Source organism: Mustela nigripes, chromosome 8 (genome assembly GCF_022355385.1).
Source record: "Mustela nigripes isolate SB6536 chromosome 8, MUSNIG.SB6536, whole genome shotgun sequence".
NCBI classification, from domain to species: domain Eukaryota; kingdom Metazoa; phylum Chordata; class Mammalia; order Carnivora; family Mustelidae; genus Mustela; species Mustela nigripes.
Genome location: NC_081564.1, coordinates 56784767 through 56928945, shown reverse-complemented (window position 1 = coordinate 56928945; position 144179 = coordinate 56784767). Strand labels below are relative to the sequence as shown.

General features: G+C 45.0%; 1 pseudogene; it reads right to left on the bottom strand.

The window, feature by feature from the left end:
* Nucleotides 1-54255: 54255 nt before the first annotated feature.
* On the bottom strand, nt 54256-120630 carry LOC132023003 (large ribosomal subunit protein uL11-like; annotated as a pseudogene).
* Nucleotides 120631-144179: the final 23549 nt, after the last annotated feature.

Here is a 144179-nt window from a genome sequence, read left to right as displayed (position 1 = left end):
AGTTTCTCCAAGTACACTCAAAGGGAGGCCGATTGATTTCTACAAATAAAAACCATAAGTACCAAGTGTTTTAAAAGCAAAAGGAGAGAGAAGACACTTCTTGTCACTCTTCCACTGTAAGTAAATTCTGGTTTCTAACCAATTCCCTCAATGATTTGGAAAGTCCTGTAAGCACAGCAGTGTATTTCCTGGGGAGAATTTCCCCTAAGAATGTACTCTCCTAACCTACTGCTTTGCATAAACAGGAATGAAGTGTGAAAAACAAAAAGTGTTCCAAACAGGAGATGCAATTATTTTAGGTCCTTTCCTACAGGAAAAGAAAACCATCTTGCTATAATTTTCTCTTTACTTCCTTCCCTCATTCTCTCCTCCTCTTCTACCCACTGTTTAATGAGCCCCAGAATTTTTCTCCAGAGAACTTTTCCCCATCATATAACACAACCTTGGAAATAAACATCAGCTCCAATTGTATGGCCTGAAAAAACAAGATGGGCCTAAAAGAAACGTCTTCGCCATAAAGAAATCGAGCGAGTTGTGTATTAGATAAGGCCGGATGGTTTCTGCTTTCTTCCGTTCCCTTGTTCAGGTAGTTCCTATTCTGAAAAAAAACATTTTAAGACTGACTTCTGGCCTTGCCCTAGTACTTGGCCAACACCAAGCCTGGAGGGGGAGTATTTCAGAGGTCCTTCACAATACCCTGGGACTCAGCACTGTTAGCTTTAGTTAGTGTGAACCATCCAGCCCTTGAGCCAGGGAACTTTCTTACCTGATTCTGATCACTGCCTCTTGCTTTGCTCCTGTGTGTGAATTCCTGCCTCCATCAACCCAACATTCAGTCGCTGTAGGATGTGGTTCACGCTAGTCTAGACCCCAGCTGACCCCCCACCCCCTTTGGGGACAGTCCTGCTACTAAGAAGCCCCTGCTAGTTTGCCGAGTCTGCCTCAATCATCCGACTGATGGTCTCTCAGCTCTGCGCTGCCCACCGTTGGGGCCCTGCTCTACAGAAAAGCAGTAGAGGACAATTGTGAGGAACACACAGCCTCCAAAGAGGCAGCTTAAGATGGTGTCCTCGTCCCATTTACCAGCTAGGTGCCCTGAGAATGTCATTGCTTCACTCTGACTCAACTTCTTCATCTGTAAAAAGAAGAGCAATTATGGGTCTCATAGACTGAGTATGAGAAGGGAAGCAGGTAACATACATAGAGCGCCCGACACACAGAAGCACTCTCTGGCCGTAGCCTTCCCCATCTCGGGCTCCTTGCCCACAGGAACGCTCCCATGCTGGCCAGCCATGCCCATCCAGTACTGAGTCTTCTGTCTACGGGACTGACTTCCCCCGGTATCTGCCCCATGCAATTGGGCCGATCTAATTCTAAAGCCTACTCCCTTCCAAGGCCTAGCCACATCCTCCTCAAGGATACTATAGATTACACAGCACTGGATATGAAACATCTCATCCAAAAATCATTTGCTGAACACTTACTGTGTGCCAAGCACTATACTGGATAAGGGAATATACAACAAAAATCCTATATTGTCTTTTCTTCTCAAGGAGCTTAGAGTCTGATACATTTATAGAATGTCTCTAAAATCACAATGGCAGTTTATTGCAAAAAGAATCCTTAGTTCCGCCTGAAATGGGACCACTGCAGACATTTAGATTCTCCCCAAAGTTAATGATACCTAACCGGGCCCTTGGGCTCGCCAAGAAATAGAAATTGACAATACGCCAAATGGGAGTTTCAGGCAAGGCTTTACTGGGGCTTATGCTCCATCACAAGGGAGATAGCAGAAAGGAAAGAATCCTTAGGCTGACCCCCTGAGAAGAGGTCCGGGAGAGCTTTGGAAAGGTTCAGGTGGGAAAAAAGAGTATCTAAGCATGTAGAGGCAGATTTGCTAGCATCCGCACACTGAAAGTCAGACCTCTTCATGAATCACATGTCTAATTAATATGCTAAATCTCCGTCCTTGGGAGTGATTCATAGTATTTTTTAAAATGTTTTATTTATTTACTTGAAAGAGAACGAGAGAGCGAGCAAGAGAGAGAACAGAGGGAGAGGGAGAAGCAGGCTCCCCGCTGAGCAGGGAGCCCAACACGGGGCTCCATCCCAGGACCCTGGAATGATGACCTAACCAAAGGCAGATGCTTAACTGACTAAGCCACCGATGCACACCACTTCTTAGTATTCTAATGAGGGGAAAAGTGGATGAAGTTTCAGCACTGGGTTCCATCTTGGCACAGACTGATTTGGTCTGGTCTTGGACAGTCTTCATAATATGCTCTCCAGGGGTGTAAAGTTTTGGTTATCCTGGAAGATATACACTTCCAAGGGCATAGAGTTTCCCCTGTCAAGGAAGACTGGTTTGGCGGTCAGGATTGTGCGGACCTGCACCCACTCCCTGCTGTCCCAGTCAGAGGTCCTCAGTTTTCAAGGCTGGGTTCTCTGGGTCAGCTGAGACAGGGAGAATTGGGTCACCTATCCAGCGTCTTGTTGAAGACGGACTTTCTCTGGGCTGTGGGGCAAAGGGATCTACCAGGAAGGGGCCCCCGGCGAAGAATCGTTTGATAGTTCTCCAGTTCTTAGGTCAAAAGCCCTTACTGCCAATGAGAGATTGTGCTAATGGTGCCTCAACTGGGAAAGAGAATCATGTGATGAAATTAGAAAACTAGTGAAATTGGCGATTCCTGCCTCTTCTCTGATTCATTCCACCACAACTATGGACAGAATGTGTTACCCAAAGTTCATGTTGAAACCTAATTCCCAATGTGATGGTATCTGGAGGGGAACATCTGGGAGGTGATCAGGTCACGAGAGTATAGCCCTCATGAGTAGGACTAGTACTCTTGTAAAAGACACCCTATTGTCATCCACCCCGTGAAGTTATTGGTAAAAGCCATCTATGAACGAGGAAGTGGGTTCTCACAACACTGACGGTGCCTTGATCTTGGACTTTCCAGCCTCCACAACTGTAAGTAATAAACAGCTATTGTTATAAGCCCCCCAGCCTGTGGTACTGTGATACGGGAGATCTAAGACAATCACTGTCCCCCTCACCCCAATTCTTAGGAAGGCAGCATGTTCACCGGTATCCACGATGATTTTTTTTCTTTCCTATCAGGGAATAATAAAATTACTAAGTGTAATGCACTTAGTAATGCTGTGAAGATGGGGGTCCTTCAGCCAGCACAAACGGAGGATTTCCGGGGGTCCCTGACAGCCTTTAAAGTGCTAGCAGGTCAGTGTGCTCATGTTCCTCATAAAGTAGCCCATGAGCCCTTAGGCAGGGTGTGGGGAGCTCCAGGAGACTCCCAGGAAAAAAAATGGGTAAATTAGACTCAAAGAAGATCCCCAGATAGTGATGTTTAACCTAAATGATATACTGTTGAGGTTGAGTGAGAGCAGAACCTTAGGCAGACTTTCAAACAGCACACAGAATGATGGGGAGCCTGGCCACCAGGTGACTGTGAACTCCAAGGATATTTAAGATAGCCCTGTGAGCAAACTACGTAAACTGCATGGAAAATCAGAAGCTGAGATATTGGGTGTCCCTCACGAAGCTGGTTTCCCGGACCTCAGAAAGCCCCCCTCCCCTCTCTAGCCTCCCCTCTGTCTTCAGGGGCTGCGTCAGGTGGGAACCCTGCCGGAGTCTCCTGCAGGATGGGTTTTCCAGGAGGCAGCAGAGGACTGGGGACTTCAGAGCCTCCTCTCACCCCTCTTCATCCCGTAACATCGCATGAAAACCCGTGCGTCCCTGGGAAGCCTGTTTATGCAGCATCAGCACCAGCATCCATTTTCTCACTCCCTAATGCCTTTTCTGAGACACACAGTAGCTCACAGGGATAAGAGCTGAAGCTCTTCCTCCTCGTTTCTGTGATCTTGGGGTTTTCACAGCATCAAGATCAGTATCGCTGAGACCAACAGAATCACAGGGTCCATTCCAGGTGCCTGAGGCCACCCCCTCCCAAACACCACACACACACACACACACACACACACACACACACACACACGCCACGGACTCCTCCTGCTGGCCTTCTAGATCCTTCCACCCTTGTTCTCTCCCCCTCCCACCCCCTGCCACCTCCTTTCTTAATGGCACTCTCACACTTGACAGGCACCCTCCCAGGTGCGTCAGGGCTATCTGCTTACTTGCTAGCTCCCCCTACAGGCTGCCTCAACCCTACAAGCCACACACAGAGGTGGCCAGGGATACATGCTCAATAAATATCAACTGCTTATTTCCTTCAATCTCTCTTCTTCTCAAGGAGGTCTTTTTTTCTGGCCAACCCAATCCAGTCTCATTGCTCCAGCCCTCCAGAACCTTATGGGCATGCTTTAAATGGTCTAGCCCTTTCATAGCTAGATCACTGCCTCTCCTTCCCCATTAGGGTCATATCTCCAGTTCCACCACAGAGCTGGCACATGCAAGGAGCTCTCTTTGGGGGATGACTAATCAGTGAATGGAAGAAAGTGTCTCCTGTGGCAGGTAGGTATTGAGAGAGCGAGGGCTCCATTTACTTCACTTTGATCTTGACCTGCCCCCAGCACTCCTTAGATGGTTCTGTACTCAGAGATGCTCACTCACTTGTTGGCTAGTTGCAATTGCAAAAGCCATTTGGATGGTTTTCTTTAGAAGGGTAACTGAATTTTGTCCCCTCTGCCTCTCCAAACCTTACGGATCCCACTTCCAGCCCATTCCCCCCCACACCCAGAGGCTAGACCTCCCTTCTCCCAGATTTTTGCTCTCCCACTGCACCACCTGTGAGTCTGAGAAGCCATACCCTGCCACCCTGATGACTACAGTGTTGGGTATTTGGAGCTGTTTCCCCTGCACAGAGGACCGGTTCCCAGGAAAGACACACAGTCTCCACCGCCTTCTCTGGCATCTAGGAAAGAAGGGGTATGGACTCATGATGAATTCTGGACGTTCCTCCTGGCCTGACTTGAATCACTTCCCAGAGGCCTCTCACTGGGGCCACCTCTGAAATCTAAGGGTGGTGGCACTTGAACCTTGACCACCATAGGCCCTCCCTCAGCAAGGGATTCAGCCTGAACCAAAGACAAATGCAGAAGTCATTTTTCTGTGGCTGGACTTCTCTTTATGCCATAATCCAGCTGCCCCAAAGGCCCTCCACAATGTAGTTTTTTAAATCAAACCAGCCTATAGCATTCCGGAAATTTTCACCCTTCTATAAACAGACAGAAATCCAAATTCCAGGTCACACTTAAGGCTTTGCCTGCCACTGAAGCCTGATGGCACCTCATTTCCCTCAATTGCCATCTGTCCCCCCCGCCAGACAGTGCAGCCCTCCGCAACCTGCCCCCTCCTCCTGGCCCAGCTAAGCTCTCTTCTGGGGACAGCATAAAGGATCTCCAACTCCCTGCCCTCAAAGGGCAAGTGCTTGTTCTGTTCTCTTCTTAGCAAATTCTGACTTATTATCAAACCTATTGTTTATCTGACTTATTATCAAATCTGACTTATTATCAAACCTTCTGACTTATGATCACACCTGAAGATTCCCTTAATTTCCCATTAGAGTTCATCTCTCCCTGCCCTAAACTTCACTGTATGCCACATTTTCCCATGGAATCATCCATCCAGGAATATACAGAATCTCAATCGTAGCAAGTGAGACCCTGCCTAAAGTAGTTCTATAGGGAGCTGATAAGGAAGCCACCTTCTTCCTTTCACACAAACTCCATCCCCCAGGGTTGACAATGCTGGAGTCTCCCAGCATTGGAGAAACTCGCTCTTGTATGCCAGCACCCACCACTGAGTTAGCTGGTCCTCGAGAGACTCGCCATGATCACCCCCTACCCCCACTGTCTGGCCAGGCACACACATCCTGCTCCATTCTGCCCAGTTGGGAGAACAAGACTCAGGGAAATAAGCTGAGAGGTCATGTGCCTGGGTAGTCTGGCAAACCAGGATGGCAACAGTGAGAAGCAACAGAGCCCAGCATCAGAAGGCCACCTGTAACTCCTTCCACACTGGGACAAATCCAAGTGCACTGAGACCTTTCCACGTACCACGGCCAACTGAGTGAAACTGGAGAGGCCCAGCCCACTGGATTCCCACCGAAGTTCTGGTTTTCTGCAGAGGATTCACTTTTCCACAGTTAACTCTGGAAATCAGTGTGCCCGCAAAGGTGTCCCTGGCCATATGATCTCAAGGAAGCACCATATACAATACAGATGGTTCCTGTATTTTTCAACTTTACAGTGGTGCAAATGTGATAAGCCGTTAGGAGAAACTGTGCTCAAATTTTGAATTTGGATCTTTTTCTGAGCTAGCGATAAGTGGTATGATCCTCTCTTATGATGCTGGGCAGAGGGCAGCAAGCCATGGCTCACAGTCGGCTATGCAATCAAGAGGGTAAACAACAGATACACTCAGAATTATTGTGTATCTAGACAGCCATTCCATTTTTCACTTTCAGTACAGTATTCAATAAATTGCATGAAATATTCAACGCCTTATTATAAAATAGGCTTTGTGTTAGATGATTTTGCCCAGCTGTAGACTAATGTGAATGTTCTGGGCACGCTGAGGGAGGCTAGGCTCAGCTATGATGTTCGGAATGTTAGCTGTATTACATGCATGTTTGACTTACGATATTTTCAATTTATGAGGGTTTATTAGGACATAACCCCCATCCTAAGCTGAGGAAGGTCTGCACGGTAATTGACAAGTCCAACATTTATCTAAGAGAAAGACAACTTCATTGAGGCAGGTGGGTGTGTCATATGAGAATCTCTTCTTAATTCAATAATTTTCAGTAAAGAGGATACTGCTCATGCTCCCACTGTTCCACCAAGACAGAGAACTATTAAGTCTAAGTCATCTGGGAACAAGGTCCACCTTACAAGTTCAGGTTTGGGAGAAAAAGTGGAGGGATCTGAGTAGAAAACTGCCCTCCAAGAAGTGACAGAGCCAATCGGATGTGCTCATTAGTCTGGGAAAGTGATTCAGGATGATTTGCAATGGGCCAGGCCCACGGAGCCTCCCCCACTCCTTCCCAGTAGCATCTGTGCATGTGTGGGGCCATCTGGAGGGCGTCCCTGCCTGACGATGATGGAATCTGATCTGAAAAGCAAAGGGCAGCACCGGCTGGTCAGACCACAGGCCAGGACTGCCTGGTGAATGGCTCTGCACAGTCTCTCCCCCGCAGTGGGACACGTAGGGTGAGCTTCGAGGCCAGCGGGGGAAGCCAGGGGCAAACCCCACAGGAAGGGCCACTCCTCCCCTCTGCTTTCATGTTACAGCATGTGCTACTGGATTAAAATGCACACATCAAGAGCAGCTTGATCAACACAACTGAAGAGTTTATTTATTTTTTTTTTACAGATTTTTTTAAAGATTTTATTTATTTATTTGACAGACAGAGATCACAAGTAGGCAGAGAGGTAGGCAGAGACAGAGAGAGAGGAGGAGGAAGCAGGCTCCCCGCAGAGCAGAGAGCCCAATGTGGGGCTCGATCCCAGGACCCTGGGATCATGACCTGAGCCGAAGGCAGAGGCTTTAACCCACTGAGCCACCCAGGCGCCCCAACACAACTGAAGAGTTTAAACATCCACTCAGACACAGAAGAGAGGGCATCGCAGATGTGAGAACTGAAGGAACAAAGGGTTAGGGTGAGGAATGACGGCATTGTGTTTTGGAAGAGAAGAAATCACCCGATTTGGAGATCAGCTTTTTTTCCATTAGGAAAGAAAAGATTAAATTGTTTTTCCTGTGCCTTTTTAAAAATAAATTAAATACCCTTTATTGATCTTCCACAAAGAAAACCATTCCTTCCCTTAAGGAGCCTGCGATATTGTGACTTATAAAAATATGTATTTGGTTATCAGATGACCAAAATATATTTCTCATATATATATATATTCAGTCCTAGTTCACAGTTCCTGGCTCACAACTCCCCAAAGCCTTGGAATTTCCTGAGCATAAGAGCAATGGGAGCATCTTTCATCATAATATTTGGTCCCTTGTCCTTAGTTCCTGAAATAGTTCCAGAGCCATCAAGGTGAAATGGGTGTCTTATTAATCATTACTAGCCCCTTTCAGCCACAAATAGGGGACTTTTGAAAAAGCCTAGGGACGCCTGGGTGGCTCAGTTGTTAAGCCTCTGCCTTCAGCCTCAGGTCATTATTCCAGGGTCCTGGGGGCCATGATTCCAGGGTTCTAGAATCGAGCCCCACATCAAAGCAGGGAGCCTGCTTCCTTCTCTGCCCGCCACTCCCCCCTGCTTGTGTGCTCTCGCTTTCTCTAATAAATAAAACCTTTAAAAGAAAAAAGAAAAAGCCTGAAAGGTGGGGGCTGCTTGCCAGGAGAACCAACCTGGAATAGAGGGTTGGAACTTCTAGGCCCACCCCCTGATTTCCAGCCAGGGGAGAGGGGAGGAAATTTGAACCCATCACCAACAATCAGTGATTTAATCAGCTATGCCTATGTAAAGAAGACTCCCTAAACACCCAAAGGACAAGGTTTGTAGAGCTTCCAAGTTGGTGGACACATGGAAGTTTGGGGAAAGTGGAACTTTCAGAGAGGGCACAGGAGCTCTGGCCCTTTCCCCAAATCTCGCCCTATGCATCTCTTCCATCTGCCTGTTCCTAAGCTATATCCTTCCGTAATGAAGCACTAATGCAGGGAGTAAACTGGTTTCCTGATCCTGTGAGCCACGCTAGCAAATGAACCATACTCAAGGAAGAGAGTCCTGCGAGCCTCTGACTGACAACCACCAGGTCAGGGCCACAGGTGACTTGTGAGTAGGGTCTGAAGGTAGGAGAGCAGTCTTGTGAGATGGGCCTTTAGCCTATGGGTCCGTTGCTATCCCCAGGTGGACAGTGTCAAACAGAGTTGCTTGGTGGTGGGGGAGACGCAGTAATTGGTGAAGAGATCAAAGTTAATCTATTAGTAGGTAGAAGACAACAAAATTATATCCTAATGCAGGCCCGAATGTGAGAATGCCATGGTTCATGAGGAGGGACATGGAGAGGATACTTTCAAGGAAAGACAGAAAATGCCAGCCCTCAAGAGAGTCTTGATGTAAGAATCATATCAAGAAAATATTCCCTAGATTTGAGAATGCTGCCCCAGGGAATGGCACCTCTGGGTTTGGCCCCCAAAGCCCCATGTGCTGTGGCGAAAACAGAGAAATCGTTTTCAGGTAAGATATGCCCGCAGTTGCTGCTTCAGTGATTCTGCAGGTGGGGACTCATATCTTTCCTGTGTCAGTGATTTATAATAAATGCCGAAGGTGCCTGGAGCCATCTCTCTGCATTGCTAAGTATGTGGTTCACAGCTCTTTGGGGAGAGATGGAACAGGTGAGCCAGGCTTCCAGCCTATACAGGTGAGTGGGTGGGGGAGGCGCTGTGAGATTTGCAGGGAAATGCCCAAAAAAGTCTTTCCCCTCCTTCCCTACACCACCCTGCTTACAACCCCCACCCCATTCTGAGCCTCTCTGGTCAAGGGTACAGTAGAGTGGGTAACAAAGGAGAGGTTGCGCTCCCAGCTTCCTGGACCCTTCCTGCTGCAAAGAGAGAGGAACAAAGTCTGGACCTATTTCCTACCAGTGAGGCACACCCTGTCTGGGTTGGACACCCACCCATACCCTAGGGAGCAGCACGGCCCAAAGCTGGTTCAGGTAAGCAATGTGGCTGAGACTCTGGGATTCTTCCTCCCTTGCTGCCCATATAGTGCCTGTCTTCCTGGCCCTTAGGGATGCTTAGTCATCTGAGTTCTGGGCACAAGAGAGGCTCTTCCCTTACCTGGTCCAAATTCCTTCTGTTCGTGTGATCAGCCAATGCTCAGCCTGCAGGGAGCTCTGGGAGAGGCATTTGGACGTGCAAAAATCTGTATAATCCCACAGACAGACGTCATTTCAGACGGCTGCTGTGCATTGGTCTTTGGGATCTTGGGCAAATCACTGTATCTCTTCAGTGTCAGTATGCCTAACTTTCCAGGTAGTTTGAATGACTGGGATCATGCGTATAAAGCCCTTAGCTCAGTGTCTACAGCATATAATTAGATCTTACTTTACATCATTTACAAATAAAGCCCAGATGGATGAAAGACTTGATAGCTTTGAAAAATAGAAAACCAGCATTGGCGAATGTGTTTATAATGCTGAGGATGAGGGCAGTCTCCTTACAAACAGGGTACAACAACAAGCCATGCAAGATCACAGAGGTACAAAGAGATGGAGTCAAAATTTAGCACATGTATAGGACAAAAAGCAAACAGTAGATGGGAGAAGATATTGCCATGAAATGTAACAGAGAAAGGATGACTATCCAAAAATGTTTCTTCAAAGATCTTCAAAAAATAATTAAGAAAAAGAAAAGCAACTCAGACAGTCGAGGGAGCACAATAGGTAATCCATAAAGCAGAACACGCCATCGTCCCACAAATACAAAAAGTGGCTCAAATTCACTGGGAATAAGGAAAGTTCTTATTAAAACATCAATACAATTCTATCTCCCTTGACATTGCCTCGACTGACAAAATCATACCTAGGGAATAGAAAAGGATGAGGAGGTGGCAGGAAAGCACGTGATCAGTGCACAACTGACGCACGACCACTGTAGAGAACAGAATGACAGCCTCCGAGAAAGTCTGAGGGTGTAAACGTACATGGAGACATCTACAAGGACGTTTTTCTGGTACTGGCTATAGTAAGGGGAAATTTTAAATAATGGTTGAATTAAATGTGATATCCCCATAACACGAAACAGTCTGAAGGTTCTTTTAGACAGGGTACTCCTCTATGTTTCGAAATCAAAGTTCTCTATGACAGAGTGTTGAATGAGAAGGACATGTAGGTCTGATACTATTTAGACTAGAGTAATAGACAGATACTTATATTCGCTATATTATTTTCTACAAGTACATACTTGTACATAGATGCCTTTTTAAAAATCCTAGAAGTTTGGGGAGCCTGGGTGGCTCAATCAGTTAAGCCTCCCACTCTTAGCTTCAGCTCAGGTCATGATCTCGGGGTGAGGAGACCCCGCTCCTAGCTGAGCCCCTCGCAGAGCCCTGCATGGGGCTCTAGGCTCAGTGCTGACTATGTGCTCTGTGCATTCTGCTTGAGATTCTCTCTCCCTCTCCATCCCCCTCTGCTCCTCCCCTCCCCCAAATAAATAAATAAAATCTGAACAAATATTCCCAGAAGTCTGTAGACCAAACTGAAACCCAGGAAATCCTGAGGAGCAACCAGGAATGGGGGAAGTCAAAATGAATTGTAGTTTTCAGTGTAATGTTTCAGTTTTTTACAAGGAAAATATATTCATGAAGTCCTTATGTAATTACAATTAATTTTTAATTGAACAAATAAAATACAATAAAACCTATACTTCATCATAAACTTCAAATTTGAATCTAAGAGATACATGATACTAACATCTAATGTTAATTGAGAGATTACCAAACACCAGACCCTGTTCAGAGTGGTTTCTGGGTATGTTTCCTGTGCTTTTATGTTCCTCTATTTTCTGTTTTCACTTTTTTCCTCAGGACCACACTGTTCTCATCTTTCCTATGGGAAAGCAATAGGAAGATTAAGATTGTCTGCGGTCACCACCCCCAAGGAGTCACAGAGCTGGAATCCGAAGGCTGGCCAGAAGTCTACTTGGGGGAGCCCTCCCCAAGGTACCCTATAGCTTCCTCTAGCTTTGTGCCAGAACATCTATGGCGATAGCCTCCTGGGCCCATGGAACCGGCAGCCCTTCCCAGCTCAGGACTCCATTCTCTCCGAAAGACACCCTCTGCCTTCTCATGGCCTGAGCACCCCATGACCGAGGATGGGGTGCTGACGGGCGGACCTTGAAAAGTGAGTAAAATTGGAGAGCCAGGACAGGCAAGTGGAACGAAAGGGAGGGACAGCCCACAGGATCTGCCCCAGACTGTTCGTGGCAGCACAGGGAGGCAGGAGGCTGGGAGAGTTCCCCACAGCCTGGCCTCTGCTTCCCAGATTTCCACTTGTGGCTCTTGCTGGCATGGGAGGTCATACCATATTCAATCCTTCTAAGTTGACCATGAATTATTCAAGGAAGCTAAAGAAGAAGAAGAAGAAGAAAATCTTTCTTGTAGTAAATGTGACCTATTATATCCTCTACTACCTGACGACGAGCAAGAGGCAAAATGAAGCGTGTCTCACCGTGCTAGAGCAGGAAGTGAAACGGTTCAAGGGGACAAATCCAGCCCTGACGCCAGCCTCAGGACACCGAGGGCCGGGAACTTCTCCCACTGCTGCTCCCTGCCACTCCCTCACCAGCCAGAGATGGTTCCCAAGCAAAGCTGTCTAATGAGGGTCTTTCCCCAGAAGCCAGCCTCTGCAGGACTGAACATAAGGCAGCACACGTGCAATTTAGGAGCCACACAGAGTTGCACGGCTTGACCCAAATACACCCCCACACGTGTAGCTTCCCTAATTGGAAATCCCCCTGACAGACCCCATAAGGCTGGAGGCTACTGTCGCAACAATCCCCACGAGAGAGGACCCAGCCAGGATAGCAGAAGAAGAGGCTGCCCTGAGCCATTCTGCAGAGAAGCTTCCAGGTCAGTGGTTCTCATCACCCTGCCTCTGAATATTGATGGGTAGCACTCTCGGGGTGCTTGCTAAGTGCCGCGGGGTTGACATCTATTACCTGACTTGAACATCAAGGAAATATATAACTATTAATATTAGCCCCATCTTGCAGATGAAGAAACTGAGACACAGAAAGGTTGGGTGACTTGTGCAGGATCGTGCAATTAATCTGATTAATTCCTAGAGGAGAGAATCTGATACAAGAGCCCACTGTCTCTTCCTCCTTGAACCATGCAGGATAGTATTAAAGTAGAAGGTCTAGGGATAGGTCCAGGGAATCAGCATTTTAGGAAATTCCTCGGGTGACTGCTACGCACACAGAGTCAGAAATTTAGAATACCGTGTGCTTCCGAGAGACTGGTGGCTCCATTATCGAGCCCATCTCACTGCATAGATGGATAATCCCAGAAGGATCAGTGTTTTCACTTCTTGACACCTGCCTCACCCCGGACTGTTTGCCCCACTCCAGGCGTGGGACTCGGTGAACATGTGTTCGTCCGGGAAGAGGGATCTGGACCCAGAGTCCGGAAGTTGAGGCTCACACTCCAGCTGTTTGGAAGTGCATGTGGACAGGTTCCTGCACCACATTCGGCCTCAATATTCTAATCCACTCAGTGGAGATAATGTCAAGAGGAGACCTTTAAATAATATTTTTGAAAACAGCTATGTTCTATTAGCTGTTTATTCCATGATAGACACTCTGCCAGGGCCTCTGCCATACACCACCTGTGATTCTCAGGAACCTTCAAGGTAAGAATAATTGCTCCTTTGTTATGGATAAAGAAACAGGATTTCAGAGACACTGGGCTGCCCCGCTAAGCCTGCCCAGCCAGCAATGATGGAAAAATGCATTCTTAGCCAGATCCCTTTGATTCGACAGCACACGCTCTTTCCCCCACACCACCCAGTGTGATCAACCTTTTCTCTATCCCATGGATATAATGAGAACCAAATGAGATCACAGATATATCGGTAGGGTGGGCTGGGCTACGCTGTGATTAAAAAACAGCTCCAAATCTCAGCGGCTTCAAACAGAAAGCGTTTATTTCTTGCTAGCACCATACACCCATCAGGAGTCAGCAGGGCATTTCTGTGCCCCGTAATCACTCAGGGACCTCGACGGAGCAGCCGCCATCCTGAGCATAGCTCAAGGGAAGCAGGGCCAAATCATGCAAGCACATTGAAAGTTTCTGCTCAATTAAATGAGGCGAACATCACAACTATCCGTAGTCCATTAACCAAAGCAAGTTCTGACCACGCCCAAAGTCAATGGGGTGGGAAAACTTAGCTAGGGCAGATAGGAAACAATAACTGTGAACAAATAATTAATCTACACAGAAGACCATGGATGTAAAGAATGCTTTGGAAGGCATGCAAGTGAAACAGCATGAAGTATGCTTTCTCCCACGGAGACATGGTGGCGGCCCCGTGGCTCCAAGCTGAGCCTCCACATCTCCAACCCCATGGGTATCGCCTCTGTTATCAGGAATCTAATTATTACTCCTGTTTCTGCTCAATTATTAAAGACAAGGCAGTGAAGAGCCATGGTAGAAGAGGAAAGTCTGTTTTGCAGCAATGACAAACCATATTTCATATGCATAAAGGGGAGAAATAAAAGAGCATTGCTTTTACTCTTATAATTGCAATTTCCTGCTCATTTCCTTTTCAAATTAGTGGATGTAATTGTTTGGTAATAAAATATCAGCATAATATATTAGAGGCAGAGAACAGACGGGCTTAAGGGACAGTTGCCAAGAACAGGAGGGAGAGAAAAAAGTGAACAGGATGAGAGTCTACAGTCCTTGTGGGTCTTTCATAGAATGTACACGGACAACATCCTGGTCCTTTCTGTGCTCTACCCTCTTGAATCCTGCCTGAAGCAAATGAACGGTCCAGGCAAAGCAGCATTCGCAAACTAGCTTAAAATTCTTGTCAGCACCACGTTCAGACCAGAGAGAGAAAGAGAGAGAGAGAGAAGGAGGAAGCATTCAGTGGCGACAGAATGACTGTAGCACAGAACCCCAGCTCAGAGCACACACTAGGATTTAACACCAGCTCCGCCACCCACTGGCTGTGCCACCTTGGGAAGATTATTAACTTCGCCGATTCTCCTTTCATTTCTAAAGAAGGAATAAAAAAATTCCCTGCCTCAAGAGGTAGACGCTCCATAAAGCATAGCTCCTCATATTTTTAGAAAATGAGAGCAGGTGGCTTCAAACCCTGCAGAGGGAATAGTGATGCACTATGGGGGACACTTTGGCCAAAATGTCAAAAACTAGGAAAGACTTTCTTTGTTGTTTTCAATTCCACCATTAGCCTCCCTTTCCTCCATCCTGGGCGCTTCTCCCCTAACTGCCCCATTTCTTCAAGGCTCAGCCCATGTCCCAGTGTTGCTTTCAGGAATGTTACTTCACTTTTGCCACGCCTTTACCCCAAGAACCGAGTTGCGATACGATAAAGAAACCTTGAAGGAGGCTGTCACGGACAATGAAAGTCTCCTGGATTGGGGACAGGCTGCCACCTCCCCGCTTGCTCTAAAAGCAGCCCCGGCCTTTAATGCCTGCCCTAATTGAGTGCTTGGACCCCATAGGCGAGCCCTAAATTGAGAGCCATGGGAGGTTAGAAATTAAACAGTAGATTCAGCCTGTAACCTCAGAAACCTCCAGACTGGTGGAGCGAGGAGGGGAGCCAAGTCAGCCCGGTGCAGAGCTTGTCTCTGCTGCTCTTGGGCGTGAGTGCATGGGGAGTCACCCGACGATGTGACTATGGGGACCTGAGGGCGCTCCAGCTGCTCGCAGGGGGCCCCCAACCTCTGATGAGAACAGTTTGCTTCCTTCTGCAAACAGGAGTGAAGGCAGATGCTCTGTGGGAAGTGTCCTCCACCACCCAGGAACGTCACTGGCTGACTCGAAGGGGAGAGAGAACACAAGTGCCGTCATGAAGAAGGTCAGAGTGAAGGGGAAACCCCCAATGCTGAGGAAGAACTTCCTAGATCACCCCAGAACATGCCATGGAGGGAGGCAAGTCATGTCAGAAAAAAGCTCAGGAGGAAGCTTTCCCGGCTGAAGTAGAAATGGAGAAAATGGCCCGCAGTCCCAAGTAGAGACAGTTGGTATATACATAGGGTGGAACTTCTGGCGATCAAGGAGCTGTGGGAAGCCTAGAGTTCTCCCTCACTCTACCCCCAAGGCCACCTCTATCCAAAGCGCCCCTAGTGGCAGTCTGAAGGGAGTTTTAAAACAAGCAAGGTCATGTTCCTTCAGAGGGAGAAAGGCTGGGTAACAAATCCCCTAAGAGACACAACAAATCAAAACCTGCATAAAGAATAAGAAAGTGGGCGCCTGGGTGGCTCAGTGGGTTAAGCCGCTACCTTCAGCTCAGGTCATGATCTCAGGGTCCTGGGATCGAGTCCCGCATCAAGCTCTCTGCTCAGCAGGGGGCCTGCTTCCCTTCCTCTCTCTCTGCCTGACTCTCTGCCTGCTTATGATCTCTCTCTGTCCAATAAATAAATAAATAAAATCTTTAAAAAAAAAAAAAAAAGAATAAGAAAGTACAGGAGCGCCTGGGTGGCAGTCAGCTAAGTGTCTGTCTCTTGGTTTCAGCTCAGGTCATGATCTCAGGGTCATGAGATCAGGCCCCATATCCGGCCCTGCCCTGGGCCTGGAGCCTGCTTAGGATTCTCTTTCTCTCCCTCCACATCTCCCCTTCTCCTCTACCCATGCATGCTTGGTGTCCCTCCTTCTCTCTCTCTAAAAAAAAAAAAAGAAAAAAAAATAGGAAGGTGGAGAAAAATACCCAGAGGACAGAAGTCCTTTAAGAGCATCTCTGTCCTGCTGAGACCACCCCGGAGGCTTGACCTCGTCTTTTCCAACACAGTCTCTGGGGCTCCATCCAGGTCAAGGTCAAAGCCAGAGGTACCTTGTACCAACTTGACTCCAGAGATTCCCTCCTTCTCAGGTTCTCATTCAATAAGCCCAAAAATACTTAGGGAAGACCTACTCTGGGCCAGGAAATGCACTAGGTACTTACTGAGCACAGCAGAAGATTCTGGAAGCGCTGGACCTCTCAGTTATTGGGAACAGTGACTCGGAGTCCCTGTCAAAGTCTTTGGTAGCATTGACTAAAGTTAATACCTGGGCATTCAAGGAACCCAGAAGCCATGACTGAGCCTAGCCAGGAAGCCAGGGCTTGGTGAGCTGATGAAATCTGGGGTGAGATATAAATGATTCCCATTTTCTGGTGACGTTTTCCTAGACAATGGCAGCAAGGAGCATCTCTCCTGCTAAACTGACCGAGTAATCACTGTCCTCACACTCATGCGCCATTACACTGTCCCCAGTATTCGGTATACGTCTTGAATATGTGCCTCTTATGTCTTAAGCTACCTGAGAGACTTCACTTTCTTTCACGATGCCTAGAATGGAGTGATATGATGCATGGCATATATATTTATATGTTGAATGAACAACTGGGTGTCTAAAGGCTTCTGCAAAGCAAATGTTATTGATCCAAGTTCATTTCTTCTGCATGTACCAAGCATCTCGGGAGGCCTCTGGAATCGGCCAAAAACACATGTCGGTTAACAGGACAAGGCTTATATGCATATGGTAGTTAATATAAGTAATGTGTTTCATCATGCATGGGGCCTCCCTGCAGGAGCTCCCTGGACCTAGATGCATTTTCTCAGCCAGCCATTCCCAGCCAGAAGAATTCTTGAAGCTTGGCTCATCATCTCAGAGTGTTTGAATCTTGAATTACAAGTAGAAAAGGAGAAAGACTGCAACAAGGCTAAAACTGAATGCTTTGAATACACACATGTATGAGCCCACCCTGTTTCCCCCTTTCCACCACCCTCCCAACCCCAACCAGAACTATAGTTGTAATCATCCATACTGCACAATTGGGACTTGCAGGTCCTTGACTTGTCACATCTCCTTCATTGCTTTTTCATTTTTTTCCTCATTTTGTTTTGGCTCTTTATCTAGACTATAAGGTCCTTGTGAGAAGAAAGCATGTACAACAAGACAGAATGGGTATTTCCTGCTTCATTTTTCAACATGACCCCTTTCGCAGAATTTATAAAGGAAAGAAGCCAAACATGGTTTCACAACTTTCAGACTCCTCAGCTCAGTCAAGGATTTAGGGAGAACAGAAGAATGCTACCTTCTCCCCCCATGCCTAATGAGAGGTTCTCCAACATCACCTCTTGCAGGAATGTGAAATGTATTTCTGCACTTAGAATTCTGAAACAGAGGACTGCCACCAGCTTCACATCTGAGACGGCTAAGGTGACTGCAGCCAGGAGTCTGATCCCTACCCAGAAATCTGTAAGGGCAGAGTTACCAATTACTCCAATGGTGAGGGCTGCTTCACTAGGCCTGGCCTTCGCTCCTAGAGTAAAGTAAGAGATGTGCAAGTGCTTCTCATGGGCCAGACATAGGCCAGTGAGAGAAGCTACTTTGGGCATTCTTGGCTCTAGTCAGTAGAGTTGTCTGGAGGAAGGAGGGTCTTGAGTAGAAAGAGGCTTGAGGTGTACCACTGGATGCCTGTGGCAATGAAAGATGTCACAAGTAGTCAACTGGATTAGACTGGGGGGGGGGGGGTCACGCAGAGGTCACAGAATGTTCAGGATAGAGGAACCAAGCAAGGAACCTCTAACAATCCCAAGAAAGGACCCTCAAGAGAAAGAATCGGTTCTATTCATTGGCCAATACCAGAGACCATGATGATCCTTGCCAGGCAGATACTATTTTATCCACTCACCTCTCCTCCCTCCTGTGTCTCCAATTTTGTGAGATCAGTATAACAGCTAGTAACCAAGTGGAAAAGGAGAATAGCAGAGAGTCAGGGAACAGGAGAGAGCCAAAGAACTATGCCTTGTTTCCTTACCAGGCTTCCACACCGAAGCCGTCCAAGCCAAGGAAGGAAGAATATGTAATGCTAAGTCCAGTTCAGAGTTCTGACCGTAACATGAGACTAGGTATACATTCATGGGCTCTAGCCTGTGTTTGTTAAACATAATAATGGTCATAGGTCTATCTAGTTATCTTTAAAAAAGTAGAAAAGCCATAAGACATGCCACAGTTCTTATCCAGCACAGGAAAAACTGCTCCCACTTAAAAAGTTTAAAGCAATGTCAGGAAACAAAAATAAAGTTAAATTTCGGTATCTAAATCAGTCACATTCAAAGTGCCATGAAATGATACCATGTTTCACAGCTCTGGACAAAAGCTCAACTTTTTTGAAAATAAGAGAGGTCAGGGACCAAAGAAAGAATTTGATAGTGGACACTCAGGAAATGGTCACCAGTGCTCATCCCATGTCTCCAATCCACTCAAGAGACCATAACACTTGTCGCATGGATAATCACAGAAGAGTGACACATATGGAAAATGAGGCCAAAATTCAAGTGGGCCACTGGAAAGATGTGGGTTGAGACTAGGAAACCTAACAAAAGCCAAACAAACAAAGTTCTCTGGTTTAAATACATTTTAAAAATTACAAAATCCAGCCATGTTCTTCAACTTGACTGAAGGCTTCTGAGGACAACTTGTCAATGCTTCAATGTCAAGGCTGCTGAAGAGTTATAAACATGGTATCTCTAAGAAGGACCTCCTGAGAAGCTACCTAAGGATGAGGTACCTCCCTTTAGTGACACGGTCCTCTGGAAAATTCAGGGAGCAGGAGAGACTATGCCAGCTCTCAGGAATTACAACGGGTCCATGATGGAGTTCAGATGTCTGTGCCCTGGGGCCTCGCCATCCAAATTATTCCACAGCAGCTGTGCCCTGGCAATGGGGTTCATATTTTCTGAACTCCAAGAGGGCTGCTTAGAAACAGAAAGGAATTCTTGTGGTCCACAGTAGGAAACCTCCCCCTGTCCCATAGGGTCTGGAAGCCTGGGAAAGTGGACCGATTATAACCAGGAGTGTACTGAGGAAAGTGGACTGGAGCCTGGGGGTTGCCTCCACACTGGCTCCCCAGATCTGCCGAAGGGGTACCCACACAGCTTCTCTCTCATGCTGGGCCCTTCCTGCAAGTATTCCCCCTCCACCTGCCACAACGGCCCCTCCAGGATCACTGCTCTCAGTGCCCCCAGACAGTGCTACCCACTCTCCTTTTACATTCCAAGGTTCTCACCCTGCTTGAGGAGGAAAGGCTTATATAAAGAATTTTTCCTGATAAAATCATCCTATATCGACTGTGGCACAGGATGGAAATCTCCTTCAAAGACCAAACCAGCAATGAACCTAAGACCAAAGCTGTCAGAGTTCTCTGCTAGTTCATTAGCTCTAATACCACCACCAACAGCCACGCTGACCGTTACTAAATTATTATTTTTTCTTTTTACCATCTTTCAACATCCTAAGAACCTAACATGTAGTCACAGTTAATAGAGTAGCCTCTCCCTACTCTTAGCATTGGTTTCAAAGGATAGTTTCTCATAATCCTGCCTCAGATACCAAAGCCTCCTCACCAACCCCCCCCCCACACACCCCGAACCAAGATTTGCTTTACACACAAGAGGAGGTGATTCACACGCTCAGGGGATTTGTTCAGTAAGTCGCTAAAACTCAATTTCCTTGATACTCACGTGGGAGAAAAAGAAAAAGAAGAAAAGGGAAATGAACAAAAGGAAAAAATGAAAGTCTGGTTAACCTGAGAACTTGAAAGGGAAATGCAATCAACTGGCTCAGAAGTTGAGGGTTTCGGGAGCTCTATAACCAAATGCAAATAGACCCTCAGTGGAAAAATTGTGTGGGAGGCAATGGAGGAGTGAAGAGAGGAGAGAAGACGGAGATTTCTTTGGTACTTACCTGTATGGCATCGACTTCAAGTCGTCTTTAAGTGGAACTGACGGCATTACAAACACAATAAGCACTTCTAGACAAACTGGAATAGCAATCACTTCAGGAGCTGGGAAGCATTCACAATTTTGCTGTTGTCAACGCTTTCAGTGGCTTTAATTTTCAATGGTAAGCACAACTTCTATATAGTGTTGTCAAAACCGCAATGAAGTTATGTCATTGAATATTAAAGGCCCGGCCCGCAGAATGCCAACACACAGATTTGAATTTCATGCTCGCTCCTAAACATCAAGACAAATATGTCTAATTTCATAAAAACCTGGCCAGCCCCAGGGAGGCTGACAATCATATCTATTGTTACCCAAGTTTACTGGAATAATACCTGGCCCTGCTTGGTGTGTGAGGCCAGAAAGGAGGAAGAAGAAGAGGAGACAGAGAACCGAGGGTTAGCAAGAGATGCAGTTAAAAACTGGCTGCCTTTGTTTGGATTTTATTGACGGGGAGCTGAGCTCTGCTTGCATCCCAAGAGACATCTAACTGGCCACTCTGGGCTCAACATTCCAAAGTGGTACTAAGAATTTACTCAAAAGGAATTCTTTGACCCTAGCGAAGTGATATATTTCACCTCTGAAGAAATGTGTCCTGGAATTCCCTACCATATGCTGGTCTGCACAAAACCCAATAAGCAATGCACCAGGGGTCCAAGAGCGATCAGACCCGTTGGGCTGTAATGGAGATGGGCTTTAGGAACCAGTGGGAACCAAGGTTTAAGAGGTGCATGGGGACAAAGGTGGGAAAAATCCCTGCTGGAGATTTTTCAGCAAGTATGTTAAATGTGGTGTTCAAAGAAAATTAATTATAAGATTTGTAGAAGTTCAGTTTTCTCCAAAAGAGAAAAAAGCTGGCAAGGATGTGGTTTGGGTCATTCATGAAGGAAGAATATTGAGAAGATGGTTCATGTAAGAGGCTCCTCCTGCTCTTAACGTTCATTTCAAAAGGCGGACCTTTCGTGATCCTTCCTCAGATATTAAGCCACCCCTACCCCTACCGCCACCCACACTCAAGACCCACCTCACATTTGGAAGAAAAATATCATTTATAAAATCTAACAAGCAGAGGGTCAGATGACATTTCCAAGTCTCGGTAATCCATTTTTGCATCATGGTATTTTAAGATTTAAAGGTGTTGTCACAGCTCATAACCTACTGGAGTCTCCTATTGATCCTATGAAGAAGGTACACTAATGCTACTAATTTGATAATCATTTTTCCCAACCCACTTTAAAGGTGCCAAGTGTGATACCCAAAGGATCTATAACTTGGCCAAGAGAATGCATTGATTTGCTGAAGTTAGATCCCAGGAACTCTGATCCCAACACTAGTCATTATTTCTCCTCATTTTCCCCTTGGACTCAGATGGAGTTCCTATGTCTCCTTCCACGAAGCTTATACCCTGATCCAGCTGAGATGCATGCAAAAGAAATCCAAGAGTTAAATAAAAGGTGTTTGCTTTGTGAGGACACAGGTCTTGGTTCAGGTATGGTGAGGAAGAAAGTTCTTCATGTCCATGGAGAATGAATGGGGTGAATCCTTCCTCCCACATTTCACAAAAGCATGTACAAAGGCACACTCCTCTCCATAAGCTAGGAAAAAATAAGCATGGTGAGTGATGTACTGAAGAAATAGTGGGCAAAAGTAGGCAAAGACATGAAAAACAAGCACCTTCATGTAATCTCCTTCCTGTGGCATTCTTGGCCAGGATTACATCACCTAGCCACTGATCAACTTCATTTCTTTGCCAAGATTTTATTTATTTCATAGAGAGAGAATGAGAGTACAAGCAGGGGGAGCAGCAGAGGCAGAGGGGGAAAGCAGACTTCCCACTGAACAAGGAGCCCGATGCAGGGCTCCATCTCAGGAACCTAGGATCCTGACCTGAGCCGAAGCAGAAATTCACCCGACTGAGCCACCCAGGTGCCCCTGATTAACTTCATTTTGACCTCTTTATTAAGAGTAAGGACTGGGCACTGTTTTGTTTTATTTTCCAAAGCAACAATTTCCAGTTTTTTAAGTGCATTCGACACTTACAGGGTGGTAGGCACTTGTCAAATATGTAGAGTCTGAGAACATCCAATGTCAGTAAGTCCCATCCAGAAGTTCTGGACCCAAGTCTAGTGAGCATTTTCAAGATACTAGATGACTGGGTCATGGAATGGATTTTGGGAAACTTGCAAGAGGTAAGAAGTATGACTGGAAAGAAGGAGAAAGCAGATCCTTCCTACATGCCAAGGGATTTGGACACTGTTCCAAAGACAGTGGCAACTCCGGTAGGATTTGAAGCATAGGTAAGGTCATAATTGTTTGTTACAAAATTATTGTGGCTGCAATGTAAAATTGGATCAAGGAGGGTAAAGCTGTAAACAAATAGGACAGTTAAGAATCAAACCCCACATGAGCCTCTGAGCTCAGGCAGCTTGAAGAACACAAGAAACAAGCAGTTCCAACAAGCAACTAGAAGGTCAAGATCCTTGCTGCTGGATTAGATGAGGAAGGAGAAGTCTGGAATGACTTCTAGGTTTGTGCATGGGACGACTGGGTGAATAATAATGCATGTTTATTAAACATTAACTGTATGAAAGGCTCTATTCCAATGTGGAGCCACAGCAAAGCATGAGAAATTGTCCATTTAGGAAACAGTGGGCCCAAGATTCAAACAGTCAAACCCACAGCAACTGGGTCCTAGAGTCCATACTTCTAACCCCTATGGCAGTTACTCCATGACTGAGAAAGAGGAGGGTGAATTTAGGAGTTGAGCTAGGAAAGGAGAAAAGGAAGAACAGGGAGTGAAAGAGATTATAGACAGTGGTTAGCAGATGAAAGGGAGCCTGGAGATGACAGGAGGAAAGATGCTTACCAAATCCCGCAGGAAGAACGACATCAGTGCCAGATGATGAAGAAAGCAAGCTAAGAGCCAAAAAAAAAAAAAATCCTTCAGGTTTGGTCATCTGGAGGCCGTTGGAAAATCCACGTGTATTTCCATGGATTGGTATGGGGAGACCACAGCAGTGTAGACGACAGAGAAGCAATGAGAGGGCAAACCCCAGAGTATAGACAAGGTAAAGGAAGAAAGGCGAACTATCCACACGAATAGCGTAGAGATGCAACAGGGCCTGGAAGAAACTAGCCCAGAAGGATGGAGAAAGCAGTGAGGATAGCTGAGGTGTGGGGGCGTGAGAGGGTCAGAGGCGGGAGCGGGCAGCTCATGTCTAAAGAAGCATGAGGAGAGCCTGCAATGACAATCGCTAGGAAGGAGAGGGTATCATAGATATACAAAGCAGTTCTCAGGGAGGCTGAGAACCTGGTGAGGTTGTGGCTCCCCCCCTGGCACGACTGTGCGGGCATTTTCTTCAGCGTGTCCACCAGCTTCAGTACCGGTGCACCACTGAGCCCACAGCTAAGGATTTGTGGGATGGTTTGGTGTGGCTATACCGTGGGTGCAGATAGGAATAAAGCAGATAAGTGCATGGACCTACGCAAGTAAGTAGATGCATAGACAAAGGATGGCTTGACAGATGATTGATAAGTTCTTGAGTGTGGTCACAAGAGCACATGTCCCCATCGGATCAACACAAAACGAGCAGGGAGGCTAAGCAGAAGCTCACGGCCCTCATTCTAAACAGGAAATCCAAGCGTGATCTAATGAAGAGCTATGTAGAGCTTTTCAGTTCAGGCAGCCATGCCCTAGGGAAGCTAAACTCCACAGCTATGTCTTAGATCCCAGCCCAGGGCAGTCCAGCCCACGGGAGCCCAAGGCCTTAGGGAGACTCATGTGGCATGGGCAGCCTCTTCCTGAGTTCCTACTTCTGAACAGGAGTCACTACTTCTAAATAGAGCACTGCCATTGGTGTCCTCATCTCCCTTTTCCTCTTCCTCTCTGTATCTCAATTTCTTTCCCTCAAGGCACAGGTCAAATCTTGCCTCCTTAATGAAATCTCTCATGGCCCAAAGTCTGGCATATATTAAAAGCTCAATAAACAATAATCGCCATGTTTTCATGACCATCACTGATATTGTTTTGATGGTATTTGCTTTCTTATATCCCCAGCTGGTCTGGGGACTCACCTGAGGCAGTGAACACACCTCCTCATTTCAGCCCGAAACTACCACTGCCAGAGGGCCACAGCAGTGCCCTCAGTCGGTAGATGACCTTCACCTTCAACTCTGAGGCTGACCGTGCCTGAAGTCACTTATGCAAACTGTCAAGCAAAAAGAGATGAGGATAGAAACCTTGAGAGAGGTGACAGTGGGAAGCCCCAATACTGAAGCCAAATCCTGTCCCTGCCTTCAGAGAGAACAGTTATTGGTGTATTGGTGAGGGCCCAGCAGGAAATGGAACACACCCATGCTAGGGCTTTGAAAATAATTTAGTGAGGGGGTGAGAAGCAGATTTAAGGAAGCCAAGGAAAGATGTCAAGACACCCAAAGTTTAGAACTTCAGGGGCCTGAGGGGCCAGCGAATGGAGGAAATGATGTTAGCAGAACCTAGTAGGAGCTACTGTCCTGGAGGAGGACCCACCAGACAGGTAGAGTGGAAAAACAGCCAGAGCCGTTGTCCAAAGTGAGAGAGCAGAGTAGACACCATGACCTCGCTCTCCCTCCCACCCCAGCATCCCGCCAGTGGCTCCCATTGATGATTCACACAGAAAGGCATTCCGAGGACTGCAAGGGAGCCTGGGGGAGGCAGTCTGCAGCTGTTCACATCCCAGGGCAGCTAGCGGGACAGTAAAGGCAGAAATGGATGGGGTAGGGGTAGCTCATGGAGTGTAATCCGCACAATTAGCAAAGAGAAAGAGCCAAGCAAGGGAATGTGTCAACATATCCATCAGATAAAGAGTTAATATTCTCAGAAAAGGCTGGACACCTAACTGGGAGGAGGTGATCGTTGTTGACTGTTTAACAGTTGTTGGGGACACACTAGGAAGACCAAGGAGAGCCCACCTGGGCAGAGTCGGAGCAGAGCTGGGAAGATGTGGAGATTTCAAGATCCTGTGTCCAAAAGCAAACTAAGAGATGATCATGAAGCCCTCTTAATAAGTCTTGGTCTTGTATCCAAAAATCACCATCACGTGACAGTAATAGAAATGTTAAAAACTAAAGCCTGGCCTGGGTAAGAGAAGCAGGCCTAATATCAGCAAGCCTGGGGCCATGAAAACGAGCAAGTGTGGCATCAGTCAGTTAAAAAGAAAATCCCCTAAGAATGCTGGGAGCAGTGGTCCTCACCCTAGGGTCCCTGATGGCATGACGCAGGCAGCAGCCACAGAGGCTCTGACAGCACCGAGAGACAGACTGCTACAGCTCACAACCCAGTGGTTGTTTTCTTCCTGGAAGGGAAAGCAGGCTGGGAAAGAAGCAACGATGCTCCGGGGATTAACGGTGCAGCGCCTGCCGGGAGCAGGTGGTGGCTCAGCGGGCTGGAGACGCTGGAGTCCCATATCCCTTCCCCACAACAACTGTGAGTTTTATTAAGAGATGCTTAGATTCGATGAGAGTGGGAATTATGTGGAACTCATCTCACCACCCATTTGACTCTGTTGATTAAGTTTCTTTCTCTAAGACCTGGTGGTATGACTGCTTGGGAGGCTGGAAAGAGAGAATCCAATCCCCCAAAGGCCCAACCCTTGGGAAGCTGGGCCATGGGACTCTAGGTACAATTTCCATCTAGAGTCTGCCCCAGTGTCCCCCATAAAGGGGACATACAAGAGGGAGATGAGAGTAGCAGGAACCCCTTCTATATTATAATTGTTGTTTTACAGTACAGTCCATCAGAAAGTTCTCTGAAACGACAAACACAAGGCATTATAAGAAGGGCCAAGAAATGTACTTTTGTATGCAAATGAGATAATAATCTAAGTTTTCCTCTTTGGGTTCAAATATATGTATACGTATCACACATATGTATTATATGTATATGTATTAGCACCAAAACTCTTCAATGGGACTTCCCATTTCACTCAGGGCAAAAAGAATTCTTGCAATGGCCTATAAGCCCTCATGCAGTGGTCCACATCTCCTTTCTAAACTCATCTTCCCTTGATCACAGTCTCACTCCAGCCATGCTGTTCTTTCTTTCTTTCTTTCTTTGTAAAGATTTTATTTATTTGACAGACAGAGATCACAAGTAGGCAGAAGCAGGCAGAGAGAGAGGAAGGGAAGCAGACTCCCCGCTGAGCAGAGCGCCCGATCCCGGGGCCCGATCCCGGGGCTCGATCCCAAGACCCTGGGATCATGACCTGAGCCAAAGGCAGAGGCTTTAACCCACTGAGCCACTCAGGCACCCCCATGCTGTTCTTTAAATATGCCACATCTTAAAGGCTTTAGCAAAGGATGTTCCCTCCTCCAGGGTGCTTTCCCCCCAAAGGCTTGCTATGGCTCACTATCTCACCTATTTTCCAATGCCATTTCAATGAAGCCTGCCCTGACCCCACTACTGAAAACTGCTTTCCTCCCAACCCCCACCATCTCTATATCCCTCACTGAATTCTGCTTTTCTTCTATTCCCACAGCACATGACATTCTATCATACTATTTAGTTTCCTGATTTGTTATATTACTGCTTGTTATCTGTTTCCTTCTCCAGAATGGAAGTTCTGGAAGGACTAGTTTCGGTATGCTGTCCACAAATGCTTGGAACAACGCCTGGAACAGATTAGGTACACAATAGGTATTTGTAGGGTGGATGAACGATCTACCATGAGCCAGACCTAAATTACGAGTCTTCACTCCACTCCGCTCATGCCTAGCCTAAATCTTGTCACAAATGCTTCATTAAGGGTAACCAATGACGTCACTTATTCAGCAAACACCTATTGAGAGCCTATTTGATCTAAAACATCATGGGAGATGCTAAGAAATACAAGATATCCAATCTTCTCTTACAAATGTATTGTGTAGTTGGGGATGCCGTCGCATCATAGTGCCCCCCCAATATAAAGTTCTTCTCCCCTTCCAGACACCTGGAAAACTGTGCTTTCCGACTGCCCTGCAGATGCATGGCTGTGTGACTAACTGGCTGATGAAATGGGAGCAAGAAGGATACGTTTCACATCCAGGATGAGTCCATGGAAAATGCTATCTACTCCTGTGATAGCATTGATGGTGATGGTGACCAAGGAGGCTTTGTGCTCTGGAGCACAATTACTGGATGAATGAGACCCTTTTGGCTTGGATCCTTGAACAAGAGCATGAAACTTTGTAGTGCTGAGCCACTGGCGTTTGGGAATCTTTTGTTCCTGCAAAGGCTAGCCCTTCCTGATTAGCATGGGGTGCAGGGGGTGGATGGGGAAGGGGCGGACAAGGAATCTGATAAGAATGGTAAGACTGGGATGAATAGCTTTCATGAAGCTGGGTGTAACCAGTGCTCAGTAAGTGAGACAGTCATTGAAATATCTGTCCCTTAATGCTGAAGGATCACCGGGCAAACTGGACGAAAGAACAGACAGCATTATAAGGATGAGTAGAATTTAGCTAAGCAGGAAAAAAAAGAACTTTTTAGCTATACAAATGGCTTTCAGGAATGCATGATGATGAGCGGACACCCAGGGGGTTGCTCAGTCAGATCTAAAGCCAGCTGGGATCATGGAGACAGGCTTATCCACTCACTATCAGCCAAGCCCGACCTAGAATTGTCAGCACTGGGACAGGCCCCAAACAAGGAGAAGCACACTTCCCCTCACACTGCCCCACACACATCTCACAGGAGCAAATGTAGCTTAAAATTCAATTTACCCTTTTTTGTTGATTTAGGGTAGCCATTTAATTAGTTTTTAGCATTGCACATTGTTTATGGTCATTGTTTCAATGGAAGTTAAAAGTGAGGAAGTTTACCCTGCCTTGATTTGTAGACAAAATAACTAACAGTTCCAGATTTCTCTTCTCTCCCCTTGCCACATTTCTGATTTAACTGTGTCTCTGACCTAGTGAATCGCTTCTAAATCATATCCCTGGGTTTCCTGAACTTTTATTATATGAAACTTCTCCCCTAAGACAACATCCCTCCAGCTGAGAAAACATGTCTCATATTGGTGTTGCAACCGATAAGAGTGTCTGATAACAAATGCAATAGGCCACAAGAACATTTGTTTCCTGGAAATGGCATCATCCTCAATGAGGATGAGTCCACAAAGCTTCAGCTGAGAAGTTATCTCTGGAGTCCACCCCGACTGGTCCCTGAGCAAACCTAACCCTTGCTCATGAACCAAATCCAGCTTGGAGATGGCTCCAAGCAGAGGCCATTGCTTCTGGTTGTGAGTTTATAACTGATAAACAATGGGGATTAAATATCAACCATATATCAGCCCCTGTGCAGGGAGATATGGGAGATAAAAGGAGAATAGGAGAATAGGAGCTCCCACATTTCTCACAGTTCTGAATACACACAGTTAATTTGCATGGAAAGGAAGCTAACAGTGGCTTAACAGCAGCCATGTTATTCAGGGTCCCTTCCTGCTGCCCTCAGCATCACAGCCTGCATGCCCAGCCGCTTCCGGTGGGCCCAAGAGAGGAGCAGTCTCAGAAAGAACTTTCTGAGAGAATTCAAAACATAGACAACAAATAGAAAGTAAGGATTACTTAAAGTTCTAAAAATAAGACTGGGACAAGGTTGATGCAAACATAGCATATGAAGAAATGGTCTATTTTAGGAATATTCCTATTTGTGGGAATTGGCTAAGTTGTTAGAGGGATACACACTTTGAAAAAAAAATATTTTTCCTCAAAGCCCACCAGGATTTCTCCCTTATATGGCTTCTGTCCTTCCTGTCAAAGTTCTCCGACCACCACACTAACACAGGCCCTCCACCCCGCACCGGCCCGTGCACACATACACATGCACACCGACGCGACTCAGCACGAAAGCCCGGTTCAGTGCTTAACAGCAGGGATGCTGGAGCCGGGTTACCTGGGTTCACACCTGGCTTTCTCTTTCTTCAGCTCTGTGACCCTCATGAAGTTACTCCATCTCCCTTTGCCTTCCTGCCCTCCTTTATAAATTGGGGCTCATCAGGGTATGTACCACACAGCGCTCTTATGGTAATTAAATGGAGTGATGTGTGTAAAATCCTTGGCGCCTGGCCAAGTGCCTGTGTTGTATGTTTCTAGTATGGCCCTTCCGTGTGCGTATCAGTTCACTGGGCTGCCAGAGAAGACTTCACATACGCTAGGGCTATGGGTTTCAGGACAGTATTTCATAGGCTCCACCCTTAAGGCTGTTAGAAACTGCTTGGGACTACAAGACACACAGAGAGAGACTAACTAGAGAAAGTTCTAGGGTGTGCTTGAGATCAGATCAGAGGGCACAGCCACTAGTCCAGAGTAGTTGGGCTCCTGACGGGCCCAGAGCTCAGCCCGGGCTGAGCTCCCTCCTCGCCTGAGTGCAGTACGGCAAACGCCGAAGCAAAGCCAATACGTAATGATGTCACCACACGTCCCCCACCTCCACGTCGCTGTCCCAGGATCTGAGGCATGCCACCATGGCCTGTGGTCCCTGAAAGGCAGTAAACAGGGGATTGAAAGGTGTTCCCTTCTGTTCTCTCAGCCACTATTTCTTAAACAGTCAAGAAACACCTCTCAAAATAGCCTGACTTGCTACGACAGCTTTGGGCTTCCAATCTGCCGCTGTTGTCTCTGGAGCAAAGGCAGGAAGCCGCCCTGTAGGCCCCGCTCTCCATCAGAGGCCAGGACAGAAGTGGGAAGCACTGCCCTGCCCTGTGTCTGCCATCCATTATTAGCTTGGCCCAACAAGAAACCTGTCTTTGCCCTCTTTGCACACATGCTCACCCACACCATGGGGCACTATGTAAAAATACCACAGATGCCAAATGTGCCAATAACAGCATCCTTCCCATGCTCACATTTAAAACTGCACAATTCCAGCGGACAAGTAGACAGGAGGACAGGGCAGGGCTGGGGAGCCGCCCTTCCTGAGAAGTTCTCTCCCATCACCGGGCTCGCAATCCAGAGAAAGGAGGTATGGGCGGTAAATGGGCAATGACGGAATACCTCCGAGCCAGAGGAGTTAGTTAGCAGATGCTGGAGAAATGGTTCTGATCAATGCATATGGCAATGGTTAGAAATGGCAAGATTATCCCGGATGGTACTGGCGAGGGCAAAGGTGCAGAAGTCAATGTGGCACCTGCAGAGGATGATGCTACAATTATAATGACGTGCTGATCAGGAGCAGGGGCACACACACATACGTGTGCGTTGCGCACACACCCACATGCATTTATTTGCATTAGCAGACTTTAACGCTATGCCACATATATCATCTCATTTGATTTTCACAACTGATCTGCTGGATTGGCAGGATATGATATGATGCTTCATGCCACAGGGAAGAATTCAAGCTCAGAGAGAGAAGCAATTTGTTTAGTTCTTTGAACATTAGTACATATGGAATTTGGATTTCAAGCCACAAGTTCTGATTCTAGGTTCAGAGCATTTTCCAGATGTCTTCTTCCCTCTCCTCTCCCTTCCCCTCCATTTCCCCTTCTTCCCCATGCCCTTCTCCATCTTCTTCTCCTCCTCCTCCCTCCCCTCCTCCTCCCTACTTCCTCCTCTCTAGCTATGGCACCGCTACCTCCATCCCCATCTCTGTCTCCCTCTCAGCAGTCCTGTGCAGGGAGAAGTTACAGAGGTAGGTCCGGCACCGAGACTGGGCTCCAGGAGGGCCAGCTGAGCCCACATTTCTCTCCAGTCTCTCTTATGGGGCATGAGTCCCCATCATTCTGGCCTTTTCCAAGTGCCCTCTCCTTCCTGCACCAGGGCTGGAACCCCATATGCATATACTCTCACCACTGGGGAGCAGAGTGTACCTGAGGCAGAGGGGAGTCCTTCTCAGGAAACCCATCTGCTGAATCAGGCCGCACCACACTGGTGTGGTGCCCTCATGTGAGAACAAGAAAAGGGAAGAGAAGAGGGGGCCTTGGGGAAACAACCAGCACTGAGAGAGAGAGAATGCCTGCATGACTAGCTGAGTTGCCTGTATTCATGGACGACCTAAATGCACAGGAGGGACTATAACAATAAGCAAAAATGAAGAGAAAAAAAATTGAATCACTGAGAAGGAAAATGTCAGGCCGCATATGCAAATGTCACTGTCGGATAGTCCTTCCTGGCCAATCCACTAGCTACAATTGATCATGCCCCAAGACTCAGAGGGCTTGGGGATGTGCTTAATGTAGGAAGAGAGAACTGGTCTCTGAGGTCTTCCTCTTCAAACGATCTCTAGAATCTTGCTTGGTTTTTGGGATCCCGTAGGAATCCTAATGCTGCTTCAGCCACCAGTCACACACACACACACACACACACACACACACACACACCATGTATCCCACCCAGACTTGCACTCACCAACAGAACCCTGCGCCAGGAACCTCCCCTCATGCCAGCCCCCAATCTCCTCCATGATGCTCCCCTGGAAAGACTCTGATCATCTCATTCCCAAACTGTGACAATGCCTGAGAAAGGGGCCTCCACGTGTTCATCCTGGAAAATATATGTATTGATGGACAGCCATGCGTTGGGCCAAAGGTTAAGACTGCAGGGCCAAAGTGCCTACAGGTCACACACCTCATTTCTTTTCAGCCCCCCAGACAGAGGGAAGCAGAGAGCTATTAGAAACTTAGCATTGGCTCAGCCTTCATTTGGAGTGCCAGGCACAGGGACAGAGGGGTCCTAAACTTTCTGACTCCCACTCCAATTTGTACTGCACAGAGCTCAGGGTCTGATGTGCTCTCCAGCAAGGGGGACCATTTCAAAGGAAACAACAGCACCAGGCAGCCACCCCGGAGCAGGATGAGAAGCCCCCCTTCTGTTCCTGGGCTCTACCTGGAAGGAGCCAGACTGGCTCTTTTTAATTCACCTGTGCCCTGGCACCCTCCCCATCTTTACAAGTGGGATCTCTCAGAGCCCCTCTGGGGAGTCCTCACAATGCTCTGGATTGGTTTCTATCTTGAATGATCTATGGTCAATGGCTTCCCTTGAGCCAAATGGTTTGGGTAGGAAGGATGGAACATGAGATGAGAGAGCAAAAACTGTGAAACCACATTGACTGGCTGGCAAACATATAGACACAACCTAATCCTATAGACACCTCCCCTTGGAACCTCTGTCATGGAACATTCCATGGGGATGAACTTCTTAAGGGCTGGGGGTACCTATAGTCATAACCCCAACCCTACTATCTGATCAAACACTGCTTTAAACTCTAAATGGTGCCATTCTGGAACACATTCCTTCTTAAGATTTGCGTGTGTATGAGTCTTACCCATAAGGAAACTCTTAGCTCCTCTAGGACAAGGACCAGATCTCCCGTGGCATTGCTTTATCCTTCTCACCAATGCCCACATGGGGCAGAGCAGGGTCACAGAAAGAAGTTCACACATCGTAACCATGGGAAAAGCTACACTTGGATGCAGGAGAGACAGGCTTTAACCTGAGACCTAATTACCTTGTAACTTTGAAAAACTTCACCTACATTCTCAAAGCCTTTGCTTCTCACCTATAAACTAGCACTTGAGCTACTTTACTTCTTGAATGGAAACCAACTTGAAAATGCTTAAATTAATATGTGCTATCCAAATCTTAGATATAGCAGACCCTCATATTCACAGATTCTACTATGCCATGTTTGACAGCCTGAAAGGACCCCAACATCCTAGGACATAACAGGAAGCCAGCACTTTGCTGGGATTTGATTTCCATTCAGGGCCCAGTAAGGCCGGGTGAGTGATGCACCTGGTGAGGGAGTCTAGCTGACTGTCCAGCATCTGCCCTCCCACAAGCACAGCAGTTCTCCCCCGTGCAGAGGCCCCTTCACCCCAACGAGGAATCTGAAGGAGCAACGGCAGTCCCTATGTGTGTCATCTGTATCTTCCTACCATGTCTTGAATTCCTCTGCTTGCCACCACGTGCTTACCCTATTCTACCCCTTCTCCTTTGGGCTGTTGCAACATCCTCTGAACGAGTTGGCTTACTTCTAGTCTTTGACCCCTAGGGTCTGTTCTTAACACAGTGGCTACTGTACTTAAAATCATAAGACAGATCCTGTCATTCCTTCATGCAAACTCTCTCATGACTTCCCAGCCTCCCCATCTGAGGGTAAAGAGTACTCTGGCCAACTCATGGACGGTGCTGAGTAAATATTTGTAGAATGAATGAGTGATCGCTGTATTGCATTTCTAGAGAGAGAGAATTATACATGACTGTGTTTTTCATGCGTTTGAGATTCACAGAGGCCTCAGGATATAATCTCACAGATGTCAAGACTCTCCCATACTACAATAGTAAATAATCCATACATATTTAATTGTGTATGGAAGTGAATTGAACGACACCTAAATCCACATTTCCAGACAATGCCCAGAATAGGTGTACAAATCAATCCAGGACTGTGCACTGAAGCATGAGGTTAGCACACATGCAACCCAAGAAATGGTGGGTGTCATGTGAGAGCATAGGAGGGTGGGAGCCGCGGACAGGTCCAGAGAGCCTCCCCGGATTGGCTGGGGCAGGGCAGCGATCACTGCCCGCAGGGGAGAGGAGCAGCACCGGGCGACTTGCTTAGAGAATTCTGTGGAGTATGTTAATTTCTGTGGGACTTCAGAGGCCCCATAACTCTTGGAGATTAATAAGAATCTGGGAAGTATCTGTCTTTGCCGGCTGCTTTCATTTGCGCAGTAATAAAGCTCGCCTTTCTTGTTTAATAAAAACAATGTGGAAACAAATGGTTCTGTGCACAGTGGAACTTTAAAGAAATGAATTCAGCCGCACGGAGGGAAGCGTTTCATCACGCTGCCGGCTCCCCAGATCTAAAACAGAAGCCATGTCTCCCTTTTCTCACCCACTTTTGCAGACCCCACCCCATATTTTGGTTGTGCTTCTGGACCCCTCGGGGTGCCAGGCCGGTGGGTGGGATGGGGAGGGATGAGCAAGCATGGGCAAGCCCCCGGCCCCTGCTGGCCCGCACTTGTTCCTTAAACCAAGGAAGCCAGGGCTTGGCTCCTGAGATCCCAGTAGCTGGAAGGAGGTAGGTGGAGGCTCAGTCCCAGGCTGGCAATAAATATGATGAGAAATAACCAGTTCACCTACAAAGGGAAACCTGCCCACAAAAAGAAACAGACTGAGAAATGGTTTAGAGCGATCACTGGGAAATGGATCTCTAATGGGTCCCAGGGAAAAATCTGGGTCCCCTTGCCTGTTTGTATATACACCATGCTCAGGTAGATGGCTCAAAGAGGGCAGACAGTCCCCATCCAACTGTTTCAGCCACAAACAGAGTCCAAACACCAGTTAAATATGCCATCACACTAACCCAACATGCTTCTGATGCCCCCCACCCTTATTTTCTTAATTAAGGAAGACAGACCTCCCAGCTCTGGCCCTCGCTAGGAGGTCATATTTCCACTTTGAGGTCCCATAGGACCATCTGGAAAATGATACGGAGGCTGGTGAGGACCTAAATGATGCTCCATGATCCAGAGAAAGACTAGTGGACAGCCTCCCACTGTGGGAGAACCTGGAAAATATAGAATTTATGAACTGCCTACTATGTGCCCTGCCCTATTGGCCACCATCCCCAGGGGGGGACACATGAATCACAGTAATGAATTAGAACCTCATTAAGTTAGACAAGTAGGGGGCCTGGCCTATCTGCATTAATGAAGATCTGATTTATTAACTATCTTTAAAGAAATGCAGTTTTATTACTTTCAAGTATAAGCATTGATTCAAATCAAGTGCCAACAAGTATTGCCAAGTGGAGGCACTGATGGCCCTGCCTTAACAAAAAGATAAGATTAATTTGTAATTAACGGCTTCCATTCGCATGGAAACAATTAATGGGCTAAAGCCCTCATAAAAACAGTGCCATCTATTAACTAGATTAATAATGCCCCCTCTACAATCTAGGATAACTTATTAGTTTTTTTCCAGAAAAGGCAAAGGTCAGATCTCCAAGAGCTTGGGTGCTCTGCTGAGCCTAGAGAAAATTGTAAGATGCCCAAGCTTGTTTGCAGGGTCCCCAGCTCTCTTCTCTCTTTTTTACTACTTAGATTCTTTCAGTATTTATAGAGGGTAACGAAAAGAAATTTTTAAAGAAAGCTATAAGATAATCTTTGACCTCAAAGAGCTTACAGCCTGGCTAGTATAACAAGACACAGATGTATTAAAATACTAGAGAGAAAATCAAATGCTCAGCCAAGACAGTGCAAAAGCGCCAACTGTGTTTGAACCCCTCCATCGTGCCGGTCACTATGGGAATCCTGTGGCATCTATATGTTAATATGTAAGCAATCCTGGGAAGCTAGGCATTATAGTTTCCCATTCCACAGCTGAGGAATCCAAGGCTTGGAGTGTTCTACATTTTGTCTATTATTCACACAGCTGGTATGTTATGTGGTAACTAGTCTTCAAAATGGCCCCATCGGTGTGCACACCACTGTGTGGATGCAGCCTCTTGAACCTAGGCTGGGTCTGACTTGCTTTTGACCGGCAGGAGAGCTGCAGAAGAGCGGCTGTTGTGACACTGCTAGTTAGATCACAAGAAGCCTTACAGTGTCTGTTCAAGCCACCTAGAATACGTCCTTCAGGGAGGGCAGCCAGTAGTGAGAAGTCCAGCTACCTCAACACTGACATGCTGTGAGGAAGTCCAAGCTAGCCACACAGAGAAGCTAGGTCGGAAAGGAATGATGCTCATCCAGGCCTTAGCCACGGCAGCCATCCTCACTGAGGTACCAGGTGAGTGAGTAAAGCCTCCATCTTGGACATGCAGCCAAGTTGAGCCTTCAGTTGACTCCAGGGCCAGACACCATATGTCAAACAACCACAAGAGACCCAAGAACCACCCAGCTGAGCCCATGCAGTCCAATAATGGATTATTTCTTAAGAACCACGTAGGTAATAATAGATAAGCACAACTAGCTGGTGACCTTTGAAAAAGGGTGGTCTAATGTCAGAGCTACAAGCTTAACCACCAGACTAGCAGGTGGCGAACACAGACGACTGTGTGAGGACTGCATGTGTCTGTCCTCCTTATCCCTTCCCCTTCCCTCTGCCAGAGAACCTCAGACAGGCCTGTGCCTTCATTCTGATTCCTGTTCTCTGAGAATGGTATTCAGTCTGTGAGCACGCCTCAGAGCAGCTCTAATCCTGTCCAGCTTCTGTGGGTCAGCATCCCTTAAACACAGGGGAGAGGGTGACTTGTACCGCCCCTCGGACTCATTTCGTGCCCTCTGTGGGTGCTGTGAGAGTGTGTCCCAGGTGCTCTATTCAGACTTACATCTCCCCGCTGTGAGTCCCAGACCCTGGTCTCTACTTTTAGCTTCACACTCTCCTCTCCCTAATGCCCTGTTGCTCTTCCAGATTCACAGAGGTTAGGACACTGGGTTCTGCTGGAACCTAATTTTGCTTGAGATCTAAGTAGGTGTCACTTCGAACTCAGAAGAATTTATCCAGAATCTGAACAATCCCTGAACCTCTGGTGTATACTAGTCCACCTTCCAACAAAAATGAGTTCTTGCCTAAAGCAAGCTTTGTCTTACGGTCTATTCTGGCTCTGGGGTCTGCCAGCCCCAATAATACCAACCAGGGGCTCAGATCCATGCACAAGGTTATACTCAAAATGTTACACTGCCTCAGCCTGACACCAAGGAATTTGTGTTTTGTCAGAGTCAATCTGTTACTAATAAAATCAAGCTCCTATTATAAAATTCCTGCCATTCTTACACTCAGGCTAGCTACTTTGATGAACCTCTTTCCAAAATCCCTGGACATCCTACCATGTCCCTTCCCCTGTGTATATGTACCACTGGGCGGAACTTCTGGTGACCATCTACATCCCTGAGATTTTATCAGGATTCCCTCCTAGAGCTTAGGACAAAGCCAGGAGTTCAACTGGAGGCTGAGGCTATAACCAAGGGAAGAAATCCTCCTCCCTCCTCCTGTCAGCTGTCCACACCTTCCAGCCCTGAGGGCTCTGAAGGAAAGCTCCAGAGTAGAAGCCTACCTCTCGGAGATAGTATGAGACAAGCAGGTCCACCCACACATGAAAGGGGACAGGTGAATTCCTAGAGACACCTTTGGCATCCTAAGCCCCATCGAGGCAAGACACACAGCCAGGATCAGGAGCTCTGATCTCGGAGCAGAGCCCTGAGTATAAATTTGGACCCTGCTACTTTCTCACTCTGTGACTTCCTGCAAGTTCTTTAACCTTTAAGACTAGTCTCTTCCTCTGTAAAATAGGGCTATCTGTGCTTGTTACATAAAATTCAATAAGATATCTATAAAACTCTTCTATGTAGTACTCAACAAATGATATCTATTAGCCATGGTAGTAAATATACATAGTTTTCATATTTTTAAATCAGCTTGTAAGTTTTCAGTACTGAGCCCCTAATTTTATCTCCAGATTTAATTCAAATGAGTAGAGTGAGATGCTTTGTCATATGAGATTTTACTGAATCCTCACAAAATCACTACTATAATTCCACTTTTTTTTTTTTTTTTTTTTTTTTTTTTTTAGAATGAAAGTGAGATCTAGAGAAGTACAGGAACTGGTACAATCATTTCTGTCTGGCAAGTTAGGAAGGGCAGTGACTTGACCAAGATGGCACAGCCCCCTGAAAAGAGAAAGGCTTGAACCCTCTCTCTGAATTTGAAGTTTAACTCTAAGCCCACATCCCAGCACCCTGACCTTGGGAATGTAATGACTCATTTGTCCCTAAACAGGCACTTGTTTGAGTACCTATGTTCTAAGAAGTTCTAGGAGATATGAGAAAAAAAGAAATAACCAGGCCTTTTTCTATATTGCCAGGAGAGACAAGAAACATACAAGCATTATAATAGTGTTTTCAGAACATGGAGTCTGAGTAGGTCAGAAGAAGAAAGCATCCCATTGAGGGAACCAGTGTTTGCAGGCAGGATACTGGTGTGAGACCAGTAGAAGGCGCTGTACGATGAGAATGCTAGTTTAGCTGGGCTTGGTAGAAGAAGAGTGGAATTTTAGGCTAGACCAAATGTTCTGAATTATGGGATAGAACATCAGAACACCCAGCATGGTGTCCAGCACGCAGTGAGATCTCAGAAAGTCTTTTTGAAGAAATAAATCAGCACAACCATTAAATACTTGGGTATGAGAATCTGGGATGCCAAGAAGCCCTCTCTAGACCCTACATGTGAAGAGGAGATCTTATAGGTAAACTGGGGGAGCACCTTTTCCCCTTCGTGGCCTTTATTTTTGAAATCACTGTCCCACTGAGCAGATACAGACTGCTGAGGTCCAGGAGAGCCATTCTACCTTCAAAGAGAGTCTAGGCCTTTTCCCCCACTTTTATCTTGACCACTAATCAAGGAGGCTGTCTGGGTGGCAGAGGGTGCATTAGGGTAGAAAACAGCAAGGAGGGAGCGAAGCAAAGAGGTAACATCGCTAGACCACAAGGTGAAGTTGTGTTGCTCTGGCAGGCTTGCTGCCTTCCCCCTCAGATCCAAGGGTTTTCTCTCTCCAAGCCCCAAATTAACACTCAGGGCAGATATTCTCCAGGAGCACATAACAACACAGGGAAATCCCACCCCATTCATGTTTGAGTTGCCATAGAACTTTCAGGTGATATGTCTATTGGACACTCATAGAATGGACAGAGTAGAAAGGAAGGAAGGAAGCAGGGAGGGAAAGAAGCAGGGAGGGAGGAGTGGAGATATCCTTATTACCACTCATGACTCTCCAGAACAACACACAGCGCTGTTGAAAAGACAGGAAAAGAAGGCACAATATAATTGGGGGAAAAGACTGTGTCAAAAGGCATTAACCAAGTAGAACCATGGAATGGTTGAGTAACATGGCTGAGAACTGGGCACAAATGTAAAAAATGAATACGCAGAAAACACAGGGAAGGTGAGTGTGGGTCCAAGTGGCTCAAAGGATTGGTTTCATTTTAGTAGAATAAGTGGATGGAGGAAGGTTTCTCAGGTGAAGGGAACAGCTTGGATGAAGGCAAAAGGAGGTCAGAACAAACAAGGAACATGCCCAGAACAGATGCTCCCAATTCATATTCATATCTACGAATACACACACACACACACACACACACACACACACACACTACTGCCTAAGGCACAGGACTAAGGATTAGAAAGACAGAGTCCCAGTTCTCCAAAAGCTGCCAGGTTGTTACCAGCTCTGAGAATCTAGGAGTGGGAAGAAACTAGCCAGGCCAAATAAAGACTCTTTCCAGAAAATCCTGGAAAGCTGGTAGGCTGGCTTCTGCTCAGACATCCCCAGAGGGGGGATGACATAGGTTCATCTGGGTCCTCTCTTGGATGATCTCCATTGATAGAAAGTTTACTTTATAATAACTAAAATCCTCCCACTTGTTCCTACAAAACGTTGCTTTTGTTATGACAATCATCAATGTTACAAATATTCTTCTATTTCTCCACACCAACTCCTCTCTGTGAGCTTTCCCCCAGGACACTTGGGACTGTGTAAGAGTGCTGGGGCCACTGCCAACCTGTGCTGATGGCCCCTCTTCCTTCCCAGGTGCAGGAGCCCCAGAGCAGGCCACCACTTGCTCCCAGCCCCCTTGGCCTCTATGCTTCGGTCACAGTAGAAAGCTCACCTAAGGCTCTGGTCTGGCAATATCACACATGTTTCTGGTCATAAAATGGCCAGAACTGTCAGGAGAAATGTCAAGAGGAATATCATGGAGCCCCCAGCTGCTCTCTTTCCCACCCCATCGACACATCCTTTGAAAGCTGTGGGAACTAGAAAATTGCTCATCTTCTTTTAATCAAGGACACTATTTAAGATGCTTAAGTACAACACTATTTTTAAATGGGCAGTTTTATATAAAGGAAAAGGGAAAAAGTATAGCAGCAATGTACAGTATATCAGATTGAATTAGTTTTTCATGCCACAACATGTAAACAAATCTGTTTAATTAGAACACCTTGTTTTTATTGCATTCTGAGCCATTTTTCAATGATGAGGAGAAAATAAGACAATGGGGAAGGGATTCTGAAATTTTTCATGGAACCCCAGGGATCTTCTCTACTTCCCCCAATGACCCAGTTCTGGGGTGTTCCCTTGCATTCCCCGTCAATGTCCCCTAGTACCCCATGTTCTCATGCAGCTCCTTCCCCCACAGGCCTTCAAAATAATCTCTATTCACAGAGATTTCAGAAGATTTTATGCACAAAGGGGAGATGAGATGTGGTCTCCTATATGATGGTAACGTGGGACCCCCAGAAAATAGAAAGAGGGAAACCCTCAAAGCACACAATGCTCCAAAAGCAGCTGGCAGAGGAGAGCAAGCTCTGGGCTGGAGTCCAGAATCTTGTTCTGAATCTGGTGCTGGAGGGGCGGGGGGGGGGGGGGGGGGCAGGTTGTGGGGTTGGTGCCCCAGTTCAGGCCTCTTTCTCCTCATTTATGTAGAAGAGAGCTTGGCCGAGATCCCCTGAGAACCCCCACGTTCAGGGATTCAGACTCGTGCCTTGGACCTCATACTACCATACACACCCTCCTAGCACACAGAGCCCTTCATCAGAGGAGCTGACAGGGATCTGGAAAAAGCAGCTGCATGCCCTTCACAAGCCCGCTGAGAGCCCAGAGGATGCCCTGATCTCTCCGTACTGTCTGCCACAGTTGTCTCCTCCCCAAAGTGCACCCTCCCTGCTCCTTATGTACACGCCTGCTTCACCCCTCCCCCCCCCACCACCATTGCACTCACACCTGCAGGGGTGTGAGTGTTTGTATTTTTGGTTTCTGGTTAGTTTCCGAACAAGCAGAAGATTTAAGCTTTTAATCCATCTGTTGGGTGCAAAGCATAATATATTCTGGGAGTGGATTAGGGGACTAAATTTGGGAAATGTGTTGTCAAAATGTGGTTTTGCAATGCAAGCTTATTGATGAGGGTGTCATTTGGAGACTGAAGGCCTTTTGGGAGCTGCTGTGTGAGGAGGGGTGGAGACCGGGGAGCAACAGGTGCATACAGCTCGCCCGCCACAGAATGCGGAGTGTAAAACATTCTTTCGGGGGTACCCCCCCCAACTCCTTTCTGGGCTCTCCTCCTCCCCTTGCTGCTTCTCTCCTACAGCAAGATACTATACCTTTCAGGACCCTCCCCTCAACAGGAGACTGACACATACTTATGCACACTCAGGAGTCAAAAAAGTCAAAAAAGACAAAAATATCAATTTCTTTCCAGGATACGTGCATTTTAATGAAGTTCAAAGTCTTATGATCTCATAGTGTGGATGTAGGTATCAACCAACATTTAGAGATGATACTGAGAGGGGAAATAGACAGAAAAGAAGATGCACCTCACTGACCCAGACACAAGCATCTGCTAGTGGCTTTTCACTCATGTGACACCTGGAATCAGCGGGGTCAGAGCACAATTACCCTCTTGTGCATTGGGTGTGGTGGAAAGATGGCTTCTGTCTTCTTCCTGACACCACTCCCTATAGCTGTCCTCTGTGTCCCAGGCCTCAGATAGGGGTCGTGGGAGTGCGCAGCCTGGAATGTAGAAGTCAGCTGCAGACTCGGGACAGGTGAGCAGCAGCCCTAGGATTCCAGGGTTCAAGGTACTGAGGGATGGGGTGGGGGGAAGCAGTAGGAGCTATCACTCACCCACCCGTCTGGGCTGGGCACATCACAGAAAGGCAACAGGGTCCTTAAGGAATATCTACAGCAATGTAGCAGGCCCATCCATAGTATCCCTAGCTAGTAACCACTATCCTCCAGTAGACTGTCCCCGGAGAAGGAAAGCTAACTACCCTTCAGAGAGGCTGACCACCATGTGCCAGGTATAGACTGACTAGACAGAAGAGAGAACTCTGACCCCTAATATATCAATAGATCACGAAGATCACATTCCAGCCTCCATATTATACATTTGGTACAGAAGGTTGGAATGAAATCTCCTCATCAGACCCATTCTGTCCTTCTGCCAACTTACTTAAAGATGGGGCTGAAACCTCTTCCAGTTCATAGGCTTTGCTCCTAGCTGATCCCTGCCATCCCCCATCTGAGAATTGCCTAGTATTTATCAATCCACTGTCCTGCTCAGGAAAGGAGCTTAGTGCCCTGGTGCATATGAGAAGTACAGACCTTGCCTTCAGAAAGTTCATAACCCATGTGGGTCTGGGGGAGAAACAGCACCTGGGACGTAGAGAATGATTTCAAACAGGGCCAGAGGATCATGGGAAGGCTGTGGGGTAGGATCTGGATGTCAGATCAGTAAAATTTTAAAAAAAAGTAAGATCCTTTAGTGAGAAGCCACAGACGAAGGAGAGAGGACACCCCTCCCAATACACTACCTCCAACTTGCTTCTGTATAGAACAGCACTCATCTGATCCACTTATTAAAATCTCCAAAGCCGTTGTGCCTCCTTATCTCTTTCTCTCGTGGTTGGTCCCAGTTTGTCTGAATACAGCCTCGGTGTTTTAAAACAGAGTTTGTCTACATGTCCTCATGGACTGAGGTCAGGGAGCCCAATTCTGCTTTCTTACCGTCCTGTCCATGCCACAAAGGAAAGCCTGGGAAATGGTTCAGGGTTCCGTATTTAGAAAATGAAAAATGCCCCAGTACTGCTGTGCCCTGAGTAGAGGGATGACAAACAACAAGAGAGGAAACACTAATGCTGATGGTGGCACTGAAACCACCGATGGGACTTGATGCAATAATCCGACAGGAGAGAATCTTAATAACATAATGAACATCCCTGTGGGGTAAGGAACACCAGGAGTAAAAAGCCGGAAAAGCCTGAGTAGTTCCTTTGGTGGTTTCCATATCACTAACCTTTCTCCTATTGTCTTCTGCATTATCAGTTTTTCACTCTCTACTCGATTATTACCATCAGCTCATAAACATGCCATTATGCCTGCCATTAAAACTCTCTTGACCTCACCTTTCTCTAACCATTGACAGATTTCTTTATTCCCCTCTGCAACAGACCTCCTCAAAGGATCATCTATTCTCTTTCAAATCCCTCTCCTCACTTTCTTTCTTAAACCCACTCCGGTCTACCTTTTATAAACACCTCCCCACCCAAACTGCTCTTGTCATGATCTCTAGTGACCTCCACATTCTATATCCACCCATCAATTCCCAGTCTTCATTGTACTTGCCCTACCTGCAGCATTTGACCACACTGTCCACCTCTCAGGATCGCACACTCTCTCTACATGTTGAGTCCCCTGGGGGTACCTCCTCAGTGTTCTTTTCATGAAAAATCACCCCCTTGCTCATATGACCAGGTCCGTGATTTCAAATACTGTTGTGAGCTCAATGACTCCCAAATTTGTCACTCCAATCTAGATTTTCTCTTGATTCCTGGACATGTGTCTACAACTGCCTCCGTGAAAATGTCCACTTGAATGTCTACAAGGCCCCTCAAACTCAACATGTCCAAAACTGAACACCTAATTTTTCCCCTCCCAGTGCTATCTTGGTTACTCAAGTGAAAAACCATGGAATCAACCTTGACTTGTCTTTTTCTGTCACACCCATATCTAATTTGTCAGTACATTCTACTGGCTCTACTTTCAAAACATATCCAAATTCAAGATGCTCACCCCTCTGCTGTCACCATCCAAGCCCAGTTGACTATTGCCTCCTTCCTTGAGTGCTCTCACAACCTCCCTGTATTATTGATGCTATTCTTAACATAGTAGCCACGTGCTTTAAAACAGAACTCTCAGGGCACCTGGGTGGCTCAGTAAGCTGAGCATCCAACTCTGGATTTTGGCTCAGGTTATGATCTCAGGGTCATAAGATTGAGTCTCACGTGGTGTTCCACACAGCACAGATTCTGCTTGTCCCTCTCCCTCTGCTCCTCCCCACTGCTTGCTCTCTTTCTCTCTCAAATAAATTAATTTAAAAAAAAAAACAGAAGTTTTGTGGTATTTGACATCAGAATCAAGTCATGTGTCTATTCAAAACCTTCCAGTAGCACATAGCACACATTTCACTAAGAGTAAACTGAAGCCTTTACAAAGAACTACCAGGCCCTCCTCGTGACCTCTCCAACCTCAACCCTTATTACTCTTCCACTCCCTCTTGCATGGTCTCCAGTCACACTGTGCTTCATGCTGCTGCTCAAACATACTCTGCATCCCTACCAAAGTTCCTTTGCTCTGGAGTTCCCATGCCTAGAATATTCTTCCCCCAAGTTCTGCTTGACCCATTCCATCATCTTCTTCCAAGCCTTTGCTCTCATTTTCTCAAGAAAGCCCACCCAGCCACCCTACTGAATCCTGAAACCTGTCCCCCCCAGCATCATACCCAAACCCCTTACCCTCCTCTACAACCTTCATAGTATCAACATACTAGATCAGTTGCTTATCTTTATGTTGCTTATGCATACATCTTCCCCTACTGAAATGTAAACTCCACGTGGACAGGAATCTTTGCTTCATTCTCAAAGGTACCCCAAGTGCCTAGGGCAGTGCCTGGCACATAGGTGTTCAATAAATATTTCTTGAATGAGTAAACTCCCCTTTTACCATCCAAACACAGCCTATTTCACATACTGTTTCCAGGTAAGCTCCCTATGAGTCTTGCTCTTTGGAATAACAAGTGTCTGCATTTCTAACAAATAATGGTTATAACAACTATAGTAGATGCAATTTATGCATTGCTTACAAGATATATGACCTACCAACCACCTGTAAAATGCTCACAGCATACCAGGCAAGGACCTTAACAAGGACCATCTTTTTAAATTTCTCCAATAGTTCAGGAAGAGAGTATAATAAACTGCATTACTGGGCACAATATTTCACTGCCCCTCCACTCCACCTGCAGTATCCAAACCACTGGGGAGCCCTTCCGAAAGCATGGTGTGTTTCCTCTCTCTTTAACTTGGAGTGTGGTCATGCGACTGGCTTTGGCCAATATTATATTAGCAAAAATGATAGCATCAAGTTCTTAATATAAGCCCTAATCAAGTTCTTAATCCAGGCCCTAAAAAAGGCCTTGCATATCTCTTCTTGTCTTCTTGCACTTCTGCCATCCCCATGAGAGCATGCCCAGGCTGGCCCACTAGAGAGAAATATGGGAGACACAGAGCCACCTGAGTGAAACCCAGACTAGATCAGACAGCCCTAAGTGACCCTTGGCCACATGAGCAGTAAAGATGGTTGTTATTTTTAAGCCATTGAGCTTTAGGGTGGTTTGTTAAACAGTAATAGTTAAATGATAGAGGTATCCCATATTTCTCCTTTTAGACGAGGACAACGAGACTTAGAAAAGGTAAGTAACCCACCCAAGATTTCATGACTGGTGAACGGTAAAGCCAGGGTCTCCCTCAGGTCCCAGACCCTGATGTAGGCAACATCAGCAGCTCCCTTCTTGCCTTCCCTGTTCTTCTGTGCCAACACAACACTTGGACACACGCTGAATTCCTCTCCCATTGTATCTAATTATTCATTCATTAATTCATTTACACTTTCAAAAAAATAAGGTAAAAGCTGATTATCACATTAACTTGTAAGTGGCTGGAAATGCTGAGCTAGAACCCAAGCAACATAAAACAGAAATGTACCAGAAAAGGGAGAAAACACACAAAGCATGTAGCTGGACAGAGATATGTCCAAATGAGACTGAAAACAGTAGCAGTGGAAGCATGCTGGTGACAACCACTGTAGATGTTCCCTGAACATACACCTTGATATGGCATGGGACAGCCAGCATCAGGACAAGGTGCTTGAGGCTACTGGACAATTTCTGTCCTGGGTGCTGTGTGAAGTGCAATCCCCACAACCTTTCGCTTCTCTCTCTTCACAGAGTAGGATAAGAGAGCCTAGTATTATTAGTCACTGCCACTCAATGTTAAAAATAGACAAGCCATTTTCAGGCTTCATCAAAACAATATCATGATGAGTCACTTATTTTTCAGGATTGTGAATATCCAGAAAATATTAAAACGTTCCCAAGACAGGGAAGCAGTTCTCATTGTAAGAAAATGTAATTCTTTATAGGATTTGTGACTCGTCTGGTGCCATATGGTTAATAAGCAGCATAATCAAACGGAGAACAGAGGATTTAAGGGTGAACAGAGACAACAGATAAAGAAGGAAAGCAGGTGATTCTTTGACCTTGGGTGAGTTGGTAAACTTTTCTGAGTTCCTGCTTCTCTGTTAATACACAGGAAATGGTAATGCCTAGCTCATGAGGTTGTGGTGAAGTTTAGATAACTTAGAAAATAAAGAGTCCAAAAAGATGTTTGGCAGGAATCCTTGGGCATGGATATAGCATTGCACCATCCATTCAGTAAAGATTCAGTGATTGTCTGCCATGGGCCAAGTTCTACAGTATATCCTGGGAATGCCAAGATACATAAAATGGATGTCCCTCCCTTCTGGAGCTCACGGTCAAGTTAGAGATACAAACAAGTAGAACTTGCAGATAGGGCCGTGTGAGCCATACACTCTGTTGATCGACATATAGGAGGCGGGAATATTCACCAGCTTCCAGTTTCAAACTCACAGTCCCAAACCTGGGGCACTTACCAAGGCTTCAGAAGAGGTTCAAGTGACAATGCAAAGAACATATTCATCAGGATACACTTGCCCTGTAACAAGTGGGAAGACCCATTCCAAGCCTTTTAATGAAGCAACCGTGGAATGAGGACCTCCAGCCTAAGGGGGAAATAAACAGTCCTGCCCTATCAGAACTCGGGGGCAGACACTGAAGTGCATCCACTGGGACATCTGGCTGTCCTCATTCTGCATTAACCCTCCTAGTTCCTGAATTCTTGCTCCACAACCTCACATAACCCTCCTAACTTCCCTGGGAAGTGAGTACTCTTATTTATTCCCTTTCCACGGGATACTGAGCTGCTGTTTGGAAGTTCAGCAACAGCTTGCAATGGATGGTCAGGAGCCACAGGGCTGGGATTCAACCCAGGACCAGTCAGCCACCTTAGATCCTTCTCTCTCTGTCAGGGGCAAAGGGGCCTCAGCCATTGTCTTGTAGGGTGCTCAGACCCAAGCCTAATTACGATTGCTCAGTTACCAAGAACCACACATCCAAATCGGGATTATAAATATAAGTGTTGTGGAACGCCTGGGTGGCTCAGTGGGTTAAGCCTCTGCCTTCAGCTCGGGTCATGATCTCAGGGTCCTGGGATGGAGCCCTGCATCGGGCTCTCTGCTCAGTGGGGAACCTGCTTCCTCCTCTCTCTCTCTGCCTGTCTCTCTGCCTACTTGTGATCTCTGTCTGTCAAACAAATAAATAAAATCTTTTTAAAAAATAAATAAAATTAAATAAATAAATATAAGTGTTGTGGGTGATCTACGTAGTTTGAGTTGTTAGGGAAGACTCCGCGATAGAACTGGGACTTCGGTTGTGTCTGGGCGGAGAATAAAAGCAACATCCGTTCCATCATTCTTTTGATAAAGATGTATGTTCTGTGAACTGAGCTGCAGTTTGTTTCTTATTCCTCTGCGTCTATCCTCTTCCTTAGAACGTCTTAGATGCATCAAGAAAGCAAACAACTGAGCGGCTTCTATTCCTGTAATTACAGCATGACACCACAGTGATGGAAGAGTAGACCACCTCAGGGGCCTGGAAGAGGAGGTACAAATGCCAGGGGAGTCACCCGGTCCTCAGGAGGGCAGGTCTCGGGGTTTGCAAACAAAGAACGAAAGTTCTCATGACATGAGATTCTTATCTGTTCCTTCTAGCAAGTCCAGCACGACCCCGCCTTAGACGCTAATTATTAGTTCATGATTCTATCTGCTCCTGGCCCTCCTGACAGGAATTCTCCTCCCTTCTCAGACCTCCCATAATCCATGAACTATGCCTTTTTTGAGGGGTTCAGCATTCCCCATCTTCTCTGATGCTTATGGGTGTGCAAGGGACTAAATCCACTTGGCTTTCATCTCCCTGCGGCCGGGGTCCATTCCCATGTGTCTTTGGGTCGCCCGGGGCAGAAGCACGGTGCCCTCTGTATGCTTCATTACTGGTTCGTGAAGGGACGAAGATACAGTTCCAACCCTTGGGGGGAAAAAAAATCGCTTAGTTACACCGCTTCCTTCAAAGATCTGGGCAGATGGACAAAAAGAATTGTGGCACACTTCTCAATCTCTACACAAGAATATCTGGCTCTTGGAAACGTCTGTTCAAGTCTCGGGAAGGTGATGATAACTGCTGAGATCAGTTGATGAAGACCATGGGCAAGGCCTGAAGGGGATATTTAGAATTCGAGCCAAAAATGAAGGCATACTAAACTCAGCCAGCTCCCTTCCAATCCCTTGTACTGCTGACTCCTGGCTTCTCCCCCACCTCATCATCATTGTCGTCCACTCCCTGATGCCACTGGGGAAGAGACCTCATCATTTTGTCCTCCAGTATTTCAGAAGCTCCTGACCTCAATCACCGCCCCTCTTTTCTAACCTGTACAATGCTTCTGAAGAAACTTTCTGAAATTCTTACTTTAATTATACAGAGCAATGAATAAGCCGAGTGGTTAAACACAGAACTTTGAAAAGAGTCAGATTGGACTCTGTCCCAGCCCCACCACATATTAAGCCTCAAACACCTCATCTGTAAAATGATGGTAATAATAGTACCCGCCTCCCAGGCAGTGATAAGCATTAAATGAAGTATTATGTATGTTTCCCACAATATCAGGCTCCTTGCAAGTCTTCAAGATATATTAAGAAACAGAAAAAGTAATTTCCCTCTTACCATATCTGTAATTCCTGATGCTTACAAGGTACTTCCCCTTGCTTCCCCTTGCTTGTTCCCCTTCCCCTTTCCCTTACAAGGTACATCCCCAGTTCTCCAGAATGTAAGTGCTCTACCCTCTACAACCCCCACCAGTCACCCTCGGCTTCAGCCAGGATCATACCATTTCTCCCTTTCAGAGAGCTGGAACTGAGGTAAATTCTATCATCCAACCACTGGGTAAATATTTGAGAACAATCTTTAGGAGCCCCCTACTCAGAACAGTATAAGATATAGTCCAGATTGGGGGCACCTGGGTGGCTCAGTGAGTTAAAGCCTCTGCCTTCAGCTCAGGTCATGATCCCAGGGTTCTGGGATCAAGCCCCACATCGGGCTCTCTGCTCCATGGGGAGCCTGCTTCCTCCTCTCTCTCTATTCCTACTTGTGATCTCTGTCTGTCAAATAAATAAATAAATAAGTCTTAAAAAAAAAAAAGATATAGTCCAGATTGATTCAAGAATTCAATGTTTTGTATATGTGTGTGGGTATACTGGTGTGGGTGTGAGTGTGTATGTGAACACAAAGGAAAAACAAGATAAAATTAACCTGTTATTATTGTGGCTACAGCCTCTCATATAGAAAAGCAAAAGAAAAATATAAAAATAAAAAGATGACTAGATTTGACCACAAAAAAGCTAAATATATATAATATATATAAATATATATGTATATATATGTATATATACATATATATATTTGTCCCCGCGTCTAAAAACACACCACAAATAATAAGGAAAGTGAAAAATCAAATGAGAAAAAAAAATGATCGTACCGTATATGTTAAACAAAAGATTAATAATTTATAGAGAGCTGTTACCAATCAATAGGAGGAAAATGCCAATGGAAAAATAGGAAATGTACTTAAAGTAGAAAATCACAGAAAAATTAATGCAGAAGATAAATAAATATAAAAGAGCATGCTATTCTTATAATAATCAGATAAAATCAGAGTAAAGCCCAAAGTTCCACTTGAACATCCCAAAAAGGAAACTGCCCTTTGCATCCAGTAGCAACCAGAATTGGCAGACCTTCAAATAAACAGGGACTCAGACACTGGTGGGATGGTCACTGCCTTGGACACCACTGTGGTAAGATGCACCAAAGGTTTTAAAATGTGAATAACTTTTGACCAGTAATTCAATTGTTAGGAATTACTCCCAAAAGAACAATGATAGGTGAGCACCAAAAATTCTGCATAAAGTTTTTTATCACAGTGTTTTCTGCGATGGGGAAAAAAAAATGGAACAGCTTACATTTCCAACAGGAAGATGTTGAAAGGAAGTGAGAGCATATCACATGACTGACTGCTGTAGAGCCACTCAAGATTACAGTTTAGAAGAATATCTAATAGAAACATAGCTACAACGTATTTTAAGTTAAAAAGTTCAGTAGGATTCCAAATGTGTAGTATATTCCCAGAGGAAAAACTAGGGAGATATCATGGAAAAGCTAAGCAGTTATCTCAGTAAGGGAAAATTAGCAAGAATCATAATTTTGTTATCATTTCTTTTCTGTGTGGGAGCAAAAATGATTATAAATGAAACACGGCCCAATGCATCTTCCCCAGGCTTCAAAGTTAGCTCAAAGTCCTACATTTTCCATGAAGTATGCTCTGACTCCTCTGGACCTCACTCAACTACTCATCCTTCACACTCTTTTAGCCATTCTTATCCATGCTCTCCAATCATGCCTTTGATCATGTGCTTCCTTGTATTGCGCTCTAATTATCCAAGGTTTGACAGTATTAGTTCTTCAGCAGGAACTCATTCAAGAACCACTCATTGCTGGGCCTACCTTACCCACAGCAGATTGTCTTTCCCAAGATGGCTGCAACAATTCCTCTCATCCTACACACTCTTCTTACCTCGCCACTGACATTCCTCCTACGAAAAAGCACATCTGTGTTCTCTGCTTCTGAATTTGCGCAAGGCCATGACTACAGCAGAAACAAGGCCATGTGACTTCTGAGGCCAGGACAGAAAAGACAATAGTGCTGCTACCCAGTTCCCTCAGAAGGCTCTTTTTTAGAACGCAGCTGCCATTCAATGAGGAAGCCCAGGCCACATGGAAAGTCCATGTATAGGTGTTCATCAGGCTAAGAACCCTAGCTGATGTTCCAATCAACAGCCACCAATATGCAAATGAAAAGGCCTCTGTGATGACTGATCCCATGCATTCTCTGCCTGCAAATACAGGAGAGACCCTGAGAAGGAACTGCCCAGCTGAGTCCCATCAGTCTCTGAACTTTGAGAGATTTTATAACAACAGAATGATTGTTGGGATGCCTGACTGGCCCAGTCGATTAAAGGTCCAACTCTTGATTTCGGCTCGGGTCTGAATCTCAGGATCATGGGATCTAGCCCTGTGGCGTCAGGCTCAGCATGGAGTCTGCTCATCCCTCTCCCTCCCACTTCTTGCTTTCTCTCTCTTCCTCTTTCAATCTCTAAAATAAATAAACAAAAATCTTCTAAAAAAAACAAAAATAAAAATGATTGTCATATTTTAAATCATTAAATTTTGGGGTGAGTTGTCACACAGCAATTGATAACCGGAACTTACTCACACTTCCCTTTTTTTCTTTGCTGTCTTACTAATCTCCTTTCTGAAACACTTTAAATCTTAAATCTGTTGGCCTTATAAAAATTAATCCATGCATATTTGTTATATAAATGAATGGATGGATGAATGAATGAAGAAAAGTCCTAAACATCACTGCATTCCTTAGTTCCAAACTTATGCATGCTAATGAGTCTTTTTAAGAACTTGAACCTAAGAGAACCAGCATAGTCTGAACTTTGCTTCCTTCTACATACTTCCCTTTCAGGTATACCTCCAAATATCCAGCATGCAGAAAAGGCTTATTCACTATAAAAGAAGAGGTAATGTAACAAGAAGACCCGTGAAAAAACTGATGCCTCTGAGCTTGCCCTTTTCTCAGGAGAAGCCACTACCTAGGGAAAGATGGGCCCTCTTTAGCAATCAGTATGTTAGAAGACTACTGTTATCCTCCTACTCTCCGTCAATAAGAGGCCAGCCACAGAACTACGGCCCCAAAGGGCAGACAGACCCCTCAGTCCCATTAGGCCATCATTGCCAAAGCCCTGGCCCATGGTGCCACCTATGTGGTGTGGTTTGAAGGGCAAAAGGTCTTCTCTGTGCTAATCCACCATCTTAGAGGCCCTCATGGGGTAAGCATTTTCCCCTCTAGGCTCTTTCATTACAGAGAAATTCCCTGGGAGGGGAGCACGCATTCACAATGTGGCAGAACCAGCAGTGGCCCTCTTGCTATTTTGCCCTAACATCTCCTAGTGAATGTGTTCCCGCAAGTTTGTCCCTGGACTAGAGGGGCAACTGTGCACAAATGAGGCATGGGTTTGTGAACAAGAACATTCAGAGAGAAGGAAAAAATCAAAAGAAGGGAAGTCTAGGAGCTCTGAAATCAAGCTTCTCACATTTCATAATCTCACCAAAACTGATTGATGCTGCCAGGGTTTCTCTCTACCTAATGGGAACTGATCACATTTGATTTGTCATCTATTTTTAAGGTTTTTGATAGTAAGTGAAATTAGGATTACCCAGGACTAGTGTCACACCCCTTGTTTACTGGGCTTCAGAGAGCCTTAACTTGTGCCCTGCCATTGGGAAGTGCCATCAATGCCACAAGCAGGAGTCAGCTAGACCTCAAAGTTTCTTTGCTTAAATGCTGTCATCTCACCAGGTGGGCCTAGTGACCGGGGAAGGTAAGGATGTCGTGATTTAAGGGTGGAAATAGGGAAGTGGAAGGACTTCTTGCAACCACAGCTTTACATGAAATGCTCTTTGAAGGCAGTAGGATTGTCTCAGATCCTGAAGAAGAATTTGATGATTGACTTTTCTCATCCCTTCTCTCTAGACAGTGTTCAGGGCAAGAACAGGAGACTGGTTGGCTCCTTTGTATTGTATTAAGCCAATATTTGAAAGATTTCTTTGCTTGTGACCATTAATACCCCCTTCAGTTACTACTCAAGCTTGTTTGTGGCCATGATACGCTACTCGGGGCTCACTAGGTAATCCACCCAAGCCAGCGCCAGGGTGCAGTAGATCCGATCTACTTGATACCAAGTATCTGGTTTAACAGAACTGACCATACATAAAAGGGATTTTTTTTTCCCTTTTTCCCAGAGGTTGAATTTTTTTTCCTGCCAACACTCTACTTGCCAGACAAAAAATTAAGTTCAAGTTTTGTCCCCTAGATTTCTCATCAAATTTCTAAAACGGAGCTCCCTGCCATTGTCATCAGCACCATTATCACCATCGTCACCACGTGCCCACATTCTCCATCGTTCCTGTCACCCAACCAGGTTGGCCTCATTACCGTCACCATCTCCATCATTAGTGCCAATTAATCATTACCATTAACATCATCAGAATAATGGCCTTAGCAAACCCCAACTGGGAAAGGCCTGTTCCCATCGCCGCAGGAATTTCCATATTAAGACTTCCAATCCTGCGAGCTCTGGAATATACTAATGGAGAGAAACCGTGTTGGAAAAGACCCCTGGGAGAAGCTGGGAGGAAAAGCGTGCCCCAGTCGCCTCTCAAAATATCCAGCAAGCAGCCATCGGGGAGCATGTGCCCGTTCTTTGAACTCCCTCAAAGTACCTTTCATCTGTTCTAAATCCAGGATCATCTTTGTACAGGGCTTGCTGTTTCTGGATAAATCCTTGGCCCTTGTTCAAGCCCTGGACTGTGTCAGGATGTTCCACAGACCCCAGCAGGAAAGCGTTGCTAAATGAGCCTTTCCAGCGGGACCCCTTTCTAGTGACACGGATTCCAAATCCCAGCCCAGAGCGTCTGCACTCAGCAGTACGACCAGGCAGCGACCGACATTGAGTTCTCATTTCAATGCCCATCTTCCTGGAGGAGGCCCCCACACCCACCACAAGAGAGTCCGCAGCTGATACTTCTTTCCTAGGGCACTCTATTTTCGGCTTCATATCATATCACGGACTCTCTTTCCCTGTGGAGCAAGCTGGCGAAACATTTTTTTCCTTGCCTAAGCATTTGCTTTGTATCTGATTCAAATCTCTAACCTGAAAATGGGGAGACCAAGCCAACAAGACACCAGGAGGAGGGCCTCCTTCTCTGCCCACAGACCAAACCACAGTCCCGAGACTTGCTGTGTGAGATTCAGCTGATATCCTCCCCTCTCTGAGTCCCTATCTCATCTCCCACTGTCAGAGAAAAAGCTCTACGTTATCACCACTTCTCCGGGTATGGCAGGAGACTAGCCCTGTTTCCCCATGTGCATTACCGAAATTAAACACTTTCCTTTGGCATTTGTTTTTCCTGGTTGTCAAGTGATCTTTTATTAAGACATTTTCAAAAATAAGTGAATAAATAATTTCCTTTGTAGTTCCTACCTAGCTGGGCATTCCACCACGTCACACTGTTGATGTCATCTACGATGTCAAGAAGGCAATGGCCATCGACATGGCACCCCACAGACTGTACAGTTCTCAGGATCCCTTCAATGGTTCCAGAGAGTTCTCTGGCTAAAGATCAGTGCTGCATCTGTCAGGCGATGCTGACAGTGGCATCAAAAGTGGTATTTCCACTGAGCTTTATGCTCTTCTGCTTCTTTCTGTCTCTGGGGTAGTTCCTCAAGGACTTTGATGATCAGGCAGAGGCAGGAGGTGCCGCGTCAATCTGGGCCAGTCTATTCAGAATGGTCAGGTCCCTGTCATCCTCAGACCTGACCAGTCACCTGCTGCCTCAGCGATGTCATCATCAACCTTTTTTGGAGACAAGCCCAGGGGACTGAGGACAGACTTGGCACTGACTTTCCCACAGTGCACCCCAGGTTCACTACTTTAATCTCCTTGAGGTCAAACGTGGGTGGCATGGCAGGCGCAGCTGGCGTGGGATGAACCTGGATGCAGGATAACTAAAGAAAGTTGCAAGTTGACCTCCTCGAGCCAAAAGCTGAGAGCTCCCCTGATATTTTTACACAGCCTCTACCTTTCATTGCATTCTCATCTAAAGTGTCATGTAAGCCACAACTAACTGTGAGCAAAGCCAAGCGATCTTACTCCCGTTTTACAATGAGAAACGGGACTCAGAGTAGTGGGTATCTTTTTCAAGGTCTTGGCTAGCTGGAAAGCAGCCACTTTGGGACTGGACTCCCAGATGCGCTAACCACTGGAGTTAGATTCCTCACACTTCCCACGTGCAGCCCTGTGCAGAATGAACATGAGTAAGTCACAAAACAAGCCTGAAACCAGTGGACGGGAGCAAGAAAACTCTGAATGGATTGTGAAACATGACATGAGAAGTATCCACTTAAATCTGCCCCGTGCTACTACTGGGGACACTTCCACTCTAAAACACAGAAGGCCCACAGGCCACTCGGAGTCACAGACACCTCACCCAAGACATCAGTGTTGGGAGAGAAGAGGACTAGGGAGTCAGCTTTCAAAACATCTGCATTTTATAAACGAGAAGAGCAATGCCCCCTGTGCTCACAGACTAGCACAGGCTTCTCCAGAGGCAAACTGAACGCCTGTTTCCATAAGCTTTTCTTTCAGAACCTTACCCCCTCCTTTTATAAGAAGGACATGACCTCTTCACAGTGGTAGAGGCCCAGGTACTTCACTGTGAGCCAGGAGAGTTGGCCCTTGGCCACAGCCACAGGCAGAGGAACGAAACATCCAGCCAATGAACCTGAGTCACTAGGACGAATGTTCTATGAGATCCTCTTCAGCAGCCTGCCACTGTACCTGAATTCCCACCATCAGGTACCCAGCTCAACAGATTATGGCACAGGAAACTGCAGTCCAAGTGTAAAACTGGCACAGGATTATTAATAGCCAGAGCAATCTTTAGCCAACAAAAGCCTCGTGTAACTTCAGCAAATGACCTTAGCAAAGGGCAGGGCCCTGAAGCGATGGAACGAAGGACAGCAAGCTTCGACAGGAAGCAGAGGGGATGGGGGGGCCCTCGCCTGAAACTTGGAGCCTCAACAAAGGAAATCCTCCTTAGTCTGGAGGCCAGCCCTGGATACTTGGGCAGTAAAGGGATCCAAGGGAGGAGAGAAGTTAAGTGATGAAATTATATGGATAGAGAAACCCTACTGGGCCAAGTAATAAAAACCCAAACTGGCTTGAGCATTCATAAAATAAAATAAAAGGAAATAATAAAATGGAAATATATTGGCTTATGAAACCCAAAGGTCCTAAAGTGCACTGGCCTCAGACCCAGCTGGCTTTCTCCTCTGCAAGGCTCAATTCTCCTCTGGGTTGGCTGCATTCCCCTTAAGGAGACCAAAGACTGTCCACCACAACTCCAAGATCACAAGGTCCGGCTTGGACAGCCTGCAGAAAGACAGCCCCTCTACGAAGTGAGGGATGGGCTCTGATTGGCTAACCTCTGACCACATGCCCCCTCCTTAACCAATCGTTCAGTTCTGACTGGCCAGGTCTAGATCACATGCCCTCCGCAGAGCCGCATTGAATGGACCGCCCTGATTCTAGAGGCCAGTTCAGCCTCTGCAAAGTCATCAGGTCCCCGCCACCCAGTGGGGGGTCCTTAGAGGCCAGCACTCCCAATTAGGAATACTTCTGCCACCATGACTGTCTGATGCTATTTCCAGAAATGCCAGTTATGGGCAGGCTCCAGAAGCTCCGGGGTCTTGCGCCTGGTACCAGGGACCAAACTGCTGGAAGGAAACCCAGGGCCATTTCAGTTCTGAGCAGGACAGTTCCTTGGGAAGGGAACCCTCAAAAACACTATCGGAAGTAGCCTTATTTGCTTCATTATCTATTGTTTGCCACCTTTCTTCTTTGCTACAAATATTCGCTCTGTGAGGTCAGAGAGGAAGGGTCCCATTCTTGCAGAATTCCCAGGATGAAGAACGCATGGAACCTGGCCAAGGTATGGACACAGTCAGCATTTCCGCTTATACCACTGAAGTGTGCAGTAGCTCCTAGGCTGTCCTCTGAGTTTCGCCCTGACTCAGTCTGGCACTGCTGCTGCCCCTCTGGGCCCAGGGACAACCGTGAGTGGTCACATCCCTTCCCCTGGGTGCCCTGAGCACAAGAGACACACATATAGCTCTCACCTCTGGGTGATCCAGATAGAGGGGGGGCCCTGCACTCCCCTATTCCCACCAAGGCCTAGTTAGCTTTGCCCAGATAAGCCATGGAGGTCTGCCGACATGAGGGTAATGGTGGACAGAGAAACAGCTGAAGGCAGCTCTGGGAAGGTGTTTGAATCCTAGGAGGTCCAGGTCACTGCCGGGCTGAGTGGGGAAGGAGGAGGCCAAGAGCACCAGGAGCATTCTGGGGCTGCATGGAAGGAAGTCCATCGGTGGGAAAAGGGAGCAGGAGAACAGGAAGCAGAGATGGCAAACGGCCTTAGCAAAGCTTCGTTTTCGCTCCCAGCTGTCTGTGTGTAGGAGGCCATGAGGCGGGAGAGAGGAGGTTACTGCTGTTGTCTTCCTTCCCGTACAGACACCTATAATCACGGGCTCCATCAAACTCCCTGGCCCTGTTTGGAAGCTGCTCGCCACAGTGAGAACCTCAGCTCCAGACCAGAGTTGCCTAGCAACTCAGGGTCCTGAAAAGAAAGCAAGAAAGCAGAGGAGCCAGACAGGGAAGGGCAGAGGGAAGCGGGCTGGCAGAGAAAGGAAGGAACGTGGAAGCTGCCTTATGCTCAGGCTCAAAACACAGGGCAGCTTTTCAAGTCCTTACGGTCTCCCCACATCAGACCTTTGTGTCCCCTAACCCTCACTTAGATGCCTAATGTCTCAGCACTGTAGGTATTTCCCTTTCAAACTGCCTACCTCCCTTGAGATGCAAATCCTATGGACGGAGCTGTCCCACTTCAGTGTGGGAGGACTTGATCAGACCCTCTTGGGGAGAAGAAAAGGGAAAATGTGGAAATGTAGGATGGTCAGGACAGAGGGCTGCTGGGGCAGAGGACACTTTTTGAAACTCTCTACCTCCATTTAAACTGATTTAAAAAAAAAAAACAAAGGTAATCTGGCTTTTTTCCAAATTCCACATTCCTAGACCCAACCAAACCCTAGAAAGAGGTATACCTAAGGACAGAGAGACAAGTGACAGGCAAGCAAGGAACCCAAAGCTTAAAGGATATTGAAGTGGATAGATAACTGACAGGAGAGGAAAGAAGAGGGGACAGGTGTGCCCCTGCTGTCACTCCTACTGCTACCTATTGGGTGTCTGATGAACGGTCTCATATATCAGCTCAGCCCAGAGTCTTCATCCATTCGTTACTCTCAAATTAGAGCAGTTCTGTCCTCCATGTGCCCATGGCTTGTGTCGTGCACCTGTATGTGCTGGGTGAGAACATCGTGCTTGCTAGCTAAGGCAAGGAAGGGGCGCCCACAGTGCATGCTGGTGCGGTCTGACTTGCATGTGTGTGTAAAACCGTATGGGCTCATGCTGGAAAACAGTCTGACACTAAAAAACTGATAGTAAATATTAAACTCATATCAAATAAAGAACTGACTCAAAAGCCAGAAGTCCCTGGAAAATTTGGAAATGCCTGACAATTTTGTGTGTGTTTGTTTGTTGCGGGGCCTCTGTCTGGTTTTATTCCTGGGACTAGCCTATGCTGTAGAGAGATGGTCCGAGATCAAAGTCCCCTTCCAGTGAGCCGGCCAGAGCATCCTGTGATTATCAGAGCATCCCCACCATGGCTGTGGTTGGATTTCGTATTTGTCTTGAGTGGGCTGGTCTCCTCTGCAGCGGGTGACCCACTTTCAGGCAAGACAGAAGACTTAGGCATCTCAAGTGTGGTCTCTGCCTGATATCTAATGCTCTGGGAAAGGTGCTGACAGGGAAGGGACCCGGGGGCTGTCCTCTCCACTCCTCACTTCCGTCCTAATCAGGAGGTTTCCCATCACCCTTGGGCTGTGACTTTTCATTCCCACTCCTGGCCTTTGTCTGTGCTGTGCCTTCCACCAGGAGCACTCTCTTCTCTTGCTCTGCCTCTTCCCGGGAGCCTCTGCACCCCACCACGGACCCTTCCTGCACCCACCGCTCCACTGCCTCCCCTCAGAATGTCTATGTGGCCCACTTCTGAGGATTATATTCTGTCTTCTAACTGTTCGCATCTGAGTTTCATCTTCCCAACTGAGGCAGGAGATTACTGCAGATGTGCTTCCCCTTCGACACCTCCTCGCCTCTTATAGTCCTTGGCTTCCACCCAGGCCCTTCATAAAACCTGCTTCCGTTGAATGAGCCACAGCAGCGTGGCGGGATTGGACGCGGATTGGATGGCAGGCAATGTACGCAAGCAAAGGACTTCCGTGTTTCCACGAAGCTGCTTCCCGTGAATCACATAACTGGAGCCTCATGATACTCCTTTGAGGAAAGCAGGAAAGCGCTCATTATCCCCACGTTACAGATAAGAAAGGAGAGGTTCAGAGAGAGTCATGATCTAGATTGAAGTCATGCAGGCAGGGGTGGGAATCCGTCCAGCCCCTCCCCTACCCCTCTCCTGAAGGGGGGCCACTCTCTCGCTTCCTTAAGGCCATTCCAGGCCTCATCTCAACTGTTTGTTCTCCTCAGAGCTCCATACCTTCCAGGGCTGGCCCTCCGTCTGTGTTCTAACTAGCCTTCATATCTAAAACCCCCACCACAGTATTAAATCCTTGGTCCTATTTCTACCCCAGAAATACTGAAAAGAGTTGAGAATTGTGATCACTGTTGTTAAAGGTCAATAGCTTGATAAGGAATTCAAATATGAACACTTAAAAAGAAATGTGAGTTAGAGCAGGTAACAATCCCTTAATCCACTTGCCTTCCCAGCCCAAATGGCAGAATTTCAGGAGAAAAACATGACTGAGACCTGTGCTATCCAGTATGGGGGCCACCAGCCATGTTGGGCTATTGAGCACTTAAGAAGTGGTTAATCCCAATTGAGATTTGCTTTCATTGTAAATAAATATGGCATTTAAGGACTTCGCATGAAGAAAAGAATGTAAAATATCTCAATTTTTTATAATAATGATGTTAAATTAGAATATTTTAGTTGGATTAAATTTTTTAAATGAATGAAGTTGATTTCACCTGCTTCTTTCTACTTTTTTAAATATGGCTAGTAGTAAATTCTATATTACATATGTGGCTTGCATTTATATCTCACATTATATTTCTATTGGACAGTGCTGATATGGATAAAAGTGCTTTTCCAGTACTTTTCAATAACTCCATGAAGGTAACCGTACACTCAGATTGTACTAGAGGTCTCATTATCTGAAGCAGTAAGAATGCAGGACAGTCCTTCTAGAACTTCCCTCCCCAGAGGTGTCCCCAGCAGTCAGCTTTTCCAGCCTCCAAGGTTGCTAGAGCCCAGCTGAGCAAGCCCAGACTAAATTCCCTGAGCCAGGCTCATGGGCTGGGCTGGGCATCCTCTAACCCTCTCTCTTCCTGATATCCTGGTGTGGCTCCTGAAAGAGGACCTCTAGTTAAAGTTATGTCTTAGTGTTCCCCAAGGTGCTTTGGGGAATGGCTATGCTCGTTACTGATCTCTGATGTCTTCTAAGAGGTTGCTCGCTTTAACCAAAGAAAGATATCAAAGATATCAGAATTAAGAACTATTTAATGCAAAGTTAATAGAAAACCAAAGCTGGTGGCATCACAATGCCAGACTTCAAGCTATCTTACAAAGCTGCAATCATCAAGACACCTTGGTACTGGCATAAAAACAGACACATAGATCAATGGAACAGAATAGAGAGCCCAGATATGGACCCTCAACTCTATGGACAACTAATCTTTGACAAAGCAGGAAAGAATACCCAGTGGAAAAAGGACAGTCTCTTCAATAAATGGTGCTGGGAAAATTGGACAGCCACAGGCAGAAGAATGAAACTGGACCATTCACTCACACTGTACATAAAAACAGACTCAAAATGGATGAAAGACCTAAATGTGAGATAGGAATCCTTCAAAATCCTAGAGGACAGCACAGGCAGCAACCTCTTTGACCTCAGCGGTAGCAACTTCTTACTAGACACATCTCCAAAGGCAAGGGAAACTAAAGCAAAAATGAACTACTGGGACTTCATCAAGATAAAAAGCTTCTGCACAACAAAGAAAACAGTCAATAAAACTAAAGGCAACCTCTGAATGGGAGAAGATATTTGCAAATGATATATCAGATAAAGGGCTAGTATCCAAGATCTATAAAGAACTTAACAAACTCAACATCCAAAAAAAACCCAAAATCCAGTCAAGAAAAGAGCAGAAGACATGAACAGATATTTCTCCAAAGAAGACATACAAATATAGCCAATAGACGCATGAAAAAATGTTCCACATCCCTTGGCATCAGGGAAATACAAATGAAAACCACAGTGAGATACCACCTCACACCAGTCAGAATGGCTAAAATTAACAAGACAGGAAACAACAGATGTTAGCAAGGATATGGAGAAAGGGGAACCCTTCTTGTTGGTGGGAACACAAGCTGGTACAGCTGCCCTGGAAAACTGTACAGCAGTTCCTCCAGAAGTTAAAAATAGAGCTACCCTATGACCCAGCAACTGCACTACCAGGTATTTATTCCAAAGACACAAACGTAGTGATTCGAAAGGGCACCTGTACCCCAATGTTTATAGCAGCAATGCCCATAATAGCAAACTATGGAAAGAGCTGAGATGTCCATCAACAGATGAATGGATAAAGGAGATATGCTGTGTATACACACACACACACACACACACACACATACAATGGAATACTACTCAGCCATCAAAAAAAAAAAAAACCTTACAATTTACATTGACGTGGATGGAACTGGAAGGTATTATGCTGAGTGAAATTAGAGAAAGACAATTATCATATGGTTTCAGTCATATGTGGAATATAAGAAACAGCACAGAGGATCGTGGGGGAAGGGAAGGAAACTGAATGGGAAGTCATCAGAGAGAGAGAAAAACCATGAGACTCTTAACCATAGGAAATAAACTGAGGGCTGCTGGAGGGGAGGTTGGTAGGAGATGGGGTAATTGGGTGGTGAACATTAAGGAGGGCATGTGATGTGATGAGCATTGGGTGTTATAGTCAACTGATGAATTACTGAACACTACATCTGAAACTAATGATGTACTCTATGTTAACTAATTGAATTTAAATTAAAAAATAAATAAAGCAAGGTTAATATATTTGATTAGAGTGGAATCTGGGGCCTGTCTTGAATGGGTTCTTGAAGGGAAAAGCCTCCTCCCTTAAATAATATATAACCAAACTTCCTGAGCTGTGCTGGGAGAAGAATCTATTTCTGACAAGGGACTTCTGCCTAGGGTCCTAAGGATGCCTCTGAAGTTCATCTTTTCCCAAGGAGTGTAGATTCTGACCAGCATGATGGCCTAAACATGACATCACTTCCCCTTTACACTCTACCTTATATCCTTAGGACAGAAAGGACCACATGCTGACCACCCACGACATCCTGACACAAGACTCAGTCACCAACAAGACTTTATTAAAAACAGAAGGATAAGAGGAGGGAGATGAGAGGAACATAAAACTAGGAGGTACTTGGCCTTCCGTAAAGGGGCTTTCTTCTAGTTCCTCAGCCTGCCTCCATTAGATAGACACTATTGTTCCCCTTCTCCACCCAGAACCTTGTATTCCCACTCCTGGGAGCACCTCCCAAAAGACCCAGAACAATGGAGAGATGTAAAACTCCTCAGATGCACCTGGGGCCTGTCTCCAGAGTTCTGGCCCCTGTCTGGAACCTCACTCTTCTCCATGAGCCACTCTCGCATGGACACTACCGGCCCAAGAACAGCAAGTGCTGCCGGCTGGACAGCATCACCAACCTCCCCACAGACAGTAACCCGTTACCACATATCCAGTGTTCTCTCCCTATGCAGAGGCTCTCTGGCTCCTTCTCTCATTCTTCCCTCCTTTTGGCACCTTCTGCAGGGTCTTTCCATCTGCTTCTTATAAGGTCTAAATTTAAATATTAACTCAGACTAGTTTAGAGTCAATTAAATTGGATCAACAAATAGTAACTGACCACCTGATAGTAAAATGTGTCCTACTGTGTACTACATGGGCTCTGTACGCAGAAGCAGTTAATCTAGTCCCACCTTCTTGGAATATGTAGAGGTTAGAAAGATTATCAATAAGCAAAATTAAATCACAACTGAAAAAAACTGAAATTCAAGACAAAAATGGACAGCTTTTTATCTTGGACTTTAGAAGCCTTCCAGTTAATTTCCATATCTGAAGCAGCCTCTGGGGCAGGGTGGGAGTGGACTGAGTAGCTAAGGCTCAGGACCCGCTCTACCACCACTGAGCCATGGGCCTCCTGTCCTCCTGGGCTTCGCTTTCCTTGACCCTCATATTTTAAAGGTGAGGCATGGATGAGTTGTTCTCTCGAGCGGACTTCCAACCCCGGTCTCCTAGGATGCTGCAATCTACCCTCTAGCATCCCCACAAAGGTGCACGACAACCCTCTCAGTCTTTCAGTAACATGGAGCTCCCACCTTGCAAAAGCTCAGTTGCTTCAGAGCTCTTAGGAGCTGACATTTCACTCTCTCCAATTTCCAACCACAAATTGACACCAAGTGAATGAACAGATACAAGTTGCTCTGGGTTTCAGAGAAGGCCGGAGCTTGTCAAGTTGGAGAAGTGAACAGCTAGTTCAAGGAGAAGAGGAAATTTCAGTAGAGACTTGAAAAATGCAGAAAGCAAGAAGATGAACAAAATGGAGGCAGAAAAAAAAGTATATAAAGAAGGAAAGGAAGGCCTGAAAAGAGACCCAGGGAGGGAAAGAGAGAAAGAAGTCAGAAAGGGGGAAACACACAGTTCTTCCATCACCCTTTCTAGTTTCCTGAAGATCAGCTCTAAGTGCGATAGTATGTATAATCATAATATGAAATATCTAACATTTAAGGAGTACTGACTATATGCTAGGCACTTTATATTATTTCATTAAAACCTCATAAGCACCCCCATGAAACAAGAGCCAGAGGATTCCCATTTTACAGATAAAGAAATGAGGCACATGGAGGATTATTTGCACAAATGTCCTGTTCTAGCTCCAAAATTCTATGGTTCTAGAAAGTATCTTCCTTTCTCTGAAAGGCACCTGGAGACTTAAGAAGACAGATTAGAATGAAAGGTCTCCAGCAGCTCTCCCAACCTACAAATATTCCCTCACAAGGCAAAGAGAGCACCCCGTTCACCCAATGCCTGGAGCACGTGCTGGTGGACACAGGGTGAGCCGATGGGCTAGAACCATCAAGTCGAAGTCAGTGGGCAGGCCCTGGGAAAGTCCCTGGAATGATAGCTTGTCTTCAAAAAGCCCACATAAACCAAAGGAGGCCACCCTCAGAAGCCATCGCTGGTCTCAGCTCCAGCAAAAAGGTTTGAATGAAGCAAAAAGAGAAACCTATAAACAGCCATTTTCCAGGAAAATGAAATCTCAGAACCCCCCAAAACATGAATCCACAAGGCAAAGGAAGTCTACACATTTCAGTATGCCCCCCACTCTGAGGTAGGGGCAGGGGGCACATAACGATGTCATTTCATATGATTAAAAAAATATTGCGTAAGTAGGGCCAAGGCAAATGGAATAAAATATAAACTAAAAATAAATGGTTGAGTCAACTCATCTTTAATGCCTTTCCGTGTAACATCTATTTTGTATAATGGAATACGACTTTCATACTCCGACTGCAAATTTAACCTTGGCCACAAGTTATGATGTACATTACAATACACTTTTATTATGTTACACAGTATTGTGGTGGTTTTTTTTAATCTATTGCTAAGCCCCTAACAGTATGTCTGCGTCAGTGAAGCCCATCTGTCACAACCACAGTGGAGACATTATTATGTAAATAGTTCTAGGGCCTCCTTTTGGGGGAATTTAATATACTGTCCTAATATCCCAGCCGGAAAAAAAAAATGTTTATGAAAAAAAACTTTTTTTTTTTTTTTTTGGTTTGTTTGTTTCGTCTGTAGAGAAAGACTAGTCAAGTTGCTGAGGGTTTTGTTTTTTTTTAAATAGTTCAAATCTCTTTTCTTCTCTCTCTCTCACTCACAACGTCTTTAAAAGCTAATGATATGGCTCCTAATAAAATAAAATAAAATACATGAGAGACTTCTTTTAAACACACCAGCTGAAGTGTAGAGCATTAATATCTTGCAGCCTAGTGCATTAGCCATCCTTTCTATATTACAGTCATATTTCAATAAACTAAGTTTTCTTAGCAGGTGCCATCTTGGATTATTTCTTTATTAGACTGAGTTATAAAATATGCAGAATGGTATGCTGAATTTTCTGTTATTTATGGCTGGATTTAAACCTTTGCCAAAATCCATACAACTAAATCTTCCTCCTTAGAGGTGGAGAAGCAACACCTGGAAGGGACCTGCAGGCACTTTCGCTTTCAGGGCTGCCAAGTTGGGGGCTGGGGGGATGAGGGCAGAACCGAGTAAACTATGGTTTGCAAAACAGAAGATGCCAGTTCCCAGACTTCTTAGTGCATTTTAATTAACCATGTCAGGATTTTAAGGCAACACAAAGAAAGGGGTGAATCACTAGACAGAGCTGGGCTACCAGGACCTCCCCACCCCACATCAACCATGTCCTTGCTTTTACTCATTCAGGCATCAAAGATTTGCTGAGCACCAGCAAGGAGTGCTTTGCAAGAAGCAAGAGAAGCAAGTGACATACTCCAATACCTCAAGGGGCACCCAGTCTAGACAGAGAGAGATGACATCACGTACAGAACAATTTGGGGGATGTCTTAGTCCATTCAGGCTGCTATAACCAATTACCATTAACTGGGTGGCTTAGAAACAACAGAAATTTCTTGCCCACAGTCCAGAGGCTAGAAGTCCGAGATCAAGGTGCTAGCAGACTTGTGTCTGGTGAGAGCCCACTTCCTGGTTCACTGATAGCCATCATCTTGCTATATCCTCGTACAGCAAGAGCCTACTCTGGGCCTTGCTTATAAAGATGCTAATCCCATTCAGGACAGCTCCATCACCATTAGCTAATCAGCTTTCAAAGGCCCCGCCTCCAAACACCAGGATGAGGATTGGGTTTCAACACAAGAACTTTGAGAGGACACAAACATTCTATCTCTAGCACGGGTAAAATGGTCGTCTAATTGTATGGGCGGTTCCAAGGAAGGCTGGAGGAGCTGAGCAGAAGAGCTATAGTACAGAACCCAGTAATCAAGTAGACAGTCCCGAGGCAGTGGGGGCTCGGGTGAGTCTTGAAGGAGAAGTGAAGTGTAGCTGCTTAGAGTGGAGAAAAGGTGCCAGAAGACATCACAATACAGAAGCACATCTCCATTCGCTCCAGACAGGAGAAAGGTTACAGGGAAAGCACAGGCAGAAGGAGCACAGAGGAGATGACAAGGAGGCACATGGGGTCAGGGCAGCGGGTTCCTAGTGGGATCAAGGCTGGTCTAAAAACTAGGTAAAACCAATGGGCATCTGTTTCATGAGGGGCTAAACATCTTCCTGACAGAAAATGCTCTTGAGATAAACAGGAGTCAGGAAGCCATGGTGGCCCAGGAACATAGCAGTAGTGGTTGGTAAAGGAAGGTCATCTGAGGGCAGCATGATTCTTGTCCCCTGTATACACCTACCTCCCCATCCAGCCATGTCTCAGGTCTAAGGGGGAAAGTGACTATGAGAAAAATTCAGAAAAAGCTACTTCACCAAGAATGTTGCCAGGAATCACAGACAGGCTTCTGCCTGTGATGGCACCACAAGCAGGCCCCACAGAGGGGTAAGGAGACATTCTGTAGCATGTTGACTCTATATATCTCCTGACTCTGATGTCACCTGTATTGCCGAGGGGGTGGCCACAGCCACAGTGTTGCCCAGCAGGAGATGGCAGTGGTGCTTAAGACAGGAGGACTGAAGCCAGGCCTGGCGCTCAGAGCAGAGAGGGTAGGGGAAGCAGGAGTACCCCCAGAGTATTGACAGCAGTGCCCGATGAGGCCACCAACAAGATTTACAGGGAAGGACATGCGAAATTCCATCCGGGAAGCTGTGTCTAAGTAGAAGGATGTTCGGGAGCATCAGCAGGTGGCTTTAGTGAATGTGATTCTACTACTCACCGGCATCGTGTCCTAGGGAACTAGGGACACATAGGTAAGGGTAAGGGAAGTAACGCCAGCAAGGTTGCTGATGTCGAGGACAGAGATGCTGGACTAGCAGCAGGCCTGTCTGTGGCCATTCCCCTGCCCTCTGTTGTCCTCGGTAGGAACCCAGCTAAGCATCTCCAGGCAGAGGGATCCTCTTTGCCCCGGCTCTAGACAAAGCTAGCTCAGGTCAAAGCCAGGCCTAGGGGACCCCAGAAGTTCCTGTGGCTTTTCTATACTGGTCACTCAGTTTCTTCAACAGCATGGACCCTAGCCAAGAGTGGCCAGCGAGTGAGACCATGAAAGCCTCATCTCGGTCGGCCCAGGGCTACCAGTCCCGACAGAGGAAGGAGACCCAAGTGAAGGATGAACTTACTTGGTTCTTCCTGGGCACCCTGTGCCCAGGTCGAGACGGTGGGTGGAGAGAAAGAATGTGAGGAGGAGGACTGGGGGACATTCCCAGCAGAGCTGAATCTGGAGCTGCCTTTGAAAAGTGATAAGAATTTGACTTGGGAGTAATGGGAGACCCACAGCGAGCAGAGAACAGGCAGTGCTCAAGTGCCTCCTCCCTTGCCACACTTCCCCAAGACAATTGATATCCAAATATGCCACATTCCTCTTAAAATCCCAGCTCTGCCAGTAGCTGTGGTATAATTTTTAGGCTATTTTCATAATCTGAGCCCTAATGTCCTACCTCTAGAGGGGGCATGATAGTGCTTGCCTAGCAGTGCTGTTTTCAGGAGAGATGAATTAGCAAATGGCCCAGAGTGGGCTCCAGACCTGCACTAGCCCAGAGCAGGGGTGAGTGGGTCCCGAGATCCCCTGCCCCTGCCACAGGGAAGAGGACATGCAAGGGGGCCCAGCCTGGCCCCGTGGCCTGGGACATCTTCCTCAGGGGCTGTGGGAATCAGGAAAAAGAAGGAGACAAAGAGAAGGAAAAGGAAGGGCCAGGAGAACAGCCATCTGGAGAAAGAGCAGGGTGGCCTTTAAAAGTGAGATTTCCCAGAGAAGAGCTAAACAAGAACCTCTTTTCATAGAATTAGCTGTTGGAAACTTCCAAGTCTGTGGCAGCTTTGTGGAGAGTAATTATCTGTTAGTTGAAAGGCAGAGTGGGGAAGCTTGCCCAAGGGTGACACCCAGGGATGGGGCCCCTCAAAGAGACACCACAAAAGTCAGGGATTGCTAGGGAACAAGCTTTCCTTCTTCACGGGTTGCAGAGCGGCCCCAACCCCTGAAACCATCGGGCACCCCTGAGGATGAGCACCACTGCAGGGACCCTTGTGGTAGGACCCCACTGCAGGCCTGAGAGGCTGCAGAGAGATGAAAGACACTGAGGAGAAAACAACAGCTTTCAACACTCATCTGAGCTCTCTACTGAAACTCAGGAACCAGCTACCAAAGAATGTCAAAATAAGATTGTATGAGCATCTTCACCTCCTTGTCTTACAAATGATGGAAGGGACACTTAAGAAGACACTCACCAAGACCACGCAGTGACTCTGTCCCCAGACCCTCCCTTCCAGGGGTCATGAAGTCCAAGAGCAAACCCTTCTTCCCCTGGCTGACCCCAGGGTTGCCTCGACTACTCACCTATCGCCCATGTTCAGAGCTGATTTAGCGGTTTGGGCACGAATGGTTGATTAGTAAGTGGAAAAGCAAGTGCTTTGGGAGGGGCGTAACTGGGCAGGCACTCAAACACATGGGGAAGAAGTCCAAGGAAGAGGTAGCTCCATTTGGAAACACCCCCGCCAGGAGGCAGATGTTCCAGCAGCCGGCTGGGCAGCGGGGCTGGTAGGAAGCTGCTCCAATTCTGACCCCAAAACCCATGCCTCTCCCCTGACCCCTCTCTCGCCCTTTCACTCTGCTCTTCTCCCTCCCTCCCCCACTCCCTTCCCCTTTTCCTCCTCCTTCCGCCTTTTTAATCTCCTCTTTGCTGTATTTCCCTCTATCCCATACACCTGGTCCTTCTCCCTTCCTGACATCTTGTCTCTCACTCACACACTCCATCTCTGTATCTCTCTACATGCCTGGACATTATGGTGCTGAGTGGCTCCACTGGGAAGAACAGCCAACCTGGCAGTATCTGGGTCCTTTTTTTCTGGCCAAAACCAGGGAGTGCAGGCACAAGCAAAATATGCCCAAGGGGAGAGGAAGAAGAAAGGAATCGTATCTAAGATTCATTTCATTTTCATATTCCTTCCACTGATAGATGGTAGGGAAAAGAGAAGATAATCAGCCCATTGAACAGTTAGAACGCATGGGGCAGAGACATGAAATGATTTGCTTTTTCTTCAATACTGGTTTCAAACCAGCCCTGACAAATCCCTTTACCCATTTTTAATGACAACCCAGGCATATCTCTTTGCTGGCTAATCACTTCCAAATGTTAAAAAAGCACAAATAAGCTGAGCCCTGCTCAGAACTCCATCAGATATCCAATAAAGCATCATTTCCTCCCTTCCCCTGTTCCTGGCCAGGCTCTAGACTAAAGGAAAAGAAGACAAGAGGGGAGCCTGGTCTACTCTTAGGACATCTCCTACTATCCTCTCAACCCTTGGTGTGTTGGGGCAAAAAGGGTAGAGAGAAAAGACGGAAAGTGGCAAGTGTCTTACCAGTATGGTGCTATGTTGGCCCTTTTTGAATTGACTGGTCATTGTTACTTGCTGGCTTGTAAACCTTGCTCTGTCATTGTGGCTATATGGGAATCTCTGGAGGCCACTCACAGGGCCTGGCTCTGAACAGGTGAGAGATTCAGCTCCCCCTCTATCCGCTGTACCCTCTATCATTCTCTACCTCTGCCAATGGCCTCTTCTCCCTGGGCAGCCAACCCCTTGGTAGGTCCCAGACAGTGGGACATGTTATAGACAGGAGGGCATGAACACTGGAGGTATGACCCAACTTTTACACATCAGAACATTCTTTGGCTAGGAGCCAGGACCCTGTGTTCTGATTCCTCACTAACTAGCTCTGTGTCAACTGACTTTTAAAGTTAGCAGAGCTGAATTCAAGTTTCAGTTCATAACTTGCTCACTGACTGACCTTGGCCAGTTATCAGCCTCTTCTGCATCCCAGATGTTTCATCTGCAAAATGGGATTAAAAATATCTTCCATCCAGTGCTATTAAATAGAATCACACTCAGCAGAAGCCTGGCATAAAATCAATGTCTTCTGTCGGGCACAGTATCTTGCCTCTTGGAACCCCAATTTTCCTCATATTTAAAATAAAGAAGAGAGTTGTGAGTTCCCAAGTTCCTCTTTAGTTTTCAGTTCTCTGGAGAATGTACATGTTTATCTCCTCCCGTGGGGTATTAGCTATATCTCTGCTGGCAGGGACACAAAGCTCCTGGTGTGTCTGCCCAAGTGTGTGTATTAAGTGGAAAGGCTGGTAGACTCAGGTATCAGCAACCTAACCCCTTTGTGGATCAGTCAGCATCCCTCAGGACTTGGGCTACACACCCAAGCTAGATGCCTCACCAAGCCTAAGAAAGAATGAGCATGAACAATTAGTCATTGTCCATCCCATTGCTAGAAATGGGATACCCAGAACACACTCTATTCAAAGGGGTCAACACTGTCATCAGGAAAATAATTTCATACTATGATATATTTGTTTCCAAAGTCTCAAACCACCTACCAACCACACAAGCCATCTCTAGGACATATCTCCAAAATGCAACACCATTCTCCTACTATATTTTAGAGAATCAAAGAACAGAAAAGGAATTTCTTTTACTCAAGGTCACAAAGTATCTAGAATTAAAATTCTCTTCATCCAATATGTAATTTGTCTACTGGCCAAATTGCCTCTAAAACACTCTTATCCCTCTCCTGGGTCACCCTTCAGGCTCTGCTAAGAGCTAGGAGAGATATGAAATCTTGGGGTGCCATTTACTTTGTTCTTTTTCCAAGCTGATCAGACTCTGGGAGCCACTGAGACCAAGGAAAGAACAGAGCTTTGCAGGTTTGGAATGACTCCAGTTCAGAGCATTCTCCGCTCTCCCTGGGTTGCCAGTAAAGACAAAACCCAATAACCCTAGGATGCCAAAAAGAACTCAATAATATATTGGGATTTCCTGAAAACCCATGGAGAACTTGGCCAGGCAAAGGACGTGTCAACAGCTTTTTTTGATGAGTTCAATGTAAATGAATTAGAAACAGATGGATTAAGTTTCCCTTCAAATACACATGTGCTGGAGAGTTACAGCTGAGAAAATGCTTAGACTCATGCATTTCCAGGGACTGGTCAACCCCAAACAGGGTGGTATGTTTTGCTGAGTCCCAAACCCTGGCTTCTCCTCCTTTCCCTAAAAATAACTTAGCTGTCCAGCTGCTGGATGGATATTTTCTCTTTCAGTTTTGTTTCATTTGGTGTTCTCACAAAGCATCAGAGTGATAAATGACTTCAAAACCCGGTAGAATGTTCTAGAGGAATTAGACACCCAGAAAACTTTTTTAAAAAATCTGCCACTATGGGGGCGCCTGGGTGGCTCAGTCGTTAAGTGTCTGCCTTAGGCTCAGGTCATGATCCCAGGGTCCTGGGATCGAGCCCTACTTGGTAGGAAGCCTGCTTCCTACCCTACTGCTTCCTCTCCCACTCCCCCTGCTTGTGTTCCTTCTCTTGCTGTGTCTCTCTCTGTCAAATAAATAAATAAAATATTTTTAAAAATCTGCCACTATGCTCACATCTTTCCCCTCACCAGATATCTTGTGACTTGAATAGTACCTGTTGAAACTGGCCTACCCATCAATGTCAACCCCAGCATCTACTTCCCCTGGAAATCTTTTGGGGATTATTTTGGTCCTCATGGATATAGAAATCAATCACTGCAACAATATTTTGAGCACCCTGCATTTACCTACAATATTCTGAGCATTTAGTGAATGTCTAAGAAAAGGCTCTTTCCCACAGTCAGTTTTTTATCTAAGAAGCTCCTACAAACAGATGAAGCAATTAAGAGATAATAACTGGTGGTATAGGCAGGTTCAAATTAATGATGTAAGCATTAGGCCTCTTAAAGAATTCAGAGAATGGAGAAGGCACTGTGTATATTAAAGAGGTCAGATAATCTCCACTTCCTCATATCAGGGAGATCATATGATAGCTGTCTTTCTCCGCTTGACTTATTTCACTAAGCATGATACCCTCTAGTTCCATCCACATCATCACAAATGGCAAGATTTCATCTCTTTTGATGGCTACATATTATTCCATTGTGTATATATACCACATCTTCTTTATCCATTCATCTGTTGATGGACATCTAGGTTCTTTCCATAGTTTGGCTATTGTAGACATTGCTGCTATAAACGTTCGGGTCACTACGTTTGTATCTTTAGGGTAAATACCCAGTAGTGCAATTTCTGGGTCAAAGGGTAGTTCTAATTTCAACATTTTTAGGAACCTCCATGCTGTTTTCCAGAGTGATTGCACCAGCTTGCATTCCCACCAACAGTGTAGGAGTGTTCCCCTTTCTCCACATCCTCGCCAGCATCTGTCATTTCCTGACTTGGTAATTTTAGCCATTCTCACTGGTGTGAGGTGATATCACATTGAATGAAACAAGATGGGATTGGGAGGGAGACAAACCATAAGTGACTCTTAATCTCACAAAACAAACTGAGGGTTGCAGGGGGGAGGGGGGTTGGGAGAAGAGGGGTGGGGTTATGGACATTGGGGAGGGTATGTGCTATGGTGAGTGCTTTGAAGTGTGTAAACCTGGCGATTCACAGACCTGTACCCCTGGGGATAAAAATATATTATATGTTTATAAAAAATAAAAATTTTTAAAAATTTTAAAAAATAAAAAGTAAATAAATAAAAAATAAAGAGATCAGATAAAATAATAATGACCAACATCCACTAACTGTTGCATGCGCAGGACTTTCACAAATGTGTTCTCTTTGGCTCTTCACAAAAGTCCTTTAACATAGGCAGGGCTTGCTTTTACAGATGAGAAACTGTGACTTGGGAAGATTAACTGTCTGCAAGATCACACCACCAGTGAATGGTGAAGCAGGGTTAGTGCCCATGGCCATGACTTCTAACCCAGGCACCTTTGCCTTAATGTCACACTATTTCTTGCAAAGGTATGTTAACATCAGACAGGAAAGACTCCCTGGTGTAACTCCACGCTTTTCATAGAATCTTCTTATAACTGGAATCTTCTGGGCATTTCTGAGTATGTCCAAAGTCAACTTGCACACTTCCAGCCTCCCATCTTGCTAATGAATTGCACTCACCAAGGGACTGTCTCCTTTTCTCTCCCATTTTTAAAGAGTCAGCCTAAGTTTGTACCTTGGATTTTAGCCTTTGGAACAAACAGAGCTTACTGGCTGTATCTCTCATTTGTCAACTAGTTACCACTAGGCTGCAGATCATTTCTGTTATCTAGGACTTTCATTTAAATAACCTTAGGTTATTGTTCAACACATCAGTGTTTCGTCTCTATAGAGATTAGTTAGTCTCTGAGAAGAGCTTTTATGTCTGATACATGCTCCCAACTGTTTTGAGAGTGGTTCGATGCTATGCTAAGTCAGCATGTGTTGACAAGAGTAAAAATCTCCACCCTATAATGATGCTTCCCACACCTGCCGCTCCAGTTCCCACTTCGCTTACACGACTCTCCACCACAATGTTCCACATGCTTCTGAAGCTACTCATGGTGAAAATGCTACCATCTTCCCCTACAACTAGCTTTGCTTCTAGAGGTTTTTTTCTTCCAGAGGCAATGTTAGAAGTCTCCCAGTTAGATTCCTAAAGTAATCATCGGCATTGATCCTGACCTTGGAGTCCTGTTGACTGTTCATTTGAAGTTCCTTCTATGTAAAAGGACCCCTATTATGTGCTGAATGATCTGATAAAGGAACAGATTCCTGGGAAAGCTAGTGACTACTACTAGGGCAAGAGACACAGAGAAACAATTGGACAAAAATGCAGACCCCCGAGTCATCAGTTCACACTGAAAGTACCCTGGGGATAATGAGCTTCAGTTAAAGTAAGCCACAGACGCTTCCTGGAAGAGGATTCAAGTGCGCCTTGAGGTCAAGGAGGGCTATTTTGGGAGGAAGTATAGGGGGATGCCCTGTGGCCTGGCCCTAGAGGAGGAAAGAGAAGATGACTCCTGCTCCCAAGCATCAGAAGTCAACCAGAAGGAAGGCAGGGTGAGAAATGCTGACATCCGAGGGGGGTAAGTCACATCCAGTAGGGCTGGCTCAGAGAGCTGAGGAAAAGAATACCAGATCCAATGATTAGAATCTGGACTTCCTCTCCCTTCCCTTCCAAAATAGAGCCTGGTGTAGTCTTCCCAAGGAGGATTCTAGGGTGTTCTTACCTGACTATGGTGCCTCCTTTCAACAGCTACATTGTCAGAAAGAAAGAAAGAAAGAGTGCTCAGAACGGGCCTTACACACTGACTTTGCAAGCCTCTCTCCCTGCTCCAAGGTCTAACTTCTGGGATACCATAGGGTGCCCCCAAGAACAGGAACCTCAGGAGAGCCTCACAGAGGCTGGAAGGATATGGATAGCTGAGACCACTGGGATTTAGCTTTAGTCACTGGATTAACTTTGTGCCCCAAAGTGATGATTCAAAGGGCAAAGAGAAAGTCAGCCAACATTCAAAGTTCCCCACTGTGGGGAGACACTGCAAACTGTCCTCAGAATCCCAACTTCCTTTTTCTTCCTCGCTATTGCATTCATCAGACTGTTTCCCTGGGACTTTCAGGGAGCATGAATGACTAAAGGCTCTAGCTTCTAATACTTTTATCCACCAACTTTGGCTTAAGCGCTCCCTGCAGCTCTGCAGAACCTTCCTCAAACTAATCTAGGACAGTTTTACCCAATCTTCTCCCCATCTCTTTCAGAATCAGGCTTAGATGGCGATCTGATTATTGTATGCATGTGTGGTAAGAACACATACATGAGATCCACATTCTTGACAAATTCTTAAGTGTGCAGTAGAGAATTGTTAACTATAAACACAATGTCATACAGCAGATCTCTAGAAACTTTTCAACTTTCTTAACTGCAACTCTATACCCATTAAATACCAACTCCCCCTACCCCCTTTCCCAGGCCCCATCACCTTTCTACCATCTGTTTCTGTGAGTTTGACTATTTTAGATACCTTCAGCAAGGAGAATCATGCACTACCTGTCCTTCTCTGATTGGCTTATTTTAATCAGCATCATGTCCTCAAGGTCCCATATCTCGTATGATAGGATCCCCTTCTTTTTTTAAGGCTGAATTACATTCCGTTGTATGATACACCATATTTTCTTTATTCATTCGTCAGTGGCTTTTACATCTTGGCTATTATAAATATTTCTGCAAAGAACATGAGATTGCAAAAATCTATTTGAGATCCTGATTTTAATTCCTTTGGATAAATACCCAGAAGTAGGATTGATAGATCATAGGGTAGTTCTATTTTTAAGTTTTTGAGGAAATTCCATGCTGTTTTCCATAATGTCTGCACTGTTTTATATTCCCACCAACAGTGCAGAAGGGTTCCAATTTCTCTGCATTCTCACCAACATTTGTTATTTTTGTTATTATTGTATTTATAAATGCCATCCTAATAGGTGTCAGGCGATATCTCATTGTGGTGTGATTTGCATTTTGCTGATGATAAGTGATGTTGAGGACCTTTTCGTGTACCTGTAGGTCATTTGTCTTTTGGGGAGAAACGTCTATTCAAGTCCTTTACCCATGCTGTTAACTCATCTTTAACAAGAATGCCAAGGATACACAATGGGGAGAGGATAGTTTCCTCAACAAACGGTGTTAGAAAACTGAATATCCATGTGCAAAAGAATGAAACTAGATACTTATCTTACAAAAAACACAAAAATCAACTCAATATGGATTAAAGACTTAAGCAAAGAACTGAAACTATAAAACTCCTAAGAGAAGGTATCTTCTCCTTCTCTTAGGAGTGACTCAGTCAGTTAAGCATCCGACTCCTGATCTCAGCTCAGGTCTCAATCTCAAGTTTGTGAGTTCAAGCCCTGAGTTTGGTTCCATACCCACCCAGCTACTTAAAATAAGTAAGTAAGTAAACAAATAAATAACTCCTAGAAAAATAAAACTCCTAGGAAAAAAAAGATAGGGAGAAAGCTTTATGACATTGGTCTTGGCAATGATTTCTTAGATATGACATCAGAAGTACAGACAACAAAAGCAAAAATAGACAAATGGGACTACATCAAACCAAAAAGGCTCTGCACAACAACAACAAAATAATCAGAGTAGAAAGACAACCCACATAACGGGAGACAATATTTGCTAACCAAGTATCTGATAAGGGGTTAAATATCCAAAATATTTAGGTAACTCTTCCAACTCAATAGCAAAAGGACAAGTGACTATTCTTAACCTTCCCTGGTTCCCTCCCTTTTTTCTGCCACAGAGACATTCCCCTACTTCACCTCCATGTGCTCAGAGATCAGGAAGGGAAAATAATGTCAAGGAACTCATCCTCATAGAGATGCCAGACACTGACTATGTCCCCAGTATCTTCCTCCCAGGGACAACTGCCTATAGGAGAGTCTGGAGAGAAAAATTATAAGATAAAGTACTAAATCCCTAAGGGTCTGTGGGCATGGGTGGAGATTTCAGGTACTCTGACACGGAAGTGAAGAGTATGCTGCCTTCATTTCCAAGGGTCAGAAATACCTTCTAAGCATTCTCAACATTGACCAGATCTGCTTACATCTACAAATGGGAAAGTAATATTTCTTAATCCAAGAAGAATTCAAAGCATCAATATCACATGAACAAGGAGTATTTTAAGATCTCAGCCAGAATTTACTCACTGCTTTCAGAGCTCCAAGCCCCAAACAGTAGGAGTCCTCCCGCCCCCACAATTGCAAAGACTAATGGAATGTGGAAAGTACAACAGACAAGCCCTGAGGTGACTAATGATTCCAGTCAGTTCTTTTATCATAACACTTGTCTTCCCGAATAGTATTCTTTGGAGAATAATATTGTAAAAAGAAAAAAAATCTTTAGGAAAAGGTATTTATTTTGTTTTTACATAAAATAGTTCCAGGACTCATAGAGCTGGGTGATGTTCAGAAAAAGAAGAAGAAAAAGAAGAGGAGGAAGTGAAGGAGGTAGAAGGCAAGTTATTGGCTGTCTGTCAGCTCTGCCCCATCTCTTTTGTCTAGCAAAATTATACCACACATATGGAAAAGTACCTAAAATAAAATATAAACATGCATTTTATTAAATAACTACAAAATGAGCACTTGTATAACCATGACTCCAGGTCAAGATAAAAACATTTCCAGCATCCCAGAAGCCCTCCAACTGCCTCTCTCTCCCTCACCAGCCAAAGGTAACTACTATCATGATCTTTATGGTAATCACTTGTTTGCTTTGCTTTATAATCTTATAACCTAATTTGCATTCCTAAACACTATAGTTTAAGTTTGGCTGTTTAAAGCCTTATATAAAAAGAATCACACATGTATTCTTTTGTGTTTGGATTTATTTAGCATTAGGCTTGTGAAACTCATCCATGTTTTGCATGTTGCTCAATTTCATTTGCTGAATAGTATGCTACTATATGAATATACTAAATTTTATTTATCCATTCTACTGGTGATGGGCATTTGGGTTGTTTCCAGCACTGGGCTATTGTGACTTATTTCTGACATATGTGTGCATGAATTTCTGGTGAGTGAAATTATTAGGTCACAGGATGTGGATATCTTCAGCTTTAGGAAGCATAGCTAGACCATTTTACAGCATGGTTGTGTCAGTTGGCAAACTCACCAAAGTGTGTAAAAAGAGGTCTGGGTGTTCCACATTCTTATAAAAATAAATCAGCCATTATGTACTTATGTAGCATTATCAGAGCTTTAATTAAATTTTTCCTATTATTATGACACATTGTCATGGGAGTATTTTATCTTGTTGTGGGATCCTTGTTCAAGTTTCTTGCCCATTTTCCTATTAGGCTGTCTTTTTTTTTTTTTTTTTTTTTTTGAGTTCTTTATTTTGGTAAGTAGACTTTGTCGGTTTTATGTGTTGAACACATCTTTTTTCATTCCTGGGATTGTATTTTCATTCTCTTGATGGTTTCTTTTAATGGACAAAAGTTTTAAATTTGAATAGAAATAATCAATCTTTTCTCTATAAGTAGTTTTTTCCTATTTAAAAATCTTTCCTTTTTCTGAGGTTATGAAGATATCTCCGTCTTGTCTTCCACAAGATTTATCATTTTGCTTTTAACATTTATATGCACAATTCATCTATAACTGATTTTTTTTAATGGTGTTAGGTAAGGGTCAGAATCTTCTTTTTTTTTTTTTTTTAACCATATGGAGATCTATTTTTTCCACAAACATTTATTGAAAAAACTATTCTTTGCCCACTGTGATATAGGATGATATTTGTCATTAATCAAGTGCCCATATGTCCATGGGTCTGTTTCTAGAAAATGTGTTCTGTCTCTTGGTCTATTAGCCTATTTTTTCAACAATAATGCACTGCCTTAATTATTGCAGCTTTAAATGAAATTTTAACATTCAACAGAAAAAATCTCCTCAATCATTCTTCTTCAAGAGTCTTGGTTATTCTTAGCTGAATTACATCTTGCACATCTTTTTTAGATTTATTCTTAGGATTTCACTTTTTATTTCAGATCCTACTATAAATTGCATATTTATACTTTAAATTGTAATTTTCTCATTATTTAGCTGCTATTTCAAAATCAATTAATTTGTGAATGGTGACTTGCCTACAAAAACTTTGGTAAACTCACTTGTAAATTCTAATAATTTATCTGTAGATTAGATCTTTTTTACATATACAATAATATAATCTATGAATAAACACTATTTTATTTCTTGTTCTTCAAATCAAATAACATTTGTTTTTCAATTTTTCTTGCTGTATTGGCTAGGGTACCCAATATAATGCTGAATAGAAATAATGAGAGTGGGCACCTTGTCCTTGGCCATGATCTCAAGAGGAAATCTGTCAGTATATATACATAAAGGATTATTTTTTGTCTTTTTTGTATATAATTAATAATGGCTTTTATTTTTAAAAGGTTTGTTTATTTGAGAGAGAGGGAAAGAGAAAAGGTGGATGAGAGGGAGAGGGAGAATCTGAAGCAGACTCTGCACTAAGCACAGAGCCCTACATGGGACTTGATCCTACCATGAGGAGATCATGACCTGAGCTGAAACCAAGTCAGACACTTAACTAACTGAGCTACCCAGGCACCCCAATAATGGTTATTTTTTAAAAAAAACCACTTTATGGAGGTATGACTGACATATGAAAAGCTGTTCATATTTAATGTATATGACTGGATGAGTTTAGAGATAAGTATATACCCATGAAACTATGACCACAATCCATAAACATAACTGTCACCTCCAAAAGTTTCCTCCTGCCTTCTTAACTCACTATTCATAGTTATACTATTAGTATTAGTAATGAATGTTTAACATAAGATCTACCCTTTCAGTAAATCTGTAAGTATACAATACAGTATTGTTAATTATGCTGTGCAGATTTCCAAGACACATAACTGACACTTTCTTTCCCATCTTCCCCTTCCTCCTGTCTCAGCAACCACCACTCTACTCTCTGCTTCCAGGAGTTTGACTATTTTAGATCTCTCATATAAGTGGTATCATATAGCTTTTGTCTTCTGTTTTTGGTTTGTTTCAACTTAACTGAAAAATGGGGAAAGGAAATAAACATTTCTCCCAAGCAAGACATACAAATGGCCAATTGGTATATGAAAGGATACTCTGTTTATTATCATTAATTATCGGATAATCGCAAATCAGAACCACATGAGATACCACTTCACACCTGTCGGGATGGTTATTATTAAAAAAGAAAAAAGATAACAAGCATAACAAGCTTTGGCAAGGATGTAGAGAAATTGGAACCCTTGTGCACTGTTGATGGAAATGTAAATTGATGCAGTCACTATGAAAAATATTATGGAGTTTCCTCAAATAATTAAAAAATACAACTAGGATATAATCTATCAATCTCACTTCTGGGTATTTATCCGAAGGAATTAAAATCAGAATCTCAAGGAGATACCTACACTCCCATGTTCACTGCAACATTATTTACCATAGCCAAGATATAGAAGCAACCTAAATTCCATCAATGGAAAAATGAATGAAGAAAATGTGGTATATGGATATAGATTAGATATAGCTACAACTACATAGATACACACACTAAATACAATTAATTAAATATTATTAAATTTAAATTAAATATTAAATTATATATTATTAATTAAATTACATTTTATTCAGCCATAAAAATAAAAGAAATCCCAACATTTGCAAATACATGGATGTACCATGTACAAAGACATGTTCCATTTGCAAAGACATGGAACACATGACACTAAGTATAATAAAGTATTATACAAGGTAGAGTTTTTATAGATATCTTTTTTTTTAAGATTTTATTTATTTCTTTGACAGAAAGAGACACAGCGAGAGAGGAAACACAAGCAGGGGGAATGGGAGAAGGAGAACAGGACCCCACAGAGCAAGGAGCCCAATGTGGGCCTTAATCCCAGCACTAGGACCCTAGGATCATGACCTGAACCTAAGGCAGACACTTAATGACTGAGCCACCCAGGCACCCCATGTAGATATCCTTTGTCAGAGAGATTATCCTTTGTTACAGGGCAGTTTATTTCTATCCCAGGTTTGCTAAAGTTTTAGTTTTATCTTAAACAAAATCTGTAGTCACAAAATAAGCCCAGCTGAAAAGTTACAAATTAGTTTTCCCCTATATTGGCAGTTATTTTCTCTTAGCACATTTACAATATCATTCCATTGTCTTTTGTTTTGTTTTGTTTTTTTCCTATCACAGTTGCCCATCAGTCTAATCAATGCACTTTGAAGTAATCTGTCACCTATGACTGCTTTTAAAAGTTTCTTTTCTTTCTTTGGTTTTCTGCAATTTTAAAATGATGGTCCATGTGAGATTTTAATTTTTTATCTGAGGTTCGTAAAGTTTTTAAGTTTTGTCTTAGTCTCTTAACTTTGTGGGAAATGTCAGAGATATTATTTCTTCAAATATATTTTTTCTGTTACATTCTCTCTCTCCTATTTCTGGGACTTCAATTAAACATGTAGTAGAATATATCACCATTTCTTTTGTGTCCCTTGCCCTCCTTTCCATTTCCCCCACCACCACCTTTCATATAACTAGACTTCATTCTGGATATTTCTTCTGACCTATGTTCCAGTTAACTCATTCTCTCTTCAGTTACATCTAATCTTCAGATAAACCATTTCATAGAATTCATGACTTACAGTATTGCCCTTTATTTCTACATATGTCTATATAACCAATTTTCTACATAGTTCTATATAACCAATACTTCTATATAACCAACTTCTACATACTTCTATATAACCAATTTTTAAATCTGTTATGTCAATTTTAGAGTTTCTTATGCTCTGCTGGAATTTCCGTATTGGTTTAATTATTTAAAAATAATAAACATAATTATTGTGAAGCCTATACCTGTTATTTTCAACATGTGGGTACTCCTCAAATTTTTCTTTGGTCAAGTTCTTGTTCATATTGGTTTTATCTCCTTATAGGTCTTTCAGTGCATTCCAGACAATGTAATGAAAGAATTATTTATAGAAATAATTTAGGACATAAAATAATATCTTTCCCTGAGGTGATTTTCACTTGCTTTTGCCATACACTTGAGAATGATAAAAATTTTGGATTATCTTAATTCCGTTTCAGGTATTAAGAATTTCTGGCCCATCTAGTAACTCAATTCAGATTGGAGTCTTTAGAGGGTCCTTTTACTTCTTGTTCACCCATATTCTAAGGTATAGGCTTTCAAAGTCCCAGCCTAAATTGAGGGTGATTTACCAGTGCCACATCTCTGTATTTTAATCTAATACAGCTAAACTCTGTACTACTTTGTTAGCATTCCAATGCTTTCAGACTACTCCCAGTTGTTGACCTTTTCTAGTCCTCAGCTGAAGGGTTTGTCTAAATTAATCCACAAATCTGACACTGTCCTACATCTGAAACTAGGAACTCTATACTGTCTTCCAATTCCAGAAAGACCTCTACCCAGAGTCACGCCTTCTCTAAAGACATGTTAGTAGCAAAGGGGATTGAAAAACTTGCAGATTGTTACTAAAGGACTCAGCTTCAAGTTACTCCTGCCCTAGTCCGGCCTTGCCTTCATGTCCCACTGCTAGTGGCTCCATGTCCCACTGCTAGTAGGACAACTGTCTTATTCTTGTGACCAAATAATATCTCAATTATGATACCCAATTATGAGTACTCAATAAGAATAAGACAACTGTCTTATTCTTGTGACCAAATTATATCTCAATTATGATACTCATTTCTGTCCTTTTCTTGGCAACTAAAGACAAGCTCTGTTCTCTATCCCCTCCAGGCCTAGAGCTGCACCTCTCTCCTTTTCAGCAGCTTCCTAGACTTCAAGTATGGCATCTCTATGGGTGGGAAGCAGGATCCTGGGGCCTGCCAATGCTCCTGGGATGCCACCTGCTGGCCAGGTCCTTGGTGACATCTGAACTCCTGTCTGCCCTTTTTATGATTTCCTTCACACTAACTTTCTGCCATCCTCTACAGCCTTCACCATAAAGCTCCTGCAAAACTGGGCTTCGGCCCACCCTTGCCCTTAGGTTTGCCCATCCAGAGCTGTTCTTTCACCCAACTGTACTCTAGCGCCAGCCAGGCCTGTCCTGGCCATCAAATCCCATCATAGCTTCCTTCTATGCACCCAAGCCCACCAGCAGGCAAACTGCCACATGAGGTGAAGCACCTGAACTACAGTGAGAGAGACTGTACAATATTCATTCATTCACTTACTCACTCTTTTACACATTTTCTTCTTTATGACCTGGGATCCCAGAGGGGGACGAGGGGGTGAGCACCTTTGTAACAAATTGCAATGTAACAGTGAATATCTAATTACCAATAGGTTAATTATTCAAAATCTATTAACTTTAATCTTAATCATCAAATTGCCTTTCAAACATAGACTATCTAGCGGTAATAGTAGGTCTGAAAGACCAAGTTGTCCAGGACTTCACTAAAAGACTAAAAACTGTAAAACCTTAGTCTTAGAATAATACTTGTTTGGAATAAACACAGTATTCATATTTATGAAGACTGTTCTGTGGAAACTTTGCTTTATTTATTCACTGGAAACATTTATTTAGGCAGGCTCTGAGCTAAGGATACAAAGAAAATGGACTGGAGGCCTTGTCCTCAAGGGGTTCCCAGACTGTTCCCAGTCTGTTCCCAGCAGTGTGCTAAGGGCTGTGATGGAAGATGCACAGAAGGGCCCTTAGCCGCTACAGAACAAGAATTCAGGGAGGGCCTCCTGAGCTTTAATAGTGGGCCTATGCTTTGTAGTCATTAGTCAGCCTGATCCCTCACCCACCCTCTCACTCCCATCCACCCCACCCTCCCATTTTCCTTCTGACACTGCTCCCTGACTTTGCAGATGCATTTTTCAAAGTGCAAAAGCAAACTTTTGCTCCGTGGGTCTGAGTGATTGCTTACTCTAAATTAGTGGAGTTTGAGCTAATGAGGTTTAAGAAGGTCATTTTTCTCCTTATAGTCAAGTGAGTCTGGGCTCTGCCCATGAGGACCCCAGATTAAGACCTTGTTTTATTTCTTCAGCGCCTTATCCCACCTGCTCAGTTTCTTCAGTCAATGGTCTAATTATTTACAATAGGACAAGCTGACCTAAAGTCCTCTAGAATCCCCATTTAGAAGGGCTGTAGACCATACCCTACAATCTCTCTTATGCTTGTTTATTTAACAAGCCTTGTAAGTATTAAATAATCACCAGTTGTATACCTGGTCCTTAGGCACTATAGATTATTAAAATATGCTAAATATGCTTATAATCTAGGTGGATGGAAAGGAGATATTACTATGATAAACTAGCAGCAAACACCTATTTATTCCACAAGTCAGTACTGGGTATTGAGGATGTGGTGGGCATTATATTAGACATCAGAAGCCCTCAGCCAGTAGGACAAATGAACAAGCCAACAGAAAACTAGTATTAGATGCATGGAACCATCTAAGATTTCCTCAGCATCACAAGTGCATAGATGACTACTGAAGCTGGCTGCTATCAGAGTTGCCATCACCTTAGACAGCCAGGCACAGGAGTCAGGTCAAGCTTTGGAATGCTACCATGCTCTCCACTCCTTCCAAGAGATCTTCCCACATGGGTGCCTATGGTTGCATGACAACACCCTTCCCCACCTGCCCTCTGCCACAGCTGGTTAGATCATATCTGGAATCAGGAAAAATTAATCTCTATATTGGCCAGCAGCCTTGGAAGGAGTGGGCACCCAAACAAATAAACATAGTGGTGATCACCTGGATACATCATACTTTCTCTTCTGGAAATTTCTTTATGGGGAGAAGGTGGGCCATTTGATAATGGGACCATGGAAATCATGCCAAAAGCAACTAGTCTGCAAAGGCCTTAAGTCTTCAGTTTGACTCAATAAGCAGAAGCCACAAGAAAACAGAAACTCTAAAACCAGACAGAGTAGTAGGGAAGGTAGTTGGTCATTAATGGAAGGAATGGGAGACAATGACTTTCTATGAACCCAAGATAATCCAGGCACTAGAACTAGCCTAGAATCTGAGAGCCTCCAAGACTTACTCTACCACAGTCTCAGCATGGTGCTGTTCTCCTGCATTCCTGCCCTGGAATGTTCCAGGTATGCCTGTTGTGGCCTCACCTGCTGTAAACCCCAATTTTTGATGTGAACTGAGCATCTGTACTCTCACCTTAATGAGCCCGGACAATGTGACAGGAGGTCAATGTCCAGAGCTCTGGCCTCCTGGCAGGGTTTCAGGGAAGCCACCCCATCTATGTCTCCAGGTCTGTCCCTTTGAAACATCACCATTGGGCTGAGTCAGCCATGTGCACAAGCTATCCCCAAATGCAGGCTGCTGATGGAGAGGTGGATTATAATTGTTAGAAGCAAATTACTTATACCTAAAAGGAAAGTGTTATTCTGGAGACACATGGTTGCCAGAGAAGGCTGTTAGAGGCCTGAGAAAGGAAAAGGAAGTCCAGTCTCTGAAGGAGCAGGCCTTGGACCCTACTTGTGATCAGGAAGACAAGTCCATCTGTCGTCACCTTCTAAACTCCTCCCACGCTCGGGCCCCCCAGATCTGGGTCAGGATACGTGGGTGGTGAGAAGGAGGAGGGTGTGAAGTGATAAATTTCAGGTGACAGAGAAAAGGCCACAGAACAGATAGCTCCTCCAAGGCACACTGCAAACTGTGCCAACACTTTACACAAACAGAGACCATCTTTATGTGGGCAAACACCCACAAGGGCTCTACGAGTTACAAGAGGCAACAGGGCAGGCTCTGAGGGAAAAGAGTTGTTGACTTCCACTCTCATTTCAATTTTGACATCCCTACCTCTTCTCCTACATTCAAAGGGTTGGGATGTTAGGCTTCAAATATCGGGTCTTTAGAAAGCTCAGCACAAACTACAGACATGACTTTCTTTAGAAAGAGCAGAACCTCCATGTGGGGGTTGCCAGGCTCACTGCATTTAGACTCCAAACCTAGACACTCCACGACCTCTCGCTGAGCATTGCATGTTGCACAATGTCTTCTCTTCCCAGTGCAGTGCCCTATGGTACAAACCTTTCTCCCTTCTCTGATCTCCATGTTACTGTGACACATATTTTCTGCTAAGGCATTCAAACATCATACACATTTGAACAGGTACTTTCAACACCTTAATCTAAAGAACTGTATCATAATAAAATAAAATACAATAAAAATAAAGAATATCATAATGGAACTCCGAACAGACATTTCTTTTGGATGGTGGCAAGCAGACACCTCTCTGGGCTTCCAAAGTCAACTGTACAAGGAACATAGTCCCTTAACTCACCAATGATAATGAGGAGCCCACCCCATATTGACTCTTCCCTTCCTGGGAATCCTTAATTCTACATGTTTTTATTCCCCAAGTGGCTCTGCACCTAAGGCAACTCCCTGTAAGGAAAGAAAAAGGGTGGATTTTTAGGAAACAACTTCCATGTCTTCCCTGGAGACATGGCCAGGGTTGGCTTCTGGAATTCATTTTCCAGCTAAGCACTTTAGAACCATGTTCCTTGTGGTTATTAGCACAAGTGACAACAGCCTTTTCCTCTCTGAGCCACGCAGATTAAGGAAACCTAAGACTACATTTCTAAAATTGTTTCTATTTCAACCCACAGAGAATCAATACAAGAGAAGAGCATTGCCTTAAACGCTAATGTTATCCAAACTCAAATTCATTTTTGATGGATTGGTGGCTGGGTTTTCTTAAGGCGAGGCCAGGATAAATATACACATTTCCTGAGATTCCTTCTGTTTCTCTCCCCATCCTCACCCCCTGTACATGGAAAATGCAGTGAATAATGCACTCATACCATATTGTCCCTTTAGGATACAATCTGTATGGGGGCTTCTGGAAACTATTTCTAGCAAGGAGGTGCTGGGGCTTTGCTGAGGCAGTCTGCCAGCATTGACTCTATGACTCAGGGGTCTGCAGTCTGATGGGAGATCCCTGGCACAAGCTTCAGAGGGCCTTGGGCATAGGTTGCAGAATGACACCAGGACAGTCTGTGGTCTCTGTCAGACCCAGCCGCACCCCTCCCTTCCCCAGTGCTAGGGTCCCTTGATTCCTGTCACCATTACTGTGCATTCAAGCCCAGCCCTGACCCTGGTGCTCAGGACCAGGTGTGGCGTGCAACAGGAAGCATTAACAAAGCTCAAGTCCCATGTTTCAAGGCTCAGTCTCTAACTAACCATTGCTGGCCTCAGATGTCTGCCCTGCTCCCTTCTTGCCCCCTGAATGCCTGTCCTCACTTTCTTATTCTTTATGACTCCAGCTCAAGCTTGGAAACCTTCCTTCCTTCACCCCCTGGTTAGGATGATTGTCCTCTTCTCCCTCGCGTCATTATACTGGGGCACACCTCTGCCGCAGCGCTGGCCACCCTGAACTACCAGTGCCTGTTCATGCATCTCCCCACTGTAATAGGAACTGTCTGATCACAAGGTCCATGTCTACTCAGCAGCAAATCTAAGACAGTACCTAACACACAGCAGATAATTTTTTTAAAGAACGGAGAAATGGGGCGCCGGGGTGGTTCAGTGTGTTAAAGCCTCTGCCTTTGGCTCAGGTCATGATCCCAGGGTCCTGGGATCGAGCCCCACATTGGGCTCTCTGCTCAGCAGAAAGCCTGCTTCCTCCTCTCTCTGACTGCCGCTCTGCCTACTTGTAATCTCTGTCTGTCAAATAAATAAATAAAATCTTTAAAAAGAAAAAAAGAACGGAGAAATGAGGGAAGGAAGGAAGGAATCATTGAATGGAGCCCAGCCCAGACCAGGTACTCAATTAACAAACAAAACTTCTACTTTAATTCCTGAGACTATATTGACTAATGGCCATCTTGTTCAATTCCTGCCATCTAGAGGTGAATTGTTCTGGCCTCTCATCAGGACTTGACTGTGTGAATTGCTTTGGCCAATGGAGCATTAGCAACTGTGACCCAAGCAGAGGCTTGGAAAAGTTTTGCTCCATGAAGCTTGTCCTCTCTTGCTTCTAGGAATCCTACAACCATCACGTGAAGAAGCCTGGGCTTCCAATGAAAGATGAGAGACCCAACCACCACCATCCTTGCCATCCCAGCTGAGACCCTAGACATGCAAGTGAGGCCATTTTAGATCTTCCAGCCCCGGCCACATGCCCAGACCAGAAGAACCCCAAGAATCACAAGAAATAGTGTCTTTATTGTTTTAAGCCACTCAATGTTGGGACTGCTGGTTTGCAAAAGTTAACTGATAGAGTTCCATGGCTCTGCCTACATCAGTAAGCTGTTTCTGTCCCCCTTGCCCATTCTCTAACCGTCCTGATCCCCTTTTTGTTCTTTCAACAAGTTTCAGCAAGTTCTTTTAAGGCTTTTCTAAATTAGGACTTGTTCATAGGCTGTTTCCACTACTTTGGACTTCTCTCTTCTTCTCTTTTCTTTAAAGATTTATTTATTCATTTTAGAAGGATAGAGAGTAGGAGGGGCAGAGGGAGAGGGAGAGGGAATCCCCAGCAGACTCCACACTGAACACAGAACCCGACATGGGGCTCGATCTCTCGACCCTGAGACCACAACGTGAGCTGAAGCCAAGAGTTGGCCACTCAACCAACTACGCCACCCAGGCAGCCCTTGAGTTCTCTCTTCTATGTTCTGATCCTGGTCAGCCCTATCTCATCCTTTGAGTCTTGGCTTCCTTGATCACCCACACTGAACTTTGTTCTCCATGTGGTAGGTTGTTCTCCAATCACCTCCCACCACCACCATTTGCTCTCTTAACATTATTTGTTTCCTTGGTAGATATTTTTACAATATGTATTTCTTTCATGCATTTCTTCATTAGTTTTGGTCTGCTCCCCTCTGAGCTCCAAGGGTCTTATCTGTTTATTCACCAGATTACCCCAGGACCCAGCAGATTACTGAGTATTATTTGATGTTATTTGATGAAGGCAGTAAAGGAGGAGCCAGGGAAGGAAGAAAGCCAGCCCAGTCCCTCCTAGGATGGCATGTTTCTTGGAATTCCCAGAATCTTGAAATTCCCTTTCTAGATACCAAAGGTGGTTATTCCAAGCTTTCAGCTCTTCCTGTGTCTTGAGACACACTTTCCAACTATAGTCCTAAGTGCTACCTGTCCCAGTACCCCATTGCTAATTCGACCCAGATTATTGAAATGTGTCCTGTGATTATTGTACCAGTGGTGCACTGCACTTTATTCACAGACCTGAATCTCCTTCTGGAACTCTCCACGGGGTAAGTCAATCCCTCCAAGCCTCTGTTATTCTCTCCATGGCAGCCTTGGATCTTATTTGCACTAGGTCTTTCTCATCTCAATGTTCCCAGCCAGTGCCTGGCTAGGTCTTCAAATATGTTACTAAGAGAAAAATGATCCAACAGAAATTACAAACATGATACACAGATAAAACCAATTCTATACCCAGGAGGGTCAAGGTACTATTGGCATTTTTGATACATTAGAGTCAGTTCAGGCCAGCCAAAAACAAGCAACTTGGAAAATCAACACCTGAGCAGACTTTTAATGGAACAGGAAAGGTAAATTTAGCCTCATCCCACCCCTAAGTGCATAGAGAAGTTAGTGGACTGGGGAGAGGTGTATGACTAGTGTGGGAGAAGAGGAAGAAATAGTAAGGAATACCAATCAGCTATCAACAAACATAACAAATTACCCTATTGTGGACAGCCTTGATCTCCAAAAAATACAAAAGGAGACAAATACTAGCATAATGAAGAAATCACAGTCACCTATGGAATAACCAACAATTAACCTAAGCCCCAGATTTGGGCTGGGGGTTGGCGGGGAAGGAGTAGGGGACGCAGAGACAACTAGGCAGAGGCAGAGGTGAGGGCTGCAGCAGGTGCATGGGGTTTGCTGTGAGGAGGGATGGGGCCTAATCCAGGACAGGCCCTAAACCCTGCATGCTAATCCTGGCTCAACCACTGTTCTCTCTAAGGAAAGGGAAGCTGGGGTCTAGCCCAGAAGAAAACCAACCTTCCCCTAAAACAGGACTCCATAAAGTGTCCCTGCATTTTATCAGCCCTGGAGCATGGCTGGGAAGGGATCCCTGTCAAGATTTCGTCCATGACAATTACATCCAGCTGCCCTCTTTTCCCCTTACTTTCCCAGTTTGGGTTCCATGCACTTCTGTTCCCAGAAGTTGTCCCACTCAACCTGGGCATCTTCTGTCCAACACTAGTACGACCTCACCTCCTGGGCTGGGTCTGGTTTTGTCTACTATTTCTCCAACATGAGTTTAAATGGTTCTGATTCTGCTTCACTAGACATGTACTGAATTATAAAGTCATCCCATGTTCAGTGCTATCTGCTTTCTTATCCTTTTAATCACCCAGCTAGAATGACTGGAGGACTGGCACAATTGTTGTCAGCATCATGGCATCCCGTAAGCAGTCATTCCCCCTCCCAGGCACCATGGCGATGGCCAGTCCAGCCCCCTGGCATGGCCATTGGGTGGGCAGGAAGAGACCTGAGTAATGATAGTGCAGATTTGAAAGTCAGCTTCTTGGGAGTTTGGCAGAAATCTAAATATTCTGTCTTCCTGGTTAGGGAGAAACAAGAAGAGAGAATAACAGATTATGAATGCATTTTAGCACTGTAGAAGCTATAGGACTGCACATACAGTCACATCCAGGAGTTTTAGGAGTTGGGGACAAATTGAGGCCTGTGGAATTCCAATGGACACTAAGTCACTGCATTCCTCCAGAAGATCCTGGTGCCTGTGCTGTATTGGGGAGCCCATCCTCAGCGAGGTGAAGGGACCCATGGCTCACATGGGTCAGGAATATCTAATCCTCTTTCTTAGATGGTTCACCTTCTCATGGATATAATCTAATGAGGGGTCAGATCATTGATATTTAGTAAAGAAATCAGAATATGCATTTTGGGTGACATTTTATTACAGAGTAGATCTTTTTTCCCAAGGAAATTCCTCACTGCTCCTCGTGTAAAATTAACAACCAGTTTTAGGTCCTTAGGAGCAAGGGTGGTATCTTCTTGGCCTGGTTGTTCCATAGCACCTAAGCACATGAATGGCAAAAGAAGCTGTGTCAGAACGATTCTGAGTAAGGCCCTATTAATGCTCATGAGAAATGGAGAGAGAATAGAAACATGACCAGGGTCAAAATATGGCATTTGTTGTTAGATCAACCCTTCTTTCCAGTTTCAGATTTGGGATGAACCAAACTTTAGTCCAGAAGAATCACAGTAGTTCAGCAGATATGCTCAAGATGATCTATGATTCTTTTCTCATTGATTCAATCATTAATTAAGCACCTACTATGTGAAAGCAGAGCATCATACCTGCCCACCAAGTTGGTGGGGGAATTGGGGGGGCAGGAAATTCAAATCAGAGATAGACATTGCTAAAGAAAGAATGAATTGGGCAGTTAGGCTGGGAAAGAAGGGCGGGGAATTTCTCTCCAGGGCACCATCACATCCTTACAGGTAACACAAGACTTCTGCCTTCTCCTGTTCCTGTGGTCCAACCATTTTCTTCTTTTGCAATGTTTACTCTATACTATTAATCCTGACTTTAATCCTATCAACCTCATCTGGGTAATTCCAAGAGTAAACTTAAGTGTAGCTCTTAGCTCCTCTTCAGAGCTAATCTCAGCCGCGCTGAAACCTGCTTCATTCAAAATCAATGTACAGCTATGTCTGTAACCCCTGGCCCAGCTCCTAACTATAATTTATCTTTGTCATGCTCTTTTGTTTCCTGTGAGAGATTCTAGGAACCCAACTACTTCTTCAAGGAACCAGGTCTTTTTCTTCACTTGGTCTCCCTGGATAGGACAAAATATACAGAGCTTTAAAAAAATAACTATCAAGTGAGTAAATCACAATGTAATGAATGGATTATCTAACAGTTCTCCTATATATGGAAAGACCTTGCACTTAGTAATTGAGTTGTGTGTTGGTTTATACTAAAATGTGAATGACTGATAATTATAAGCCATTATGTCTGCAGAATGATATCTCTATTCAGTCAGAGGTCTTCAAAATCTTAATCCAAAGAAATATGTTACAATTAGTCACTAAGTTAGGCAAATGTAACCTGCACTAATGGCACTGTCTCTCATTTAACCCACAAGCCCTGGTTCCCTTTCATAATATTACTGTTCCCAGTTGATTCAATAGTAGTATCGCAAGCAGAAGCCTGTGTGTTTGATGAGACTCAAGGCTAGGGGGCATCTAAGTATCCCCAGAGACCTCAGCTCTGACTTACCCAAAGTAACAGTAAGCAAGAAAGCAGCTACCACCACCCACACCATAGACTATGCATGCACGCACACGCACGCACGCGAGCACACACACACACAATCCCTGAAAGTCTCACAGTTCCAAATAGAACTGTTTCTCTCAGGAGAGAGTGGGTTTTTAAGATAAACTCCTTTAAAGGTTGTGTGCCCGCCAGCCACTGATGCAAGGAGCATAATTAAGATGGAAAACCACCAAATCCTGCGAAGAGCACAGGCAGAATAAGACGGGGCCACCTCCGTGGAAAGGCCTCTCTTGCCTGTGGCTCTGTGCTCAATAGCTCTCCACAAGCAAAGAAGTAAGTGAGAGTAGAAAGTAAGGTGTGAATAAAACAAAAGGTATATTTATGAAGCTCTGTTGTGCAACTACTGCCTACTGCTGGCTTGACCGCTGGGATCACCTTCCAGTCCGGGCCTGGATCACCACATTTCCCTAAGTTTTTTCCCTCAGGTCCCAGATGTCCTAAGTCAAGTGAACTCTGATGGATCTGTGCTGAGCTCTCAGCAGTGGGTAGTGGCAAAGGCAAGGATGGCCAGAAGAGAGCTAAGAACACTTTGAGAACTATAGGGCCAACCTCAAATCAGTGATGAAGAGCCCCAGAGAGTTGTGAAGAAGTCACCCTTAGTGCCAGTGAGCCCTAATATCCCCAGGACTACAGTTCAGAGGACAGGGAGGGCCTGCAGGATGAGCCAAATGGCAGGTGTATTCAATTCAGATGGAGGAAACACCCTGGCAAGAGGGTGTGGCTCATGGAGAGCCAGAAACCGGTTCTCACTATCTTGGGAATCAAGGAACAGGGTCCAGGTTCACAGAGTCTAGCAGAAAGGTTGCCAGAGAGTCAAAGGCAAACCCAGGTGGCCTGGGCTTCAAGAGAGCATTGTGTTCCACACAAAGAACTAGATAACAAGGTAGAAAACAGCCACAGAAAACCTGTCTTGAGGATTATATCATTAGGGCTTAAAGGAAAGAGTCTCTGAATCAGGTGACTATCAGCAGGAATCCAGTCTGTTCTTCACGTGGAAAATGGGCAGAGTACCTCCCTATGGAATGGTTCTGAAGACTAAACAGGGTAATGAATGGCAAACGATTAATATAGAGCCTGGCACGTACTCATAGTACGATGATGGCTCTCTGACTGGCAGAGACAGGCCTGCGGGTACTGAAGAAAAAAAAATTAACAATGAAATCTAGGAGCACAACCACACCATCAATTTCAGATTCAACTGGCTCATGGGGCCAAGTGCCTAAAAGCTAACCTGCTGAGTGAGGATTGATAGAGAAACTGAAGGGCTCCAGGCTCATGGCTGTACCTGCTCCAGCTGTCCACGGCTGGAGCCAGCAGAAGCTCCACCCAGGAACACAGGCAGCTTCTCTCTCCTCCCACAGTTACCACCACTGGTTCCAATTATAGAGTTAAAAGACACAGGACCAATCCGCTTGCCACGAAAGGCAAGTGATTTGCATGAGATTACCCAGCTGGTTTTTAACAGAACAGGAAGCAGAACTGAGGCCTCCTAACCCAGAGCCCAGTGTTCTTGCCATTCTGCAAGAGTTGTGAAGGAGTTCCTTCACCCCGACGACGATCAGGATGCAAGAAAGCATCTCCCTCCTTTCCTCACTGCCCCTACGGTCAGCACACAGATCCATCCTTCTCGATTTGGGCAGCTGCTCCCGTGGGAAATAGGCCTGTGCTAATGAAAAGGCCAGGCAAGAAGCAGCTATGCACACTGCCGGAGTCCTTCCTTCTTAAGCGTGGCAGCCACCTCCTCATTGAGCACAGGCAATGGGTGTGGGTGACACCGTGGAGAAGAGCCAGCTTTCCCCAAGAATTCTGATACCAGTTCTGCCCTCTTTTCTTCCATTTCTTTCTTTTTTGTTATGAGACACCAACTCTATTCCAAACTCGAGGTATGAATCGCAAATAACCCTGTTTCCTAAATTCACAACATTATATTAGTTATTTTTGTCTAGAATACAAGGGCAGTCTATGAATAAAATACACACAGTTGGAGAAGAGGAGACTATTCATCCCACGGCTCTCTCCCAACCCGAAGACCAACTGAAACACCTTCACGGTTTTCCGGAGTCAAGAACATAGTACTGGCCACCTAGAGTGGTTTAATCAATGTTTGGGTTGGGGTATTGAATTCAGTTCTCACCTGAGCTGATTTGCGTTGTTGATTTACAGTAGTTAAATTGAAATGAATTACTTTAACTTCATGAATTATTGGGTTCAATTATTTGAAGTAAAATAAAATGAAATGAATTTAAATTAGTTCATTTGTAGAGCCAGAGTACCCAGAGTTTTAAACACTGGGTTGGTGACAATAGATATGGGTGTTGACCCTCAATTACTGAGAGCTCTGGAAAATGGACACCAAGGCATGGCCCTGTGCAAAGTCATGGCTGCCTCCTGCGGGTTACTCCCATCTGGGACAAGGGACTATAGTTTTGGCACCAGAGAGTTCATTATCCACCATCCTGGAAGCCCACAGACCAAGGGGAAAGAGGAGACTATGGCCCTTCATGGACTGAGCATAGCCTATAAAATGCAGGCTGTGGTCATACCTTGACCTCTTAATTTATTTCAATCTTCTTTGTTACTATAGAATTCAACCACTGGTTTCAAAATTAAGAACACTATGTGTGTGGAGCTGCTTCAAAGAAAGCCCACATGGGTGAACCACACAAACCTAGAGAATATTTTAGGCATTCGCTCTGTGTTTTCTATCTCCTCTCATGCAGAACTGAATGTGTTCTACATAGTGAATGTTCACATCTTCCCCCTTTCCCACCAAGAACACAATTTCTACTTTTACCAATTCTTTCTTCTAATTCCTATTGTTACATAAGCTGAAATAGGCATATGTCTTAAAAATAGGCCTATGTATATAATTTAGCTGTGAATGTGGCATTCAAGCAGTCTCTAACTTAAGAGCGGGCTCTGTTCCAAAACTTTGAGTGTATGTCAGTTTTCTGGTACCCAAAATGCATTTTCCCATAGAAACCATGTTGTGCGTGGCGGTTAGAGTTCCAGGCAGCCCACGGAAGCCTGTTGAAGCCCCATGTAGGACAGGAGTGTAACCCTGTCCTAATAGGACCCTATTTCCCAAAGTGTTTCCGTGGGAGAGCACATCTAGAGTCTAACTGGGGACCCCTTCTCCCTTCCAAATTCTATGATTGTGGGGGTGTTTACAGGACCTCCCCAAGTTCTCATAGAGACGGGTCTGGAATCCCTACTTCCAAACACCTTCTCTGAAATAATTTACCAGTTTTCTCCTTTTCTTCCACATCTTGCCCATTAACATTCAAAGGATGCTTTTCTCACAACACATCCGTGCAAAGCAGGGAACCAGACTCTCACCCAGGTTGTCCTGCCTTCAGGGAGGGAGAGCAATGGGGAAAGGCCTTATGTGGGAAGCAGGCAGGTGGCTACCCTTATATGCTCTGCCAGGCCTTGGTAGCTCAATGAAAGAAAGAGAGGCCCCAAGGAAGTAGGCAGGAGGGTGTTTAGGACTCACTTCATTGTCTTTAAGAAGCACCTTTAGTTCCCAGAACTACATCAAATCCATCCAAGAATACCTGGGGGTTCAAGGTCAATACAGAAGAAAAACTGATATATATTTCTTTAAAATTACAATCAACCCCAGATACATTATTAGGTGAAAACACAACAAGCAACACAAAAGAAGGTGGGATCAGAGAAGACGAAGGGATACCACACCTGAGTGGACGGGAGTGTCCTCTCTGGGCATCAGACAGCGCCCAGCTAGCCCAGCTCCCACAGCAGCCTGGGCGCCACACCCCAGAAACCCAGCGTAAGCTCCCTTAGGATCTCTAGCAAGGTGATTTCTCAGTTTTTCTTGGCTATCATTGCTTTCAGTTTCAGGTTTTGTTTTTTGGTTTTAGCATTTCAGCTGAAGTCACCTATTCAATAGAGAACTGATATAAATAATGTTTGGAGACAAAGAGTCCATTTATTCATTATTTATGAACCATAAAGTAAATAAGTCATCCTCACAGCTTTCATTAAATTCTTTCTATCTCTAGCTTCCCCCATAGTGCCAGAGAAAGAAAAGCAACTTCATACCCCAAATTTGAGGGCTTCCTCTAATTGTCGAGAAATCCCTCTCCCTGATAAAGGACTAATGTATATTATTTGTGGTGAGTAATCACCACAATCCATTGGAGAAACAACTCACTACCTCTTACCCATCAAGAGGAACACAAGCGGGGCGCGTGGGTGGCTCAATGGGTTAAGCTTCTGCCTTCAGCTCAGGTCATGATCTCAGGGTCCTGGGATCAAGCCCCACGTCAGGCTCTCCACTCAGCGGGGAGCCTGTTCCCCGCCCCCCCACTCTCTGCATGCCTCTCTGTCTACTTGTGATCTCTGTCTGTAAATAAATAAAAACCTTTAAAAAATAAAAATAAAAATAATTTAAAAAAAAAGAGAGAGAAACACGGGGTGACCAGGCCCACCTGCCATCCCACACTATAGTCCTCAGGGCATGATCTCTAAAAAAAAAAAAAAACCAGAGGCTTCCACCATCAATAGATAATGGATAAATAAAATGTGATATGCGCACAATAGAGTATCATTCAACTCTAAAAAGGAAGGAAATTCTGACACTCAACTCTAAAAAAAAAGAAAGAAATTCTGCTACAACATTATGCTAAGTGAAATAAGCCAGATGCAAATGATTCCCCTTACATGAGGTCACTAGAGTAGTTAAATTCATAGAGACGGGAAAGTAGAATGGTGGTTTCCAGGAGCTAAGGGGAAGAAGGAAATAGGGAGTTATTGTTTCTGCTCTTTTTTTAAGTGAGGTATAGTTGACATACAATATTATAATAGTTTCAGGCATACAGCATACTATTTGACAACTGTATACATTATGCATTGCTCACCACAATAAATGTGGTCACCACCCAACACCATACAAAGTTATTAAGTATATTCTTTATACTATGTTTTTTATCCCTGTGACTTAATCCCCTTCACCTGTTTCACCCATCCCTTTACCCCTTCCCTCTGGAAAACACCAATTTGTTCTCTATTTATGAGTCTGTTTTTATTTTTTGTTTGTTCATTTGTTTTGTTTTTAAGATTTTGTATGAAAGTGAAATCATATGGTATTTGTCTTTCTCTGTCTGATTTATTTCACTTCGCAGTACATCCTCCAGGACCATCCATGTCCTTGCAAATGGCAAGATTTCATTCTTCTTTATGGCTGGGTAATATTCTAGTGTATGTTCATATGACATCCTCTTTATCCATTCAACTATTGATGATATCTTGGTTGCTTCCATATCTTAGCCACTGTAAATGATACTACAATAAAAATAGGGGTGCATATAACTTCTTGGATTAGTTTTTGTTTTCTTTGCATAAATACCCAGCAGAATTACTGGAAATACATGATATTCCTATTTTTTTAATTTTTTGAGGGACTTCCATACTGTTTCCCATAGTGGCTGCACCCATTTCCCTTCCTGTTAACTAGTGCACAAAGTTCCTTTTTCTCCATATGCTCACCAACATTTGTTATTTCTTATCTTTGATATTAGCCATTCTAAGTGGTACGAAGTGGTTATTTCATTGTGGTTTGATTTGCATTTCTCTGATGATTAGTGATATTGAACATCTTTTCCTGTTTCTATTTGCTATCCATATGTCTTCTTTGAAAAATGTCTATTCAGGTCCTCTGCCCATTTTTAATTGGATTATTTTGTTTTTTTGGTGTTGAGTTTATGAGTTCTTTATGTATTTTAGATATTAGTCCTTTATCAGCTATCCCATTTGCAAATAACTTCATGGATTTATTATTTAATTGGTCCAGAGCTTCAGTTTGAGATGATGGAAAAAGTGTCTAGAAATGTTGCAGTGATAGTTAAACAACATTCTGAATGTACCTACTGGCAAACTTTATTTCATTTACATATATTATTAATATAAAAGTATATATGTATATTATTAATATATAAATACATTACCCCACACACAAAAAAATATTTGGGTTTCCAGTTTCTGTTTAAGCACTCTACCTCATTCTAAAAACATATACTTAGGGGCACCTGGGTGGCTCAGTGGGTTAAGCCACTGCCTTCCGCTCGGGTCATGATCTCAGAGTCCTGGGATCGAGCCCGGCGTTGGGCTCTCTGCTCAGCAGGGAGCCTGCTTCCTCCTCTCTCTCCGCCTGCCTCTCTGCCTGCTTGTCATCTCTCTCTGTCAAATAAATAAATAAAATCTTCAAAAAAATGTACTTAGGGACAATTATATGCGAAGTGCTGCTCAAGGTTGGGGGGGAAGGGATTTTTAAAAAGGAAGTTCAAAGGGGGACTCATTATGAAGGTGATATCTGAGCAAAGATTGAAAGTGAAGAGTGAGTAGGCCATGCCAATACATGGATAGAGCATTCCTGGCAGAGAGAACAGCCAGTGCAAAGGCCCTGATACACATTATGCTTGGATGTCTGGGGACCAAATGATGCTGAGGGAATTTGTGTGGGTTGGCATGGTCATGACAGCAGTAATGTTAGAATTTCCAGGTACAGCTGGAGATATATATATAGAGAGAGAGAGAGTGAGTTTGTCAGGGATGCAGATAACCAATTCAAGTCTCATCACATAGAACCAATGAAGCTATGATGTAGGCTATGCATGTTCTTCACTGAATCACTGTTCTCCTTAAGGAACCACCACCACCCACCCCTGCTGTGACCAGTGATACAGTTAGGGCCTCTGGGGTTCAATTTATACAAAAACTAAATTTCCCTTCTCCTGTCATGGTGTGAAGCTGGGTACTGGAGGGACTCTGGAGGACTAAGAACTTCTCAAACATACTTTCAACAGACACTCATTTTAGGCTACTCCTTCTGAAGCCCAGCATTTGCTCTACCCTTCTGGGTGAGGTTGGACCCTCTTCTTTTTTATTGAAAGGAGTGAATAAGTGAACAAACAATATTGGTGAAACAAAAGAGAGTCCGGTGCTAGAATATGTAGTTCAGATTCCAGGGGCTCTTGGAGGTCAGGTAAGAGGGATAAGTCACAGAAAACCATGGAGGCTTAGGAATAGTGTTAAGGATAGGGGTTGCTACAGACAGAGTATATCACGGAGCCAGAGCCAAGTGCCGGGAAAATAACGTTGAAGGGGATGCCTATTGAAAACATGTCCTAGGACCAGAGTGCATCATGAACACACTTTAAGACTGTACCCAAGGGTCTTATACAATTCTTTGCCTTCTGTCTTACTTAAACTCATTTTTTTTTTCTGGTGGTTAACCTCAGTGGGAAAGGATAAACAGGAAATCCCCAAAGATCTCCAAGAATTCTTGCTACTTTGGTGAGCAATTTTGTTATATGAGGTTGTATTTGGCACCTGGGCTTCCAAATCATTTTGAGGATATTTCAGAACAATTAATATACAGTGTTTCACTCTATTTCTAAACTGTATATCACTTCCCTCACAAAGACCATGACTTCATTGAAGGAAACGAAGATGTCATATTCATTTCTGTAGTCTATGTTTGCAGCACAGCATCTGACCATAGTTGGTGCTCGGTAGGTATTTCTGGAATAAATCAATGGCTGACGACTATTGGTGCAAACAGAGTAAGGTTTCACTATTGAAATGTGTCTTGAAACCTTATTCTTCCTGCTATACTTAGAAGAACCCATGGGAAAGTTTCCATTTTACAGATGGGTGACATTAAAGGCATGTTAGCTATCTACCAGTGTGTAACAAATTACCCCAAAACTTATGGCTTCAAACAATACACATTTATTCTTTATTATTATCTCTGCTATTTTCCATTTTCTGTGGACCAGGAACCCAGCCACGGCTTAGCTGGGGTGGCTTCAGGGTCTCTCATAGGCACAGGCCAGGTAGCAGCTGGAGCTACAGTCATCTCAAGGTTCCCATGAAGCAGGACCTGCTTCCAAGCTCACAGAGTGGCGCTGGCAGGATTCAGTTCTTCACGGGCCATCAGACTGAGGATGTCAGCTCCTCACTGGCTGTTAACCAGAGGGTACCCTCAGATCCTTGTGATGTGGGTCTTTCTACCATGGCAGCCTGCTTCATCATAGCCAGCAAGCCAAGAAGGTAAGAGAGAGAGGGCCAGCAAGATGAACATCAGAGATTTTCATAATTTAACCTTCAGAGTGACATTCCCATCAGTTTCTTGGTATTCTAATCATTAGAAGCAAGTCCTTAGGTCCAGCCCATACAGAGGGCATAAATACCAGGAGGCAGGGGTGGTTGAGAGCCATCTGAGGAGCAATGTACCGCTAAGGGCACCCAGTGTACCTAAGATCAAGAGGTTTGAGCTCCCCCCTCTCCATTCTGAATTGTGCTGTGGACAGGCCTGGGGGAGTGGGACAAGTGGACTGGAAGGGGGAAGAGCAGAATAGTGAAGGAAGGCGGGCACCAATCCACTTACCCAAATTTATACTGGAACAGAATTTACATTTTTCAAGTTATCAAAGAGTTAGGCAGAAATGAGAAATGACTGCAGGTATGGATTTATTACCACTAATGTAAAAGCTGTTCCTAATAATGTTTTAAAGCATTTCCATATAATACATCTGTTCAGTTCTAATTTATAATTGCATTCTGGAAAAAAGCACAATGACGATTGGGGAGCTCTGAAGAGCTGAGTTTGATTGGCCCTTTGTATGCAGCTCTTTCTGGTACGGAGGGGAGTGGTTTAGGCTGATTTCAGTCTAGAAACCATGCTGGCCCAGCCCGTGACAAATCCCTCATCCCAACCCTCACCGTATGATGCTGTTCACCATTCCACATGTAAGAAGAGAAAGTTTGGGGAACAGCAGCACTGGGCCTAGGGAATGGGCTCTCAAATCAAAAGCTGTGTAGGGGGTTAATTTAGATGATTCTAGACCATCTTCCACCCAAAGTTCCCTCTGCCTAAGCCTTCCCCACTGTGTCCTCAGACCTTTCCTCCTGTGGGGTTAGCACCTCCATTTGAGAGGAAGGCTTGATGCAGAAAATCCAAGGCATCTCCATACCATCTCCACATCTCTATCCAGTGTGTGTGTGTGTGTGTGTGTGTGTGTGTCTGTATGTCTGTGTGTGTGTGTGTGTGTGTCTGTGTGTGTGTGTCTGTGTGTTCATGCTCAAGGACACATGCACAAGCATGTCAGGGATGGGAGAAAGAAGGCCTCAAAATAGCAACATGTCAATCCTAGACCCTTTAGAAAGAAATGAAGCATGGTGCGAACAATGAAAGATAAGTGTGGATAACTGAAGTTGAAGGCGGGGCAAGTGGTAGAAGAAAGGAGTAGAGAAGTATGCATCTGGTACATTTTGTCTCACTCTTCATACTAGGACTTCCCATTTGAGGAAAAAGAACACCAAAGCTCAGAGATGAAGTAGCTTGCCCAAGATGATCCAGACCACAGTCCTAGAGCTACATGACTGTGTACTGGATGGTAATGGCAAAGTGATGGTGTCTGAAGGAGCAGATGGCCTTCCTTATAATAGGTGCTTGGCAAAACTAACCTCCCTCCAGCTTAGGAATTATATACAGACAGTCCATGACTTATGATGTTTTGACTTATGATTTTTTCAATGTTATAACAATGGGAAAGCAATATGCATTTAGTAGAAACCATACTTGAAAGTTTGAACTTGGCTCTTTTCCTGGCCTAATGATATACCCTATGATCCTCTCTCATGATGCTGGGCAGTCAGCCCCATGATCATGAGGGCAAATAACCAATACACTTACAACCATTCTGTACCACACAGCCATTCTGTTTTTCACATTCAGTACAGTGTTCAGTAAATTACATGAGATAATCAATACTATTATAATGGGCTTTGTGTTGGGTGATTTTTGTCCAAATGTTGGCTAATGCAAGCATTCTGAGCACCATTGGTAGGCCATATATATATATATATATATATATAGCTATGCTATTCAGTAGGTTGGGTGTATTAAATGAATTTCTGATTTAGAATAGTTTCGGTTTATGATGAATTGTCAGGATGTAACCCCATCATAAGTTGAGGAAGATTTATATGAGCATTCCTTGTTCCTGACTTCTCAAAGTATTTTAGATGATAAATGATCATTCTTGGTCATTCCCAAGTATAGAATACTGGAGTGTACCAATATAAAATTCTTACATGCCCCCAGTGTTTATAGCAGCAATGCCCACCATACCCAAACTAAGGAAAGAGCCCAGATGTCCATAAATAGATGAATGGATAAAGAAGATGTGGTATTGGGGCACCTGGGTGCCTCAGTGAGTTAAGCTGCTGCCTTCGGCTCCGGTCATGATCTCAGAGTCCTGGGATCAAGCCCCGCATCAGGCTCTCTGCTCAGCAAAGAGCCTGATTCCTCCCCTCTCTCTTCCTGCCTCTCTGCCTACTTGTGATCTCTCTCTGTAAAATAAATAAATAAAATCTTAAAAAAAAAAAAAAGATGTGGTATAAATATATACAATGGAATATTACTCGGCCATCAAAAATGAAATCTTACCATTTGCAATGACATGGATAGAACTAGAAGGTATTATGTTAAGCAAAATAAGTCAATCAGAGAGAACCAATTATCATATGAGTTCACTCATATGTGGAATTTAAAAAACAAAACAGAAGATCATAAAAGGAGAGAAAAATAAGCTAAGATCAAATCACAGAGTGAGACGAACCATAAGAGACTCTTTAAAGAATTCATTTATTTATTTTAGAGACAGAGATAGGGAGAGAGAGCACGCACAGGAGCCAGTGGAAAAGTTCAGAGAGAGGGACAAGCAGACTCTGCTCTCAGCACAGAGCCCAGTGTAGAGCTTGACCCACAACCCTAAGATGACGACCTGAGCCAAAATCAAGGTTCAGGCACTTAACTGACTGACCCACCCTGGTGCCCCAGGAGCCTCTTAATCACAGGAAACAAACTGAGGGTTGCTGGAGGGGAGGTGGATGGGTGGATGGGGTAACTGGGTAATGGGCATTAAGGCAGGCACATGATATAATGAGCACTGGGTGTTATATACAACTGATCAATCACTGAACTCTACCTCTGAAACTAATAACACAGTATATATTAATTAATTGAATTTAAAGAAAATTAAATTAAATTTTTAAAAATTCCTGCAGGTGAGTGGCGTGGCAGCAGGACCCTTTGTAGTGCTCAGGGCACATGGCTTCTTGGCTACACCACTGTGCTATGAACAAGGCTCCCTTGTGAGTTGAGAATATGAGTTGGGAGTGAAGTCTAATAGGGGCAGAAGGTCTTTGAAGCCCCAGAAGAGGCTTCTCATTGCTGGCAAGGGAGTCTCCTGGGAAGCTGGCACCTGCCTACCACTGGAAACTAGAGTGAGTCTGTCCTAACCTCCGTAATAAGACAAGCTTTACCTTAAAGTAGAAGCAGTCTTTACCGCTGACCTCATGTGAAGAAGAAGGGGGGTATTTCAAGAAGCAGAAGTCAAGTGTAGACAATTGCGATAGACAGGGGATGCATTTCCCCAAAGATGTCCTGTCTTAATCCCCAGCACCTATGAATATGTTCCCTGACATGGCAAGAGAGAATTAAGGTTTCTGATGAAGTAAGGTTGCTAATCAACTGGCCTTAAATAGGGAGATTATCCTGGATTTTGCAAGTGGGCCCAATGGCATCATAAGGGTCCTTAAAAGATGGAAGAGGCAAGAGGGTTGGCATCAGAGTGAAGGGAAATGAGGATGCAACCACCCATTGTTGGCTTTGAAGGTGAAAAGGGGCCATGAGTCAAGGAACATGGGCGGGCTCAAGAAACTGGAACAGGCAAATAAGAAGACAGATTCACCTCAAGGATTCCAGAATGAAACAGTCCAGCCAAAACCCTGATTTTAGCCCAATGAGACTGGACTTCTGACATCCAGAATTGTAAAATGATGAATTTATGTCATTTAAAGTCACAACTTCTTGTGTACTTGTGATGGAAGCCACAGGAAATGCAGAGGAGCCGAAACAGAATTGTCTAGGTTCAGGGAGAAAGTCTGTGGGGTCCAGGAAGTAGTCCAACTGCTCCTGATGAGGGGCTGGGAGGAAGGTGGCCTCCTATCCTGCATGGTACAGCCAGCCAGGTTCATAGGTGAGAGTCTGAGCAGGTTGGCTTCGCCCCTAAGTCATCAAAGGCTGTCAGTGAGACCCCAGACACAGCTAGAGAAGCTCTTGGTTCCTTTTTGGGACATCTGGGAGTCACTGTTTACGAATTCAGAAGCCACCAGCCAGTGACAGTCACCAAGGTTCTCTTCGTATCTCTTAACCATCTATGCTGTTTTGTTTATTTTCCCCACAACGATTGACAGTAAAACACTTCAAGGAAAGGGCCTTGTAATGTGTTTCATGGACAACAATGATAAAACAAAACAGAACAGCTCTCGTTTCTCAGTCAGTAGGGCTGCCAGAAACCTCAGATAGAGAAACAGGTGTTGGCGGCAAGGGAGAAGTAGAATCCTGATGGAACAGAGACAGGAAGAAAGAAAGGGCTTTTGAAGGCCACGAGAAGGTTGTCCACACAGGCACGGAGCCAGGAGCTGGTGGGTGCATCCTCAGGAGAGACCACTCAGGGATGGCATGAGGCTGGCACTCCACACATGTGAGCTGCTTGTTATTATTATTATTGCCTGTGACAGAATGTTCTCTGGAGGATGATTATCAGAGAGTCCATATGTTAAAAAGAAGGTTTAACACTCCTGTGTTCTTTTGTGCGATGATTTTATCTAATTCTTCCATAAGCACACTGACACAGTAGGACAGGGGCATTTTCCCCTTCATTCGGTAAAATGTTAAAATGAAACACATGCTTGTTTTGAGTGGAATTTGGGGGTGAGCAGCTCGATGGGCAACACAGCCAAGGTGCTCCAGAGAAGAGGAGGAAGAATCAGCAGGCACTTGTGGGTCCTGGTCTCAGAGAACTTGGGAGACACCTCTGTGACCTCCAGAACCAGCTGGGGGCGTAAAGAGCCCAGAAACCCTGACTCATTGTCTCCAGACCGCATAGCTGCCCACCCAGTGAACCCAGGCTCTGAGCTCTGCACTCAGCCCTGCGTCACACTGCTTTCCTAACTGCCTTGTCTCGAGCTGGCTGGGAACGGGGATGGAGAGGAAGGCCGGCCGCCTGGCAGGTCTCCCATCCTCCTGAGGCTCAGAGCCGCACCCTGGCAGGGCTTCCAGCCATTTCTGTCTTCTTCTAGTTACCAAAGGAAAAAATACTGATTGTAAACATCACTTTAAAAGCATGCCATCCGACAGCCGGCTCAGCTGCAATACATCAGCCTGAATTGTACTCATTTATGGTGAAGCATTTTATATTAATGTTTTCATTGCTTATCACAGACACTGGCTTTAAAGTGCTTAAGCCAGCTGTACAGAGTTATTTATTAGGCTTTTTTTTTCCAAGTTGCCTTTTCCTTAAATAAAGTGTTTGTTTTACTTTCATACATTTAAGACTCCCTCTCATCTTCTGTCAATCATTTCTGATGGCTGATGTGCACACATCCCCTATTTCTCCAGAATATACTCAGAACCTATGGAAGGAAGAGGAACCGGAGCCAGCAGTGGCCGCAAAGGGACAAGGTTCAAGAGAGGCAGAGAGTTCAGTCTCTAGTTAGCTTCTCTTCCTTCATGTTCTCCCTTTTCCCCACAAGCTGGATTCCACCTCCACAGTAGCAGTGAAGACCTCCAACTGTTGCCTGAAGTCAACTCGTTTGACATCTGGGCTATACAGTCAATGCTGTTGATCATCTCTCCCTTCCTTGTTCTTCTTCCTGACACGGTGACCAGTCCTCTGTCCCCTTCGCTGACTTCAACTTCCTCCTCTTCCCTAAATGTGGTTGGTCTAAGGGTCAGAACTCCAACATGAAGTGAAGTCTAAAGACTGAATGGTCAAACATGATCCTTCCCTAACCCAATGGACTCCCAGAAGATGGACAACAAGACAGAGAGCTAGCAGGTTTGTCTCTAAAGAGTCTGACATTTGTCTAACAAAAATGAGTTGGCTAACACACTTTCCAGCATCCAGTCACATCACACTGATGCCCACCAGTCAACAAAGCCAACCCATCACCACAGAATTCCAGTCACCAGTACAGTTCCTCACTCTGCAATATGAACGGATAGCTAAAGATCAGCAGACATTTAGGAAGTCTAACAAAAGTCAAAACAAAACAAAAATTGGAAATAATGGACTCATTAAAAATAAAAGTAAAGCAGAAAACTAAAGAATTCTTTAATAAAAACTGCTGTTAACATCTTCAGAAAAAAATAAGATAGGTAGCCACATAACAAGAACAGAAGGTTACTGTAAAAGAAAAGTCAGAAAATAAAAAAGACTAAATCGATATTAAATATGCAATAACTATAATAAAATAAATAGACTTCTAGAAAAGAAATACAAGAAATCTCTTAAGAAGTAGACAGAAGACAATAAGATGAAATAAAGAAAAGAAATAACAGGAAAATTAAAGTGTTCCCCAAGGAGGTCCAATAATCTCTTATAGAAATTTCAATAAGAAAGCTCAGAGTAAACATGGGGGGAAATTACAGATAACAAAGCCCGCAAGGATTTCCAGAACAAGGGTGTGAAATCCCAGATGTAATGGACTTATCAAAAGGTCAAACATACTGAATGAAAAAAAAGATGCACACCTAGATATATCACCCTGAAATTTCAAAACACCAAGGATAAAGAGTGGAGATAAACACTTTCAGAGAAGGGTTAAAAAAAAAAAAAGGATCACACACACAGGAGGAAATTGGTAAAACATCAGATTTCTCAATTCTGACACCAGAACCTAGAATACACTGAAGCAATGTACTTCCATCCCAGAATTCTGTATCTGGTCAAATGTGAAGAGCAAATAAAGACATATTCAGATATGCAATTGCTCTTGTAGGTTTTCATGAGACGTTTCTGAAAGAATATCTTCACCAAAGTAAGAGAGTAAAACAAAGACAAAAGATCAAGGAGGAAGGAGGTCACCAAAGGAGACCAGTGTAGAGGAAAGTGAGACAGGGCGGGTATGGCCGGCCTAGGGGGAGGAGTCCAAATCAAACAGAGCTGGGGTTGGAGGGTTCCAGAAGGGGAGGTTTCAAGAAAAAAAAGCAGCACCATTTAGTCACCCAGTGACTGTGTCTAGGGGATCTTGGTAGATCTGTCAGAGAGTTTGGGGAAGAATCAATAGTAGGTACATAGAAAACTAGGTACACTATTAAATTTGACAATTTTTAGCTCTTGGAAAAACAAAAAGCTGTGTATAAAAGGAAATTTTCCTATCTGCATTCCTTTATGAATATTTTCATAGATATAAATATGAAAATCCTAAAAATAAACTTCACAGAAAATTGCATGACAGCTATGTTGGAAGGATGGAAGAAAGAGAAGGAGTGATGTGTTAGCTCAGAGAGAGGAAGCCCACCCTTCTGTAGACAGAAGTCAGAAAAATACTGTCCTGGAGCTATAGCAGTATAATAATATTATTTAGAAATAGGAAGGTAAATGCTAGCAACAAGAGCTCAAAAAGTTGAAAAGGTGTTTCTAAGGAGTAAGACTCAGAAATGCAGAAAGGTAGGCCAAGGAACTACCAAATTTTTTTGCAAGTCTTGACATAAATTTGAATTGTAATCATGTACACGTACTAGTTTAGCAATAAAAATTGAATGCAGGTATGTAAACTTAATGACATATGCATAGCTGTATATTCTAAATTTTTTAAAGATTTTATTTATTTATTTGACAGAGAGAGAGAGAGAGCACAAGCAGGGGGAGCGGCAGGCAGAGGGAGAGAAGCAGGCTCCCCTCTGAGCAAGGAATCTGACGTGGGGCTCAATCCCAGGACCCTGGGATCATGACCTGAGCCAAAGGCAGACACTTCACCGACTGAGCCATCCAGGTGCCCCACACAGCTATATATTCTAGAGGGAACAAGAGTTCACCATGACCAGATCCACAATGGGGAGCAAAAGCAGATGCAGTCCCTGCCGTCTTGGAATGTCTCTTTAAACATGGCATGCTGTCTCTTAGCTCAGGACCCTGCACCCAGCTTTCCCTGACCACTAGTCTGTGTGGGAAATGCAGACGCAGTCATGAAGGTTTCTTTCACACCTTCCCAGACTTCCCCTCGGGAAACAGGTCTGTCCTGAGTCCTTCTGCCCCCTGTGCAAAACACCACTGCAGTGACTGTCTCACTGTACCAGATGCATGCGTTGAAAAGCCCATATCCCAGCTTGTCATGCAAGGATTTCATTTTACCCTAAGCGTGTGTCCCTGATGCCCAGCACAGTGTCTGACTCTATGTCAGAGCCCAGGAAGTGTGTGTCCAACAACCACATGCCTGCACCGAGGCGTGTGTAGACGGCAGGGCTGTGCTTTCTTGTTACCACCTAAGAGAGAGAGAGGGACACTCACCCGTTCAATAAACAAAGAGGACTGAGCGTGCAAAAAATATCCGGGAAATTGACCATACCATCCTTCCTGAGCTTGGCACAGGTGCTGCAGAGTGAGCCCCCAGGCCCTCGGTGGAGCTAAAATCCCACATTATTATTTCCACAATACTCGGGCCCCAAGATGGACCAAAACAACGTTCATACAAGATGAGGGCAGAAAGGAGGGAAGTGATATGGAAAAGAGAGGCAGAGAAGCTGAAGGCACAGCTTGCTGGCAGTGGCCCCTGTCTCCACTTGTGACTTCCAGTGAGAAGTTCAGATGCCTCTGGTGTGCCACTGAATGTTGCTCTGTTACCTGTGACCACCATGGAAGAAGCCAGCGCACCCTTCCCTGGGGACACACCGTGTCCAATACTAGGGGCGTGACGAGCTGCCAGAGCTCTTCCCAGGCCCAGCCCGTAGTGCAGTCGGTACCGCTGACACTGACAGTTCGCATTCTTTCCACGAGAGCGGGCGTCAAGACCCAGGGCTCATTTGCAGCACCAACCCCTCCCGCCTGCCCTTGGCCCTGCCCCATCCAGGACAGCCCTTTCTTCAATCAGAGGCCTCAGCTTCATAATCTGAGTCTAAAAGGCAAAGGCCATTGACCAAAGACTCCGAGAAAACGTCTTAAGTCCTACCGATGCCACTTGGTTCCCACCGAAAGTATCTTCAGCAACTGAAATTTGAATGAATTTCTCATACATTCATCCAACCCAGGGTGGTAGCTGGTCAGCTTTGTGGCAATGATTTAAAGGCTCTGAAAAAACCACACTGCCCCCAAAATATCTCCCTACTGGCCTGAAATTCTACATTTCACTTTATAATCATGCCTGAAATTCCACCAATTAGAAACTCATTTACAAGCCCCTCTTGTAAAATGTGCAAGAGTGATGAGCTTTATCTGATGCCGCCCCAGAATCTAAAATTAGGACCAATAGTTGGGCCTAATAAAGAAAAATTGATGGGCTTTCGTTTGACTGAAAAAGCCTCTTCTGTCAGTTCTTGCTCTTCAGCAATAAGACTGGCAAATCCCATGAATGACAGATAAGCGATCACTTAAGACAAAATCTTCTCCTTCTGGACAGCTCTAAAGGGGTAGAAAGTTCTTCCTCGCGGAGCATCGAAATGTGCTTCCTGACACTCTCTGCAGTTTGCCCTAGTTCTGCTCCCAACAACACAAAGAGAGCCTCGTCACCATCCTCTTATCAAATAGTCTAAGCCAGGCCTCTCTCCCTTAGAGTTCCCGTGGTCTGTCCCCCATGTCTATCCACCATGCAATCTGTGGGCACTGATTCAATTCAACAGGTACGGCCTCGGGACTCCTTGCCTGCCCACCAGAGAATGGCCTTCAGTAGAGGAGAAGTTGTGGAGTGTCCATGACATGTGGTAATAGCCTTTCATTCTCGGCTGCCCACTGCCCGAGCACCCTGGTGTGCAGACCGCCACGTGGGGCAGGAAGTATCCCATGCATGTCGTGGTCAGGCACCGGACCATGGGCACGGAAATCAAATCAGAGAGAAAGGCTCAAGCAGGAGCCAACACCTGGGCCGCTGGGTTTGGGCAACACCGGTACCAGGGCACCAGGGACCCCTGAGGGTGCATCTGATACCATGCCAGAGGCTGTTGGCTCTGAATTTCTCCAGAGTTCTGCTCTCAGAGGCGTAAGCACTGGCCATCTGCACTGGATCAACTATTCACTAATCTGAGGCTTCAGGCAAGTTTCTTAACTCTCTGAGCCTCTGCTTCTTCATCCACTGACTGAGGACTTTTCTATCTGCCTCTCTGATAGATAGTTTTACAAGAATTCCATGAGATGATAAATATAAAAATGTTTCGGAGGCTGTGACGTGCAGATTGTGCCATGGCCAGTGTGGAGCTCATGGTTGACTTCTGTCTGGCTGGGGACAGCCCAGGTTCTCAGTGAGGCACTATGGCTAGAAGAAGAGCTGATACTCTGCAGCAAAATACGTTCCTAATTATGGCAGGATCCAAGGGCCAAGTGTTCCATAAGTTTAACAATCAATTTGTAGCCTCTTGTACCTTTCTGCAACAAAATACAAAATGCAATAAAACCCGCGAGACTTTGGGTACCATTTGATCTCCTGACGTGTTGCCTGCAACATGAATGCTGGAGGTGGTTTCACAGCGTGGCCTACTGCATGGAGGTACCTCAATGGCCACACGGGTCTCTGGGCCATACAGCCATCCCTGGGCAGAGACATCTGTTTGAGCTACTCACCAGCCAATCCTAGAGCAGGTCTTACTTTCAGAGACACCAGGCATATGGGAGTCAGGGTGGTGAGGGATCTGGAGCTCCTCGTAAAGGAGGGTAAAAATCAGGGACCTGAAAAGGCAATGTGATTAAGTGTGTGAGTAGACTTCTCAAGGTGGCCTTAACTGAGATGTATCTATTTGGGGACCTAATTCTGGGTACAAATCAAGACAAGGAAGTCAGGAGGCCTGTATACCTGCTCTTCCACTAAATGTGGGTATAACTGGGAGAGTCTCCAGGTCCCACTGCTCTCATTTGTAGCTAAGGGAGCAGAATCAGATGACTTTTTTCTGTAATTTAAATTTTATCCTTACATTCTCCTCCCCTCCATCCCCCCAAAATGGCTATCTCCTGAGATCCTTTAAGACTCAGCCTTAACTAGGTTTTCTTGAAGAAGTCTTCCTATTTTCCCCAGGCCAAGCTAAAGCCACTACCAGACATCAGCATGGGTTTTCCAATCTGTATTCCTCTTCTCCCTGAGTACTCTGTGACCACAGGGTGCCTGGCACAGAGTGGGTATACAATAAATTAAAATTTAAAAGAGAAAGAGAAACATCTTAGTAAAGGTAAAATCACAACCCTCTCTGAATGTAAATGGAAACTAAGAAAAAGCCCACTACCCTCAGCAAGGATTTATTGCTGTAATTAACAGCAAATAATTACAGATTCTTAGCAATGAAGCATTTCCGTCAAGAGGTAGATTTGACCATGGCAATGTGTCTTCCAACCCCAGGCCTCAAAAGGTCATAGTTTCTTTTCTTCCCATCTCTGGAATCCTGAGACAGCCCTGTGAATAAGCCCAAGCTAGTCTGCTGGATGTTGAGAGCCCCCACGGAGAAGAACCAAGGCACCCCAGCCAACAGGCAACCAACACTTGGCCAATAACCTGCCAACTTCTAGACGTGTGAGTGAAACCATCCCCAGCTCATCAGGCCACCAGCGAAACCATCAGGTAACCAGAGACATCTGAGAAAATCCAGCAGAGGTCAGCTAAACCAGCCCAGAAAACACAAACCATAAATGAAATAAATGCTTGTCATTTCAAACCACAGCATATGTGTGGTAATTTGTTATGCAGCAGAAGCTAACTGACACAACTTTCCTTCTGCCTCTTTTGGTTTAACTTAGCAGGTCGACCTCTTGGCAAGTGTCCTGGAGGCAAAGGGCATGGACTAAGTTGTATTAGTTATCTTAGGAGTCTGAGAGCTTTCTGAGGGAGACACAGCCCGTATCTTATCCCGACATCACAAGCTTCAGATTAGGGAAACTGACATATATTAATCACTGTGACCATGATCAGTCACAAAGCCAACAGCTGAACTGTATTTCTTTAGTGCTCACTTCTAAGGGCTTCACACCTATTTTCTCTTTTTAATTTTCAAGACAAGCCTATGAGATTTTATTTTCCATTTTTGCCATTTCACAGACGAGAAAACTGAGGTACAGAGATGCTAAGTAGTTCTCCCCAAAGCCACGCCACTGGGAAGTCATGAAGCTGGAACTTGATGCGAGGCAGGCTGACCTCCAGAGTACTTGCTCTTATTCTGCCAAGTCCTCTGGCAAGGAAGAAGGACTGGGACCTCCCAAAAGGGAAAGGGGGAAAGACATGAATGGTGACCTAAGAGCAGTCCTACAATCTATGGGTCATCATGCGGACAAGGTGATTCTGGCATAGGACGTGGTGGACACGTCCAAGGCCTCAGGAGCCAGTCACAGTTTAGGAAAACAGTAGCTCAGCCTGTGAGAGTGGGGACCCAAGTATCGGAAAGTCCAGAAATGGCTCAGAGTTCAGGGATCTGGACCCACAAGGGCATCAGTAGGGTATCAGCCACGGGCCCATAGACAAAACAGGCTCTGTGGACCAGAATGCAGTAAGACACCACCCCTCTCCTCAAGTAGTAGTGCTGCCATGGGCACATGAGTTTTCAACTGCCTTTCTCCCTGCTTATGGGAGGAATGTGCACAGCGGGTGGTACACAATAAAGAACTGCATTTCCAAATAATAAGAGCAGTTGAAGTCTTTTTTTTTTTTTTTTAAGATTTTATTTATTTATTTGACAGAGATCACACATAGGCAGAGAGGCAGGCATGGGGGTGGGGGGAGCAGTCTCCCCGCTGAGCAGAGAGCTGGATGCAGAGCTCTATCCCAGGACCCTGGGATCATGACCTGAGCCAAAGGAAGAGGCTTTAACCCACTGAGCCACCCAGGCAACCTGAGCAGCTGAGGTCTTAAGTAACTGATTAGGAAAGTAAACATGAAGCGACCGTACTTAACACCCAAAGCAAGTGAAATGGCCCTTGTGATTTCATAAGTATTTCTTGAATAGAATTGCATACCTTAAAAATTGTTTCCCAATATTTTATCTGCTTATTTGCTTCTTACAGCAACCCTACAAAATGGATAGGACAAGTGTCATTGTCTCTGCTTTTCAGGTGACAGAACTGTGGCTCAAGGGAAGTGCCCTGCCCAATATCAAGGAACCAGTAGGGAGGCGGAGCCAAGAAGCCGACACAAGGCTTTGCCCTCCAGAACTAGAATTCCCTTTTACTGGGCCATGTCTCCTCTATATACATGGAAAGTTGTGTAACTGTTAAACAGAAATCATAACTCAGGATAGGAATTCAAGGGAAAGCACACCAGTAACTTATTCTCAAAAGAGTGGTCCAGGGTGCCTGGGCGGCAAAGTTAAGCCTCTGCCCTCAGCTGAGCTCATGATCCCAGGGTCCTGCGATCAAGTCCCGCATCAGGCTCTCTGCTCAGCAGGGAGCCTGCTTCCCCTTCTCTCTCTCTACCTGCCTCTCTGCCTGCATGTGATCTCTCTCTGTCAAATAAATAAAATCTTAAAAGAAAAAAGAAAGAAAGAAAGAGTGGTCCAAGCCTCTAAAGGAGCCTAAAGAAGGTCACGTTGCCCCCAGGTAGTCAAGGAAGAGGTGGGGGCTTTGAGTTTGATTTAACTCATTCAAGCAACTCTGTGTCACAAACAAATGGTTATTGAGAAAGTAGCTAATGAATTCCACAGTTATTTTGTAGCAACAAGTGGCTTGGAGCCGATCTACAAAATATTCTGCTACTTGATGTAATCCACTTTTACCCAAACTGTGGTGAAAAATCATGGTTATTTTTTCACGTTTGCTTCTTTGTTAGCTTAGGAGCAGAGGCTGCTCTGGGGCAACCACCCCAGCAACAACCCCTTGACACCTGTTTAATCTAGGCCAGGTCTCCCTGTGGTTGTGGCTTTAATGGCAAACACAACTTGCCACTGTTCACTGTTGAGCAACTGCGAGGGGACACAAGCAAGAAAAGGACCCCTGGCATCAGAAGTGAGCTCTCTGGAAATGGGTTTTTATCGGGAAGTGGAGTAGAGAAATCGCTGGAATGAGAAGAATTATCATTTCTGGAGTCGTCTTTGGATAACAAATTGCTGAGGCCTAAATATCCACAGATTATTCTGAGTTTATCTTGTTGCGACAGATCCGCATGCTGTAATCAATCACACTGCGTATCCATAAAACAGCTTGATAGTACACATGTATTCTCCTCAAAATAAAGTTGTAACATTTACACATAATAACTTACTGGGCTGCAGGCTTTGCCTGACGTGTGCTCAATATCATCTGATGTTTTATTGGATCCCACACAAACTTTTGCCTAATACAGTCGTTCTACAGAGAAAAGTTAGCCGAAGTGTTGACTCGGCTAAAGAAAATTAAAAAGAAAGAGTGGAAACTGAGGCAACCTGCTCTGGAAGCTGAAGAGAGGCCACAGTAGGTATAGCCTTAGGGGACAAGGTCACAGAGGGCTTCAGAGCCTGTTAGGCAATCTCATCCCCCCCACTCACTGGCCATGCGCAGGTCAGTCCGGCTCTTCGAGACCTCAGCTGCCTCATCTGAAAAGTGTTTGGCATTGCCAAGTGTTAAAATGTAAATTACACAGAGCCAGTGAGAGAGCCGAGGAGGATGGCGAGCTCACGGCAGGGGCTTCCTGCGCAGGAACGAGACATAACCGGCCAGTGCCTCTGGAACAGAGAAGCCACTTCCATGGATTCTGTATTGGGGGTGGTTAAGTAGTGTGACAAGTAGTTTGAAGCTTTCTCTATTGATTATCAACCTACTAAAATCTGTATAATTGTTATTTATTTGTTGATGTATTATCTCTCTCTCTGTGTTCCCCCAACCCCACTCTGGACTATCCGCTCCATGGGACAGAGACTGTACACGGTGGTGTCTGCAGAGACTAACACGTGGTAGGCGCTCAGTAAGCCACCAATGAATGAAGGAAACACCCATGAGTGAATGAATAAATGAGGCCTGGAACACAGTGTACCCCGACCCTTTCAGACTGCCACACATGTCCTGCTCTGGGCAGCTCCTTCGGCCAAAGCTCTGCTCCTCCTTTCCTGCCGCCTCCATCAAAACACGCCCGTGCTGAGCCCATGTTCTCAGCAATATGATCTAAAACCAGCAAAGGTAGTGGTCATGCAGCTCTTTGAGGATGACTAAGGGGCCCTCTGCTCTCTAGCCTGGTCAGAGGACATGTGGGACGTGGAAACTATGTGGGAGGCATACCTTAGGAAACCCCAGAAACTCAGAAGTGGCGGATGAGTAAGTAAGTAATGCTTTGCACGTTGCAGAAGCACTCAGGGGGCTGGGGGAAATGTAGGACTCTGCTAGTCATTCTCAGGGCATCAAACCCATCCGTGCAGCTTGGACAGCTTACATCCCTGACATCCTGACGGAGCCCCGAGAGCTATAGTTCCAGAAGGCCTACAGATGATCGTGGTGTGCTCTGATGATCGAGAACACTGGGACCAACCAAACACCAGCTTGCACCCTTCCCCAGTTCAAACCTGAATGCAGGCTTTAAGTGCCCTTGGGGATTGGGGGAAGGGGGCAGTATGGAATAAATGTAGTTTTCTAAAAACTCAGAAAGTCTTGGAACAAAAAAAAAAAAAAAAAAATAGTGCAGGTTTGACCTCTGGCCCTTCTAGTTTTCACTGTCGGCTAAGCACGTCAGGCTCACTCCCAGCCTGTCCTCGGTTTATGGAGCTCTTCAACCACTTACACTACTCTCTGCATCCTCAACAGCCTCTCGAAATCACACCCATGTATTTGGGGCGATGATGGGATACGGTTAATCATGTGAAAATCAGCTGACGTTCCGGCAAAGAACCCAACTCAACACTGTCTTGCTGAGACCTTTGAATGTGTCCAGCCACATTCATACATGTGTTCACTCGGTGAACACACACATTTGAACCCATCCTAGTGAACAGAGATGGACACACAATGCTTGCTGCATGCTTAAGCTTCACTGCGTAAAAACAACCTGCAGTTTCCAGCTTAGCGCTTCAGGAAGTCGGTGGTGTAGACAGCTCCCAAGAATTTAAGGAGATGCAACTCAGGCAGAATCACAACCATTACCCTCAGGACTACCCATGCGGTCATCCAAGGTTTCATTCTCATACCCCAGGGGGACAGAAGAGGCTGAGATTTCAGGTGACTCCCTCCAGGGGGAGCTACTCTGCTCCTGACAATATACACACATAAGTAAGTAGAGTTGAACCATAAACTCAGGGAAATTTGCCTTGAAAATAGAGCTGGTGCCTTGGCTCCTCTGCCCAAGCTGGCGGGACCCTGCTGTCAATCTCCACAAGTCCGCGTGTTTGCCCGGATGCCGTGGCTGTGGAGCCAGGGAGGGGACCACGAACATGCTGGACACAGGTACAAGCAAGCCATGCTGCTGAGATAATCAAGGTTACTAGGGGTCAGAATTCTTCCTTCTTCCAGGCCAGTCTGTGTCCCTTGTGCAAAGCAATTGGAAATGCTTTGCACTGGCCTGGGCCAGGCTGGGTGACTGAGTGGCAAACCCAGACTCAGGGATCAGAAACCTTTCCCATGATACCCCACACTTAATCACAGCCACAAGAGCCCTGGGTTTTACCCTCACCCTTCCTCACCCTTCTCAGCATGGGCCATTCTGTCTTTCTGCAGTGGTTTGCACAGGTCTAGGATGGTCCCTGGACCTGGGAAATAGTCCGGGTTGGGAGGGATTGATGACTTTGCAATATGCAGCCTTTTTCTGTCCTCATTCCTCTTGTCAGCCAGTCCCCCTTTCCTAGCCAGGACTTCTGCTATGCTCAGGGGACACAGACCCCCTACCTACCACACTGCACCTTTCCCTTTAGCTAACCTAAAGCCAGACTAGGATTTTCCAAAGGAACTCTTATGAGGAAACCCCGGGAGCACAAAGAAGAGAAATAGATGAGAGCAATAATGCTTCACATTTGTAAAGCACTTTGCCGTTTGCAAAGCACTTGCACATTCATTACCTCATTTACCCAGCATGAATTCCTTCCCCTGACTTAAGTAAAGCCTAGCCAGAGATCGGCACAGGCATTTCCTCCAGCCGTTCTTGGCCACCATTCTCCAAATCCAACTCTAGTATCTGGCAACACCAGCAGCCTGCGTGGTTCCTTATGGTCCCCCAAAAGGTGATTCCTAGTCCTGGGTCTACACCTGACTTTCTTCTGGCAGGGGCTTTCCAGAAGCATTTGTACTAACAAGTCATTAATGGTGGCTCTACCCACTAAGGGAAATGAAGTTTCTTGCTTCTAGGACAGTAACGGGAATTCGTCTCTCCCGTCTTGGTCAGCGACAGCAGTAATAACTAACATTCATTGAGCACGTACCGGTACCAGGCACCGCATTTGTGTGTATGAACTTGCTTTTCCTCACCTAAACCAATGAGTAGACAGTATTATCCCCATTTTACAAATCAACGAGGCTTAATAAATACAGGTCTTGTTTTCTGCTGTGGAAGTTATCAGTGGGTTGGGCGCAACTCAGGACAACGTGACTGAAGTCATTTGCTTCATTTAGTTCTGATTTTATGAATGCACACATTCAAGATGCATTTGCCAAGCTCCTCCTATGCAGCTGGCTGGCCACAGGGACACAGCGGTGAACCAGGTGTGGCTCTGCCCTGAGGACCCCGCCGGCTGGCTGGCCCCTATCAGCCTTCCTGGCTGCAGCATCACCACAGAGGTTCAAACCTAGTCTAGGGGCCAGAGAAAACCGCCAGGAGGCTGTGACATCCATGAGGAGGAGGAGAGTGTGCCCCAAAGGGACAGAGCAAAAGAAATAAAGGTTTGGAGGCCAGAGAGAGCATGACATTCAGGAAATCCAGCACTGGTGGTCAAGTAGGGTGGGCAGATTGTAGACTGAGTAAGGGGTTGGGGCTTTCTCCTGAAATCACTAGAACACTATTGATGGGTTTTAAGCAGAGAAGTGATATGACAAGAACTTTCCCCCTGAAGTTTTTTTTTTTTTTTTAATTAACCCCCTGCTTATTATCTTTCTGTCCTGCAGTTGTCTCTTTCCAGTAAAAGTGAGTTCAGACAGAGGCTGGGGGGCTCATTAAATAAGGCTGTCTGGTCACTGGTTGCTCACTACTAGAAGTCTTGCCACCCTCCACGCTCCCCATCCTCCTCTACCCTAGGCTCTCTGCCCCGTAGAACCAGACACTTTGGGAACCTGAAGCTATTTTGGTCTAAGAGCAGCAAATTCCAGGCTCATGTCTCTGAATGCTGATAGCTTCCACCTCTTCTGGATTTACCTTCATCTTTGGTGTCCATCCATGGCAGTCACCTTCTGTCCACATACACTATCACAGTTCTTCATCTCCCCACCGCTGACTAACGCCCCTTTGTCAGGTTCAAGAGCTTGCCCAGACTGCTGGCCGGCTGGCTGGCTCTGAGCTCCTCTCACTATGACGGGAAACTCCTGGAGGCCAGGCAGGGGCCTGGTCTGGAAGAATGCAGGTGCAGGCACCTTCTGCCGATGGGGAGTACTCTTAATTTGGCTTAAAGTGCGATTTCAGCAAGCTGGGACACAAAGAAGTAAGGGAAGAAGGGGCCATGGCTTGCCAATTAGGCCCACCAACCTAATTCTGATGACTGAGCAGGCAAAGTCAGGATAGCCAGCTCCTCCTCACAGCTGGGGCTGCGTTTTATGCCGGTCTGAAATGTCCACAGCTCCCAGCTCCTAGCATATACAGGAGCTTGTCTTTGGCTGTCTGTCTCTTTCGAACCAAAGTCATGTTTTGTTTCCACAGTTGAGAGAGGCCTCAGAAACTGAGTTCCAGTCAATCTGTGCCATGATGTGGGCATGAGACCCCAAGACAATGGACACTGTGCCTTCTTTGGGGCCAACATCCTTCACTCCAGACCATGGCGGGCTGGACGACTCAGAGTCTATTGAGATCCATACACAACAGTATGGAATAGATATGCTTTTATGAGACCCCCCAAAAGGGGTCCATAGTCCTCACAAAAGGTTAATAAGCCCTGATTTGGAGGGTGCTTGCGGACCTGCACACACTGACCCTACTATAACCTTCTGAGCCCAGGGCCAGCCCTCCCCACTGTAGTTCTGCCCAAACACACCCAGTCGACCCAACTAATGCAAACATGGCAATAATTTATTTCAGTTCAAAGAAATGCAAATTGGGTTAATATCCCTTTCTCTGAACCATCACATATTCAATATAAACTAATTCGTTTCCACAGCAGTGAATTTTTTCTAGAAACAAATGATACTCTGTTCTGCACAATTCAAACTAGCACATTTTTTAATGCAACAAACATTTATAAACCACTCATCCCTCCCCCCTTTCCTCCTTCCTAAAAATACCCATTGCAGCACCATCTTCGAGCCTACAGCCTGTCATCCCGAACTGCTGCATTGTATTTTTATAATGGGACTGTTTCAATCCTAGTCATCAAATTACCGTTTATTATTATCCCCATTTTACAGATAAAGGAACTAGGTCACAGGGAGGTCACCTGACCGGCCCCAAGCCCACAGCAGGACTATAATGGAGAAGACGTGCTTCCCGGGGAATGCAGCCTTGGAAGAGCAGAGGCGGGCAGGCTGGTTTGCTTACGCTTCTAGAAAAAGCAAGCACTAGTGGGAGACGAGCCCACTGTCTCTCAGCACAGTCCAGGGCCAACATGGGGAAGGCATAGCCAGCCGCATGGCGAGAGGTGTCCAGAGCAGAGACATCTGTGTGACTCCCTGAAAGCACAGCTGTCCAGAGAGAGGCTTCTCGGAGAAGCAGCAGCCTAGGGCCAGCCTGCAGACCTGGAGCCACAGGGAAGGGGCATTGGACTAGAAGCCTGAGCCCTGACTCTGCAGGAGGTGACTCCTCCCAATGAACCACCGTTTTGCAGCAGGAATGATGCCTGGACTCCATGATCTCCAGCAGCTTTTCAGGTGTCTGACCGGGGGCACTCTGTGGAGGACTCCTGAAATTGCCGCCTGAGGGGCCCCCCCGCAACCCACGTGGTGCTCACTGCTCCCCAGCAAGGGCCCCCACGCCAGGCTTCCCCCGTCACAAAGCACGCCAGGCCTCTGACTGTCACTGGTGAGGCCCGCTGCGGGACAGCCAGCTCAGCTGATCATCACAGCAGACAGCCTGGGGGGTGACGTCACCCTTTATATATACAAAATGTCATGCACGTGCACACACACATACACACACACACACGATTTCTTTTCTCGACACATCATTCTTGATTTAAAGACCTAAAGCCTAAAGCTGAGATTATTTCTGGCCCCCTCCAGGACCATGAAGGGGGCATCTTGGGACCTCACCCTGGTGCTCATCGAAGGGCCGCATGCCGGTACCATGCACCCAAGAGCTGTGTGTGGGCCACGAAGCTGCAGACTCCCAAGCCTAAAGCAACTGCTCCATTCACCTCTGTCCTCAGACCCGCAGCATGCACGCTTCTGCCCCCGCAGATGCCCCAGCCCTGGGTCCTCCTCCACGCTGGGCCACTATGGGCGTGTGGGTCAGAGGCCATGTCAGAACCACAGCATCAGCGCGCTCCCACAGCAGGGCTCGTTATTAATAAACACGCTGCTTTGAGCATTTGCTCACGATTGTTTGATATTTCAGTTTTCAGTAATTTTCTCAGTTAATAATTTATTAAATGGATTATTTGTCATTTCAATTTATTAAAAATTGATAAAGGGCTCATTTCTTTTTTCCCCAAGCTAGGACACAGGGAGAGATACACAGGCCAGAGTACAAATTAAAGGCGCCCTGATTCCTTAGCTCCCCTGATCCCCACCCAATCATCTGCGGCCAATGAACACTCGCATGTCCCCTCCCTAGTGTCTCAGCACCCAGAGTCGACACCCTGATCAGGCAACGAGGCTGGAGAGGAACGCTCCCACCCGCTCCTGAGCCAAGCCCATCCCCTAGCTTCTTATCTCAGCTTCCCCTGCAACCACACTAGCAGCTCCAGGCCTCTGGCTGCCCTGCTCAGCAGGGAGAATGCCTCATCAGTCCTTCAGCATGCCGCATTCCACACAGGGCCCTCTTTGAGGTGGGGCTGCGTTTCCAAGACGGAACCTGGCATGGTGGTGGGACCTGGGACTGGAGTAGCAGGGAGGTATGGGGGCGGGGGGCAGAGTAGAACGTGCAGGGAGCCCTCAAAATGGCCTCCTGTGTTCCTGCAAGCCATGCCCATCCGAACAGGCAGCTCTCCTGTCCTCCGTGCTATTAATTACCTCATGGTTTCTGTATTCTGGTCATGGCCCTGCCTATGTTTACAGAACAAGCATAGGAAGGCCCTTGAGAAGAAGAACAACAGCAGGACAGTCTCCTGACACTTCTCCTCTTCCTTCTCCTCCGTGTCCTCCAGGCTACCCTCCACCACACGCTTCTTATTTATTCCACCTCTTCCCACTCTCTTGCCATCTCCAACAACAACTTCCTGCTTTTCTCCCACCTCCTTCTTTCCTTATCCCTCTTTCACTGAGCTCTCTCTCCCTATCCCATGTCCTTACGTCTTTCTGGCCCTTCCTCCCCAAGGTCTCCTCAGCAGACTGGCTGGATGCCCACATTTCCCTCTCTGCGGGTGTGGCCCCAGGAGGGCCCACCTCAGAGCCCCTGAGGACCTTCATCACCAGTGTCCTGAGGTCACAATGGCTCTTAGGCTGGTTCTGGGCTAAGAGCTAAAGCGTCATGCACTCAGGCCCCAACCTCGGGTCACAAAGTGTCCACCCAACCAGGGCAAGAAAAAGGACAGTGCTCTCTGGGTCAAAGATGGCGCAGAGGAAGGCCTGCCCAGCCATCAGCAAACTCGAGGCAGAGAAAGAAAGGAAGAAATCACAGGTGGGCAGGAGGGTGAGCAGAGGAACAGCAGCCACCTCAAAGTCACTTTAGCCAAGAGAGTTTGGTCATCATTTTGCAATTTCTGTCTGCCTTCACGGGCTCCTTGAGATCCCATGTATCACTGTTTTCCAGAGCACTTTTTTCCGAGATGAGTTTAATGGCCTTATAAAAGTCACATTGTGCACAAATTGGGAAGTCTCTGCAGCTCCGCGCCGGCTCTCATGCATAGACACTCGCACACTTCCCACAGCTGAACAAGGAAGGCAATTCAAGGCACAAAAACATCCTTGGGTAAATTACTTCCTATTAGTATGTCACATATTTCTTAGATACGACTGTAGTTCCAGGAGGTGACAGCAGCAGTTGACAATAAAACTTTGCACTCTTTCTTATTTATATTTTCCCTGCCTTTCTGTTTTGTTTGTTTTTTCTTTCCCCTCAAAGTTACATAACATCACATCCAACTCATCATCTCCTTACTCCTAGGGAAACAATACCCCCAAGGCTCTTCCTGACTCGCTCACTGTGGGGCTGTCCAAGTAGACATCCGACCACGAAGGACGCTCTAAAGGCCATTGCAGCATCTGGAGACAGGAGGCGCGGGGTTGGGGCTCCCTCAGTCCCCACTAATACTCCCCAAGTCCACTGCTAGGCACAGCTTCCTGCTTCTCTTCACATCCACAATTTCCCACTGAACAACTACCTACCGACCCCATGCCTAGGCCTGAGCCAACTGAGCTGGTTGAGACAAGAGTAAACAGGAGTTTACTATCCACTTGCTGAGGAAGACCCATCCAGTGAGACAGCCTAATCACAAGAGAAGAAAATACATGGGAAGTGACGAGGTGAGCACTTTAACCTAACCAGATCACAGGAGCAGGGCTGGAGGGATGGAGGTCGGGGTGAAGGAGGCTGAGACCTAAAGCAGGGAGGGCAGAGCCACTGGACGGGGGCGGGGTGGGGGGGGGGTGCCTTACACCGTTCTTTGCAAACACAGTGTCACCTCCGCACTTAAGCACAGCCAAATGGAGAACGAGAATGGAGGTCCAGGCAGAGAACTAATGCCTCTGGACAAGAATTTTCTCTCCATTGTCCCAAGACCTTAAAAATCTCTCAGGCACAGGGAGGATCCGGTTTGCCAGCCCTTCGGCCGGGGTCAACTGCATGAGGTTCTCCCAGGGATGGCCTCTGGGGTGCTCTGAAACTTTCCTGACCTTTCCACCTCACAGTCTATTCCCTTCTCCCACAGCCTGGAGAATTCAGAATCCCAAGCCCTGCTTGGCAGCAAGGAAACTGAACCTTGAACTTCCCCATGGCCTTGCGTTCTCTGGCCCTGTGATCCTCTTCTGGTTCCCACCCACAGGAGCCTAATTCTGGTGGTCCTTGTCCCAAGCTCAGAGCCAGCCATGGTGCTAATGGCAGCTCCTTCCCAAAAGCACCCAGCTCAGGCTCCTTCTCAGGATCTCAAGCCTAAAAAACCTCCCAGCTCAAGTTTATGGCTAAAGAAGAGGTCTTGTTGTTCTGCCTACAATATAGCAACCTTGTCTCCATAAAAAGAAGAGAACGCAGACTCTCAAAGAGACACCAGAGCCACAAAATGTAGACAGATCCCACACCTACTGATGAGGATGACGGTTAGAGGGCCACCCTAGGGGGGATAGAACTGGATAGGCTTTTCAAAAGGGGCAGATCTGAAATCTGTAGAAAATAAGGTAGTTTTCTCTGTAATTGAACAAAGGAAGAGAGGAACAGATTAAGGAGCAAGGATTAGGGGAGGAGGGATATTATCAGATACCATTTTGCATAAATATCATAATGTGGTGAATTTATTTATTTTTTACTTTCAGCCAAAAGTTTTGGTATTGCATTCAGAACCATTGAAACAATGGGAAAAGTCTATCACTAAAAAAATATTAAAAATTTTAAAAAAATTAAAACACTGTCAGATCAATTCCCTGATGGTAACCTGTCTGATGCTATATTTTTGGTCAGTGTAGATACATCCTGAATATTTTAAAACTTTCTGGACTTCAGTTCTCTACCACTTATAATTCAAAATTGCATCTCCCCCCCCCCCCCCCACACTTTCTCTCAGGACTCTTAATTTCTCTTCTCTATCCGCCATTATTTATTTAAGCCTCCTAACTGTATTATTTATTTTAACACCATATCTGTATTATTTATTTTACTGTAGCTCCATAACGATATTATTTAAGTCTATAAAATAAAGCTTTTTCCCTTGAACTCTCCGTGCAAAATAAAATTGTGTTGTACTGAAACATTCTTTGAAATGCCCTTCTTTTCTACCACGGGATAATAATAATAATACTTTGCATTTATATAGTACCTTTCATCCTGGGATTATTTAAGTCTGCAAAAGCAGTCTGTCTGAATTCTCCATGCAAAAATCAAGTTGTATGATAATATTCTTTGAAATGCCCTTTATTTTTCACCACTCGCTGGTACAGAAATGCTCTGTCTTTGTGCACTAGTTTCCCACCTAGGAATTCCTAAGTGACTCTCCCATTAATACTTGCCTACTTCGAAATGGCCAGATAAATACTATCCACACTACCTGAGTGGTAAAAGGGAAGCAGTATGAAGACCTCCCTGGACAGAATATATGTGTAAATCAGAGGACACCTACCCAACATACAGGTCCTCCGGGCTATTAGAACTACTCCTTGCAAACTTCCTCCTCCCGCCCATCATCCAGATTCATCAAGGAACTGTAGACTGAGCCAGACCACCTGGGTTTAAACCCACTCATTCCCAAGCAGCACATCCTGGTCAGCTCTTTCCCCTCCTGAACCTTCAGCTGCTCGTCGGTACTCAGCATCCTCTCCGTGCCCTGTGCTTGGCTCCCGCCTCTCTCACATCTGGACATGTCCTTCCTCCTCGCCATTTGTCTGTCCTTCAGCACCCAACTCCAAACCCAACTTCAGGAAGAGCAAATGGTGGCCCCATATCTTCTCCTAGAACAGCAGCTGTTACCCATCATTTTCTTTTTGGATGGCCCTTGGCACCTCAATGTCTGGAGCTGGATTACACATCATCTCACACAGATTCTAACTGTCACTTGTGTCTGACCTTGTTATTATTTCATTCAACAAATAGTTATTGAGTATCTAGTATGTACTAGGCACTCTCTTTGGCTCCAGGGACAACAGTTGAGAATGAAACAAAACCCCCAGTCATTTCAAAACTTAAAACCTTGTAGGAAAATAAGTCCCCCATATAAGCCTGTAAAGCTAAACCACTCCCCCTTTTTCTCTCCCTGCTCTCAAAGTGCTGAACCAAGCACTGCTACGCAGCAGGGGGACAGAAGCTACTTCTCACTTGACTTTAAAATATTAATGATAGGGAGAAAGAAGACTTTGAAATTATAATTTTAACAGTTTTATCTAGTTTCAAAAAAAAAACATTTTTTTTTAAATTGCCTCTGGCCCCAAACTGGTTATTAAGTCCCTAAGTATCCATCTAATGTTTTATATAGTCAATGGAACCTTCTCAAAGAACGACTCTCGCTGTGGAGGGGGTCCAGTCCCCAGTCTCCAAACCCAGTTACTCATCCCTCAGGTGCGGCTGGCATCTTCTGGTTACTGGGAGGAAGCAATGAGACAGCCATTCCAAGGGCCAGCTCCATCCTCACACACACCAGCAGCCTAACAGAACACCGTACTACATCCTTTCCCCTTTTTAAGATTTTGTTTGTTTGTTTGTTTGTTTGTTTGAGAGAGAGCCTGTGTGCAGGCGAAGGAGCAGAGGAAGAAAGAATCTCAAGCAGACTCTGAGAGCTGAGCACGGAGCCCAACACAGGGCTCAATCCCACAACCCTGAGATCATAATCTGAGCCAAAACCGAGAGGTGGACACTTAACCGAACGTGCCCCCAGGTGCTCCCATCCTCTCCCCTTCTTGAAGTTCTGGTCATAATTCCATGCTGATGACTCTGGTCCATGTGATGACTGAGAGACTGAAAGTCTGGGCCAGTGAAGACAGTTGTCTATTCTCCCCAATAGGTTCCCTCCTACAGAAAGCCCTGGAGGACAGGACTCCTGTCTCCCGTGGTGTGCGCCCAACCCCATGAACTCTGCAGCTTTCACTGGAGGCACTGACACCACAACACTGGGTTCCAGTCTTGCCCTTGACTCTGTCAAACTACTTCTACCTTTGCTTGTTCTTTTCATCTCTTCTCCTTACTAGGCATTGCATGCTTTGTGTACTGTATACTATATATATTTTCGGCACTTTGCATGCTTCCTGGGGATATTTTACCCTGATTAATTTGGAGGTGAATGTTGCTTCTCACTTCATTCCACTTCCATTTTGGTGGAGTTCCCTCAGGAAGAGGAATGCAGTAGATGTACAATAAACATTCTTTTCATGGAATTTATTTTGGTTGTGTAGATGCTATGAAGCAGTTATAATTACCTCCATTTTTTTTTGTTTTTTTTTTTAAAGATTTTATTTTTTTATTTATTCATTTGACAGACAGAGATCACAAGTAGGCACAGAGGCAGGTGCAGAGAGAGGGAGGGTAACAGGCTCCCTACTTAGCAGAGAGCCCAATGCGGGACTCTATCCCAGGACCCTGGGATCATGACCTGAGCCAAAAGCAGAGGCTTTAACCCACTGAGCCACCCAGGCGCCCCATAATTACCTCCATTTTAATAGAAAGGGAGATCTGCCCTTAACAAATTCCCTTGACTTCTAGCCCATGCTACCTCCTTTCCCTCAGGGAATGGAACATTTCCTCTCCAAAGCCGTGCCTCATGTGTCCTTCCGAGTACCTTTTCTGTGCCATAATTATGCTGAGCACTAAAGATACATTAAGGAGCAAACCACAGTCCCTGTATGCAAACACCACAGTCTACTTGGGGAGAGATACAAAAACAGACAATCAAAATAATATATGGACATAAAATGGGATAAAGTGCAAGGTCTCATGGGGCTATATACCATGGTCTCTTAACCCAGCTACATCATGTCAAAAAGATTCCTAACACATGGAATAAGCCAGAGACAGGGTTGAGGAAATGGCAGGCATTTAGGCAGAAGGCACAGTGCAAAGGTCCTGAGGCAAGCAGAACATGTTCAAAGACCTAGAATAGTCCAGGGTCTCTAGAACCAGGGCCAGATCTGAAGTCCTTCTAAGTACACTTAAGGAAGTGGGACATTAACCTGATGTTACCAGAAAGATATCAGAGTCACTGGAATTGATTGAACAGAGAAGTAGAATGACTAGATACAAAGAAGGCTCCAATAAGAGCAGAAGTGGTAAGGGGCGCCTGGGTGGCTCAGTGGGTTAAGTCACTGACTTCGGCTCAGGTCATGATCTCAGGGTCCTGGAATCGAGCCCTCACAACGGGCTCTCTGCTCAGTGGGGAGGCTGCTTCCCCCTCTCTCTCTGCCTGCCTCTCTGCCTACTTGTGATCTTTCTCTGTCAAATAAAAAAAAATTAAATTTAAAAAAAAAAAGAATAACCATTTAAATAGAAACCCTAAATATCTCACACACACATACACAGAGTAAAGTACTAAACAAAGTTGGTAAAGTTATAGGATATAAAAGTGACACACAAAAATCCACTGCATTCCCATACACTAAAAATGAACAATTCAAAAAAGAAAGTAAGAAAACAATTCCATTTATTAAAACATCAGAAAGTATAAAATATTTAGGAATAAACTAAACCAGGGAGGCAAAAGACTTATACATTGAAAACTACAACAAGTTTATTTAAAAAATTAGAGTAAGCACAAATAAATGGAAAGACATCCTGGACTGGATGTATTCACGGATGGGAAGACAATGTTATTAAGATGTCCATACTATCCAAAGCAATCTACAGATGTAACATAATCCCTATCAAAATCACAATGATGTTTTTTACAGAAATAGTCAAATCCATCCTAAAATTCTCAATCTCAAGGGACCCAAACAGTCAATACAATCTTAAAAAGAACAAAATTTAAGGTCTCACACTTCCCTGTTTGAAACTTACTACAAAGCTACAGTAATCAAAACAGTGCAGTATTGGCATAAAGACATATAGGCCAATGGAATAGAATACAGAAGTCATAAATAAACCCTCACACATATGGTCAAATGATTTTGACAAGAATTTCAAGAACATGGAATGGGGAGAGAAGAGTCTTCAAAAAACAGTGCTCAGAAAGCTGGATATCCATGTGCAAAAGAAGGAATTTGGATCCTTATCTTATACCACACAAAACTTAATTCAAAATGCATCAAAGACCTAAACATAAGAGCTAAAACTAAAACTATTAGAAAAAAACCTAAGGAAAAAACTCCATGACATTGGATTTGGCAATGATTTCTTGGATATGACACCAAAAGCAGGAGCAACAAAAGCAGAAATAAAATGGACTTTATCAAAATGCATCAAAGGACACAATCAAAGTATAAAGGCAACTCACCGAACAGAAAAAATATTTGCAAATCATGTATCTGATAAGGAGCTAATATCTATAATACATAAAGAACTCATACAACTCAAAAAAAAATTAAAAATTAAAGGGTTTGAACAGACATTTCTGCAAGGAAGATTTATACAAATGACTAATCTGCACATGAAAATCTGCTCAATCACCCCTAATCATTAGGGAAAGGCAAATCAAAACCATAATAAAGTATCACCTCACAGGGGTGACTGGGTGGCTCAGTCGGTTAAGCATCTTGACTTTGGCTCAGGTTGTGATCTCAGGCTCATGGGATCAAGCCCCAAGTCGGGCTCTGCACTGAGTGTGGAGCCTGCTTAGGATTCTCCCTCTGCTCCTTCCCGTCACCACCCCTGCATGACTTGTAGTCTCTCTATTTAAAGAAAAAAAAAAATCACCCTCACACGCATATGAATGGTCACTATAAAAAAAAAAAAAAAAAGAAACATAAAAAGCAAGTGTTAGCAAGGATGTGAAGAAATTGGTACCCTTGTGACCTGCTGTTGAAAATGCAAAAATGGTACAGCTGCTATGGAAAACAGTATAGCAGTTCCTCAAAAAGTTAAATATAGGATTGCCATATGATCCAGCAATTCCACTTCTGCATGCATACTCAAAGAATTGAAAGTAAGGTCTTGAAGAAATATGTACACATATGTTAATGGCAGCATTATCTACAATAGCCAAAAGGCAAAGACAATCCAAGTGTCCTTGGACAGATGAATGGATAAACAAGGGAATATTATTTAGCCCGAAAAAGGAAGAGAATTCTAACACACGCAACAACATGGACAAACCCTGATACTATTACACTAAGTAAAATAAGCAAGTCACAATAAGACAAATATTGTATGATCCACTTCTATGAGGTACCTAGAGAAGTCAGATTCATAGAGCTAGTAAAAGGGTAGTTACCAGCTAACTGGGAGAAGGAATTCGGAGTTGTCTGGTTGGATACAGAGTTTCAGTTTTGCAAAATGAAAATGCGTTCTGGAGATTGGGTAGTCTAACAGTGGGAATGCACTTAACACCTGACTAAACTTTACACTTAAAAATGGCAAAGATAGGGGTGCCTGGGTGGCCCAGTGGGTTAAGCCTCTGCCTTCAGCTCAGGTCACAATCTCAGGGTCCTGGGATCGAGACCCTCACAGGGCTCTCTGCTCAGCAGAGAGTCTGCTTCCCCCTCTCTCTGCCTGCCTCTCTACCTACTTGTGATCTCTCTCTCTCTCTCTGTCAAATAAATAAATAAACAAAATCTTTTTTTAAAAATGGCTAAGATAGTATATTTTATGCTATGCGTACTGTACCACAGTTTTTAAAAAAAATTAATGCAACTGAGAAAAAAAACTCTATAAGAATTATACTGTTTTCAGGTTTGCTTCCAAGATTCAACTTGGGATCACCTTCTCTATCACAATATTAGGCACATCGGTAACAGCCTTTCCTCCCTGTCCCCTGAGAGCCAACTAAGGCATAGCCATGGGAATCCAACAAAAGGAGAACAGAAGATCTGCTCCACTGCAGCTAAGAGCAGACTGAAAAGCACAGCAGCTCTGTAGTCAAAGGGGCTGCTCGTCCTTCAGAGCCCCAGAGCCAAACCACCTCTGGCTTGCCCTGCTCTGCACTCCATGGTAGAGAGCAAGGCAGGTGGAATCCTGTAGAGAGGCTGCCTCTGACAGAGGGATGGCAAGGCTTGAACTCAGCATCTTCCACCACTGCCTCCCCAGCTTCCCATCTCCATACCCCAACCCACAGAAGGGGGACTGGGGACATTTCAGGAAGGTAGATGTCCCTCCAGGTGGGGAGTGGAGAACGTGTCTTCTATCCCCAAAAGCTACAAGGAAAATTAACATTTGGCCTAACGCAGTATTTTCAAAGTTTTATACTGAATTACCCAAAGAACAAGAGAAAGTAAAGAGGCTTCCTCGTCACCCTGTCCTGACTACTCCCGTTTCCCTCCACAGGATCTGGAAATGAGTCTTGGCATGTAGCAAGCAGCACATTTCGTAGAAGCCTCGTCTGAAAATAGTTTCTCCAAAATATCACTATAACCTTACTGTCAGTGGTGGTGGGGTTTGTCGGTGGTGAGGTTTTTCTTAATCCTAATGGAACATCTCTTAGGAAGGGATGTCACCATCTTTGAAGCCAGAGGACTGTATGCAGACAGGGAGAACAACCAAAGGGCCCCACAGATTTGCCCTGGGGGGAGAGGGGATGTGTGTGAAGGAAATTTTCCATCGGGCTCAGGGCCTCCAGTGACAGATCAGGAATGCGGCCAGGTGCTGCGTCTCCTCCTGGCCCTCCCCATTCTGTATTTGCAGCTGGAGGTTAAGGGTAAGGGTCTGGACACATCTGTATAAACACACCAGAGCTTTGCGAAGAAGAAAGAGCTTGAATCCCCAACCCCTTCTCTTTGAAGCATGAAGTTCGTGAAACACACCAGATGGAGCAAAGTTGGCCTGATGAGGCCAAATGGCAGGAAACAGGAGCAAGAGCCCTGGAAAAAATTGGGGGAGGGGGCGTGTCTGACAGAATAAGACCCAGACTCTATTTTAGGGCTCTGAAGGGGAAAGCAGTTCTGGAAGGATCACTTGCCTAATGCTAGTTCCTCCTGCTAACTCTCACCAATGAAGACAGGGGGGATGGAAGAGGGGATAATGCCAGAGCCCCAGCTCCATGAGGCACCCCAGGGTCTGCCTGATGAAGAAGCATCCCCTCACATCTGGGCAGCCCACCATTTGGGCAATCTCAAAAGGCTCACCGCAGTGAACTTGAAAGTAGGGAAACAGTCAGATGGACTGATTCTTCAAACCAAAGCTCCAGGAAAAGGCGAAACTTCTTACAACGAGCCTAACTAAAAATTACTGTTGAAATCAATACTTTCTCCCACAACCCTTCGGATGCCTCTGAAAGATGTGCTGTCTTTTCCCGAGGCCTGGCAGCACCCCCAGTCCGCGGTCTGCCCTGAGAACTAGTGGCCCGGAGTCCCCACAGTGTGGGTTAGCACCTGGGTCCCTAGATCAGAAATGCTAGGGGGTTCTGCGTGCGGCAGCCTCCACCCCACCCTCTGCCACAGAGGCAGGTTGAGGACCTTCGGCAAAGCAGAATGAGAGACCTTTTCACTGGGCCAGCACCAGTTGGCATCTTCCCGCTCTTCCCTCAAGAGCCCATGTCAGTTCCTCCCATTGCAAATGCAACGTCCTCTCGGGAGGTGTCTGAGTGGAGTCAGGAATTATGGCCTGCAGCAAACCAGGAGCGAAGACCCTGGGCTCCCCGGCATGTGTGTGGGGCTTTAGGACCAGGAAGGCGGGAGCCAGTTTCTGAAACTCGGCAAATGCAGGGCTGGCTGCCAGCATGGGTCACAGGGCCGAGGAGTGGCTTTCTGAAGAGCTGAGTTCAGAATCGATTAAGCAGCAGGGCTATTTATTGACCACTTTAGATTCCATAGAAAGGGCAAAAAAAAAAAAAAAAAAAAAAAAGGAAAAGAAAACCACCACGAAAATGAAATCCTGTCAGTAGCCCCAACAGGCTTGCCCACCAACTAACGAGAACAAGGTAAATTTGAGCTCAATTTACTCAGATGGATAATAAAACTTTCAATTATGGTTGCATTATTTGTTGCTATATGGTTGAAAGATTAGGTGACAATATGCAAAAAATAGTTTCTTCATATTATAATATTTAGTAATGTCATTTTATTTTTTATATGTTTCATTAAATTGTTTTGTGGCTTTATTATCTACCCAGATGCACAGCCCAGAAATACAATTATTCAGATTTAGAAGCAATAAAATTTGGCATGCATTTTCTCGTATTCAGAATTCCTGCATGTTAAAAAGAAATTATAGCGTTCTTCCCACATTGCACTGCTCTGAGGCCCTCACAGACCCATTCATTAACCGAAGACATTACAGAAAGCACACCATTTAGGTTAAAGGGCCCTTCGGATAACAGATATGCATGCACGAAGCAAATATTTCAATGTAGCCCCGCCTTTTGATTATGACAATAATAGAGGCAAACGGATATGCGTTTGCTGTAATGTGCTGCTCAGTGATAGATCCACTGAGTGGTGAAAACTCTGATTGCAAAGCAGCACACAGAGAAAGCATTATGACAACAAAACCTATCTTTGTAACTATCAGGAAGTGGGAGTTTTACTACTTGGAGAAAAATGAAAGCTTCCTAGGGAATTGTATTTCAGAAGAGTTCTATAAGATGTGAGTTCTGAACATATTTCAGCTGCCCATGGAGCAGTCGGTGTAGACAGGTTTGGGGGGTGAGGGATGGTGGCCCCTCTGCCTGGAAATATTTCTTCCCAGCCACAATCCTAAGCCTCAGAACCCCTCTATTAAAGTGCAAGTAAGTACTTTGGGATATTCATCCACCACCGGGACCCCAGCACGTGTTTAAGAGATAGTCACCAGAAATCGTGGAAAGCAAAAGTTAACACATTACAGAATATATCAAATGACTATGTCAAGTGTTGGGTCTTTGGGGGTGAGGGGGAGGACAGCGGATGGTGTTAAATGGAGGGAGGCATCAAAAAAGGGAAAGAAGATGCCTAAAATGTGATCTTACACATAGGAAAAGATAAATTACAAATTGGAAAAACATATTTGTCACGCGTACCATCAACTAAGGATTAATGTGGAAAATATACAAAAAACTATTATAAAACCATAAGAAAGGGACAAAAAAATGTTAGAGACAGAAGACACAAATAACCATCTCACAGAAGAATATATATATATATACATATATACATATATGGCCAACAAACTTTTGAGGTAATATCAAGGAAATGCATAATGAGATGCCATTGATACCCATTTGATTGGAAGAATGACGAAAGATGCCACTATCAAGTGTTAGAAATTATATGGATACACAGGATTGCCAGGGGGAGAGTAAATCGGTAAAACCTTTTTGGAAAAAATTTGGCATTATCTCAAGTTAAGTAGCCCTATGTCATATACCCTACAACCTCCAAATTCCACTTCTAGGTATATACTCAAGAGACACTTGTACATATGTGCACCAGGAAGGATGTACAAAAGTATTCATAGTAGTGCTATTCTTGGAAGCAAAAATCTGGAAGCATTCCAACTGGATAAGTAAATTCTAGAGTACTCCACAATGAAATATTGTGAGGCACTCAAAACTAATGAACTGTAGCTACATACAACAATATGGTTGACTCTTGGCAATACGATATTTTTAGGGAAAAAAAAAATTGCTTCCAGGAGACTACAGGCAACATGATTTCTTTCCTAAAAAATTAAAAATAACCAACCAAGCAACATAATCTTAGAAATGTACATATATAATAAAACTGTTTTAAAGGGGATGACAAGCACAAGATTCAGAAAAGTGATAGCTCACATTGGGGGAAGCAAGCCATGAACTAGAAAAGCCATACACTTATGACAGTGTCTAGTTACTATGGCACATATGTGCTCCTAGGCCAAAGATTAACCCAATTGTAAGCACTGAACATACTATGTGATTATTTAGTGTTCAGTCCCCGCTGATGTGTCCCTGTGTGTATATGTTTGTCTGTGTGTATGTACACATATATTTTACCGACACACTCACCAAGGAGAATAATGTGTTGTTTTTAAATGAACAATTAAGAGTAGTTTGTTATTGTTATGATGATGATCAAGAAGCAACAACACAGACATCTTCTGCTGAAAATTTTAATCATAAAAACAGAGGGGAAGGGCGTCTGGGTGGCTCAGCGGGTTAAAGCCTCTGCCTTCAGCCCAGGTCATGATCCCAGGGTCCTGGGATCTGAGCCCCGCATCGGGCTCTCTGCTCAGTGCAGAGCCTGCTTCTCTCTCTTTCTCTCTCTCTCTGCCTACCTCTCTGCCTACTTGTGTTCTCTGTCAAATAAATAAATAAAATCTTTAAAAAAAAAAAAACAGAGGGGAGGGGGGAAGAAACTAGAAAATAGGGTAAGATGGAGAGAGCAACAATGGCTCAGCTTGTAGGGTGAAGAGTCAGTTACTTGTACAGTGAGGGCTCACAGAAGGTAAAGGGAAGCTGGAGTAAACAAGAGAGAGGGCATCAGCCAGTATGGGGTTCCTCGGCCTCACTACACCTCAGAAAGCACCTGGCAAGCTTAGAAAAAAATTCAGAAGTCTGGATCCCAAACTCTAAAATTTTCAGTCCATTCGGGCTGGATATCAGGATGTCTGAGTGATCTCCAGTGTTACTAATGTGTCACCAAACCTGAGAACCACTAATCTGGTGGGGTTGGGTTTGAAATCAGGCTACCCAGATGTTCTAATTCCGTGTTGTCTCCCATTATCTAGAGAGCTTTGCTCTAATAATTTTAGCTCCCTGAACTTCTATTTCCTCCTCTCTCAAGTGGAGGGTGTGAGGGGCAAGGAGGAGGGGCAAGAGGACTTAGGACATCTAAAGACCCTCATAGACTGAGTTCATGACCTCTGCTCCCTATTTATGTGCTAGTCCAGAAGAAGGGTAAGTTCAATCCAGGGAGCAGGAAGCTGTGCACAAGTCATCGATTTCCTGGATAGATGATTGGAGATTATCTAAAGGAATGATTGACTGAAGAGGCACTAGAGGCCAGTGGTCAAAAGCAGATGCTAGGAAACATCCATTCAAGACAACTTAATGACTTCCATCTTCAACAACCCTTTCTGCTACAAACAGTTAAAATTTTAAAGGAGAAACCAGTAAAACTATAGTCAAGCTCAAAAACAAGGAAACAATTGCTGTGGACCAGAAAAAGAACAGAAAATCAAGGGAATGAACAGACCCGAGGGTCTGCTGCAGCCTGAGCTGGAAGCAGGAGTGGTATCTTAGACCTTGGCTTCTGCCAGTTAACGAACAGAGATTCCTGAGTTAGAAAGAAACCCCACTAGGATCCCTGCATGAAGCCAGGGCTGGCAAAAGGAGGCTGGGGGAAAATGGTAGCCTGTTGCCAGGGACAACAGGCTTGTGAAGATATTCGTGAAATTAGAGGGGGAAACGTCACAGACTTGTGGCCAGAAAGTGAAGCTAGACAACCAAAGATTCTGTGACTGGGATACCTCAATGCTTGCGAAATACCTCAATGCTTGCATCCAGCTGGAGGTAACCGCAAAATGTATACGAAAGGGAAGTTTTCTAGAAAAATATAAATGATCAAAGTTGACTCAAGAAGAAATAGAAAGCTTGAATAAACCAATGATTGCTGAAGAATCAAATTCAGCTATCGAAATCTCCTTCTCCCAAACACAACAGAGGTAGACACTTTTAAAGGTAACTTAGCAAATCTATAAAGGAGCAGACAATTCGTATCTTGAACAAAATATTTCAGAGAAAGGAAAAATAAGAGAAAATTACCCATCTCGTCTACTGATATCACAATGTGACAAAGGCGGTACAAGTAATCAAATTATAAACCATTCTTACTAACACAGGTATAAAAATCCTAAATAAAATACAAGCAAATAAACCTCATAAACTATTACAATATTTCAAAAATACTTTTATCAAATGAATGTAAGGATGCTCTAATATAAAGGAGACATATCACATAACTTTTTCAATAGGCACACAAAAAGCATTTATACTAGATATTCTAGCCAAGTAATAAAATCAAGATTAAAGAATGAGATATAAGAAATGGAAAGAAAAATTAAAAACTAGCCTTGGGGAAGCCTGGGTGGCTCAGTTAGTTGGGCAGCTGCCTTCAGCTCGGGTCACGATCTCAGAGGCCTGGGACTGAGCCCCACATCGGGCTCTCTGCTCAGTGGGGAGCCTGCTTCTCCCTCTGTGCCTCCCTGCCCTCATTTGTGTTCTCTCTCTCTGTAATAAATAAACAAAATCTTAGAAAAAGATAGCCTTATTTGTGGTAATGTATTTGTATATATAGAAAATCTGAAGGCATCTACCAAATATTAGAAAAAATAAGAAAATTAAAATACTTTTATGTACAAAAGATAAACTTTAAAACACTGATAACATTCCTATACACTAATGTGAAGAAATAATGGGAAAAAATATCTCACTTGCAGTAGCAAGAAAAATGATGAACTTCTCAAGAATAAAACTAAAAAAAAAAAAATCTATGTAAGAACTTTGAAGAGAAAATTTTCAAAATGTTAGCAAGAACCATAAAAGCAACTTAAATGGAAAGAGACAACACTTGTATACTTGGACAGACTCAATTGTATAAAGGTTCAATTCCACTCCAAAGTTAATATATTAATTGAATACAATTACAACCCAAATTCTCACAGAGCTTTTACGGAGCTTCACAACTGATCTTAAAAAGCATAAGAAGCCAAAATTACCTAAGGGACGAATGGAAGAGTGACATGAAGAGATGCTACCCTGCCCATATCAAGTTCTCTAACGAAGCAGTAGTGTGGTGCTGGCTCAGCAGCAGACAACAGAACGATGAGACAGAACACAGAGCTAAGAGACAGTTTTCATATGGCACAGAGGTAGAATGAGGGTCAAGATGGGACTCCTGAGTGAAGTGTCCTGGGTTGAGTCATTCTCCATCTCAGAAGGATGAAATAGATCTCCACCTCCTTGCATTCACAAACAGTAAATTCCAGATAGATGTGGGCAGAAACTCTAACAATTGAAAAAGGAGACTATCTTGGTGGTAGCAAAGAAAAATATTTCAAAAATAGTCCCCACAAATCACTAGCCACAAAAAAAACTCCTAAAAGGACTAAAAAGCTCAACCATAAACATTTGACTACATTTAAATAAATGAAAATTTCTCCTTGTTAGATATCACCATAAATAAAGATAGTTGCAATCCACAGAATCAATATCCAGACTCCATAAAGAATTTCTACACATAAATTAAAAAAAATATATATCGCACCTTAAAAAATACCATGAAATATAAAGTGACTATAATAGAATATTAGGAGCTAATAAAATTGGGTGATAGGCACATGAGTGTTTGTTTAATGTTCTCTAAAGTTTTCTGTGTGGTTCAAATAGTTCACAATAAATTTAATTAAAAATAAAGGCAGTGCTGGGGCACTTGGATGGCTTGGTCAGTTAAGTGTCTGCCTTCAGCTCAGGTCGTGATCCCAGAGTCCTGGGGCTGAGCTCCACGCTGGGCTCCATGCTCATCTGGGAGCCTGTTTCTCCCTTCCTTGTGTTCCCTCTCCCTAACCCATGCTTACTCTCCCTCACTCTCTCAAATAAATAAATAAGATCCTTAAAAAATATTTAATAAATAAAGGCAGTGCTTTGTCAACAGACAGGCCTGCTGTATTCAGGTTTTACTTTCAACAGTGAACAGCAACCACGCATGAGATGTTTCAACTTTCTAGTTAAGAATCTCAGTTTAATTGGGGTGCCTGGGTGGCTCAGTGGGTTAAAGTCTCTGCCTTTGGCTCAGGTCATGATCCCAGAGTCCTGGGATCGAGCCCCACATTGGACTCTCTGCTTGGCAGGGAGTCTGCTTACCTTTCTCTCTCTGCCTGTCTCTCTGCCTACTTGTGGTCTCTGTCTGTCAAATAAATAAATAAAATCTTAAAAAAAAAAAAAAAAGAATCTCAGTTTCCTTATCTGGAAAACTGGAATAGTAATACTATAACCAGATTACTAGGTAAATAATAATATATAAAGGGCTTCATACAGGGCTTGACAATAGCTAACACTTAACAAAGCCAGTTTCTTTTGTGTTAATAATAATATAATTAATCCAATCATTTTCCCCCTATACATACCGTCCCTAAATCTATTAAATAAAAACAAAAAGAAAAAGAAATATAAGTCATTTTGAGCCTTTGACCTGACTGCCATAGCACATGCTTTTCGGCAGTATGTGACATGTATTCATTTGCAAGAACGCTCGGCAGGTCCAGGCCTAGATAAAACGTAAAGTACAAAACGTAGTTAAGTGTTGGTATCCATACGGGCATCAGAGGTCCCTAAGAGCTCCAAAGTGTCTATGCCGTCTGAACCACTATTTTCCATTTAGGTGTTAACCAGTAACAAAAGTGTTTGTGTGTATTCCTTTGTTTTAAGACAGGACTTTTAGATCTAAAATGTCTTTTAGACACAAAGTACTGGTATTAATAGCAGATTAGAGTCTACCCTCAACTCCCTCAGGTCCCACCGAGTGGGGATTTATTCTAAGGCAGGACTGGAGTTGGAAGTGCCAAAGTCATGTGCCCTGACTTCCGAGCCAAGGTTCTTGGATTTGCACATGGGCCAGGGTGTGTGTGCATGCGCGTGCGCGCGCACACACACTCACACACACAGAATTTTCACATATACCTCTGCTTCTACAGATAAGCAGAGCCGTCTGGAATAAACTGATCATTACATCCTGATACCCTGTTGTGGTCTGCAGGGTAAAGGTCTTGTCCCTGGAAGAGCACACGGTCTCCCTTGAGAGGGACATCATCCCTAGAGGCAATTATCCAAAGAGGTGGCAGGTTCCCGAAAGGCAGGCCTCAGGCAGGGAAGAGAATCTTGTTTCTCTCAGAGCCTCATTTTGTAGGCGCTGTTCTTCAAGGAGTCCAGACGCCTGGGGTGAGCTCCCGGGTAATGGATGCGGAGCGCTGCCCACCCCACGGAGTCAGATTGGGAGCGGGCATGACACGAATCCTTTCGCTTCCAAAGAGCAAGTCACCGCCTCGCGGCAGATTCCGTCACGCAGCGTTCTCTGCGTCATCCCTGGGTTGGCTTCTCTTTGGCTTTCTTCCCCAGGCCCCAGTAAAGCATTACTGGAGCATACCAGCACGGCCCATGCCTGACTTGTTAATGTGCATGCCTGTGTGAGAATTAATAGTAGGTCCTCCAATAAGAGCTAATTTTTATGTTTCTAAATTCATAAAGTAAGAATAGGATTATAAAGAATGTTTACGCGGAATTACATCTCTTCTTGTGATTCATGCCTACAGGTTCTCGCCAAACACCACTTCCTCTAGCAGGGAGCCTTTTCCCTCTCTTTCCAAACAGATCAGTTAATAAGGTCTTTTGTTGTAACAAACCACCCCAGATGTAGTGACCTTAAACAACCACCATTCAGTGTGAACTTGGGATTACGTGGGTGGGCTGGGCTCAGCCGGGCTATTCTCCTGCCAGCCACCTCTGGGCTCACCCCCATGGCTGCCCTGAGCTCCCAAGTGGGGTGTGGGCTGCTTGGCCCAGGATGGTTTTATTCACTATCTGGAAGTTGGTGGTGGCTGTCGTCTAGGGTGGCAGGTGTCACTGGGCCACATGTCTCCAACAGGCTTGCCCCAGGTCCTTGACACTGTGTTGGTTAAGGGTTCCCAAGAGCAGCAGCAGAAGACAACTTCAACGTACAACTGCCTTTCAGATCTCTGTGTCACATTTGGCAATGTTCCAAACAGAAGCACATGGCCAAATCCAGGGTCTGTTTAAAAGAGCCCCACCCAAGGGTATAAAGGGAATTATCGTGGCCATGTTCTCAAACAACCTTAAACAGCCTGGATCTTATTCCATAAGACAGGAAAGAATTTTCCTTAGACACACAACATACACACGCACACACATTCACACCCTCACAGGCACACATGCACCCTGCACATTCTCGTGTTAAATACGTGTACATATACATCACAGCCACACATGTGCCGGACACAGACACAGGCCTATAAGAGAGAGTTCCATGGGCGTACACATAAAACCAGTCATGTGTATAGGCATAAAAGTCAACTTACAAGGCAAGGTTTTTGCTGTAGACATTCTGCTTCATTCTAACTTCCAGCTTTTCCTTGAGAAAATCTGCCATGGCAAATTCTTGAGAAGGAATCTGCTGCTACGACCCATCCTTTGATATGAAGGGTTAAGCGATTAAAGATGACCCAGCCTGCCGGCTGCATGCCCAGCTCTGTGGTCTGATTTCTCAAGATGATACAGCTCACTTCCCAGCGGTGATTGCAAGATTTAAATCTAAGTCAGGAGAGAGAAAAATGCAATTCTTAGTACGATGTTAGTTAGAGCACAGCTAGAGACAGCATAACCAATGAACAGACAGAGTTTCAGACACTGTTTAGCCATCTTCCTACATGGAAAATAAGGAGATGCATTTTCATAGAGCTTCAGAGCTGCAGGGTCTTAGGTGATCCCCGGATCTGGTTCCCTGAGTATCCAAAATGGATGTACTATGTTCCAGAAATGACAAAACTTTTTAAATAAAGAACTCCTCATTTTCTACTGAAAGCATATGACTCCGTTCTATGTTTTCATATCTCTATGCATACATTATCAACAATTTATAATTAATAAGTGTTTACACTCATACATTTTTAAGTGACAATATTGCTGAAAATATAAAATAAAAATAGGATTACATATATTTTTATTTCTCCCAAGTTTCTTATGCCAGAACAAGGGGGGATTATTTTTCCCTAAAGGGGCAAAATTTCTACAGAATTTATATCTGAAGAGCCAAGCAGGGTTTCAAATATAGCACACTCTTGTAAGCGCTCCATATCTGCCTATAGACTTCCAGCCCAGGACCGATCTGTATATCCAGCCCCCAATTCCACCACGCGAACTTCCTTTTAAAGCTTAGACTGCTTACTGCTTCCACGATCCAGCCAAGTACAGCCCTGCTCTCTCCCCTGCTCAAGCCCACTGGCTACAGGATCGTACAGGGAGTCTTACCTCTGTTCAAGCAACTATAACAAAAATACCACCGACTGGGTGCTTAAGCAGCAAACATTCATTCCCCACAGTCTTGGAGACTCGGAGGCAAAGATCAAAACGCCAGCAGAATTCCAAGTCTGGTGAGTCCCTATCTCCTGGATCACAGACAGCCATCTTCTCATTCAAAGGCAGAATGGACGAGGCATCTCTCAGAGGTCTCTTCTCTCTTCCCTAAGGCCATTAATCTCTTTGGTGAGGGCTTACCCCTCTGACCTACACCCCTCCCAAAGGCCCCACCCCCTAACACTAGCACGCTGGGAATCAGGATTACAATATATGAGTTTCGGGCGGGGGGGGGGGGGGGACAAAATTCAGCCCATAACACCCATACCTGGAAATGCCCTAGAGAAACCGCAGGAGCTTGCAGTGGGTGGAAAGTGGCTGCTTCAGGTTCAGAAAGCTAGTTATGATTAACTAAGACAATAGCTTTGAGGTACCCACACCACCGGTATTGCGTCAACGTAGGAGCAACCACAGACACAGGCCAATGCTGACCGCCTCAGACCTGAGAACTCAAGCGGGCAGACGCCCAGGCAGGTGGGCAGTGAGGTTCCCTGCAGAGTGCACACGCCCAGAGTGTGCTCAGCCCTAGGAATAAAGGCCCAGGGCACCCGGACCTTCCGAAGTCTCTTTCTAAATCTTAGCAACTAATTAAAATTATAAGTCTGTCTGCAGGCCAGAGCACTTAATGAATTAATTAATTAATTAAGCAAGCAAGCGCAAACAGTCTTTTCCAAAGTCCATACTCAGATCTTAAGAAGCCCAGTGAAACAGGAAAGAGCTGGCCTGCGCCTCCAATTCCATTATCCAAAGACATCCTTGAACTGGTTCCAAAAGGACCGGACTGTGACGCAAGCCCTTTCACAGGGTCCTGCCCTCCGGGCGGGAGAACAGCTGGGGAAAGCAGCTCTCCCTCTGCACAAAGCAACACTTAAGAACAAACATGGACTTCCCAGGTTACACCTGATCGGGGTTTAGACTTCCAGGTCCTCCGGGGCACCTCCCTCTAAGGCCTGCCTGATTCACAGCTGGTTTTCAAAGTGATGGACCCAAGGCCACCATCCCTTTAACTCACGATTCTCCATCATTCCTAGATTCCTCTTCAAGCCAGAAGACCCCGACACGTGACTTCCCCGGCACACATGCACACGCACGCAAGCACGGGCGCGTGCGCACGCGCTCTGGGAAGGGGATGTGCCGGATGAATTGGGATATTTCTGCGTCGTAACAATATCCTAACTATACAACTACCCCATGATTTTTTTTTTTTTTTTCAGAAGCCTTAAGAACAGGGACACTTGGGTGGCTGAGTCTGTTAAGTGTCTGTCCTCAAATCAGTTCATGGCCTGGGATGGAGTCTCACATCTGGTTCCCTGCTCAGCAGTAGCCTGTCTCGCTCTCTGCCTGCTGCTCCCCCTGTTTGTGCTGGCTCGCTCTCTCTCTGTCAAATAAATGAATAAAATCTTTTAAAAATTTAAAAAAAAAATACAACCCACTCATCACACAATCGATGAAAACAGGAATAGTAAGGCTGGTGATAAGTGAAGTTTAAATTAGATGAAGCAAGCACTGACTCGTGCATAGGCTGAGAAGGGAGGCCTATGCAGATGCTGGCCTTAGATCCAGGAGCACCTCTCCCCTCACATCGCCCCAAGTCACTGGCCTGCAATCCTGTGCGCCAGTGAGCAGTTGGTTATGCCCATTTGACAGGAGTAAACACAGATCCAGAAGGAAGAGATCACAGAGGATTTGTGCTAGAGACAAAAGGAAAGTCTCCTCTCCCACAATTGGAATGGCACTCCCGACCTCCCTGCCTCTCCAGATCTCCCCCCAGCACTGTTCTGAGTTGGAAGCTACATCCCAAGATTCCAAAGGCACCGTCCAAGTTTTCTGCTTCTCCCATCTACCCCTTCCCCCCTCCCTACCCCAAGCCGGAACCTAGCACAGAGCACACTGACTGTGTGCACACAGACTGCGTATTGGGCGCTCTGGGATAGAGGTCGAGGTCAGACATATAGAAAAGCCTCTCCAGTTCTGCCAAATACAATTTCAAGAGTCAGGGCAGCTGAGGGAAGCTGCCAGGAGGGGGAGGGTGGGGAACTGCCTGGAGGGATGAACACACCCCTGCCTGGAGGTCAGAATTTAGCAAGTGCCTGTCCAGCTCTCCTTGAGCTCAAAGGCTGGGATTTCATATCTGATTCTCTGTACCCAAATGCTTATTTTGAATGAGACCAAAAAAAAAATTTTTTTTAACAGAACAGAACAACAAAATCAGCCCACAGTTAAGCCATCCTAGCTGACTACCATTCCCATAGCCAGTCCTATACGGTTGTCTCTAAGAAGACAAGAAATACAAAGTTCCCGCCATTCGGAAGCTAATAGAGGAGCCTGGGAAGTCGGTATATTCCTGGGCATGAGTTAACAGTGAGGATCCCATCTGAGTTCTCAGACCCTTAGATGTTCTTGGGCAGCCCAGTTCAGATCTCTGAAAAGATCTGAGGGCACAAAAAGCCACGAAGGCTTTCACAAGAGGTCTGAGCCTGGGCCTGCGCCCAAAGAATGAGCGGACTGTGGTGGTGCACATGATGAGGTGAAGGGGGCCATCAGAGACAGAGGCAAGACCCACGGTCTTGAAGGAGTGCGGTTGGAAATGAGACCTCAGACACTGCCTGACGGGGAAAAAAAGGGGGTTGAATTGGGAAAGAGAGAGAGAAATGTTACTAGAGGGTCAGCAGTTCCCATCCCGTGGCCCTCGAACACCATGAGGAAAAAGCCTAACTGTTCATTCACTTGTCAAGGGAAACAACATCCAAGATTCCCACCTTAGTCCTGTGACATTTAGAAGGAATGGAAAGGAATATATGCAAGATGATGAATCAAAGAAACAGAACAATGATCTACCCCTAGACCC